The sequence below is a fragment of the Bufo gargarizans genome, chromosome 8, assembly GCF_014858855.1.
Source record: "Bufo gargarizans isolate SCDJY-AF-19 chromosome 8, ASM1485885v1, whole genome shotgun sequence".
NCBI lineage: Eukaryota > Metazoa > Chordata > Amphibia > Anura > Bufonidae > Bufo > Bufo gargarizans.
In genome coordinates, this window is record NC_058087.1 from 85,542,516 (window position 1) to 85,686,694 (window position 144,179).

General features: G+C 44.6%; 1 protein-coding gene across 1 annotated transcript; it reads left to right on the top strand.

The window, feature by feature from the left end:
* Nucleotides 1-2,289: 2,289 nt before the first annotated feature.
* On the top strand, nucleotides 2,290-68,810 carry FAM237A (family with sequence similarity 237 member A). The gene is made up of 3 exons (XM_044304908.1): nucleotides 2,290-2,347; nucleotides 52,338-52,752; nucleotides 68,587-68,810. Exons 2-3 carry the CDS (start codon nucleotides 52,353-52,355, stop codon nucleotides 68,718-68,720), a joined length of 534 nt encoding a protein of 177 aa, XP_044160843.1. The 5' UTR covers nucleotides 2,290-2,347; nucleotides 52,338-52,352; the 3' UTR covers nucleotides 68,721-68,810.
* The last annotated feature ends 75,369 nt before the right edge of the window (nucleotides 68,811-144,179 follow it).

Consider the following 144,179-nt stretch of genomic DNA (forward strand, 5'->3'; position numbering starts at 1 on the left):
CACAGACCTCCCTCCTTGGACTGATCTGGGGGCTGATCTGGGTACTGTTGTCAGACCGCTGGGTGGCGGCCGTTGCTACCTCCTCTTTCTCCTCTTCCTCATCTGATGGCTGCGCATCGGTAAGGTCTGGGAATGGATGAGAAAATAAGTCCTCTGACTTGAGTGGAGGGGCTATAGTGGTGGTGTATTTAGGGGTGCACACAGCAGAGAGCCACTGAACCTACTCTGGTAGGTAATTGCACGTTACTTCTCCAACTTCCCATTTAGGCTTCGGCCTGGTGCACCTGCCTGACTCCTACTACCCCTGCAGAATGGCCTATCTCTTCCTCTGCCTGTCATTTTCAAAATGACCCTGTGCCTAAGTCCCTAGAAAAGAGCAGTATTTGTGGAATAAGGTATATTGCAGGCCTCAATCAATATTTGGTGGAAGCAGGTATATCAAACCCCTCAATCAGTATTTTGTGAAAGCAGGTATATTGGAAGCCTCAATCAATATTTGATAGAAGCATGTATATCAAACCCCTTTATCATTATTTTGTGGAAGCAGGTATATCGCAAGCCTCAATCAATATTTGGAGGAAACAGGTATATCGAACCCCTTAATCAGTATTTTGTGGAAGCAGTTGTGTCTCAGGCCTCAATTAATATTTGGTTGAAACAGGTATATCGAACCCCTTAATCAGTATTTTGTGGAAGCATGTATATCGCAGGCCTCAATCAATATTTGGTGGAAGCAGGTATATCAAACCCCTTAATCAGTATTTTGTGGAAGCAGGTATATCACAGGCCTCAATCGATATTTGGTGGAAACAGGTATATCGGACCCCTTAATCAGTATTTTGTGGAAGCAGGTATATCTCAGGCCTCAATCAATGTTTAGTGGAAACAGGTATATCGAATCCCTTAATTGGTATTTTGTGGAAGCAGGCATATCGCAGGCCTCAATCACTATTTGGTGGAAGCAGGTATATCAAACCCCTTAATCAGTATTTTGTTGAAGCAGGTATATCGCAGGTTTCAATCAATATTTGATATCGCAGCCCTCAATCAATATTTGGTGGAAGAAGGTATATCAAATTCTTTAATCAGTATTTCGTGAAAGTAGGTATATCACACCCCTCAATTATTTTTTTTGCGACAACAATTATATCACACCACCCTGTTTATTTGGGGCAACAGGTATATCGCAGCCCTTATCAGTATTTTGTGGAAGAAGGTATATCACACCCCTCAACCCGTTTTTTGGGGGGCAACAGGTATATCACATCCATTGCAATTAGTTGTTCCAATAGCATTTGTCCCTCTATATAGCTGCGGTATCGCAGCAGAACCACACACAACTGCTGCACAATACAAATGCACTATTATATACTTTCTATGTTAGAAAGTATACTATAGGTATATAACACCCCTCAGAATATCACACCTATTGATAGCACACCTATACCAGTCCTTAAAAGGACTTTTGTGGCCCTATTAGCTAGCGTTTGGTGTCCCTAACAGCCTGTCCCTGCTCCTCAAAGCAACCTCTCCCTACACTGGCAAAACACAGAATGTAAAATGGCTGCCAGATCAGCTTTTTTTTATAGGGTGGGGGTATGTCCATGTGCTGAAACATCTCAATTGGCTGTCCTGTCCCACCTAATGGATGTGTCATAGGTCAAAGTTCGTCGCAATGCAAAAGAATAAGGCGCCGGCTGACATCGCCATATGTTCGCATGTTCGGCAAATCGTGAACGCGCAAAGTTTGCAGCTAAACGACCGCCAGGCAAACCGTAAGGCCATCTCTAGTTACAGTAACTAAAAGCAAATGATTGCTGTGCACTCAGCAATGAGAGCTGCCATATAACCTTATTACTGCAGCCAGTATTTGCATATTAAGCAGCACAGTTATCTTTTTATTTGCTTTTGCTGTTTGCAGAATTTAAGCCTTCCTGGTGGATTGTACAAAAAAACAGCCTGAAATAGCACCTGATGACGGAAGTTTGACACATGGGTGCAGTTAATGATCTGACCCCAGCTTAAACCTCAATCACATATTACAGCTAAATGAAGCTATTTGCAAAAGACCAGAGGCAATTCCATATTGTACTGAGCTAATAGAGGATTACCTGGTATTTAGCAAGGAGGAAAAGAAAAATCACTGCACTGAGTGTTCAATGAGATCTCCATATGGGTGGACGATTCTTCCCAGAGCTTTGACGTCCGAGCACAGAAGTCCCGGTCACTCCCCCTTCTTAAAAAGAGCAACTGAAGCCTTTGGAGCTGTGGAGCAGACTGAGATTAAGGGAAAGCTAACAAGTGTCACCTTAGGACTAAAGGACCTGACAGACAAAGACTTCAAGAGGTAAGGATCCAATATACTATTCTCTGTATGATACAGGGGCAGAGGATGCACTCTCTGTAAAGAAGACTGGGAAATAGTAATAGAAGTAGTACAGAGGACGATAAAAGGTGGAGAAGACAACAGAACAATCAGTGGTATGTAATGTATAATAACATCTAGAGAAATAAAGGCGGGGGAGTAGTAATAGTAATAGAAGTAGTGCAGAGGACGATAAAGGGTGGAGAAGACAACAGAACAATCAGGGGCATGTAATGTATAATAACATCTACAGAAATAATGATTGAAGAGTAGTAATAGTGGAAACAGTACAGAGTAAGATAAAAGGTGGAGGAGACAACAGAACAATCAGTGGTATGTAATGTATAATAACATCTAGAGGAATAAAGACTAGGGAGTAGTAATTGTAGAAGTAGTACAGAGGATGATAAAAGGTGGAGGAGACAACAGAACAGTTAGTGGTAGGTAATGTATGATAACATCTAGAGAAATAAAGACTGAAGAGTAGTAATAGTGGAAACAGTACAGAATAAGATAAAAGGTGGAGAAGACAACAGCACATCTGTGGCAGGCAATGTATGATAACATCTAGAGAAATAAAGACTAGGGAGTAGTAAAAATTGTAATGAGGAGGAAGAGAAAGAGTTAAGAAACCAATATAAGGGATTATAACCCAGGGTTCATTATAATATCTTAAAGAGGTGAAGAGTGGTGAACAGTAGAAGTTGAAGCAAAGAGAACAGGAAAGAGTTAAGAGAGTATAGCAAGTGCAGAATACCATTAACAAAAGTGACCAGCGGCATAGAGAGGGTTACAGCCAGTACCATTGTATGACAGAGGCAAATTACCGCACAAAGCCTTTAGAGGAGGATGAATGAATGAAAGAGGTAAGATATCAGTAGACGAAGGATATACAATTCAGGGGATGTACAGTAACTTATAAGGAGAGGGAGACATGTAGAGAGTGCAGAGGGATGTATACTGTGTAGTACCAAACATAATCACACCGAGAAACACATGGATTCCTTGAGTGCAGGGGGCCAGCCAGGCTGGGTTCACATCACAGTTTCATTTTCCGTTCTTCTGATCCATTAAAAGTACAGGAAAAAAATAAATAAATACTGAATCCTGTAGAAAAAAACGGATCCTGTGCATCAGTTATGCACATTTGGCATCTGTTTGAGCCACTTCTGTCTGAGTTTTTTTTAGACAGGAAAAAAGTACTGCACGCAGGATCAGAAGAACGGAAAATGAAACGGTGATGTGAACCCAGCCTCCGTAAAGTGAACTAGTAGAATTTGGATTGAACAACTACTGACGCAGCCATATGATGTAAGCGGGTAGAATCAGCACCATGGACAGAGACACAGACACAAAGGAGGTCAGCAAGGGTAGGGTCACAAGGAGTTTCCTTTGGAGGAGGTTTTGAGGCAGATTTTACTGCAGGTTTTTCAGCCATAGTCAAAACTGAATTCAAAAGAACTTGGAAATATAAAGGGAGGATTAATACTTCTTCCTGAATTATCCCCTTCTAGCTTTGGCTAAAAAAACCTGTAGGGAAATCTGCCCCAATACCTCCTCCAAAAAACTGTCTGAACCAACCGCAAATGTGATAGAAACTGTTGCATAATTACATCAGACTGCTGTGATCTAATATCTAGCTAGGATTTTATAGAAGAAACGTGTATGACATCCAGTAAGTTACTTGCATAACTTTAGTTTGTAGGTTTATGTGTGACTGATTCATACAAAGCTTATTTTTATGACATTCTCATAGACTAAGCATGGATGAGTGATAACAGCGTATATAATACTAGGATTCTACCGCTGTACAGTATCTGTGATTTATGATGTGCTCTTAGTCTCAGGAGCAGTTCTGTGTAACTGCCTTACCATAGATAGCACATTGTAATCTAGTAAAAGGGACATGAAAATCACAACATAAGAAACAACTCTGTGGTGATACATGTATTCTGCGCGTTCTGCATATAGAAGGAAGCAAGCAAACAGAAAAGATTGTCTCAACACTGAAAATGACTCCGTCAAGGGTAAAAAAAAAACAATGCATAATCTCTGGTGATTGCTACATCATTATTCCCCTTCTGCACGTCTGAAAAAACAAATGCTTATGGCTATGTAACAATATACGGCATGAGCATATATTAAAATATATGAAGAATGCAGCACGGAAACTGCTTTGTGCTGTATTGGAGAGAATTATCTCTAGTAGGTTATGATCAGATAATAAAAAACTCTACACTACATCCTCTTTGGCTTCTTTCTATCTAAATAGACAGCCTGGAGACAAATACGCAAAGTGCTATGGTAAAGTAATCTGTTCTGTCTGAAAATAGAGTATATTTTTCAGATTTAAGCACATCTGTTTATTTCCTGTACAGTAATTGAGCCATTGGAGATTAGATAATCTACAATCTCTGAGGATTTTCATCATTAAAACTACTTCTTTAAATGTGTGAATGACACCTGTCCACATTCTCACCAATTAGCTGATCGATTGTATGCTGTTTGCATACTGTTACTGACTGTAAGTAGTCTTAAATACAGAGTCCTTCATCTGGCCTCATTTCTGATGGTCTGTTATTTCACAATTGCAGAAATGATGACATTCGTCTACAAATGCTGAAGCCTGAGTTCAGCTTCATTTTTACTTCTCAATTTGGGATCCACTAATAATTAAAAAGCACAAAACCCTAGAACAAAACTGGGAGCTGTGAAGTAGATCCTTAGATGCTACTGCCGATGTACATCAGTATATAGATGCCACACAACATTAATTCATAACTACTGTTATTGTGCAAGCATTAGGAATATTGAGATGTACTGACTTATTATATATCCTAATTACAGTATACAATGCGGGAAAGAAAATATCCCATGATTAGTGTTACTGCATTAGTACTAGCTACAAGATGTTTGACTTTACTATTGTAATTATTCATTTGGGAACCATTTTTACAGAGTGTGAACCTGATCATGTTTGAGAAACAGCCCGACCACAGCGGGCTCCGGTAGTTGATCTTCTTGCTCCCATAGCATCACCAGTATTTCTGCACCATCACTGTTTTCTGGATTCTACTGGGAATGTGTTTCCTTTTTTCAATGCTTGTTTGTCTGACAGATAGTTGTTAGGTCTAACTGAAGAGATTTTTTAAAGTAACGTACCAGGCAAAACCGATACTCTGTGGTATGTTTATTGAAAAACCACAAGGGAGTGGTACATGGCACAGACACACACAAAAAAAGAATCCCTGTGCCATGCATTGCCTCCTCCAGCCCTGCACCAGACATAACACAATATATCAGTTTGCCTGCACGGAACATTACACCACACTATTGTGAAGGTTTTGGAAAACTTGATTCCATTAACTGGACCCCAATACCCCTGAGATCAACATCTTCCTAATGGATAGTCCCCAAATTCCATGAACAGCAGATTTTAAAAGTCAGATTTTGTCAGATGAGCCAATTACACCAGCCATTTTATGTTAAAGGGGTTTTCCTGGAGTAAATATTGATGGCGATGGGGGTCCACCTCCCTACGTTCCTGCAGATCAGCTGTTTAAGGAGGCTGCAGTGCACCACTCAGTGCTCTTCCTAGGCCGGTGATATAATGTTCAGTGGTCATGTGGCCTATGTGTAATTATTTATTTTACTCACATATAGTGAATAGTCCTGAGCTGTAATACCAAGCACAGCCACTATATGATGTAAGGCGCTGTGATAGGTATGCTGTGAGGAGGCCACGGGGCTCTGATGAGCACTGTGGTCCTTTCAAACAGCTGATCAGTGGGAGTGCCAGGAGTCGGACCTCCATTGATCTGAAATTCATGATCTATCCTATAAATTAATATTGTACTCCCTGAAAACCCCTTTAATGTAATGATTAGGACTGCCATATCAGCTACTGACAGCAGAGTGAAACACTTGTCAAACTTTAGGCATCGAGACAATAGGATAAGCTTTGCAGATATTCATTCACGATGCTTAACTACCAGATATCTACTTTATGTATGTTAGGAGGAAATTTTTTGAAGATCATGGACATTAATGTTCCATCTATCTATCTGAACAATAGTTACAGTGTCATGTCCATGTGCTACCGATTTGGAAACTTTCCAGTGCACGATAGCTATACTTCACTTGCTCTTTCTAGTTTATTGACACAACGCTCTTTGTACATTGAATTTAAACTTTGAGGCAAAGGTTATGTTTGCAGGTATATACACTCACCTAAAGAATTATTAGGAACACCTGTTCTATTTCTCATTAATGCGATTATCTAGTCAACCAATCACATGGCAGTTGGTTCAATGCATGTAGGGTTGTGGTCCTGGTCAAGACAATCTCCTGAACTCCAAACTGAATGTCAGAATGGGAAAGAAAGGTGATTTAAGCAACTTTGAGTGTGGCATGGTTGTTGGTGCCAGACAGGCCGGTCTGAGTATTTCACAATCTGCTCAGTTACTGGGATTTTCACACACAACCATTTCTAGGGTTTACAAAGAATGGTGTGAAAAGGGAAAAACATCCAGTATGCGGTAGTCCTGTGGGCGAAAATGCCTTGTTGATGCTAGAGGTAAGAGGAGAATGGGCCGACTGATTCAAGCTGATAGAAGAGCAACGTTGACTGAAATAACCACTCGTTACAACCAAGGTATGCAGAAAAGCATTTGTGAAGCCACAACACACAAAACCTTGAGGTGGATGGGCTACAACAGCAGAAGACCCCACCAGGTACCACTCATCTCCACTACAAATAGGAAAAAAAGGCTACAATTTGCACAAGCTCACCAAAATTGGACTATTGAAGACTGGAAAAATGTTACCTGGTCGGATGAGTCTCGATTTCTGGTAGAGTCCGAATTTGGTGTAAACAGAATGAGAACATGTATCCATCATGCCTTGTTACCACTGTGCAGGCTAGTGGTGGTGGTGTAATGGTGTGGTGGATGTTTTCTGGGCACACTTTAGGCCCCTTAGTGCCAATTGGCCATCGTTTAAATGCCACGGGCTACTTGAGCATTGTTTCTGACCATGTCCATCCCTTCATCACCACCATGTACCCATCCTCGGATGGCTACTTCCAGCAGGATAATGCACCATGTCACAAAGCTTGAATCATTTCAAATTGGTTTCTTGAACATGACAATGAGTTCACTGTACTAAAATGGCCCCCACAGTCACCAGATTTCAACCCAATAGAGCATCTTTGGGATGTGGTGGAACGGGAGCTTCGTGCCCTAGATGTGCATCCCTCAAATCTCCATCAACTGCAAGATGCTATCCTATCAATATGGGCCAACATTTCTAAAGAATGCTATCAGCACCTTGTTGAATCAATACCACGTAGAATTAAGGCAGTTCTGAAGGCAAACACTGTATTAGTATGATTCTGGTATAAAAGTCTGTATGATTTATTACATAGGGGTTGGTTATCTGGTACCTGTAAGAAATTGGCTTAAGCAGGAAATAACATAAAAAAAAACAACCATAGCTTAATTGTTCAACTCTTCACTGCTCCAGCCTTGCCACTCCAGTAGTCTTTGCCAGGCCTGCAGTGGTGATGTCTCATGCCGTACATTAGTGATGGCCGAACATCGCGAACGTGGTCAAATGTTCATGAACCGCAAGTTCGCTGTGGGTGGATTAGGCGGATTATAGCTTGCTGCTTTTCCAAGACTGCTTTACCAAGAGCTGATCTACAAGAGCATTGGAGATATTCAGGAGATACTCAGGAGGTAATCTGGAGGTGGATACAATCTAAACAAGTAAGATTCGTTTGTTTAAAATCTTTCCCCTCTTTACAATGGCAGACCTGGTTCTGTGCAGGAATTGTTGTGCTTTTATTTCAGGTTCCACTCTTCAGAGGTTTGGATACTGTCTGATCTGTAGACAGCTCTCCATAATGCAGCAGGAAATTACCTTTTTGAAATATGAGATTTTTAAATTAACCACTAAACAAACTCAGGCTGAGAACATTGCAATGCCACTGCCACAGAGGCCCCCTAGAAATGGAAGATGGGTTACTGTAGGTTCTGGTAGACTGACAGTTGTGGATTGAAGGCATGTCCCACAGTCTGTGGCTCTCCATAATTCATTTGCAGCACTTTCAGAGTGCAAGAGCAACATGGAGGGTGGCTCAAGCACAGTGGGTGAGAAACAATCATCTCCCATGCCTAAAGTATGTCAGACTGCAGCCAAAGACAAAAAGGAGAAGGTGAGGATTGATAGTAAGCAGCTGTTGGTGGGCGATTCCATCATAAGAGGTGTGAAGTTTGAGGAGAATGGTGTTGTGAGATGTCTCCCTGGTGCTACCGCTAGCAGGGATAGACGACGGATCCTTAATATTGTTAGGCAAGCAAAGCAGGAAAGGGAAGTGGATGTTATTCTCCATCTTGGGACAAACGATCTGGCTTGCAATGAGGTTTCAAAGGTGAAAGAAGCTTTTCACACACTTGGAAAGGAAAAACGGGAGGTTGCATAAACTGTTTCATTTTCTGCAGTTTTTCCTGTGCATAACCTTCAGCATGACAGGAAGATGCACATTAATGAATTCAATGTATGGCTTGGTGAATGGTGTCGGAACCAAGGGTTTGGCTTTGTGTCTCATGCTAGCTCTTGTTGGAATGGAAAAGAACTGTACAAGAAAGATGGTTTGCATCTTTCTCTCAAGAAAACGAATGTCCTCGGTGAACAGTTCCAAGTATTTGCTAAGAAGCATTTTAACTAGGAAAGGGGGGCAAAATAGTGATAATCCAGCAGTCCAACTGCCCCCCGGAACAATGCCAGAAGAGGCCAGTAGCACAAAGGTTAAGAAATGACAAGCTCAGAGTCTTGTCTACAAATGCTTGCAGTCTAGGGAATAAGATCAATGAACTTGAGGCTATAATGGCATCTGAGAATATAGATGTAGTGGCTGTTACTGAGACGTGGTTCAAGGGGAGTAATGACTGGGATATATCAATACCAGGGTTCTCTCTATACAGGAAAGACAGAGAAGGCAAGAAGGGGGGAGGGGTGGCATAAAATCTAATTTGATACAAGTTAGCGAGAACAATTTAGAGTCAGTTTGGGTTACCTTGCAGCTTGATAATCATAAGGTAACTCGTGTAGGTGTGATATATAGACCACCTAGCCAAATCAAAGAATTTGATGATCTACTAGTTGAGGAAATAGCTAAAATGACATTGAAGGGGGAAGTTATCATTATGGGAGACTTCAATCTTCCAGATGCAAACTGGAAAACCAAAATTGCTAGTTCTGCCAGGAGTACAGATATTCTAAATTCCCTACTGGGATTATCTCTACAGCAAGTAGTGGAGGAGCCAACCCGGAAGGAGGCCATTTTAGATTTAGTATTCACAACTGGGAATTTGGTATCTGATATTACTGTAGGGGAAAGCTTGGGATCAAGTGATCACCAGTCAGTGTGGTTTACTATAAGTACAGTGACTGAGTCAGACCACACAAAAACAAAAGTTTTAGATTTTAGAAAAACAGACTTTTCTAAAATTAGATTAGTGGTATATGAGTCCCTATCAGACTGGAACAGTTTCATTGGAGTCCAGGAGAAATGGGACTACTTAAAAGTGGCACTATTGAAGGCAACAGAAAAGTGCATTAGGCTTGTCAGTAAAAGCAAAAAAAGGAAGAGACTACTGTGGTACTCAGCAGAAGTGGCCAAAATCATTAAAAACAAAAAGATAGCATTTTGGAATTATAAAAAAACAAACAAAAAAAAACGAGGATGACAGACAAATTTATAAGATTAGGCAGAGAGAGGCCAAACAAGTTATAAGAGCTTTTAAAGCACAGGCAGAAGAGAAATTAGCTCAGTCAGGGAAAAAAGGCGATAAGGCATTCTTCAGATACATAAATGAAAAAAGGAAACTAAAACAAGGAATTACCAAATTAAAAACAAAAGAAGGAAGGTATATGGAAGAAGATAAAGAATTAGCTGACTGCCTCAATGAATACTTCTGTTCAATTTTTACAAAGGAAAATTAAGAAGGACCTCAGTTAGGAAAGAAGACTAATGAATCTTTTGATGCATGTGTCTTTACAGAGGAAGTAAACTGTCTAAAATTAATACAAATAAGTCACAGGGGCCTGATGGTATACATCCAAAGCTATTAAAAGGCTCAGCGGTGAACTAGCAAAGCCATTAACAGATTTATTTAACCAATCACTGGCAACAGGAGTCATCCCAGAAGATTGGAAATTAGCAAATGTTGTGCCCATTCACAAGGAAGGTAGTAGGGAGGAATCGGGCAACTATAGGCCAGTAAGCCTGACATCAATAGTGGGGAAATTAATGGAAAGCATTCTTAAGGAGAGGATTGTGGAACATCTAAAATCCCATGGATTGAAAGATGAAAAACAGCATGGGGTTACTTCAGGGAGATCATGTCAAACTATTCTTATTGAGTTTTTTGATTGGGTGACTAAAATAATAGATGGAGGAGGTGCAGTAGACATCACTTATCTAGACTTTAGTAAGGCTTTTGATACTGTCCCACGTTGAAGGCTTATCAATAAAGTGCAGTCTTTGGGCTTGGACTCCCATATTGTTGAATGGATTAGGCAGTGGCTGAGGGACAGGCAACAGAGGGTTGTAGTCAATGGAGTATATTCAGACCAAGGTCTTGTTACCAGTGGGGTACCTCAGGGATCTGTTCTGGGACCCATATTGTTTAATATCTTTATCAGCAAAATTTCAGAAGGCCTCAATGATAAGGTGTGTCTTTTTGCTGATGACACAAAGATTTGTAACAGGGTTGATGTTCGCTTGTTCAGCAAACTGCGAATGAGCAAAGCTTGCCGCGAAACGACCACCGGGCGAACCGCAAGGCCATCTCTACCATACATGCACTGTACTCAATCTGTTATATTTCTACCTACCAGCGCCAGTGTAAGTTTATACCGTAAGGTAACTACATTCTATCAATTTTGTACCCTGGGCGGCAGCAGCAAAGCCCGTTATATACACTGTGCAGCGGACCTCTAACTGGAGGTTGGTGGATTTTTTGTATGGGAGCGCGGGAGTGCTCTTGATTCTCTCTGAAACATTCACTAGAACAGTTGACAAACTGTTTGATGCTTTATTTTTCACCAGTGGTACAGATTTAGCCAAGCTAAACTTGATGGTTAGCGCGTTAAACAATGGCAAAAAAATATTAATTGACTTTTTTAATGGATTTCAATGGATTTTGTCACAAGATAACACTGACATTTTTTAGCGGAGTCAGTTTTAGCTTGGCTACTACATCTGTATGTGATGTAAAGTTTATTTATCCATCAATGATGGTTTCACAGCATGTATATCTGGAACTGATGCACTTCACGCAGCCAGCAGTAGCATCACTAGAAGTAGCTGTATCCTCAGTCTCTGGATTGAGGGCATTGGGGCGAGTAAGCCCTACTAAATGTTACTATTGTTTTGAGAACAGGGTCACTGAGAAAAATAGACCAATGTTTGTGTAGAATCTGCTTGAGCTACTGGATTGTAGGTAGAAATAAACTGAAAATCCTGAAATTGGGTGGCCGATTTATTGGAATGAAATCTGTCGGCCTGGGAAAGACCCTTTACTTTATGAGGTCACAATGCTTTTAGGGTGGCCTCTTGCTAGAAATCTTTTTTCAATGATCTTAGATTGAATTTTAAAATCCAAATGGCTGGTGCAGTTCTTCCCAATTCTTTTAAACCGCCCATATGGGTCATTCTTTAGCCATGGAGAGTAATAGCCACTACTATACTGTATGTAGCTGTTAAAGGGGTTGTCGGGGTTCAGAGCTGAACCCGGACATACCCTTATTTTCACCCAGACAGCCCTCCTGAGGCTAGCATTTGAGCATCTCATGCTCTGATGCACTCCCTTTCCCTGTGCTAAATTGTGCAGGGCACAGGCTCTTTTGTTTTCAATAACACACTGCCGGGCGGTAACTTCCACCCGGCAGTATGATCGGTGACGTCACCGGCTCTGAGGGGCGGGCTTTAGCTCTGCCCTAGCCATTTTACTGGCTAGGGCAGAGCTAAATCCTGCCCATCAGTGCCAGTGACGTCACCGGGGTTCCTGGCAGCCCCATGGAGAGCCCCGGTACGTCACCGGATCTCCAAAAAAATGCCTTCGCCCTGCGCAATTTAGCGCAGGGCAAAGGAGAGCATCGGAGCATGAACTGTCATGCTCATGTCAGGGGGGCTGCTGGGGTGAAAATGGAGGTATGTCTGGGTTCAGCTCTGAACCCGGACAACCCCTTTAAAATCCACACTTAAAAAAAAGGTTCTGGTAAGAATAGGTTGATCAGGACTTTTTAATATCTTCAAGTGCAAAATTTCAATTTTAGAGTAGGAGAAGTTGGGGTTGGACTGAAGTCCCCAGTCATTTGCATTGAGATTAGTGTTAGGAGAATCAAGCTTCAGTTCCGTCTCCGTATGTCATTAAAATGTATGGGTTCTGGGAAGGTGAATTTGCGAGACTTTGGTGAATAATTTTGGCCATTGATTTTTAAACTTAAAGAACATTTTAAAACTTGGATTCAAAGTCAGCTTTGGTATAGGCCAGTACCTCGGTACCAAAGCCGACCGGATCCAAATTTGAAAATGGTTTTCAAGCTTAAAAATCAAAGTCTGAAGTTATTCACCAAATTCCTGCAAGACTTCGGTGATAACGAATTTTCCTAGCTGGAGCCAATACATTTGAATGCTGTACGGAGACTAATCTCCATACAGCATTCACATAAAGTTTTGAACAAATCAAGTTCAGATCTTGAATACAAAGCTTGATTCGCTAAACCCTAATTGAGATATTGCATACATTCTAGGGCCTGCTGTTCTGTGCCTAACCATATAAAGTACAGGTTATCAATAAAGCTCTTGCATATTCCAGTAAGGGATTGAAATCACAGGGATTGTGCAACGTACTGGCACTCAAAATACCCCATGAAGATGTTGGCAAAGCGAGTGCACCCCTAATATTTAAAAACATTTTGTTGAGAATGAATTCCATAGACTTAATTAGGAATTCAATTTGTATATCAGGCAGATTTACACCTATTTTCAGGGTCTCGAATACTGCCCCCAGGCCAAATCCATGGTCAGTATTAGAATAGAGGGTAACTGTTAGCCCAGTTTTAATATATATATATATATATATATATATACAGACGTGGACAAAATTGTTGGTACCCTTTGGTCAATGAAAGAAAAAGTCACAATGGTCACAGAAATAACTTTAATCTGACAAAAGTAATAATAAATTAAAATTCTATAAATGTTAACCAATGAAAGTCAGACATTGTTTTTCAACCATGCTTCAACAGAATTATGTAAAAAAATAAACTCATGAAACAGGCATGGACAAAAATGATGGTACCCCTAACTTAATATTTTGTTGCGCAACCTTTTGAGGCAATCACTGCAATCAAACGCTTCCTGTAACTGTCAATGAGACATCTGCACCTCTCAGCAGGTATTTTGGCCCACTCCTCATGAGCAAACTGCTCCAGTTGTGTCCGGTTTGAAGGGTGCCTTTTCCAGACTGCATGTTGCAGCTCCTTCCAAAGATGCTCAATAGGATTGAGGTCAGGGCTCATAGAAGGCCACTTTAGAATAGTCCAATTTTTTCCTCTTAGCCATTCTTGGGTGTTTTTAGCGGTGTGTTTTGGGTCATTGTCCTGTTGCAAGACCCATGACCTGCGACTGAGACCAAGCTTTCTGACACTGGCTAGTACATTTCTCTCTAGAATTCCTTGATAGTCTTGAGATTTCATTGTACCCTGCACAGATTCAAGACACCCTGTGCCAGACGCAGCAAAGCAGCCCCAGAACATAACAGAGCCTCCTCCATGTTTCACAGTAGGGACAGTGTTCTTTTCTTGATATGCTTCATTTTTTCGTCTGTGAACATACAGCTGATGTGCCTTGGCAAAAACTTCGATTTTTGTCTCATCTGTCCACAGGACATTCTCCCAGAAGCTTTGTGGCTTGTCAACATGTAGTTTGGCATATTCCAGTCTTGCTTTTTTATGATTCGTTTTCAACAATGGTGTCCTCCTTGGTCGTCTCCCATGTAGTCCACTTTGGCTCAAACAACGACGGATGGTGCGATCTGACACTGATGTTCCTTGAGCATGAAGTTCACCTTGAATCTCTTTAGAAGTCTTTCTAGGCTCTTTTGTTACCATTCGGATTATCCGTCTCTTAGATTTGTCATCAATTTTCCTCCTGCGGCCACGTCCAGGGAGGTTGGCTACAGTCCCATGGATCTTAAACTTATGAATAATATGTGCAACTGTACTCACAGGAACATCTAGTTGCTTGGAGATGGTCTTATAGCCTTTACCTTTAACATGCTTGTCTATAATTTTCTTTCTGATCTCTTGAGACAGCTCTTTCCTTTGCTTCCTCTGGTCCATGTCGAGTGTGGTACACACCATATCACCAAACAACACAGTGATTACCTGGAGCCATATATATAGGCCCAATGGCTGATTACAAGGTTGTAGACACCTGTGATGCTAATTAGTGGACACACCTTGAATTAACATGTCCCTTTGGTCACATTATGTTCTGTGTTTTCTAGGGGTACCATCATTTTTGTCCATGCCTGTTTCATGAGTTTATTTTTTTACATAATTCTGTTGAAGCATGGTTGAAAAACAATGTCTGACTTTCATTGGTTAACATTTATAGAATTTTAATTTATTATTACTTTTGTCAGATTAAAGTTATTTCTGTGACCATTGTGACTTTTTCTTTCATTGACCAAAGGGTACCAACAATTTTGTCCACGTCTGTATATATATATAAAGGTTATACTTTAAAGGGGTTGGCCACATTCTGGATACTGTTGACTTCAACACATTCTGGATATGGCACTTACCAATATAGCCTTTGTTGATATTCTGCACCATTTTATGTATTTGTGCTGTCCACACAGAGGACTTGTCCATAAAATGGCTGATTATGTCTCCCCCATTCAAATATACTGAACCTGCCATCTGCACTTCACTGTTGGGAGTTTAGTGCACATGCAGTGTGTGTGGATGGAGGAGTCTGGTCACATGGCCCTCCATGAGCCCCCATCTTATAGACTCATGGACAGCACAGAAGATTTACCTAATAAGGGGACATGGCTTATGAAATATAGCAAACAGCACAGAATATCACAAAGACTATATTAATAAGTGGCATATAGTCATCTTATCTACACATTGGTCACAAGTTGCCAGTAAGTGGCCAACCCATTTAAAATATAATCATTGGTTATACGTTAAAACCGGGCTAACAGTTGCCCAAGTTGAAACCAATATAATTCATACAAAAACTTTGTTGTTATACCCATTTTAGTGAACATGTTATCACATCATACCTTGTAGTTGAAAGACATTTTACCGCAAAATTGCATTGTTATACCTGTGTTAGTGAATGATTACTGCAACAGACTGTGGAGTTCAAAGACATTTTACTGCAAAAATTGCATTGTTATACCCATGCAAAAATGAATTATTACCAGTGTGTCAATACCAGTGTGCAGTGTGTTTGTAGAGGGGAGGGACATTTTATTGTGCCTCTGTCTTTAAATTACAGGGGAAAAAAACCCTTGCAATTTTGCTAGTATCGTTTAATTATCTCTGTACCAAACCTGTGACTTTTCACTTATAGGAAACCTGTGACTTTTCACTTATAGGAAACCTGGGACTTTTCATTTATAGGCTTTATAATAATATATCTGGAAAATGGAAGAGTGCAAAACAAAAGACCTAGGCCTCATCATTCCAGAGCCAGAATGTGGGCTGTAGTAGAAGCAGCAGCCATCTGTCCAGTAGTAGTAGGCGACAGTTCTCCCTGGCACCCCATTTTTATTTTAGATTTTGTACTGGATGGCTCACTCCTCTCTGTCACAGATAATGTGGATATCACTTCTGATTCTGACACCCTGCATTGGAGTCTATACTATTTATCAAGAACTGGCACATATGTTATCACTTTTGCTTTTCTAATCCACAGGGTTAGATGAATTCCCTGCCAGTACTCTTCGTTTGTTGTGTATGAGTCTGCAGCTCACACTAGAATGACGTTAACTTCATCCTAGAGAAGAAGAGGTGGTGCCAGCACTGCCTAGTCAATAGCAAACCTCCCACAACTTTTTCTCTATACACAGCCTATGGGACATATAATACTGTACATTAATATAATGCATAGAATACAGTGACATTTACATGTTAACCACAGCAGTAGGGACACAGAACATGTGTGTGTATAAACAGGGGCAGGGATCTAATTTTTGAATTTTTTGTCCCAACAAGCCACAGTTTTTCCCCCCCTAACACTGTGTTTAAACACCATCTGCGCCCGATAAGGAACAATTTTTGGAAGCTTTGGAATATGAAAAGGCATAACAGGGTGTTTTAAACCTCAGAATGTCATATACAGTATGAATTTCTAGGCATATTGGATCATATTAAATTCACATAGAATCAATTTGGACAGAAATCAATAAAAAAAAAAAAAACATGACAAATTGAACACAAAAAGAATTTGAAGACATTTGCTCATCTCTAGGTTGCATCTTTTTTCCAAACTTTTGGAAAGTTGCATTGATCAATCTTGATTCCTTTTATTTACCATAGCTAACCAATTCACTTTCCATTCACATACTGTACATACATAAATAATTGTTAATTTGTAGAGATGAGCAAAGTTTCGAATAAATCGATTTGGGCGATTCGCCAAATTTCGACAAGAAATTACATTTGTTACAAAGTAATCACGATACATTAGGTATACCCAGGCCACTCTGCCTAATCATATTAATCCCACTTGGTGGCCCAATCTCAGTATGAAGGCTTGGAACTTAAGCTGCAGGGAGATTATAGGAAGAGTGTATCGCGATGTGCATTACATTCCAGTGCACCCACATTTATAGTTAATCCATTCTGTAGGTACTGTGCGTCAGTATTACAGGCAGTTGTAATTTATCGCTGTCTACATCACTGTGCAGTGCACTAAGATTCATAGCTAATTCCTTCTGTTAAACAAAAACAAAAGCATACAGCCACCTTTAGTAAAGCCCATGTGTTCCCCTGCAGGAGCTGTGTCCAAATGGCTTCTTAGTGGAACAAAATAAAGAAATGGAGACAGCGCCAATAAAGTCGATTTTTATTTTTATTTTAATGCATGTTGTGGCAGTCCAAACACATGCTTTTTAATCCCTTTTGTTAGCTGTAGATTTACTGTTCCTCACTATTACAGGTCAATGTTAGCATTATGTCTAATTTATCTCTGTGGACTTGCAACCATGTATTGCCCCAAGATTGAAGTAGCGACCCCAAAAACGAAGCCTGTATTTTGAGCATCCATAAAGCTTCTTTCAGACGGTCAGTATTTGATCAGTAATCATAAGCTAAAACCAGGAGTGGGTCCAAAACAGAGATAAAATGTAATAAAATATTTGCATCTCTTCTATATTTTGGACCCACTACTGCTCAATTTGCATCCGTTTGGGTCATTTACATTTCAAATCATTTCTTTTCAACAAGGAAGAAAGCTAGCCGAACTGTCGTGCATAAGCTCTGTCAATCACAGAGAAGGGGCAGGCAAGGGGGCGTGGTTACCGTGACTTGAAGCAAGGAGGCCGCTGCCTCCGTGACTTTAAGCCTGACTAGAAAAACGCACCGGGCAGGGGATTAAATATGGTTTTTACAGCTTCTGCTTAACTACCTGCAGGAAGAAAAGGATCGTTACAAACACGCTGCTTGCTACTCTAAGGTACTGCTGCCAGCTTGGGATGTTTTTTAGGAGGTGACAGGCACTGGCGTCTGGAAATCCGGGTTGATTAATGATTCCTCTTTAGGGGGAGGAAAGGTGTGTTCTCTTAGGGGTAACTATACCCTCTCCTGCACTGAAGACCCGCTCTGATGCTACACTACTGGCCCAGCAGGAAAGCATGCCCATAGCAAACTCTGCTAGTTGCTGATATATTTCAAGTATGAGTTCCCAGTAGTCTGGTGATCTTGGATGATGGTTGATAGGATGCAGTCCAAGTATTCCACCACCTGCTGGTTGAGGCTGTGCTGCATGTCCTGCTACTGGGTGGTTTCTTCAGTAGGCAGCTGAAGAAAACTGCTCATCATAGACTCGATACTGAAGTTGCTGCATATGGAGCTGGTCATGGCAGTGGAGCATGAGCACAGAGGGTCCCCTGGTCAAACCTTCCTGAGGACGGGCGATGACTCTCATAGGAAGCAGCCATCTGTCGAATCCTGACAATGCAGCTATCACTACATAAACATGACAGCATGCATCTGCCTATTTGTGCAAGCGACTCGGAGGGCCTCCCTGCCTCCATCTCCACTGCATACTGTCACAGTCTGTTGGGGTCCTCTGCATCGTCTTCATTGTTGCTCTCCAGCTTCTCATGCTTCTCCTGCTCCTCCTTCTCCTCTCCTGTCGCTTGGGCAAATAAACCACCTAATTGGTGTTTATGTCCTCCTCCTCCTCGGGGCTCAAATGGCCATGAAATGGAGGTGCCACATCTTCTGTCCCCTCGCCAATTAGTTTCTCAGCATCCCTCAGCACGGCCTTAATAGTTTGTGTCACAGTGCTCCTACCTGCATACTATCGCTCCCTGGGGCTAGGCTCTGTAGCAAGAAAGGAGTTGTAGTTGGCTCCTGCAGGAGGAGGGGGAATTCTCCACTCCCTATGCTATGTCTGGTCCCTTTGGGCTCTAAAACTCAACTGCCTATACAGCTTTCTGCAACCCCTCCCTTGGTAGGAAACAGGACTAGCCCACTACTGCACAAAAGAGGGGAGAATAGAATGGTAAGTTCCATTCTATGTATCTAAAGGTACTCTCCCACCTGCTGGACAACCAGGCACATTACATGAACATGACAGTTTTGGATATAACAAAATTACATTTTACAGGTGGTGGTAGAGTTGGTGGTGCAAACCAAAACAATAGCAGTAAACAGGCTAGCAATGGGAATGTACAAGTGGTAGTGCCACTCTGGGCCACTACACTAATGTAGAAGTTGCACTGGGGTGTATACCTGTCCGTCTGCAGCATTAAGAAATCATTGAGTGCCTTTCTCTGCTCGTACAGGTGGTCAAACATATGGAGTTCCAATGGCTGGATATGTCGCATATCGGGCGATGTTGGGGAAGAGCATTTTGCCTTTGCAGCTTGAGGAGGGTTTGTTTTGCACGGTAAGAGTGGCTGAAGTGCATGCACAGTTTCCTGGACATTTTTAACAGCTCTTGCAGTTCAGTGGAAGATGTGAGGAACCGGATGACAATGACATTGAATACATGCGCCATGCAGGGCGCATGGGTCAGCCCTCCTTGACAAAGTGCAGACAAAATGTTCTTCCCGTTATCAGTAACCATGGTTCTTGCCTCCAGTTGGTGAGGAGACAGCCAGTATTCGATTTCTTTATTGATGATGCGGAGCAGTTCCTCCCCAGTGTGTATTCGTTCAACAAGGCAGAACAGGTGTAGAGCTGTGTGAAAACACCTAGCTTTGCATAGGTGATATGCTGGCAGACCACTGTGAACTGTGTCTAGAGGAGAGGGTGAGAACAAGGTTCAGCTTCTGTGCCACTGGATGAGTGCACGCATACTGTTTTCTTTTCGCAGTCGCCTCAGTGATCGATTGCTGTTGAAATAAGTGACAAGGCATAGGAGGAGCAGCATCAGGAGCAATACAGTAGATGACATTAAAGTCCATAGGAAGGAATAACAGCTTCCTTCTGCTGATGTTGTTGAGCCCTGACTGCTGGAGAGTGCTGGCCAGTGGGAGATGCAGCGATTGCTGCATCAGGCTTTAATACTAAATGTTATCCTCAGTAGCTTCACTAGAGGAGTCCGCAGCTGACCTCTCCTTCAAGTCTGGGCTAGCCTGTAACTGCTGACTGTCCTCACAAAGCTCTTCGTTGCTGAGAAGTGGATCAAAGCCGGCGGCATGCATTATTTGTCTACCAGAAAGAACAGCAAAAGCAAGAGGCAGGTTCAGGACAGATGAGGGCATACAAGCAGTTCCTGGGCCATGTCAACTAAATGTGGTGTCAGAGGAACCCACTGATTCCTGGCTGTGTGTATCTGTTGTCACTTGAGATGATGTTGAAGAGCGAGTCAACCATTCCAGCTGGATTGTTGGTCAAAACACAACCACTGAATGAGAGTTGTTGAACTGTTGCTGCAGCTGCTACCAACCCTCCTTCTTCTGCTCCTACTTTTGCCGGCTACAGCAACATTTTTGCCATTGCCTCTCCTTTTGGAGGGCCAGGTAACTGTATGTTGGCCATAATGTACAGTAACTATATCAGTAATGTAACGGATTAACTAAGAATGTGGCAGCAGTTGATAAATGTAGTGATATACTGTATTAGACCACCCTTTAATACTGAGGCACAGTAATTCTATGTATAAACTAACAGATTAATGGGAATTGTGGTAGCAGTTTAATAAGATGCACATGGTGATATATTAGACTGCCCTTAAATATTTAGGCACAGTAATTTTATGTATAAACTAATAAATTAACTGGGATTGTGTCAGCAGTTCAACAAGATGCACACTATATTAGACTGCCCTTTAACACTGAGGCACAGTAAATCTTTGTATAGAGCAACAGATTAATTGGTATAGAGGCATTAGTTCAACAAGATGCACGTGGCCATATATTAGACCACCCTTTAATATTGAGGCACAGTAATTCTATGTATAAACTAACAGACTACACGGAATAGAGGAAGCAGTTCAACAAGATGCACACAGCGATAAATTAGACTGCGCTTTAATACTGAGGCACAGTAATTATATGTATAAACTAACAGATTAACAGGGATTGTCGCAGAAGTTCAACAAGATGCATATGGCAATATATTAGACCACCCTTTAATACTGAGGCAAAATAATTCTATATGTAACATAAGAGATTAACTGGGATTGTGGCAGCAAGATGCACATGGAGATTACACTCAACCTGCACTGTCCCTGAAGTCTCCCTATGCTTTCCCTATGCTGTCCTTCAGTTTCTAAAAACTGTCCCTGAAGTTTCACTATGGTTTTCCTATGCTGCCCTCCAGTTTCTAAAAACTCCCTAAAATCTCCCTACATTATCTCTGCACTATCCCTGCACTTTCACTATCCAATATTCTCCTATTTATAGCTTTTTGCAACACTGTCCCTAGCACATTCATACTTGTCACGTCTCTCCTTATGCTCAGCTCACAGTGAAATGGTTATGACTGCATGGGAAAGGGCTTTTATAGGGCTGTGAAATCACAGGGGATGGCTGTCACAGGCAGTGGCGTGCCTGGGCGGGGACGCCCCAGGTGTCAGGCTGTCAGCTGTACAGGAGGGTGCTGCCTGAGAAGCAGCACCCGGCCCAATGTCTTTGCAAGGAAGGAGAGCTGTGATTCTCTTAGGAGAAAGGACCTTTGATGACATCATCACCACATGACCAGTAACATATTGATATTACTGTTCACATGGCTATGAGGTAATCATAGGTCCTTTCTCTCTATCAGGAGTGTTGCTGCAGGAGAAGTTTGCCATAATTTTGGAGCTTTTTTCTGTGAAGATTGCATCAGGAAAAGGTGACGGGGCTGTTATGCTATTATACTGTAAGTTACTGTAGAGTGTGGGGTGCTGTACTGATCTACTGTATACTGTGGGGTTCTGTATATTGTGGAGTGCTATACTGCTCTACTGTATACTGTGGGATGCTGTATACTGTGGGATGCTGTATGCTGTACACTATGGGGTGCATTATACTGTGGGGTGCTGTATACTGTATACTGTTGGGTACTGTATACCTTGGGGTACTGTATACTGTGGGGTGCTATATACTGTGGGGTGCTGTATACTGTGAGGTGCTGTATACTGTATACTGTGTGGTGCTGTATACTGTATACTCTGGGGTGCTGTATACTCTGGGGTGCTGTATACTGTATACTGTAGGGTGCTGTATACTGTGGGGTGCTATACTGCTCTACTGTATACTGTGGGGTGCTATACTGTATGCTATAGGATGCTATACTGCATACTGTGGGGTGTTATACTATGTATTGTATACTGTGGGGTACTATATACTGTGGGGCATTGTATACTGTGGGGTGCTATACTATATATTGCATACTGTGAGGTACTGTATACTATAGGGTGCTTTACTGCATACTGTGGCGTACTGTATACTATAGGGTGCTATACTGCATACTGTGAGGTGCTATACTATATATTGCATACTGTGGGGTGATGTATACTATAGGGTGTTATACTGCATACTGTAGGGTGCTGTATACTATAGGGTGCTATACTGCATACTGTGGGGTTCTGTATGCTGTGTATTGCATACTATGGGGTACTGTATACTGGGCAGTGTTATATACTGTTTACTGTGGGGTATTACACTGTATACTGCAGAGTGTTGTACGCTATACACTATTAGGGGTGTTATACAATAGACGTCAATTCAACAAATCTGACCTAGATAAATTAAGGGTATTAGGTTCTCCTAAATAAAAACGCCCCCCCCCCCCGTGGCTGATAACCCCCAATTTACATTTATCCTATAATCTGCAATAGTAATTCCACTCTATAAGTCCTCCGACCACTAAACACTGGCGAGCTATCGTATCTGTGTTCACTCCTGCACCAGGGAAGTGGTTCTGTGCACTGTCACCACTTGTCCCTCTATTGCTTCCTTTTCATTGATTAATCGCATTGATTATATGGTTTAGGTTTAGCACTGACGATAGCCGTCCTCTAAAATCGCTTCATACATTGCCCCCAAAATGTTTGCCAGATTCCTGGCATTCTCAGGGGTAATGGGAAACGACACTATATACATGGCATAGTTTTCTCTTTGCCATAATTTTGCCATAAAAAAAATTAAATATGGCACAACGCGAAAGAGGGGACGGTCGGGGCAAATGGACAGAGGAGGCCCAAGATGGGTAAACAGCTCCTGGCCTATGATATACTTAATCTGCCCCTGCATGTGCGCTCTGATAAGCCAGGGAGCGCACTCACGTCTATCTCACTTGTATGCTCGCCGCAGGCCAAATGGAAAAACCTCCCATCTTCCTTGTAGCTGCTTGCTCCAGTGTTCCTGAGTAGAAAATTGCTGTGCTGTGTGGCCTGTGCCTTCTAGTGAAGTGACTACCTCACCAGTATTGTGTGTGTCACAGTGTGTGTCTGCAGATACACTGCCGCCGAGCTGAGTCTGCAAAAAGCACTGTGGTGTGTGGCAGTTAGGTGTGGTGCAGATAGTCACAGTGGCACTGTGGTGTGTGGAAGTTAGGAGTGATGCAGACAGTCACTGTGGCAGAACAGTGTGCACGCAAGAAGCAGCAGACTAGACAGACTAGAGAGGTATTTTTTCAGTTAAGGGCCTTGCTGCCTTGCATTTTCAATAGGGGAGGGGTGTTGAGGAGTCAGAAATTTACAAGGGGACCAAATATGGATGGGAAAGGACCAGGTGTATTAATCTGTAGGATACCAGTGCCGTACCTGTACAGCACTGCAGGACGTGACTTGAGTCCCAGCGGTGTACAGGTATGGCGGGCTGATTGGGCAGGTGCAGGAGCTGTGCCCGTCCAAACAGTGGCACAGGTCTGGCTGTCACTGTCAGCTAAGCCCCTGCTATCAGGGCAGGATGCATCGGCATCAGTGAAAACTCCAGCCCGCTCTATAAAAATATAACATGATCCGTCCCGTCAGGTGAACCTGTAAAAATAAATATAAAAGCTGTGCAAAAACTGCAGTTTTTTCTACACCTTCCTTAATACCAAGCTTACATTGTATTTTCATAGTGACAGATTCCCTTAAAATGTTCCTTTACCAGCAATTTTCTGTTTACTAGCAATAAAAAATGTTATTTCAAACTAAATAAATATGTCTGCATATTTAAATGTAGAAATAAAGTTTCTTATGGTTTCAGCAGGGGGAAGGGGGGTACCAGAGAAAGTACCCACCCCGAGTGCCAAATACCCTAGGCACTCCACTGGTCATGGCTAATGGGGAAGGGATAAGACCAGATACCACACAGAAGGAATAGACTGGAGTCTAGGCCTCAAAGCTAAGGGAAAGGGATAGTGACCTCCTAGGAATCCCTAGACCTCTCCCTGACTCCTGCCCGTATGAGTAGACCCTGAAGGTGGAAATACTCATACAGCGTAACCTTAGCCCTGGAGACCCTGGAAAGCCCTAGGAGTAGTGGCAGGGAATGAGACTACTGGTTCCTCCCCAGATGAAGGAACCAGCGTCTCCCTGAATTCTAGACAACAACACACAAAAGTGAACAACAAAATGCAAAACAAAATGCACTTAGCTTAAAGAAGAATGGAGGAGCAGGAGATCAAAAGGAACAACACATCAGCTCAACCAACTCCAGCAGGAAATATAAAACGCATGGTAAGCAGTGTAAGAACTAAATAGAGCCTCGGTAATGACCACAAACAACAACACTGCAAGATGAAAACAGAGAGACTGTCAGATACCTTCACGTGCCGCAAGTCTCTCAGATCTTCTCACCTCTGTCATGGGAGGGACCGTGACATTGCCCCCTCTACAGGTGACCTCCGCACATCCAGGGGGGACCTTATCAGGATGCGCCCTGTGAAAGGCCTTCACAAGGTGACTGGCATTAACGTCGGTCACAGGAACCCACATTCTGTCCTCTGGACCGTAACCTTTCCAGTGCACGAGATACTGGAGAGATCTACAGAGAATTTGTGAGTTCACTAGCCTGGCAATCTGAAATTCAAGATTACAGTCCACCAAGACAGAAGCAGGAGGTAAGGAGAACAGTTCAGCAGGTCCAACATATCTTTTCAGCAATGATTTATGAAAAACATTATGAATTTTTAAAGTCTGCAGAAGTTCAAGACGAAAAGCAACCGGATTAATAATGGCAGCGAATTTATATGGCCCTATAAACCTTGGCCCCAACTTCCAAGAAGGTACCCTCAACTTAATGTTGCTTGTGGACAGCCACACAGAATCACCCACTCTCAGGTCCGGACCACTCATACGTCTCTTGTCAGCCATACGTTTATACTTTTTGCCCATTTCCAGATGGAACCCATATGCTCCAAAAAACAGTGACTTATCAGTGGACTCCTGTCTACGGTTATTTATGGCAAACTCGGCCAACGACAAAAATAAAGACCATTCCTCCTGATTCTCCAAGACAAAACATCTAAAATAAGTCTTCAGATTCTGGTTAGTGAGTTCAGTCCGTCCGTTCGACTGAGGATGGAAAGCCGAGGAGAAAGACAATTGGACACCCAGGCAAGTACAGAACACCTTCCAGAATCTGGAAACAAACTGTGTCCCCCTATAAGACACCACATCAGAGGGGATACCGTGTAGTTTCACAACGTTATCAACAAACACTTGTGCGAGAGTTTTGGCATTAGGTAGACCTGATAATGCTATAAAGTGAGACATCTCACTGAAGCGATCAACAACCACCAGAATCACAGTTTTCCCTAAGGAATTAGGCAAATCTGTCATAAAGTCCATGGACAAATGAGTCCACGGTCGGGACGGGATAGACAAGGGAAGTAGAGATCCTGAAGGCTGAGTATGTGTCACCTTGGCACGCGCACAAGTCTCACAAGCTGACACATAGCCCTCAATACAGTTACACAAACCTGGCCACCAGAATCTCCGGGAAATGAGATCAACCGTGGATCTGCTCCCAGGATGTACTGTAAGAAAAGTACTGTGATGTTCTTCAAACACCTTGTGCTGTAGTTCTGAAGGAACAAACAACTTCCCTGGGGGAGAAGAATCAGGTGCATCTCCCTGAGCCTCCAACACCTCTGCCTCAAGTTCAGGATAAAGGGCGGATACAACCACCCCATCAGCTAATATAGGGCCAGGATCCTCTGAATCACCCCCCCCCCATCCCCCCACCCCACCCGGGAAAGCTATGTGACAAAGCATCCGCTTTGACGTTCTTAACCGCAGGGAGATAGGTGACAACAAAATTAAATCTGGTAAAAAACTATGACCATCTGGCCTGCCTTGGGCTCAGACATTTAGCCGACTCCAGATAAGCCAGATTTTTGTGATCAGTAATTACCGTAATGGGATGAATCGCTTCTTCTAACCAATGACGCCATTCCTCAAAAGCCAACTTAATGGCCAGCAACTCTCTATTATTTACATCATAATTTCACATGTAATGCCTCACCAAACCAGACAGAGAAATCTGCACCTTTCTTAGTCATATCTGTTAATGGTTTAACAGTCGAGTAATTCAAGATAAATTTACGGTAGTAGTTGGTAAACCCCACAAATTTCATGAGCGCTTTCATTTTTGGGTCGATCCCAGTCCAAGACAGCACTGACATTTCCAGATCCACATGAAAACCCAAAGATGACAGTAGGTAACCCAGGAATTGCACCTCAGGTACCAAAAATACACACTTCTCCATCTTAGCATACAATTTATTCTCCCTTAGGATCTGTAAGACCTGTCTCACGGGATCCTGATGCATCTCCATGTCAGAGGAATAAATTAAAATATCATCCAGATAAAACACCACAAACCTGGCCACCAGATGATGAAATATGTCATTGATAAAATGTTGAAAACCAGCAGGAGCATTGGTCAACCTAAAAGGCATCACCACATTCTCAAAATGACCCTTAGGGGTATTAAAGGCAGTCTTCCACTCGTCCCCCTCCTTGATCCTTACCAGATTATATGCCCCCCTCAAATCCAACTTAGAGAACACCTTGGCACCGACAATCTGATTGAACAAATCTGGAATCAAAGGAAGGGGATAGGGATCACAGACACATAATGGGATTAAGCTCATGGAAGTCCAAACATGGCCTAAGAGTTCCATACTTTTTTTTTAACAAAGAAGAACCCTGCATCAACTGGTAATTTGGATGGTTTAATATGACCATTAGCCAAATTCTCGGTGTTATATTCTCAAATGGCTACTCTTTCGGGTTCAGAAAGATTATACAACCGAGACTTGGGCAACCTAGCTCCGGGAATAAGGTTGACAGGGCAATCATACTCCCAATGTGGATGTAACTCCTGGTCTCCACTTTCAGAAAATACATCAGATCCGAGAAGGTACTATTTTAGTGGTTACAACAGAAAGCGCCGTGCTAAGACAGTTGTCTATGCAAAAATCACTCCAATCAAGAATCTGTCTCGCTTGCCAATCGATGGTAGGGTTATGTTTGGTTAACCACGGTAAACCTAGCACCAGAGGAGCAGGAAGACCCTCCAGCACAAAACACTAAATGGATTCTTAATGAGAATATCCCACTTTTAGGCGAATGTCCTGCACCATTTGTGACAAACACTTTTGTAAGAGTGGGGTGGAATCAATCGCAAACATCAAAATATTTTTGTCTAATGCGCTTGTTGTCAAACCATGCATATGGACGAACTGGCCATCCACTAGGTTAACTCCTGCCCCACTCTCAATAAATACTTCAATTGCCACAGTTTTGGAGTCTAGCGCCACCTTGGCAGGCAGGAGAAATCGGGTACTACCGGTAAACGACAAATGTACATTCTCAGATTCCCCACCCACACTACCAAAAGTGAGAAGAGGACTTAACACATTAGTTTTCATTCTCTCTTTTTCACCTTGATGTTTAACATAAGGACATCCTTTAACAAAATGTCCACCTTTACTACAGAAAAAGCAGAGTCTTTTCTTAACCCTAACGTTTTTATCACCAGGTCCAGGAGTGACTTCCCCCAACTGCATTGGCTCATCATCAGACATGAGCTCAAGTGCCTCCCTACCCAAAGAGTCAGAAGAGGCCGCTTCCCGAGCGAGAGGAACCTTAGATCTCACCCTCAGGCGTCTATCAATACGTACAGCCAATGGCTGCCTCCAATGACTCTGGATATTTGTAAAATGGCAAGGCATCCTTCAAGTTCTCGGATTAAGCCTTGACAAAATTGACTATGGAGGACTGGGTCATTCCACTCAATATCAGTTGCCCATCTGCTAAATTCAAAGCAATAGGACTCCGCAGAACGCTCTCCCTGCCGTAAGCCACGCACCTTAATCTCGGCCAAGGAGACCCGATCTAGGTCATCGTAGATAAGCCCCAAAACTCTGAAAAATTAATCTACCGACCGGAGGGGTTGTGATCCAGTCGGCAAAGAAAAAGCCCAAGACTGAGCATCACCTTTCAGTAATTAAATAATAATCTCCACTCTTTGATTCTCGTCCCCAGAAGAGTTAGGATGTAGTCTAAAATATACAATGAGCAAAAATATAAACGCAACACATTCAGTTTTGGTCCCATTTTGCATGAGCTGAACTCAAAGATCTGAAACATTTTCTACATACACAAAAGACCCATTCATCTAAAATATTCATAATCCATCCACCTCACAGGCGTGGCATATCAAGGTGCGTATTAGACATCATGAATACTGCACAGGTGTGCCTTAGACTGCCCGGAATAAAAGAACACTCTGAAATGTGCAGTTTGATCACGTAGCACAATACCACAGATGTCGCAACATTTGAGGGAGCGTGCAATTGGCATGCTGACTGCAGGAATGTCTACCAGATCTGTTGCCCGTGCAATGAATGTTCAAGTCTCTACCATAAGCCGTCTGCAAAAGCATTTCAGAGATTTTGGCAGTACATCCAACCAGCCTCACAACCGCAGACCACGTGCAACCACACCAGCCCAGAACCTCCACATCCAGCATGTTTACCTCCATGATCATCTGAGACCAGCCACTCAGACAGCTGCAGCAACAATCGGTTTGCATAATCAAAGGGAATTTCATCTGCATGCTTGTCATCCTCATCGGGGTCTGGACCTGACTGCAGTTCGTCGCCATAACTGACTTGAGTGGGCAAATGCTCACATTCGATGGTGTCTGGCAAATTGGAGAGGTGTTCTGTTCATGGATGAGTCACGTTTTTCACTATTCAGGGCAGATGGCAGACAGTGTGTGTGTGAGCGGTTTGCTGACTTCAACGTTGTGGATCAAGTGGCCCATGGTGGCGGTGGGGTTATGGTATGGGCAGGTGTATGTTATGGACAACGAACACAGGTGCATTTTATTGATGGCATTGTGAATGCACAGAGATACTGTGATGAGATCCTGAGGCCCATTCATTCATGACCATCACTTCATGTTGCAGCATGATAATGCACAGCCCCATATTGCAAGGATCTGTACACAATTCCTGGAAGCTGAAAACATCCCAGTTCTTGCATGGCCAGCATACTCACCGGACATATCTCCCGTTGATGTTTGGGATGCTCTTGTATCGGTGTATACAACAGCGTGTTCCAGTTCCTGCCAATATTCTGCAACTTCGCACAGCTATTGAAGAAAAGTGGACCAACATTCCACAGGCCACAGTCAACAACCTGATCAACTCTATGCGACGGAGATGCGTTGCACTGCTTGAGGCAAATGATGGCGACTCCTTGAACCGAATAAAGTGATCACTTCTCCCGGAAAACCTATCCGGGAGAGCGACCTTAGGTTCAGGGCAGGCCTGGTTCCCGCTGCTGGAAGCCGCTGCCTGTGGTCTCTGAAATTGCGAGACGGCCGTGCAGAGGTCATCCACCTCCAAAGACATTCCCTGCATACGATTGACTAGTGCAGAAACAGTATCCATCGCTGCACTGACACAAACAAAATGGCTAAATACCTAACTTGCCCCAGATATCAAAATGCAAAGAGGATACCTAAAAATTTATTTTTATTTGATAAATCTAAAAATCACAAATTAAAAAAATGCTGTGAGCAACTCCAGCCTTAAAACTCGCTAGCATTAGGGATTATTCACATTAACTGTACATCACTGAAGGACTATAGGGGCACTAAGCTCTAGTCTGATAAAAACTGCTAACTGCCTATCAACATGTTTCACTAGTAATCTGGCTTCATCAGGGGTAATGGGCATGTGGTACAGTATCAAATGCTTTGGATAAGTCAAAATATATGACAGCCATTCCCGCTGGGACCAGTCAGGTCTAGAACTTACCTCCTCATAGAAAATCAATCAATGACCAATCCCTCATAAAGCCATGCTGATACTGCGCTATTTGCTTATTTTCATTGAGGTACTCAATAGCAGCTTTAAGAAAAACTTCCGTTTACCCATGACAGATGTTAAACTTACTGGCCTAGAGTTTCCTGGCACTGTTTTTAGACCCTTTTTGAATATTGGCACCACATATAGAGTCCTTAAAGGGGTTCTCCGGGAATTAAGAAAATCAAAAAACAAAATAATATTACTTTATTATAAATATATTCTCAAAAACCTTTCATTATTTATAATGGCTCATTTTGTCTGGGGAGCAATAATCAGGGGAAACGAAATGGCCGCTGTTCCATTAGTTCACACAAAACCTGTCCTGGTCACACATGAGGACAAGTTACTTTACAACACTGAGTAAAGAGCTGGGTCATCCTCCTCTCTGCTCTACTTGTTAGGGATTATAATCCTGAATACAGATGATAAGAATTTTAGCTGAATCTCTGGGGAATTTAGTGCACGAGGAGACATGAAGTACAGAGAGGATGAACAGGACAGACTGTGGTAATGTGTTGCTGTGGTAATAGAGACTGTAAAAAAGTGCTGCTGCTCATTAGCCACACCTCACCCTCCTCTTAGGTCATCTCATCATCTCCATTCCCACAGAAATCCACCTGTATTCAGATTATAATTCCTGACAAGCAGAGAGGAGGATGAGGCAGCACTATGGCTGAAGTGTGGTGAAACTTGTCCGCCTGTGTGATTAGGACAAGTTTTGTGTGTACTGATAGGATGCCAGCCATTTTATTTCTCCTAATAATTGCTCCCTAGACAGAACAAGCCATTGTAAGTAATGAAAAGTATTTATTTAAAATAATATTTACCGTAATATTCACCATAAGACGCATCTAGGTTTTAGAGGATGACAATAGGAAAAAATATTTTTCATCAGACCTCAGATCAGACCACCAATCAGACCTCAGCTGACAGCCCCAATCAGAGCCCCAATGTTAATAAGACCCTCAATCAGACCTCAGATCAGACCCCCAGCCTCATGTATGCAGACCCTAGCTTCATGTATGCAGCCCCCAGTCTCATGTTTGCAGCCCCCAACCTCATGTATGCAGCCTGTAGCCCCAGCTTCATTTATGCAGCCTGCAGCCCCAGCTTCATTTATGCAGCTTGCAGCCCTCAACTTAATTTATGCAGCCTGCAGCCTCCAGCTTCATTTATGAAGCCTGCAGCCCCCAGCCTCAGATCAGATAAAATAAAATAAATCACTTACCTCTCCTGCTCCGGACACCGCCGCTCCACACCGCCCACGCTCTTCATCCTTCTCATTCAGCTGTGCTGTGAACCGAGGCACACAGCGTGAGGTCACAGAGCGCCCTCACGCTGTGCACAGCCATTGCACAGCTGACAGCCGAGGACCAGGAAGTGGTGAGTACAGAGCCTTCACCGCTTCCTGGTCTTCCGGTACTAATGAGCGCTTCCATAATGGAAGCGCTCATTAGTATTCACCCCATAAGATGCAAATGGCGAAAAATACGGTAAGTATTTACATTTTTTTTAATTCCTGAAGAACCCTTTAAATATCAGAAATAAGGGTCTGGCTTTGACATTACTTACAGGGGGTGTATACCATCTGGTCCTGGCAATTTGTCTATTTTAATATTTTTAGGATGCCGCCACACTTTTTCCTGGGTGAGACAGGCCATGTTTAATGGGGAATTTACTTTGACACTTTGCATTTCATCTCATTCAACTTATTTCCCTGAGTTTATTTTCCTCAGTGAATGCAGTGGAGAAAAAAAATATTACATTTTAGGCTATTTTCACACTAGTGGCAGGTCGGATCCGACAGTCTGTTCACTGCCGCTCTATCCCCATTGACTATAATGGGGACGGGGGGGAGCTCCGGCGCAGCACAGCAGTGCTCACCAAAAGGACTAAAAGTACTGCATGTCCGACTTTTTAGTCCGGTGGCCTCTCACTGCGAACTGCCGTGCTGCGCAGGAGCTCAGCCCTCAATTATAGTCAATGGGGACACAGCGGTGGTCCGGCGGCAAGGCAAAATAGCGGCAGGACGAATCTGATAGAGTGAACAGCCTGTCAGATCCGTCATGCCGCTAGTGTGAAAGTACTCTAAGTCATACCTTTACTTCTGTAATTAAACCACTAACCCATTGCCATTTTAGAAGTATTTTTAAAACACAACACAATAAAAGTAAATGAACACAATGAGTGCATATACACACATACATGCTAACTGAGTTTATGTGGTATAATTTTGTTTACATTATGGTGGCATGTGCTTTTGTCTGTGTTCAAGAGGAGCTTAGCAGTATGCACCCCTCTAAGTCAGTATTTGCCACCACTTTGGTCTGTGTGTAACCTTTGTCTTCTCATTAGTTTATTTCAGCTTTTTAGCAATGCACTAGTGCTAACTAGATATCTGATATATAACAATACAGACACATGTAAAACATTGCAAAAATATAACATCCAAAGAGTCATTTGACATCATAGATTTTTAGACAGGCTCATGCCCCCTTCCCAAGAATAAATGTCAAACAGAATGGCTCCAGGCCAACAGTATCAGCTCCATGTTCCTAGAGATACGACCAAGGACATGTAGTGCAATCTATAGGCAGTATGCTATAGACCTGGGGATGCTGAGCAAATTGATATATAGTTTTGTGGGAAAAGATTCTGCAAAATGTTTTATTTATACATTTAAACCTCTGCTCTTTTTGACCTAAAGATCATTCACAACTATAACTGACTGACAGCCATTTCTGTACATACATTTACACAAGGAGTGCAATCATCAGTACAGATGAAGTAAGAAAAAACTACTTTTTAAATTTATAAGATACAGGTTTTATTGAATATTTTTCCACAAAACTATGTATCAATGTGCTCAGTTTCTCCTGCTGTATAACATGCTCCCTGCCGATTGCAGTGCATTTCATGGTGACAGGTCCTCTTTAACTAGGAGAAGTTTAAATAGAAAATCTACATTTTAGCCGTCTAGGGAACAAGATGCCCATCTGAAAAATCCATTCACAGTGTAACCAAACATTGGAATTTTTATTTACAGGGGGGTCTACAATAGGTTTGACTTTTTGGGATATAGAGGAAATTGGATATTCAGGGAAGGAGGCAACTAGCAAGAATGAAGCTAGATTAGAATGTAATTTTTATATTGGCACATTGTACCCTGGAGAGCTGAATGTAGAATTTGTAGACAATACAGTTGGAGACACAAATCATTAAAACTTAGTTTTGCAGAATTCCTGACATGTAGTCCTAGTATAAATTTCTCTCTTAGGTCAATTAGGATCACTACTATGAGATGAGCGAATTTCTTGAAATTCATTTTGGGTCCAATTCTAATAAATCGTTCAGAAATTTAGATTTCAGTACAAATAAATTTGTTCACAATCAAAACTGTTTCATTTGGCCTGAAAGCAGGAGCAAGGGAATCCCCTGGTGGGACCCTGAGCAAGGTGCGCCCTTATCCCCCCACCCCCTGCACGAGTGGCACATGGCACAGTAGAATAACTGCACTACATGCAGATACCAGTCTATGCTTGTATAAAAACTGTGTATATTATTTAACAGCTACCCAGTTCATTATTATACACACACTGGGTGGTGGAAAAAGCTTTGAGGTACAGTGACAGGCCAGCCAGTATTCTCTTTCCCCAAGGATCTGAGCTCTCAAATTCACTATAGGGACCCCCATCTATCCCCAATCTATCATCTGGTAGTGTCTTGCTGTTGCTGTGTGAGCAGGTAATGTTTACATGTAGGCTTACAGTTGGCCTTCAAAATGAATTTTACTGGAGATCAGGTATGGTAGCAGCAGGAATATAGCAAGGAACATTAAAGTCAGGCAGACAGTGGAAGTGGCATAATTGGGCTGGTGATAAATAACCAATGCCAACAATGGCAGATCTATTCATTGGTATCAATTGGAGGTATGTGAAAATCCTCTCCAATCCAGCAAATGTAATGTTTTAAACATCTACGAAGGACAAGTTTGTCCACTTCAATGTGACAACATGACCTGCTGAGCTGAATACTCTCTCTGACAGTACACTGGAGGCTGGACAAGCTGGTAAAATAATAGCAAACTGAGCTAGTTTTGGCCACTGTTCCAGTCTGCCTGTACAGAAGTCCATGGTATCAGGGAAAATGGTATGTGCAGGGAAAAGGGCATACCTAGGTACAACTGAACCGGGTTCTTTAGGCCAAGTGAGTCATGTTCATCAAACTGAATTAGCTACTGCTGTTGCTTCTGCTATTTGTAGTAGGAAGTTGGTGATTCAGTGGAGGGTGTAGAGGGGGCATCCTGGTCAGACACATTGGTAGCGGACTTTTGGTTGGCAAACACTGCGGCAAGTTGGACACAGAGAATACTTCTGGTAATACAAAATGTTGCCTCTCTTTTGGTTAGCTATCTAGAGTCTAGAAGCATTGATATCCAGTAGTCATGACTTTTCTTGATGCTAATGATATGTTAGCAGCTTGTGATGCACACCAGGGTGTCCGAAGACCCATTTATTAAGTGCAAATGCATAAAGAGTCACCACATCAATGGTCAAATATCACAATAGAAAATTAAAATGTGGTGACAACTTAGAACTCCATATACATAAAGATATGGCTCAGGTACACGGCAAAATCCGCCTATGGATAACCCAAGTGGGTATAGCTAAGCACCAGAGCCAGTAAACACATCCCCAAAGATCCACAAGAGCATTACATATCTACATACCCATAGTATGGGGATATACCCCTCAGGAGAGCCACGTAGCCCCGACGCACGTTTCGGCAGATGCCTTCCACTGAGATGGTTGGTCATGGGCAGTGTTGTCACTGTCACCATGATTATCATAAGCCTTGTCCCCTAGCTGTGCTTGGGAAAACTTCATGTCTCCCTGCATCACAAAGTCCTTCTCTTCCAGTTGTAGCTCCTCCTTCACTTCCTCCTTTATGCAACTTCACCTGTGCAGGTCCCCAACATCTACAGGGCAGCAAGCAAGATGTGGAACATGTTCTTCTATAATTAGAGCACTTGCTCTAATATAAATAAAAAGGGGAATTACAGTGTTGATGCTGTTATCCCTATCTTGTGCATAATGTAATGTGCTAAGGCAGACCATTCTGTCACTGCAAGTCCAAGAGGACCTTCTTAGCCCCATAAAAATGGCTGAAATGGGCCCATTGTCTAGCCTTATCTTTTAAAAAGAATTGCACTAGTGTTGATCGAGCGTGCTCGGCCGAACACCACTTCCGCTCGAGCATCTTGATGCTCAGCACATGGCGGTATTCGGCCAAATACCACATGTGCTCGAGCACAATGCTTGAGTCTCCTTCCCGCACGTGCAGGTAAGTACTGGCCTTCACTGTAATGCCGAAGCCATGTTGGTTACTGGGATTACAGTGATTGGCTGGCCGAAACGCGTCATCGGGTACTATATAGCACCCGATGACACGTGTTCGGCTCAGTGTTAGTCAGGGAGAGCTATGCTGAAGAAGGGAAAGAGAGTGTAGGGAGTGAATTATATATATATTTTTTGAAACTTGTCAGAGACCCAAAAGTCCTTTTAAGGACTATTGTTGTGGGTGGCAGCAATATATATTTTTAGCGCAACCTGCACTAAATTTCTAAAACTTTACAGACCCAAAAGTCCTTTTAAGGACTATTGTTGTGTGTGGCAGCAATATATATTTTTTTGTGCAACCTGCGGTATTTCTCCTTTTAGTCCTTGGGCAACCGAGGAGGGGCGACGAGGGGAACACACAGCAGTTCCTACAGAGGTAGGGCAACACTCTCCAAAGCCTGGGACAGTTTCATGCCACCCTGCTAGCACCCTCACCCTGATTCGCGGCCTAGTGTCACAAGGAGGGAAACAATTTGGAAGATAGTGAAGGAGTATGAAGCAGACTGTGTCAGCGTCCTCAATGATCCATCTGTGCCTTACAACTACTGGGTGTCCAAGGTGGACACGTGGCACAAACTGGCGCTCTACGCCTTTGAGGTGCTGGCCCGCCTTGACTCCAGCATTTTGTCAGAGCGGGTAGTGCTCCTGGGGGCATAATAAATGATAAGCGCATCTGCCTGTCAACTGAAAATGCTGACAGGTTGACTCTTATAAAAATGAACAAGGACTGGATTGCCCTTGACTTCTCTACTCCACCAGAGGAAAGCGTCTAAACATAAAGGCACTTTAAATGTGTTTTTTGTTTTTTTATAATGTACTGAATACACTGTATTCCCATGCACTTTTTCAACCACAAAAAGGTATATGGTTCAATCTTCCTTTTCTTGTCCTCCTCCTCCTCTTCCATCATATCAACATGCTTATTAGTCTGACCTCGCTCCTAATGTTATAGATGGTCAGCTCACCAGCAGGCCCTCACCTACAATGTTTTAGACGGTCAGCTCACCTGCAGGCCCTCGCATATAATGTTTTAGAGGGTCAGCTCACTATCAGACCCTCACCTACAATCTGTTAGAAGGTCAGCTCACCTGCAGGCCCTCGCATGTAATGTTTTAGAGGGTGAATGTCATGGAACCATGAACCAGACGTACAACAAGAGATGAGTGGAAATAAGAAGGCTTTATTGAAAATAAAGCTGTAAGGCAAAAGTCCAAACGGATGGCTAAACCGAAGCAAGGTCTTGCGAAACCAGAGATCAGGAACCAGAAGGGTAGTCAGATGACGCCAGGATCAGGAACCAACAGGGTAGTCAGACGAAGCCAGGATCAGGAATCAGCAGGGTAGTCAGACGAAGCCAGGATCAGGAACCAGAAGCAGCAGCAGTCTTAGAAGCATGTGAGCACAGGAGGACCAAGCAGGGAACTGAAGCCACAGACCTCCTATATATATGAGCTAGGCATCCAGCTCCTCCCAGTGGGAAGGAGGAGCCGCAGGGTGGGAGGCTACAAGAAACCCAGAAACCAAGATGGCCGCCAGCACATGTCAAACGAAGGAGGACAGCAAGGAGGTAAGACCATGACAGTACCTCCCCCTCAAGGGCCCCTCCTCCGCGGAGTAAGGAACGGTTTCTGAGGGAAGCGTGCGTGGAAGGCTCGGAGCAAGGCAGGAGCATGGACATCTGCGGAGGGAACCCAGGAACGCTCCTCTGGACCATAACCACGCCAATGGACCAAAAACTGCACCCAGCCGCGGATCAGGCGTGAGTCCAGGATATTGCTCACCTCATACTCCTCACGATTGCCCACTTGGACCGGACGAGGCCGAGGAATTGAGGAAGTGAAACGATTACACACCAGTGGCTTCAAGAGGGAGACATGAAACACGTTGGAGATCCGCATGCCAGGAGGAAGCGCAAGGGCATAGGCTACCGGGTTTACCCTGCGAAGCACTCGGAAGGGACCAACAAAGCGAGGCGCCAGCTTGGGAGTGGGCACTCGAAGGTTGAGGTTGCGGGTGGACAACCATACGCGGTCTCCGACCTGGTAGGAAGGAGCGGGCGCTCGTCTGCGATCAGCCTGGAGTCTCTGGCGCTGCGCAGAGACCTCAAGGGACCTCTGGATCTGTACCCAAGAAGCACGTAGGACGGAAAGGTGATCCTCCACAGCCGGAATATCCTAAGGAGAGAATACCTCCGGTAACACGGCAGGTTGGAACCCATAATTGGCCATGAAGGGAGACGTCCCAGAGGAAGAGTTCACCGCCGTGTTCCTGGCAAACTCAGCCCAAGGCAGGAGGTCAACCCAATTGTCTTGGTGATCGGAGACATAGCAACAAAGGAATTGCTCCAAGGCCTGATTGGATCGTTCTGCGGCCCCATTGGACTGAGGGTGGTAGGCCGATGAGAAAGAGAGATGAATCCCCAACTGGGAGCAAAAGGCGCGCCAGAACCTGGACACAAACTGACTCCCCCGATCCGACACAATCTCCTTGGGCAAACCGTGCAACCGGAAGACCTCCCTGGCAAAAATCGAGGCCAACTCTTGTGCAGAGGGTAACTTCTTGAGAGGTACACAGTGGCACATCTTGGAAAACCGATCCACTATCATGAGAATGACCGTATGGCCTCGGGATGCAGGGAGGTCCACAATGAAATCCATCCCCAGGTGTGACCATGGACGCTCCCCGGTGGCTATGGGTTGCAAAAGGCCCAACGGAAGGTGCCGAGGGGACTTACTCTGGGCACAAACGGAGCATGCCGCTACATATGCGGCGATGTCGGAACGTAGAGAAGGCCACCAGAACAGACGTGAAACAGCCCAGGACAGCTGATTCTTTCCAGGATGCCCCGCGGCCTTGGAGTTATGGTAGGTTCGCAACAACCGAGTGCGCAACTCCTCAGGCACAAAACACCTGCCGTTGGGTCTCCCAGAGGGAGCACCAGATTGAGCCGCCAAAATCTGCTCACCCAGGGGAGAGGTCAGGCTGGTGCGAATGGCGGCCAGGATCTGATTCGGAGGTATGACCGAAGTCGGAATCGACTCCTCCCCGGACAGCTCGGAGTACTGCCGTGATAAGGCATCCGCTCTGATGTTCTTGGAACCGGGTAGGTAGGAGACCACGTAATTAAAACGTGACAAGAACAGAGCCCATCTGGCCTGACGTGGTGTCAATCTCTTGGCCTCAGAGAGGTAGGTCAGATTCTTGTGGTCCGTCAGGATGAGAACCGGAACCACCGAGCCCTCGAGCAAGTGCCTCTATTCTTTAAGGGCCTGCACGATGGCCAATAACTCCCTGTCACCAATCTGATAGTTGCACTCCGCGGAAGACAGTTTCCGGGAGTAAAACCCACAAGGAAGCAGAGGACCCTCTGGTGTTCTACGCTGAGACAGGAGGGCGCCTACTCCCGTCTCAGACGCGTCCACCTCGAGGACAAACGGCAACCCAGGGTTGGGATGCGACAGAATCGGAGCCGACACAAAGGCGGACTTTAGAGCCTCAAAAGCTCGGATGGCCTCGGGCGGCCAGACCTGGGGATTACTGCCCTTCCTGGTCAGATCCGTGAGAGGCTTGGCTAGCATGGAAAAGTCCCTGATGAACTTCCGATAATAATTGGCGAAGCCCAAAAAGCGCTGCAGGGCACGAAGACCACTGGGCTGGGGCCACTGTAAGACAGCCGAAACCTTCTCAGGATCCATGGAGAACCCCTCAGCGGAAATGATGTAACCTAAGAAGGTTACCTGGGATCGGTGAAATTCGCATTTCTCAAGCTTACCGAACAGCTTGTTCTCTCGTAACCGTTGCAACACTCGTCTGACATCCAGAATGTGGGCCTCCATGGATTCAGAATATACCAAGATGTCATCCAAATAGACCACCACACACTGCTGCAACAGGTCACGGAAAACATCGTTGATGAATTCCTGGAAGACTGCGGGCGCATTGCACAACCCAAAGGGCATAACCAAGGATTCATAATGACCGGTCCTGGTGTTAAACGCGGTCTTCCACTCATCGCCCGCCTTGATCCTTACCAGGTTATATGCCGCCCTCAGGTCGAGTTTGGTAAAGACCGTGGCCCCTTTGAGGCGATCGAACAGCTCGGAAATCAAGGGTATCGGGTAAGCGTTCTTGATCGTGATGCGATTGAGACCCCTGTAATCGATGCAAGGCCTCAACTCACCGCCCTTCTTTTTCACAAAGAAAAATCCAGCCCCTGCCGGGGACGAGGATTTGCGAATGTGTCCGCGTGAAAGCGCCTCCCTCACGTACTCCTCCATGGCCTCATTCTCCGCTACCGACAGTGGATAGACTTTGCCACGAGGAGGAACGGCACCAGATTGTAACTCTATGGCACAATCGTATGGGCGGTGCGGAGGTAGGGCAACCGCACGCACCTTATCGAATACATCCCGGTACTCCTCGTATTCAGGAGGCAACAGAGAGTCCGAGGAAGTACACAGCAACTTGACAGGCCCATGGATGCAACTAGCCCCACACTGCGGTGACCACGAGAGGATCTCGGCCGATTTCCAATCGAAAGTCGGATTATGCTTCTGGAGCCAGGGGTACCCCAAGACCACCGAGTAGTGTGGAGACGAAATAACCTGGAGACAGACCGACTCTCTGTGAACGGCACCAATGGCCATCCCCACTGGAAGGGTCTCATGAGTCACGTGTGGCGGCAGAAGGGGTCTGCCGTCTATCGCCTCAAGAGCCAGTGGGGAACCTCGAGGCTGCAGAGGAATGGAATTGGCGGCAGCGAACACACTATCAATGAACATACCACCAGCACCAGAGTCCACCAACGCCTGGGTCGTCACCGAGCCCCCGACCCAGGAGAGGACAACAGTAATCAGTGGTTAGTCAACACGGGAAACCGGGGACGAGGAGACTCCACCCAAGATCTGCCCCCGACAGGATCTCAGGTGCGAGCGTTTCCCGGACGGTTCGGGCATGCCAACCGAAAATGCCCACCGAGACCACAGTACATGCATCGGCCCTCGCGTCTCCGGAGTACCCTCTCCCCCTCGGACAGGCGAGCAAACCCCAGCTGCATGGGTTCACCCCCAGACAAGTCATCCCCAGGAGGCGTGGGAGGAGAGGGAGGCACGGGTGGGACAGCAAACGTAGGCGCCAATCTGTTAGAAGGCCTCCGCAGGCTCTCCTGAAAGGAAGGTCTCTCCCTGAGTCTGGTGTCAATCAAAATCAGGAAAGAAATAAGAGACTCGAGCTCCACAGGTAGGTCCTTAGCTGCAACCTCATCCTTCAAGGCATCCGAGAGACCATGAGAGAAAGCAGCGACCAGAGCCTCATTATTCCAGCCCACCTCTGCTGCCAGGGTACGAAACTCAATGGCGTATTCAGCTACGGATCGTGAACCCTGTCTGATGGACATAAGGAGCTTCGCAGCAGAGGCAGCACGAGCCGGCACATCGAATACCTTCCGAAGAGAAGCAACAAAACCGGAAAACTCGGCAACCACCGGATTGTTGTTCTCCCATAAAGGGCTGGCCCAGGCCAAGGCCTTGTCTGAGAGCAGCGAGATCAAGAAGCCCACCTTTGATCTCTCAGTAGGAAAGGCATGTGGCAGCAACTCGAAGTAAATGCCCACCTGGTTAAGGAAACCTCGGCACTGAGTTGGCTCTCCCCCAAAGCGCTGTGGAAGGGGGGCAGAACCGGTCATACCCCGAAACACCGCAGGCGCAGCAACAGGTGTCGGGGTAGACTCTGGCGCAACAACCGGAGCGGCAGTAGGAGCGGGCCCAGGAGCGACAACCGACCCATCGGCAACGGAAGCTAAATGAGCCGTGCGTTCAAGCAGGGTTTGCAACGCCACAGCGAACCGACCCAACAGGTGATCCTGCTGATCAAGTCTGGCAACCAGCGTAGGTAGCGAGGATGGCCCTGTACCGTCAGAATTCATGGCTTGGTCCTAATGTCATGGAACCATGAACCAGACGTACAACAAGAGATGAGTGGAAATAAGAAGGCTTTATTGAAAATAAAGCTGTAAGGCAAAAGTCCAAACGGATGGCTAAACCGAAGCAGGGTCTTGCGAAACCAGAGATCAGGAACCAGAAGGGTAGTCAGATGAAGCCAGGATCAGGAACCAACAGGGTAGTCAGACGAAGCCAGGATCAGGAATCAGCAGGGTAGTCAGACGAAGCCAGGATCAGGAACCAGAAGCAGCAGCAGTCTTAGAAGCATGTGAGCACAGGAGGACCAAGCAGGGAACTGAAGCCACAGACCTCCTATATATATGAGCTAGGCATCCAGCTCCTCCCAGTGGGAAGGAGGAGCCGCAGGGTGGGAGGCTACAAGAAACCCAGAAACCAAGATGGCCGCCAGCACATGTCAAACGAAGGAGAACAGCAAGGAGGTAAGACCATGACAGTGAGCTGATCAGCATGCCCTCACCTACAATCTTTTAGAGGGTCAGCTCACCTGCAGGCCCTCGCATATAATGCTTTTGAGGGTCGGCTCACCAGCAGGCCCTCAACCATAATGCTTTACAGAGTCAGATCACCAGCAGGCCCTCACCTACAATCTTTTAGAGGGTCAGCTCACCAGTAGGCCCTCGCATATAATGTTTTTGAGGATCAGCTCACCAGCAGGCCCTCAACCATAATGTTTGACAGGGTCAGCTCACCAGCAGGCCCTCACCCATACATTTTTCAATGGTCAGCTCAGCAGCAGTCACTCGCCCACAATTTTTTCGATGCTCAGATCAGCAGCAGGCGCTCACGCCTAATGTTTTAGAGAGTCATCTCTGCAGCAGACCCTCACCCCTAATGTTTTAGATGGTCAGCTCAGTAGCAGGCCCTCGCCATAATGTATTTGGGGGTCACCAGCAGGCCCTTGCTCCTAATGTTTTTGAGGGTCACCAGCAGGCCATCAATCAATTTTTCTACGGTGTATGATGTCCTCCTTTATGTGTAATAAAAGGTGTATTGGAGTGCCAGTTCCTTCTAATTTTTGGAAGCTCTTTCACTTACTGCATAGGCTTTATGAGTGTAGGAGTCCCACTACCTGAACAATTGTACCACAATACGAATGAGGCCCTCCATTAAGTGATATACAGGTTGCATCAGAGTGCCTCTTCCTTGTAATTTTTGGTAGCACTTGCACTTTATATTCAAGTAAATGTACAGGAAAGAATGTTTCCTAACAATTTTTCCCCTAAAATCGATTTTATCTTCAGTTTTGTGCATATTATTGTCAGTCTGTAAAAGTGGCGTACTACTCAGACAACATCATTCCCAGCAGCAACCTGGGAGTCCAAGATGCATGCAGACATCCTCCCCATGCTGTTCCCATTTCAGTGGTTTCCATCAATTACTGACCATTTCCTATGAACCAGACACCCTCCCCTCTTCAGAGCAGGGGGTGCCTGGTTTAATGCTTGGGTTCTCCCAACGACTTCCATTGTGCTCGGGTGCTCAGTAGATCGGCATCCCGAGGTGTTCGATCCGAGAACCCGAACACCCGAGCACTTTGGTGCTCGATCAACACTAAATTGCACCACTAAAATTATCCTGTGCGCAGCTGCAATGTTCTTGCCATTGTCACTGACCACATTACCCAGTTGTAGCTGGTGGGGAATCCCTGCCCATAACAGCTGCTCCCATATGAAAGATACCCACACGAAGCTTAGCCTTACTGCCAGAACAGTATCAGCGGAATCACAAGTTCTCCAGCTAACCACAATAGAAGTAGATCTGTCTTGGGCAAACATTTTATTATGAAGACAGTTTTTTCAGAAAAAATGCGCAATTGGACAACCACTGCAACCAAATATAATTATTACAAATAGGTTACACAAAACATCGACATACACATAAACGGTAATTGAATATACTATGTTAAATAGACCCGGAAAGAGTAAGTAAAAACCCACTCAGTGTACATGAATACACCAAACAACAAGAATGAACTGAGATTAAACGGGTATATCATCAAAAATAAATCCTTTATTGAATAAATGACATATAAACGAGAATGTGAGACAACAGATAAGCACAGGCATATTAGCACAGGTGAAACATGGGGGAAGGGGTAGAGTATAAAAAAGGAGATAGAAAAAAGGAGTACAATGCCTCACAAATTTCTGCATGTACTACTGCAACCACAAATATTCAGTATATGGGGGGGGGGGGGGGGGGGGACGACTTAGAAGTACTAAAGTGCAAGTGCAAATGGTAAAACACCATATCAGTAGATGGTTACAGACTACACCGCAACATATGGATGTGTAATAGTTCCAAATATGGGACCATACAACAGCCAAGAAAGAGAGTTAAAGTTCAAGTGCATGAGGAGTCACCACATCAATGGTCAAATATCACAATTGTAACTGTGGTGACAACCTCCATATACATACAAATATGGCTCAGGTGCACAGCAACATCCACCTATGGATAACCCAAGTGGGTATAGCTAAACAGCTAGAGCCAGTAAACACATCCCCCAAAGTCCACAAAAAACATAGCATATCTACATACCCATGATATGGGGATATACACCTCAGGAGAGCCACGTAACCCCGACGGGAGTTTCAGCGGATGCCTTCGGGGTTACATGGCGCGTCGGGGTTACGTGGCTCTCCTGAGGTGTATATCCCCATATCATGGGTATGTAGATATGCTATGTTTTTTGTGGACTTTAGTGGATGTGTTTACTGGCTCTAGGTGGTCGCATATTTGGAACTATTACACATCCATATGTTGCGGTGTAGTCTGTAACCATCTACTGATATGGTATTTTACCATTTGCACTTGCACTTTAGTACTTCTGAGTAGTTTTTTGCCCCTATATACTGAATATTTGTGGTTGCAGTAGTACATGCAGAAATTAGTGAGGTATTGTACTCCTTTTTTCTACCTCCTTTTTTATACTCTACCCCTTCCCCCCATGTTTCACCTGTGCTAATACGCCTCCTCAGATGTAGCCATTTTTTATCTGTTGTCTCACGTTCTCGTTTATATGTCATTTATTCAATAAAGGATTTATTTTTGATGATATACCCGTTTAATCTCAGTTCATTCTTGTTGTTTGGTGCAACCAAATATATGCTGCTGTTTTTAATGCTGGAAAATACACGTTTGTACACTTTTAGAAGCTTTGCAATAGGTTTTATGGGGAAAATGAATGTGCAATTGGAGCCTACACACCATGTGCCTTCCCCGCAGCACCTCCACGCTGAGCCACGGGGACTCCTTCAACCTTCTCTCTTCCTCCTATGTGATTCTGTGACCAAAGTCGTGAGTTAGACCTAAAAATCAGAGACAAATCTGTCACATGTACCCTACTCATCCTTTTTTGCCAATCTATTTGGAGGATATTGTAAACAATAAAAAATATTTTACTTGCATCCTAATTTGAGTGTGCAGTGGTATTTTTTGCTTACTAATGGCTTTGGGATTACACCGACTCCGCTTTGCACCACACAAACGGACATAGAGTCCAGCCCAACAATACTATTGGACTATCAACTCATGATGTTATTTGGTGTATCAGAAGCTTCTAGGCTATTTCATCATTTTCTGGAATTTTCCAAGCTAGTTGAACCCCAGTCAACTTGGTGTATGTAAATAAATGATGAAATAAATAAAATCTGGAATAAATCATTGTCTCTAGCATTATTCTGATATTTTACTTCTTTAAATATATTAGTGATCCTAACTGAGCTAAGAGAGGGGATCTACCCTAGAATTAAATGCCAGGAATTGTAAAAACTGTATTTTACTAGTTAGTTTTAATGAATGCAGCAAAGATGTATGTAAACTAAAAAATATATTTCTTTGCACAAACTCCTATGATGCAACTTCCAACAAAAATTCAAATAATGCTACCTGTGAACCTCAATTAAACATTAAACATCCATTATCCTAATTCAGAGATGTCAACTTGGGAGAGCCTTTTACATGGGAGTGGCCTTTTGAGGAGCATAGCTAATCTACTATTTAATATACAGAAGTAGTGGTGCTATTCTAACCACATTTTATTGTTGAGCGCAAATATTCGAATTGCGAACTTTATTTGAGAATATCGCCACTTTGAGAATTCGCAAATATTTAGAATATAGTGCTATGGATTAGTATTCGCGAATAGTGCTGAATATTCTAATCGCAAATGTATCACAAATATTTTACATTGCTGATTTTCGCAATCAAGTAAAAAATGAGTGGAGATCATGAATTCTCGAATTTGCTAATTTATGGCAAATATTCAGCCAAACATTCATGAAATATTGTGAATTTGAATATTGCCTATGCTGCTTATCACTAATGTGCAGTTCTAGATCCATGCTCAGTACCTAAATCCAGCACCAGAAATATATACAGCATCAGAACCAAGATCATTCCATAAATACAGCACCAGAACCAAGCTTATGACATAAATGCAGCACGAGAACCAAGCTAGGTATGTATATACAGCATTAGTTTGAAGAACATTTCATAAATACAGTACCAGCACCAAGCTCAGGACTAGTGTTGATCACGAATATTCGAATTGCGAATTTTAATCGCGAATATCGGCTCTTCGAAATTTTGCGAATATTGCAAATTTCGCTAAATATATTCGTAATTGCGAATATATTTGATTTTTGTGAAAATACCAATTCATGCGAATTTTCATGTGGAAATTAGTATGCAAATTTTATGCAAATTTTCGCAATCAAGAAAATGATGCCTGGAGATCATGAATTCGCGAATTCTCAAATATATGGCGAATATTCGCCCAAATATTTGCGAAATATCGCGAATTCGAATATTGCCCCTGCCGCTCATCACTACTCAGGACATAAATACAGCATCAGAATCAAGCTCAGAACACACACACAGCACCATAACTAAGCATGGTACATCAATTCATCACCAGAATCAAGTTCAGGACATAATTACGGAACTACAACTAAGCTCATTCCATATATAGAGCACCAGATTCAAGCTTAGGACATAAATACAGTACCATAACCAAGCTCGTTACATAAATACAGCACCAGAAAAAAGCATGGTACATATCATATCAGAACATAAACACAGCAACAAACCAAGTTCAGTAAGCATACAGTATATAGATGTCTTCAGCGTTTTGCTTTACCAGTACATCCATACCCTATATCCTAACACAATCTCCTCTTAGTACCACAACCTTTACCTAAATATAATAGCGGCTCACCTCTGCATCCTGTGGATGGAGATGTGATTGAATGCAGAGGGTCCCAGAAATCAGGTGAGTCAACGCAGTGACCAGGTACCTGGGAAAGAGGACCCAAACCCAGGTGACTCCTGGGAAAACCAGACAGTTAACATGTCTGTCTAATGCTCTACCTACTTAGATACTATACTTTTTAAATTTTGTATTTCTTTTACTATTATTTAAAGGTATGTATGTGTGTATGAATGTATGTCTGCTAAAAGAATAGGCACCGTCGCATATACAATCATGAAATTTGGTACATTGGTACATCAGGTGTCCGGGAAGGTTTTAGATCGGGTCTCAGCTCTCTAGCACGTACCGTTCCTGAGATATTCCCAAAAAAATGCAAATATGGCACATCACATGACCTACATTATCCAATAGAAACCTACAGTTCTTTCTCTTCATATCCCAACTTCAAATCCCAACTGCCATACACACGGTCACATGTCTCTTATCAGCCAATAGAAGCTCGCAGGTCCTTAGTCTCCACATACATACAGTTTTACACCAGGTTTCTATAACAAACCAACCATTTTTCTTCACTGTTGCAGGTCAGCCTTAAAGGGGCAGGGCACTGTGGATGACACTGTTAAGGGAGCGTAGTGCTGTGGGGGTCACAGTTAAGGGGACAGGTAGGGTGGCCACTCAGGCCACCCTTAAAAGATAAACTTAAATACCCCCCCAGGTCCCGCTAAGCCACGCCCCTGATCAGGTCAGGCCATGCCACCTCCAACTCTGCAGCCAACAGGGATTGAAAAAATGAAGGTAAAATTTCTGTCAGCTGCAGGGATGGGAGAGAGGGTGACTTTCTCCCTGCAGCTCACACTTAGACAGCACAGTGCTGCTGTCTGAGAGTGAGCTGTTCAAAAGGACCTCCCTGTGTCCGTCCAGGTCCTGCGCCAGACGGAGGACAGGGAGTTTGAAAGCCTGACTGTCAGCCTAAAACCGGACCTCTGGCCACCGTAGGGATAGGCTGCTGTGAAGGTCACTGTGGATGTTACTGTTAAGGGGGCAGGGCGCTGTGGAGGTCACTGTTAAAGGGGCGGGTTACTGTAGATGTCACTGTTATAGTGGATAGTGTTGATATCTTTTAACGACACACACAAACATTAAAGAGGACCTTTCATGGGACCAAACATTATAAACTAAGTATCAGGATATGTAGGGCATAGTGCAAAGATCTAACTGCACTTACTATTTTTTCTGGGTGAACCTTCGTTCACCTGCTGTGGCCCCCGTTGTATTCTCCCGCCTGGTATGCCAATTTTAGCATCGGAGCAATGAGGAGGAGACTGAGTCTTTCTCCGTGGGCGTCTCCTTTTCCCGCCTGTACACTGTCCAATCGCAGCAGAGAGCGTCACAGCCAGGGAGAAAAAAAATTCGCTACAGCCAGGAAGAAGGAGACGCCCATGGAGAAAGACTCAGTCTTCCCCTCATTGTTCCGATGCTAAAAGTAGCATACCAGGCAGTTAGATCCCTGCCATATCCCCTATGTATCATGATAGTTTATAATGTCTGGAGTCTGGACCCATATAAGGTACTCTTTAAATGAAATGTACAGTGGGATGCGAAAGTTTGGGCAACCTTGTTAATCATCATGATTTTCCTGTATAAATCGTTGGTTGTTATGATAAAAAAAACCTGTTAAATATATCATATAGGAGACACACACAGTGATATTTTAGAAGTGAAATGAAGTTTATTGGATTTACAGAAAGTGTGCTATAATTGTTTAAACAAAATTAGGCAGGTGCATAAATTTGGGCACCACAAAAAAGAAATGAAATCAATATTTAGTAGATCCTCCTTTTGCAGAAATTACAGCCTCTAAACGCTTTCTGTAGGTTCCAATGAGAGTCTTTATTCTGGTTGAAGGTATTTTGGACCATCCTCTTTACAAAACATCTTTAGTTCATTCAGGTTGATGGCTTCCGAGCAGGAACCGCTCTCTTTAAGTCACACCACAGATTTTCAATTATATTGAGGTCTGGGGACCGAGTTGGCCATTCCAGAATGTTGTACTTGTTCCTCTGCATAAATGCCTTAGTGGATTTTGAGCAGTGTTTAGGGTCGTTGTCTTGTTGAAAGATCCAGCCCTGGCGCAGCTTCAGCTTTGTCACTGATTGCTGGACATTGGTCTCCAGAATCTGCTGATACTGAGTGGAATCCATGCGTCCCTCAACTTTGACAAGATTCCCAGTCCCTGCACTGGCCACACAGCCCCACAGCATGATGGAACCACCACCATATTTTACTGTAGGTAGCAGGTGTTTTTCTTGGAATGCGGTGTTATTTTTCCTCCATGCATAACGCCCCTCGTTATGGCCAAATAACTCAATTTTAGTTTCATCAGTCCACAGCACCTTTTTCCAAAATGAAGCTGGCTTGTCCAAATGTGCTTTAGCCCACCTCAAGCAGCACTTTTTGTGCTGTTAGCGGAGAAAAGGCTTCCTCTGCATCACTCTCGCATACAGCAGCTCTTTGTCAAAAGTGTGCCGAATGGTTGAACGATGCACAGTGACTCCATCTGCAGCAAGATGATGTTGTAGGTCTTTGGTGCCGGTCTGTGGGTTGACTCTGACTGTTCTCACCATTCGTCACTTCTGTCTATCCGAGATTTTCTTGGTCAGCCACTTTGAGCCTTAACTTGAACTGAGCCTGTGGTCTTCCATTTCCTCAATATGTTTCTAAGTGTGGAAACAGACAGCTGAAATCTCTGAGAGAGCTTTCTGTATCCTTCCCCTAAACCATGATGGTGAACAATCTTTGTCTTCGGGTCATTTGAGAGTTGTTTTGAGACCCCCATGTTGCTACTCTTCAGAGAAAATTAAAAGAGAAGGGAAACTTACAATTGACCCCCTTAAATACTCTTTCTCATAATTGGATTCACCTATGTATGTAGGTCAGGGGTCACTGAGCTTACCAAGCCAATTTGAGTTCCAATAATTAAAATGACAACAGTGCCCACATGTATGCACCTGCCTAATTTTGTTTAAACAATTATAGCATACTTTCTGTAAATCCAATAAATTTAATTTCACTTCTCAAATATCACTGTGTGTGTCTCCTATATGATATATTTAACTGACATTTTTTATCGTAACAACAAACAATTTATACAGGAAAATCATGATGATTAACAAGGTTGCCCAAACTTTCGCATCCCACTGTACCTGTTCAAAGCCGGGTCCTTCTGCTAGTTTTATATAAAACTCAAAAAGAGCATGGATACTAATCAGTGATGTGTTTCACCAATCAAATAACTTTTGTGGGAACAAACAATTGGGTATGTTAAAATAAAACATATGGATAATGTAAAATGAATGTCAGATCCATCCCATGCACATTGTTTGCTGATCACTCTGAAATATGTCATTTGTATGTGCATACTTCATATTATGTGTAATTTAGGTCTCCAGCAGAATGTAAATTGCTTGTCCTTATAATAAAAAGATGTCAGTGTCTGATAATACATTGCCCTTAAAGGGAACCTGTCACGTTGTTCCTGAATGTGTTAACTCTAAAATGTAAATGTTATCATTGCTAATTAAAGCTAAAATGGACCACTCAAAGGGAAGATAAATATCAGCATATGGAAGTACACAATAATAACCTAAAAAAGAGAATCTAACAGTAACCAGTTGTAGCTTGCAGAACAGAGGGTTCTCTACCAATGAATCATCTGACAAACAATGACCATAGCACCATATCTGTCCGCCAATACAGCTTAGGCAGAATCGTCAACAGGATACACTGCCAAGCAAAAGGGTAACAATGTTTTGAACTTTTGACTTTCAGGCTTCATATTTCACCATCCATTACAGCTTTGAACATGAGACTACCATCATTCTATAGACAATCATCTTGGCTACCTCATACATAGAATGGACTTGCAACTATTTAGCATATGATTATGTAGATTCTTGTCATGTAACTGCATTGTTACTGTTTTGCTCCTAAAATTCTAAATTGTAATTTTTATTATTTTGCTGCTTATAACACTGCCTGAATCCTTTTGTGCATATTCTCAATGAGATTCAAGCATGTCTTGCCAAAACCTGTTCCTAGGTCTCTTCTACACGTTCCCAGTGTTGGTACATACTGGTCAACTCACTTGGGTACGAATAAAAATTTTTCTTCAACTCTACCCACAAGTGTTCGATGGGGTTGAGGTCTGGGGTTGACTGTGGGGGGCCAGTCCAGCACCTCTACTTCATTGTCATGGAACCAGTTCTTCACTTATCTCGACGTATGTTTTGGATCATTGTCCTGCTGGAACACTATGTCGTCCTTTTCATACCCATAGTACTCTAGTGTACAAAGTAACTCGTCTTGTAGTATACTCACTTATAGCTCAGTATTGAGACCACCATTGATCCTGGTCAAGTATTCAATACCTTTAATGTGTAACAACCCCATATCATCAGGATTCCTCCACCGAACTTCAATTTCTCGATCTGTTAGTCCCTTTTTCCCTTGTTTCTTCCAGACCCATTTGCACCCATCAAAGCCCAGTCTATTGAATTTTCTCCCATCACTCCAAATTCCCTGTTTATACTTTTTGCAGACTTGAGCAGACACTTCTTTTCTTGTAATGATATTGAAGTCACTATTCCAGACTTGTATAATACATATTGCACGTTGCTTGCATGGACGTCTGTGATCTCACTATTACGAAGCATACGAGCCACCTCCACTGCCTCGTTTGTCGTGCCAGAACTGATAGACCTTGTGATGAACCACCAGGAGCAAAACAGTAACAATGCAGTTACATGACAAGAATATGCATTACCAATCATATGCTAAATATCTAATCATATAATTTATGTATGAGATAGCGAAGATGATAGTCTATAAAATGATTCTAGTCTCACGTTCAAAGCTGCAGTGGATGGTTAGATATGGAGCCTGAAAGTCAAAAGTTCAAAACATTGTTACCCTTTTGCTTGGCAGTGTAAATATCTGCTTACTATACATCAGTCAGCCCCTCTTGCTGTCTAACATGCTGCTGTCATATCAGTATGTAAGTTCAATGTGTCAGGCTTCCTTAAAGGAGATTTGTAACATCAGGACTAAAGTTTGTGACAAAAAAATATTCATATTGGCCTCTGGATATTTTTACTAGACATGGTGCTCCTATGTCAGCTTCCGTGACCTGGAATCCATGAAATTTGTGAATGAGTGAGCAAAGTGTTGTGCATGAATGATTTTTCTAATCTGTCATATAATCTGTTGCTGTAAATGCACCCTTAATCTTGTATTAATCTTATGTTATAATTTTTTATTTTCATTTAAAGAGCACTGGAAGTGACATGAGCACTGGACGTACTGGACAAGGATACTATAGCATGCAGCTAACATGTTCACTGCTTTTCCTGGGAATATTTTGCATTCATACCATTTGTTGTCAAGGTCAAGTTGACCCACTTGCCTTGGGTCGTGCAGATCCTCAATGCTGGGAGACATCAACAGCCATCTTACTGGAGATGAAAAAGCCCCGGTTAGCTGATTCTGTGGCTGGATTCTGGGACTTCATGATATATCTGAAATCATCTGACAATTTTAAGCATGGTGTTCTGTTTTGGGACCTAGCACAACTTTTCTGGGACATCTATGTGGACTGTGTACTCTCCAGAACACATGGACTGGGCAGAAGACAGTTAAAAGAGGAAGGGAAGAAAATATCCAATTTTGTTTCACAATTCACATCAAGTAAGTCTATTGAGTTGTGGCCAAAGGAGACACAACACATGCAGTATACATCCAACATATAAACATCTACTGCTCGACATGGATATTACAACGTGTGAATTATAACAAGACAATAAAAATGATATAACAAATACATGTGTGACCTCTTCATAGTGCCCCTCTCCCCCCCCCCCCATCAGTTGAATGGGCACCCCGTAATTCATTGACACATTGGGGCAGATGTATCAAAACACTCTAATAAAAAAACTTCCTTTCTTACCCATAGCAACGAATCACAACTCAGCTTTCATTTTACCAGAGTAGTTTAAGAAATGAAACCTTAGCTATGATTGGTTGCTATGGGCAACAAAGGCAATTTTTCTTTTAGACAATTTTGATAAATGAGGCCCATTAAATCCTCTAAACTGATAGATTGCTTTTTCCACTGTCTTTTAACTGTGGTTAATAGGAGAGGTTACTCCTAATAATTGCAGTAATAGATTTATTCCTTAAAGCCACTTTCAGAGAAGCGAGTTGTACACCCCACACTCAGAGTGTTAATATAACACAGCTCCCGTCCTGAACTTCCAGCACTTCCAGGGTTGCATAGCATCATATTGATTTATGATGCTATGCAACCCCTACAGTTCTGGAATTTATTGGATAAGACTGACAGCATTATTTCAGCGTTATACAATACATTCTACACCTCTAAGGGTTATATAGCATAATACATAAATATAATGCTAAGCAACCCCAGCAGTGCTGGAAGTTCAGGACGGGATCTGTTATACTCATACTCCGAGTCCGGTGTGTACAACTCGCTCATTTGAAAGCGGCCAAAGACTATGTTTAGATGTTCCGTTTTTGAATGCATTTTGTGAAGCTAAAGACAGAAATGGATCATTAATTGGAGGACATATATGAATTAAATGCTTAGTCTTATCTTCTTTTTGAATACTCTTCTTTTTGGAAACCGGACAAATCTATTATGCTGGCCGTAGACTTCTATTATGACGGAATGCCTCTAAAGGCATTCTGTTATGTATTCCATCATGGAATTGCATTATGGTCCGTGGTAACAGAATACATAACGCAATTCAGCATATAACTGAAGCCAAACTTCAAAACAAGTTTTGAAGTTCGCTCATTCCTTGTTCTGGAAGAGTCCCATTAAAGAGGCTCTGTCACCAGGATCAACCCTATTAAACCAGACATACTTGCTGGTAGGGCTCATAATTCTGTTTAAAACGATACCTTTCTTTTGCTGTACGATAAACAGCTGCAGAGATATCAGTGTTTTTATTCCTATGCAAATATGAAGTTCGAGCACCAGAAAGCGAGGCTGAATGCTTTGAGCACTGCTTTGTAAAACCCCCTGTGCTCTGCACGCTGCCCCCACCCTTTGCTTGACAGGGCTCATTAAGCTGAGGGCAGAGCTGTGTCCTAGCATGCAAATATCATATCACTATGTACTATAGCTTCACCACACTGAGATCTGCTCAGAAAGCTAATAAACCTGTCTCTGCTTTATTTACAGGCACAATATATGATTTTAAAAACACTAGTAATATATGTTAGCTTGTAAGCATAGAAAAAACAAGTATCTATGTGTGGTAATATTATAACTTAATGTTTAAGTGATTAGTTTTACATGTAGAGATCCCAGGTTTGAATTTTGGGAGAGACTTCAAAGTTTTTTCCTTCCGATTTTTTTTCCTTCCACATTTATCCCATAAAAAAGTATTTATCCTTATCCTATTGAGAATATTTTGTTGCAGAAAGCTAATAAATAATACTGGTTTCTTTCTAATCAGATAATGTGTCTGTAAATAAACAAGTGATAGGTTTTAGGAAAAAAAACACAATATAGTAAGGCCTTACTATTATTATTTATTTTAATATGATTGGATATTATTTTAGTATAGCCTTTTATCATGAGTTAAGTAAAAGAGAAAAAAAAGTAGCAGAAAAAAAAACATGTATTTCCTGGGACTTAAGCCTAGAATCTCTACATGCATGGTAGCCCACTATACCACCATGCTATAATATTACCATATAGAAAACCATGTTTTTTCTATGCTTATAAGTAAAGCTGTGGGAATCTAAGCTGATGAAGTGGAATTCGATCCGAATTGCGAATTTCCTCACGGTTCATGGTAACTAATCAAATTTTTCCTAAAATGGTGGCTACACGTGTGAGGACTGAGGACATGGGGCAAGAAACTCTGGGAAGGCAGGATCACCCAGATTGTCATGCCTGCATGCAGCCAATCAGAAGCCAGCCAGCCTTGTGATGTCACACTCCTATAAATATGGCGGCCATCTTACAGTCAGACATTTTCCAGCGTTCAGAGTGCAGGGACCGACGTGTTAAGGCGCTAGGGACAGCAGTTGAAAAAAAAAGACAGAAAAAAAATGATTTATAAGTGCAGGGAAAGAATAGGGAGGAATCATTTCACAGCATCTTAGTGTAGAGAGAGACATTAGTAGGCACTAGGGACATTGATAGGAAATCGATTTACAAGTGCAGGGAAAGATTATTTGGGGATCCAAATAGCCATTAGACAGCTCTGTCATTCCAGCTATTTGTTATTGGGCTGCAAGTGATCTGTTGAAAAGCCTTTAGTGGCTTATATCTTAGCATCCTACATCAGTACTACAAGAAAAATATATATGCATTTCACTTCTGCAGTTATTTCTGGTGAAAACATATAGGGGCGTATTTCAGTAAAAAGAAGAAAATACTATACGCACTGCACTGTTGCTGTTATTTCTGTTGAAAGCGTATAGTGGCCTATTTCAGTCCAACAAGAAAAATATATTCTCAGTTCACTTCTGCAGTTATTTTTGGTGAAAGCGTATAGGGGTATATTACAGTAAAAAATAATATATATATATATATATATATATATATATATATATACGCACAGCACTGTTGCAGTTATTTCTGGTGAAAGCGCATAGGGGCATATTTCAGTAAAAAAAGAAAAATATATACGCACTGCACTGTTCCAGTTATTTCTGGTGAAAGCGTATAGGGGCGTATTTCAGTACTACAAGAAAAATATATTCACTCTTTAAGTTTTTCCTGGTCAAAGTGTATACGGTCGTGTTTCAGTGCAAGAAGAAAAATATATTCTCAATGCATTTCTGCAGTTGTTTCTGGTGAAAGCGTATAGGGGCGTATTTCAGTAAAAAAAATATATATATACGCACTTCACTCTTTAAGTTTTTTCTGGTCAAAGCATTTAATGACCTATTTCAGTCCAATTAAAAAATATATATTCTCAGTTCACTTCTGCAGTTAATTGTGGTAAAAGCGTTTAGTGGCCTATTTCAGTGTAAAAAGAAAAATATATTTGTCGCTTTTAGGGGTGTTTTAATTTCCGTTTAATTTGTTTAGTTCAGCTACAAGTAAGTGAGGCAGAGAAGTGCCAGGCCATGCACAGAGGAGTAGCAGACGCCTGAATGTTTCTGGCGCAAGCAGAAGATTGCAGCCGAGTAAGGGGGCGTGCCAACAGGAGTCGCAGCGAGAGGCCTGAGCTCCCGGTGTCATTAAGCAGTCGTGTCTTGACCAGCAACCCAGCAGTTTTTAATTGGTTTAGGCCTCTTTCACACGGGCGTGTTGCCGTATTGCGGACCGCATTTGCGGATCCGCAATACATGGGTGCCGTTCCATGGGTATTCTGCAAATCCGGAGATGCGGAATGGTGCGGAACGGAACCACGGAACCCTACGGAAGCACTACGGAGTGCTTCCATGGGGTTTCGTCCTGTACTTCCGTTCCACAAAAAAATAGAACATGTCCTATCTTTTTGCGGAACGGCCGGATCGCGGACCCATTCAAGTGAATAGGTCCGCAATCCACTGCGGCTGCCTCACGGACTGTGCTCGTGCATTGCGGTCCGCATTTTGCGGGCCGCAGCAGAACCACGGGGCACACACGCCCGTGTGAAAGAGGCCTAACTCGGTCATCCACGTCGTCCCAAGTGACATCAGACACCCCTAGCCAACAGTCGATGGGTTTATCAGACACAACCCTCAGTTGGCATGGCCCGGGAGCAGGCCCTGTGCCCTCACCTGTCCTCAACCTGCCTTTGTCCTTTTCTGTTCCCTCACCGCAAGAAGTACTATATGCTGTGGGCTCAGCTCCACTTTTCATTGAGGACAGTTAGCATCTACTAAAGGACAGTCAGCAGCTACTGCCCAGCCAAGATATGGAGCCAAGTAATGATGAGGAGAGAGGTGCAGGAGCTTGTCTTTCGAGTGATCAGGCTCCTGACCCAGAGACCAGAACAGACACACCGTGGCAGTATGCAGTATAGATGTAGGCCGGGAGTCCCTTCGAGTCACTTGCGCAAATGGCCCGATGCATGCTCACTTGCTTGCGTAGTGACAGTCGAATTGTCACCATTCAGCAGAGGGATGACTTATGGCTCTCTCACCTTGTTGGACCCTCGCTACCGGTCCAGAATGGGGGCCTTTTTTACACCCACTGAGAGGGAGGACAAAGTGAACTACTACAGAGACATCCTATGTAGTCAGTTGGTCGCTGCCTAACTGTGCCATTGTCCATCCTCTCGCAGGTCTGACTGCGGGGGCCCTTTGTGCTTACATTCCACTGCCATGGCTGCTGGGGAATGGTGGGTGGCAGGAGCAGTACCAGCTCCATCAGCAGCAGCTTGAGTCTACAGTCACTGATGAGTAGTTTTCTTCACCCACATAGTGAAGAAAATACTCACCAGCAGCAGTAGCAGGTAGACCTGCAGCAGGACCTGAACCAGCAGGTGGTGGCATACTTAGACAGCACCCTGCCAATCCACATTGAAGATCCGCTGGACTACTGGGCAGCCAAACTGGATTTGTGGCCGCAACTAGCAGAGTTTGACCGGGAAAAACTGTCTTGCCCGGCCAGCAGTGTGGCATCAGAGCGGGTGTTTAGTCCACCCAAACGTTGGAGAGACTGACCTTTGTCAAGATGAATCAGGATTTCCAACCACCAACTCCTGTTGCATCAGACTTAATCATCCATGGTGCCATACCAACACTTTTATAAAAGAGACCAGTTTATTCTGACTTCCTACCTCAGCTACTACTCTGATGCTGCAACCCGCCTGATGCCACACATGTGATGCCAAGTGCTCCTTCTTTCACCCACCTCCGTCAGCGGGTACTGGTATTGCTACCCATTGCTCCACTCTGTTACCGGGTCACTTTGTGGTCTCCTAATGCTGCTGAAGCTACCATCTCCACACTATGTCACCTTGACACTCTGTGGTATCCTGATGCTGCTGCTGCTGCTGCTACTGCCATCTCCACACTATGTCACCTTGCCACTCTGTGCTGTCCTGATGCTGCTGCCATGTCCACACTATGTCACCTTGCCACTCTGTGGTCTCCTGATGCTGCTGCCATGTCCACACTATGTCACCTTGCCACTCTGTGGTATCCTCCTGCTGCTGCTGCCATCTCCACACTATGTCGCCTTTGCCACTCTGTGGTCTCCTGATGCTGCTGCTGCTATCTCTACACTATGTGACCTTGCCACTCTGTGGTATCCTTCCTGCTGCTGCCATGTCCACACTATGTCACCTTGCCACTCTGTGGCATCCTCCTGCTGCTGCTGCCATCTCCACACTATGTCGCCTTTGCCACTCTGTGGTCTCCTGATGCTGCAGCTGAAATCTCTACACTATGTGACCTTGCCACTCTGTGGTATCCTTCCTGCTGCTGCCATCTCCACACTATGTCTCCTTGCCACTCTGTAGTATTCTCCTGTTGCTGCTGCCATCTCCACGCTATGTCACCTTGCCACTCTGTGGTATCCTGATGCTGATGCCATCTCCACACTATGTCACCTTGCCACTCTGTGGTATCGTCCTGCTGCTGCTTCCATCCCCACACTATGTCACCTTACCACTGTGTGGTATCCTCCTGCTGCCATATCCACACTATGTCACATTGCCACTCTCTGGTATCCTCCTGCTGCTGCCATATCAACACTATGTCACCTTGCCACTCTGTGGCATCCTCCTGCTTCTGCCATTTCCACTCTATGTCACCTTGCCACTCTGCGGTATCCTCCTGCTGCAGCCATATCAATACTATGTCCTCCTGCTGCTGCCATCTCTACACTATTTCACCTTGCCACTCTGTGGTATCCTCCTGCGGCTTCTGCCATCTGCACACTATGTCACCTTGCCACACTGTGGCCTCCTGATGCTGCTGCCATATCCACACTATGTCACCTTGCCACTCTGTGGTATCCTCGTGCGGCTGCTGCCATCTCCATACTATGTCACCTTGCCACTCTGTGGTATACTCCTGCTGCTGCCATATACACACTATGTCACCTTGCCACTCTGTGGTATTCTCCTGCTGCTGCCATATACACACTATGTCACCTTGCCACTCTGTGATATCCTCCTTCTGCTGCCATCTCCACACTATGTCAAATATCTTTATTAAGGTCTCATTAAAACATATAGTACAATAATTGCCAATATAAATTTAAAATTGGATCCCATATTTGGCAACCAGGAGGTCGTCACCAGTTACATTGGTCAGTCCATATACATAAGAGGGTGATAACAGAATACACACTCAAATAACCTAAGTTGTCTTCCTATTCATAAGAACCTCATCATAGCAGCACATGTCATTGACCATAGCAGGGTTGGGACCTACAAACAAATATATATATATATTCTGTCTCAGCATCGGTTGTACCTGTGACAAGCTTCTTGTAGACCCAGTCTGTAAGGATGTATGCGGCAGGTTGAATGATCACTTTAACAGATAGCTTACTCAATGAATAAAGACTCCAGAGGTAACTTTCAATGCTTCTTTATGCTTCAAGGTAGCAAGGATATGAACATAGAGGCTTTTTCATAGGTAAATTTCTAATGAAGTTACACAGCTCCCTCACTCTGCAGTCTCTTCACAACAACTATACAAAATGGAGTTACAGCAGGAAATGGAGGGTGGGAACAACCAACTAGCCAGAAACAGCAGGGGTGTAAGGATCATACCAAATAATATAGTAACATAACATGTAATAACAACTGCTAGACAGTAAAAGCTGCGTGGCAGCACACTCCCCGCTGGTATCGTGAGATACCACTATATACTACATTATTTCCTTTTAACATACTATTAACATTGCATACAGTAACATGCTATTTAACCTTCTCAAGTCTATAAGCTAGCTATATTAAAGGTCTTAAGTGACTCCTTCACATAATTTTTGGAAGCGGGCATAATTAAGACTGTCCCGGTGGCTGGTCTCAGGAAGGTTTTTGATGCCCCATCCTTAAAGATCCTGACTTCCACACTTCGGACTCTTCCATCATTACTAGTAATGGCCTTTGTAATAAGTCCAACTGGCCACTGGATCCGGTGAGCTTGCTGGTCTTTTAGCAGGACCAGGTCCCCTTCCTTTAAGTTAGGCTTCTGGGTTTGCCACTTTTTACGTCTTTGAAGAAGTGTGAGGTATTCCTTCCTCCATCTGTCCCAGAAACAATCTGCAAGGTATTGAGCGTATCTCCACTGACGTTTATATATGTCCTTTTCATCTTGCAGGAATTCTGCGACTTTGACAGCTAGGGTTGCGCCACACAATTCTAATCTTGGAATAGTGTAAGCAGGTTTTGGAGCTAACTTGGCTCTTCCTAGTAGAAAACCGACATAGGATCTATGATCTATGATCTTGAGATAAGCCACAGCCGCTATAGCCTCGGTAGATGCATCACAAAAGATGTGAATCTCTTTCCTCAGACTTCTTGAAATTGAAGTGGGTGAATAGCAGCATGGGATATTAAGTTCTTCCAGTACTTTCATGGAGTTTCTCCATTTCTCCCATTTAGGCAGTAGGTCTACTGGCAGAGGGGCATCCCAATCTGTCACTCTCTCAGTAAGCTGGCGAAGTATGGATCTCCCTTGGATGGTAACTGGAGTCACAAAGCCTAGGGGATCGTAAAGGCTATTAACAGTTGACAGGACTCCACGTCTGGTGAATGGCTTCTTGGCGTCAGAGACCTGAAAGGTGAATGTATCTGAAGTTATATTCCAGAGAAGACTGAGACTCCTTTGAGTGGGTAGGGTATCTACTCCCAAGTCCAAATCCTTCAAATCCTTAGCATGATCTTCTGGATTGAAAGACCTCATTACTTCACTGCTATTAGATGCAATCTTATGAAGCCTTAAGTTAGCAGTCAACAGGAGCTGTTGAGTTCTTTTTATCAGATTGACGGCTTCTTCAGGTGTTGAAAAGGATTTCAGGCCATCGTCTACATAAAAATCTCTCTCAATAAATTGCCTGGTGTCAGATCCGAATTCCTTTTCACCTTCCTGCGCTGTTCTTCTCAGTCCATAAGTTGCCATGGCAGGAGATGGACTATTTCCAAAGACATGGACTCTCATGCGATAATCTATCACCTGATCATTAATGTCATTGTTGCGGTGCCACAAGAACCTGAGATAATTTCTGTGGTCCTCTTTGACTATGAAACAGTGGAACATCTGTTGGACGTCAGCTGTCACAGCAATTGGTTCCTTCCTGAACCGCATCAACACTCCTACAAGGTTGTTCGTTAGATTTGGACCAGTTAGAAGAACATTATTTAAAGAGGTTCCCTGGAACTGAGCGCTTGAATCAAAGACTATTCTGATTTGCCCCGGTTTACGAGGATGGTAGACTCCAAAGGATGGAAGGTACCAGCAGTCTTCACCTTCCATAAGGTCTGGTGCTGGCTCAGCGTAAAGGTTATCTAAAATCTTCTGCATAAATTCTAGAAAGTGCTCTTGCATCTCAGGTTTGTTACAGAGAGTTTTCTCAAGTGCAGCAAATCTGGTTAAAGCTTGTTGTCGATTGTTAGGGAGAGTAAGCCTTGGTACTCGGAAGGGTAATGGAGCTACCCAACTGTTGGAATTGTCCTTGAAGAACTCTTCATCCATAATCTTGATGAACTCCTTGTCTTCGACTGAAGGGGCAATCTTGTTGTCATCACAAGTAGTCTGGTACACTGAATCACCAAGGTCCTTCTGAGAAGTGAGCTTGCAGTTTATACCTTGGAGTGCTTGATATGGGACTTCGCTTTTAAAATCAAGTCTTTCCTTCACATAATAGAGCAATGGACATTTCATCGACCGATAGGCAACACTAGTTTTGTAGGAAGCTACATCCAAGAGATCTTGAGATTGATCTAAACAGACTTCTCCTATTATCACCCATCCAAGATCAAGTTTCTGGGCCTGAGGAGCATTATCTGGACCATTACATAACTCTCTTATTTTATGAACTCTAGGAATGTCTCTCCCTAGTAGAATCAAAATCTTAACATCCTTGTAAAGAGGTGGAATGTAGTCAGCAATGTGGCTCAAATGAGGGTGATGACGTGCAACCTCTGGTGTGGGGATTTCTTCTCTATTGTTCGGTAGCTGATCACATTCGATTAGAGTTGGAAGAGGAAACTCTATGTCCTCATATTCTGATGCCACTATGAAGCCACGGGCTCTTCTTCCAGAAGTATTGATCTTTCCTGCACATGTCTGCAAGGTATAGGACCAAGTCTCTCCATGAATGTTGAATAGGTCAAAGAATTCTGTACTGGCCAATGAGCGATTGCTCTGATCATCGAGTATGGCATACATTTTTATGGAATTTTGTGGACATCCTTCAGGAAAAACCCTTACAAGACATATCTTGCTACAAGACTTGCTATGAAGCCCTTCTCCACATACCTCTGTACACCTTGTGGTTACGGGGTTGGCACATTGCTCAGTTCTCTCCCCGCCTTTAACTGATGTAGTCTTGGGGTTGCTGCCGGGTGAAGGTTTCCTTTTGAACAGGTCTGAATGAAGAGCGTCCACATGTTTGGCACTGTTACACAGGGAACATCTGATGGCGATCTTACAGTCTCTAGCTAAATGATCGGAGGATGCACAACACTTGAAACAGATATTATGCTCTTTGAGAAATGACTTGCGTTCTTCAATAGGCTTATCCTTGAATGCACAACATTTGGAGAGAGAATGTGGCGCATTATGAATAGGACACTGTTGATTAAGATTGCTTGCCTTAATGTCTGTAGCCAAGACGTTGGATGCTATCTTGGTCTTCCTCACGGCAATAGGATGCTTTAAATTCTTAAATTTACTGTTGGTGGCAATACTCCTTGAAGTAGTTAAAGGAATGGTGGTTGTATCTGGATAGAAGAAGCTTGGGTCATTCTTGGACCTTGCAACCTTCCGCACGAACTCTGCAAAATAAAAAAAAGGAGGGAAGGAAACATGATGTTCATACTTATACTTTGATCCTACACTAGTCCACTTTTCCTGAAGATGACTAGGCAACTTTGCTACAATAGGATTTACTCCCTGAGCAGTGTCTAAATAGCTAAGACCTGGTAAACTAGGATCTAACTTCGCAATTTCAAGTTCATGAAGGAGGTCACCTAACTCTCTAAGCTTATGATTGTCCTTAACAGAGATCTTAGGAAAGTCGTTTAGTCTCTGGAATAAGGCAGATTCAATGACTTCGGGGCTCCCATAGTCTTGTTCTAGACGTTCCTAGGCAGCATCAAGGCCTGCTTTAAAGTTATAAATGTAAACAGATTTAAGTCTCTTTACTTGTTCTGAAGATTGACGCCCCAACCACTTTATTAGTAAGTCGAGTTCTGCTTGAGGTTCAATGTCCAAGTTCTTGGTTACCGCCTTAAATGTAGATCTCCAACTTCTGTAGTTCTCTGGGCTGTCATCAAATCTAGACAGTCCAATAGTAATCAACTCTCGTTGAATCATATATTTGCTGAACTCTGCAGCATCAGTGCTTTCGGTTTTTATAGCCACAGGGGATACTGATGGTGCGCCGACTTGGACCATAGTTGGTATCAGATGTTGGCTGGTAGGTGGAGAGAAAGGTGTTGCAAATGGGTTCAAACTAGGTAAGGGTTTGTCGTCTGAAGGTCTCTGAGCATTTGAAGTTGAAGAGAGCTGTATCACAGTGGGTATAGAGTTCATTCTGTAGTCTTCTGTTATGCCTTTGTAATCTCTATTCACATAGGGTTGTGGTGGCACATAAGCTGCGTAGGTTGGTTCACTTGATTTTGTGACATGCGGTTGTTGTGGAGTGTCTCTGTTAGTAGGTGTGTGTAGTTGACCAGCTTGATTTGGCAACACATTGCCTTCTGATCCACTTGCTGGATGATTATGAGAAGAATCTCCAACTGTAGGTGGGACTGTATTGTCTTGGTTCTGGGTTAAGACAAACTGTAGGGTCCTTTCAACAGGGTCTTGACAAGCAGCCAAGTTGGGACAAGCTGCTCCTTCTTCTTCCAATAGGGCTTGTTCCAAGACAGATAATTCAGCTAAGGCTACTTCCTTTTCTTTCTTCTTCTGAAGGATTTCTAGCTGAGCCTCTGTTTCTGCTTGAATGCGTTTAGCTTCTGCTTTGATGGCTGCTTCTCTTTCAGAACAGGCCGCTTGAACCTGGGCTGCTGCAACCTTCTGGCGAGCTTTGACTATTTGGTCACTCAGCGTTGACCTTACAGAACAGGACCGCAGTGACTTAGAACAGGATTTATTATAGGAGCGGGCAGATCTAGATGATTTTCCTGAGTGTCTGGAAGAAGCAGATATACAGGATGTAGTTTCATGTAGCTGTGCTAATCTACCTTCTATCTGTGCCTTTGCTTCAAGATATGTGCTATGCCTCTGCTGGTCAGTGGAAGTAAAGTCCTTTAATTCTAATGCAGCTTCCTCTATGTTGGAATGAGACAATAGGGAATAGTACTTCTCAGAAAGTATTTTATAGTTCTCAAATGCCTTCTTAACCCTTGAGAGAGCAATGTTCAATTGCTCAGAATTGTTGCTAGTTTCATTAGTGGCTGTTATACAACTTAAAGTCTGGTTACTAGATGTTTCTTCCTTACTTGCTTCATAAGCCTCCCTTGCCTTCAAGGATGGATGAGGGGCTCTAACAGGACGAGCAGAATAAAGTAAGGAGTCTGCTTTATCTTGATTAAATATAGGTAACTCTGTGGGATCTCTGTCAGACATAATGACAATTGCTGTAGTTTTGGTGTCTTGTTAGAAATCTGCCAGAGATCAGCTCTGTAGGTAGTGACTTCTGTTAGTAAGCAGGCTGAGCTGAGGAGCTGGATATTTGTGACAATGAGCCAGCTAGTGCTGCAACTGGTTCAGACTGGATAGCTCAGCTCAGTAGGCAGGAATATACAGTATTTCAGTAGATTCAGGTATTGGATTCACAACCCAAACAGCTTGACAATGATGAATCCTTGGGACTTGATATAGCTATGAAACACAGTCCTTGCACAGTTCAAAAGGCACTTATGGCTCCCCAATAAAGGCAAAACTTGTATAAGCTGGTATTACTAGAGAAATGGGTCCACAGCACAGACCAGCAATCCCTGGCAGTAAAGGCTGTAACAGTTATGGAGCATTCAGTAGGTGGCTAGCTTCATATGCAGTGTAATGCTTCTGGTGACTGCGGCAGTGACACACAGGCATTGAACTTTCAGTGCACAGCCTGAAGATGGCTTCCTGTCTTAGGGAGTTAGTTCTTCACACAGGCGCGTGGTTACTCACGTTTCTGAGGCTGCAGAGATAGCCATGTGATGGATTCTTCTAGAAATGTACTATTCTGTCTCAGCATCGGTTGTACCTGCGACAAGCTTCTTGTAGACCCAGCCTGTAAGGATGTATGCGGCAGGTTGAATGATCACTTTAACAGATAGCTTACTCAATGAATAAAGACTCCAGAGATGATTTTCAATGCTTCTTTATGCTTCAAGGTAGCGAGGATATGAACATAGAGGCTTTTTCATAGGTAAATTTCTAATGAAGTTACACAGCTCCCTCACTCTGCAGTCTCTTCACAACAACTATACAAAATGGAGTTACAGCAGGAAATGGAGGGTGGGAACAACCAACTAGCCAGAAACAGCAGGGGTGTAAGGATCATACCAAATAATATAGTAACATAACATGTAATAACAACTGCTAGACAGTAAAAGCTGCGTGGCAGCACAATATATATAGAACCAAATATAAAAAAGAGAAAAGAGAGAAGCAGCACACAAAAAGAAAACGTGCGGGTGCAAAAAAATCCTCCTGGGAGACCTGCGACCAAGGTCCCAGGTATAGATAATAGAGCAAAAGAAGGCAGCACTCCAGATGGTAATGAAAAAGTGGATGGTTTATTCACTCATCAGCAACGTTTCAGCTCTCTCTATGGAGCCTTTTTCAGCTGGACCATCCACTTTTTCATTACCATCTGGAGTGCTGCCTTCTTTTGCTCTATTATCTAGAACCAAATATATATATATATATTTTGAACCAAATTTGTCCTGAAAAAAATCTGTGAACCGGCGAATAGAATTTTTGAAAATTTCACTCATCTCTACTTATAAGCTAACAATAACATATATTACTGGTGTCTGTATTATCATATATTGTGCCTGTGTATAAAGCAGTAATAAGTATATTATCTTTCTGAGCAGATGTGGTGAAGCTACACTACATAATGATATGAGATTCAAATGCTCGCACACAACTTTTGGACACAGCTCTGCTAGCTGTTTAGCATACAGACAAAAGAAAGGTATTGTTTTAATCAGCATTATAAGCCCTGCCAGGCAGTATGTCTGGTTTAATAGGGTTGATCCTGGTGACAGAGACTCTTTAAGTAAGCCTTTTTTGTTTACAACCTTTTGAAATGTTTAAGATTATTTTAGGTAAATTTTACATATTATTAATCTATTAATAACATTAACAATCAATCATTTCTGTATCAACTCTTCTGTAAGAGCATAGGTTAGGATAACACCATCATGACATGCTTACTGTGTTAGGATTATTTTTTAAGGATGGAAAGCACATAAATTATTAAATATATCTTGTGTTAAATGATTATACTATGGGTTGGGAAAAAAATGGACAGCATATGGCTGTCATTAGTGTTTGGCGAGCATGCTCGGCCGAACACTAATTTTACTTGAGCATCACGATGCTCGGCACATTGCGGTGTTCGGCCGAACCCCGCGTGTGCTCGAGCGCGATGCTCGAGTCTCCTCCCCGCACGTTGGTTGGCTGCCACGCAAAACCCACTTTTTGAGGACCAGTTCAGGTCTGAAGTCACTTTGTGGGGCTTACATAGTGGAAACCCCGATAAATGACCCATTGTAGAAACTACACCCCTCAAGTTACCCAAAACTGATTTTACAAACTTTGTTAACCCTTTAGGTGTTCCACAAGAATTAAAGGAAAATGGAGATGACATTTCTAAATTTCACTTTTTGGGCAGATTTTTTATTTTAATAAAACTAACACATAGAGGGTTAACAGCCAAACAAAACTCAATATTTATTACCCTGATTCTGCGGTTTACAGAAACACCCGACATGTGGACGTAAACTGCTGTATGGAACAGGGCAGGGCGCAGGAGAAAAGGAGCGCCGTATGGTTTTTGGAAGGCAGATTTTGCTGAACTGTTTTTTAGATGCCATGTCCCGTTTGAAGCCCCCATGATGCACCCTTACAATAGAAACTCCCAAAAAGTGACCCCATTTTGGAAACTAGGAGATAAGGTGACCAGTTTTATTGGTACTATTTTATGGTACATATGATTTTTAATTGAGCTATAATATGTTTTTTGTGAGGCAAGGTAGCCCAAAAATGTCTGTTTTGGCACTGTTTGTATTTTTAATTTTTTACAACATTCATCTGACAGGGTAGATCATGCAATGATATTAAATATGTCTACTTTGTTTGTTTCAGATTTACATAAAGCATTTTTGAAAAAAAAAAATATGTTTTTGTGTCTCCATTTTCTGAATGCAATTTTTATAATTTTTCTGCCGATCGTCTTGTGCAGGGTCTTGTTCTTTGAAGGAAGAGTTGACATTTTTTTTGTTACCATTTTTTGGTACAGATGTAGTAGAGTTAACACATTATTTATGAGACGTGTTATCTAAAATAAATGCATTAAGCAAACACCTTCAATTGCTTTTGTCTCAAGATAGTTAAGAAATTTGAGTTAAGAGCTTGAGTGCTAACCATGCTACATCGGTACATATGATTTTTCGATCATTCATTATTACACTTTATAGGGCAATAAATTGGTTGTTTTAGCACAGTTTTTATTTATTTATTTATTTTTACATTTTACAGCTTTCACCTTAGGTTAGGTCGTGTGACATTTTCATAGAGCAGATCGTTACGGATGTGGCAATACCTAATATGTATACTTTTTCTTATTTATTTAAGTTTTACACAATAATAGCATTTTTGGAACCAAAAAATATGATTTCTTAGTGTCTCCATAGTCCGAGAGCCATAGCTTTTTTATTTTTTGACCGATTGTCTATGCATTCTTGAAAGGAAAACTCTGTGAGTATAATAAAATATACTGAATGCTTTTACCTACGGGTCTGCTCTATGTTGATTTACTTTAAAGGAACATACGCTACCGTTTGTTGCCGGCTGAATTATATACTGGGGAGGAAGGATGAATATGCTCGTTGCTGGTCGGTTCAGAGTCTGAGGAGGTGGAGAAAGAAGATCCAGTGGAACAGCCACCTGAAAAATCAGTAGTTTTTGTGCAAGATTCTATCAAAGTTGTTTCAGCGCGGACGAAAAAATAAATAAATAAATATATATACTTTTTGCAAGATAAACCGTAACTTGAAAGAATAGCTGAAGGAGTAGAAGATATATTTAGGCATTCATTTGCAATGATCAAATCTATTTAGGTTTCCGGCAGGCTACATTAAATATTGATGATGTATGTGCAAAATATGAAATTGCTTTATTGTGTTAACTCTTATCTTGCAGAAAGATTTTCCCACAATCGAAGATCTGTTTTACCGAGTCAAAAAGAAGTCATTCAACACTTAATAGATATCCAAGTAGACAAAAGTGAATCCAGACTACTCAGAAGTATCAAAAGTGGAATCAAGAGGAAGTAGTTAAAATTGAACTGAAGTGCAAAAATAACACTTTTCAGATCATTAACGTTAATGAACATTGAGAAAAATGATCCACACATTCAATTTCAGATTGCACTTGGATTCATATATAAAATAATGTGTTTGATACAAATGCATTACAAATAAACATGTTCTTGAAAGGGTTCAATACATGTATCTGGTTTATTGACTATAAAGCATCATAAAGAGCCAATTGCTTATCACATTTTAGCTCTCCACTGAACATTCCACCTGGAGGATATGTTTGGTTAATAAAAATGATTTTGGAGGATACCAAAGCATAGTCTAACCATGCTTCTGAATTCAACAATAAAGGCATATACAGATGGACAAGAGGTCAAAGTTTAATCCTTTTGGGTACTCATCAGGAGCCACAATGTGATCTGAATGGCTGCTAAGGCTACTAATTTAATGTACTGATGAAAACATGTAACAGAATAATTGGCATGTCAAGAAAAATCCAAAGATCATGCATGTCACATTTAGAGAAACTAAAAATGTGCAAATTCAGGATTATTGCAAATAAAGCGTGTGTTCTTATCAAATTCAAAAAATGAATTTCTATTCATTTATAGAATCCACAGCACAAATTTAAAAAATAATCTCTTAGCTTTTGCATAATTATTTATGCCTTTATTAAAACAATAACATTTGTTTAAAAATTCTGTAATTTTCATCACGTAATCATGGATTGCAATCTCAGTAATGTTGCTTTATTTTTTTTGTAAAAAAGCAAACTACTAAACCTTCTTACAATTACAATACTCAGTATAATTGTCCTGTTCATCCTAAAGATACAGGGGCAGATTTATCATAGACCTGTGGTGTATGCTGGTTTATGATAACCAGGCATGCTGACGAATTCTGTGCCTAATTTATGATGAGACATATGCTGGTTGCTGTATATTTCAGAGTTCATTTATGCCAGAAAACTGCCACATTACAAATCACTAGTAAGACCACACATGGAGTACTGTGTACAGTTCTGGGCTCCTGTGAACAAGGCAGACATAGCAGAGCTGGAGAAGGTACAAAGGAGGGCAACTAAAGTAATAACTGGATTGGGTGGACTACAGTACCCTGAAAGATGATCAAAATTAGGGTTATTCACTTTAGAAAAAAGACGACTGAGGGGAGATCTAAAAACTTATGAACGGCAGAGGCAATATTCAAATTCGTGATATAGTGCGTTCGTTCAACACTACTGACAACCATACATTTTTCTCTCAAATAGAGCTGTGAGTGCAGGATGAGTTGCCATCATCATTGGTTCTATTTTGGGGTACATACAACTTTTTGATCACTTTTTATTTTGCTTTTTGGGAACTAGAATAAAAAATACAGCAATTCTGCCATTGCTTTCTGGAGTTTGTCATTGCGGCCTATACCGTGTGGGAAAAATGACATGTTATCTTTATTCTGCTGATCAGTACAATTACAGAGATACCCAATTCTATTTTTTTTTTTTACATTTGACCACTTACACAAAGCAATTTTTAAAAGAAAAATCATGTTTTTGCATCTGAAAGCCATACTTTTTTATTTTTCTGGCAAGGGTCTTGTTTGAGAGCTTGTTTTTTGCGATATGAGATTACAGTTTGATTGGTACCATTTTGTAGTACATGCATCACTTTGAGCTCTCAGTATTGTGCATTTTATGAGACGAGGTGACCCCAAAAATTTCGGACACAGTTTTTTTACAGAATTCATCTGACGGGGTAGATTATATGATATTTTTATAGAGCAGGTTGTCTTCTCACTGTTTACCGCATGCCCAGTGACGTCATGACTACTATCAACTGGCCTGGGCGCAGCTAAGCTCCATTCAACTGAACGTCACTGGGCCTGCGGTAAACAGTGAGAAGGCCACGGCGCTACTGGAGCGCCGCTGCCTTCTCAAACAGCTGATTGGGGGGGAGTCCCGGGTATCGGACCCCTGCCAATCTTATGCTGATGATCTATCCAGAGGATAGATCATCAGTTTAAACAAACTGCAGAACCCCTTTAATGGAAAGTTGAGTAGAAAGAAAAAGTGTGGTACAAAAAGGTGTACAAGCAACAGGAATAACTGCAGCCTTGAAAGGATTTTAAAAAAAAAGCCCATTCAAGATTTTGAGGGAGGTTGACAAGGAGTAGACTGTGGCCAGAGTCAGTGCTTCAAGAGCCACCATACACAGATGTATCCAGGACATGGGCTTACATTTTAAAGCTTGATTGCTTGATTGGCCAGCAAAGTCATCTGACCTAAACCCCACAGAGAACCTATGGTGCATTGTCAAGAGCAGTGATTGTCAGTTCACAGTGTTCGCCAACGAACACATGCGGACTGCTATCTTGACTCACCCATCCGGTGATGCACAGGTAAGCCCTTACCTGTGTCGGGAGCCGGTCTGAAATCAAATACGGTCACCGGGGGCAGGTAGTTCCGAGAACAGTCCGATGAAGGCCCCCGGTGGCTGTTCTTGGAACTGCCTGCTCTCGGTGACCGCAATTGATTTCAGACTGGCTCCCGGCACAGGCACAGGTAAGGGTTTACCTGTGCATTGCCGGACGGGTGAGTCAAGATGGCAGCCCGCATGTGTTCGTTGGCGAACACTGTGAACTAACCATCACTGGTCAAGAGTAAAAGAGAGACACCAGACTTTAGTCCTCCGTAATGAACTGAAGCTGCCGTACATTGTTTCCTATGGAGCTCCTTCTTGTGGCTGTGGCAGATTTTGAATCAAAGAAAGACCCTAGTGGCAAGTTATTGCCTCCAAGGCAGCTCCAATAATTGTTTTTCTCCTGGCTGGACCTTTGGGACTCACTATGGTTTTAGAGCCTTGGCCCATTGGTAGTCTGGTGGGCCAATCAAATGGTATCTATCTATCTATCTATCTCTGCCTGTCTACTTTATTAAGGACGCCTTTATATTATTTGAGAAGCACATACCTATTGCCTTAGGCTACTTTCACACTTGCGTTCGGAGCGGATCCGTCTGGTGTCTGCACAGACGGATCTGCTCCTATAATGCAGGCAATGAGATCCATTCAGAACGGATCCGTCTGCATTATATTTCAGAAAAGATTCTAAGTCTAAAAGTTAGTCAGACGGATCCTTCCAGACTTTACATTGAAAGTCAATGGGGGATGGATCTGTTTGATATTGAGCCATATTGTGTCAACTTCAAACGGATCCGTCCCCATTGACTTACATTGTAAGTCTGGACGGATCCGTTTGGCTCCGCATGGCCAGGCGGACACCCGAACGCTGCAAGCAGCGTTCAGGTGTCCGCCTGCTGAGCGGAGCGGAGGCTGAACGCCGCCAGACTGAGGCATTCTGAGCGGATCCACATAGAATGCATTGGGGCCGTAAGGATGCGCTCGGGGTCGCTTGTGAGAGCCTTCAAACGGAACTCACAAGCGGAACCCCGAACGCAACTGTGAAAGTAGCATTAAACTGTCTGATTATTATGCCATTCTGATATGTCAGAATGAACTGCTTCATCGTTCCTCTCAATCTGCAGGAATTGACCATTAGCTAATCACTGGTGGTGAGCAACCTCAGCCAGTAAATGGCTAAGCGAGGGAATAGGAAGTATGGACTAGCTGGGACATGGGAATCACTGAAATGAAAGCGACAGGGAACTGTGAGATATTTACAGCATTCAGGTGTTAAAGGAAAAAAAGTATTGGTCGGCAATCCACTTAATACCTTCCTACAGACTTGAATCAGTGTGACTGTTCTCCTCTGATTTTTAAGGCACAAGTGCCCAATGCAGTCAATGACTGGCTTCAGTGGTGATGTGTCCCCAAGTTCATCACTAAAGCCAGTCAGTGGCTGCAGTGGCACAGGTGGCCATGTTCATACCAGGCTGAAAAAAAAACAAGCTGTAGAGCAGATGATGGACAAAGAAGAGCCAGCCCTCAGGACTGGAGTGGCTTGGAGCAGGTATGAATCATTCAATAGATGATGCAGGCTATAATAAAAATAGTATGATTACCAGAATACCACTTTAGTAGATATTTTCTGTTCCCATAGTTTCCATGATAATCATTTGAGATGAGTGAATTTTAAAAAAATTCGATTCAGCCGATTCGCTTAATTTTCCGAAACGATTAGATTTAATACAAATTTATTTGTTGTGAATCTCGTAAAAAAAACTGCTATTTCCTGGCTGCAGAGAGCCTGTATAGTGGTGTAGAACACCGTGCCTTGCATGTAATACACATAGGGATTGTGCTGTGGTAGTGAAACGGACATGACAGGCGTCGCTCTTAGAATCACTGCACACTTTACTGATTTGGGCAGTAACAGGGCCAAAACGTACCAAATAACTCAAGTATGAACTGAGCCTTACCGGTCCATGTTTGCGTCAAGAAGAAGAGCACTCCTTTTACACCCTCATCAGCTGATTCCACATAGATGTCTACAGAACCTGTTCTATTAAACGCTAATACAAGTAGGGCCCCCCACCCGAGTGGAGAGGGTGTCAGCAGTAAGTTTGTGTGGACGTCACTGATTATTTTGCCCTTCCTCTGATCCGTCAAAACAACAACCGGATCTTGTCTGTTGAGCATCTGCCTTTACTTGGTCAGCACTTGTGCAGTAATACATCAGTATCGTTAATGCCCCCGCAAAAAAATCAGTGGATCGAAATAAGAGATGACCGGTGAATGGAATATTTGTTTGTTGCATGTCTTCTGTGTTTTGTACCCACTCCTGCTTTTGGCTACCAAATCATAAACCAATTCTGATGGGACCATACAAGCCTTACAGCGGCTACACAGACAGGATCCGTTGTGTGTCTCATTTTTCCTTTCTTCTGACAGATCAGAAGAAGGGTCAAATAAATGGTTATGTCATCCAGGCAAAAAAGGGCAAAATAGTAGCCCAGTCATGGAGTGGGGAGGGTGGGAAAACAGCTTGAGAAGTCCACAGAGTGGCCCAATGACATAGTGGCAAGGTGCAAGCAGCACGAGGAGACCACAGAGTGGCCCAGTGACATAGTGGTGAGGTGGCAGCAGCAGCATGAGGAGGCCACAAGAGGCAAGGTGACATAGTGTTGAGGTAGCAGCAGCATCAGGAGACCACAGAGTGGCCCAGTGACATAGTGGTGAGGTGGCAGCGGCAGCAACATGAGGAGGCCACAAGTGGCAAAGTGACATAGTGTGTAGGTGGCAGCAGCATCAGGAGACCACAGAGTCACTCGCTGACAGAGTGGGGAGGTTAGTGGCACTAACAATACCTGCTGATGATGGTGGGTGTAAGAGGGAACACTTGGCATCAGATGTGTGGCATCAGCGGGTGGCAGCATCAGAATAGCAGCTAAGGCAGGTAGCCAGAAGAAACTGGTCTCTTTTGTCAAGGTTTGGGTGACGCAGCATTGATGATCTAATCCTGGCTGATCCAAGCCTGATTAATCTTGACAAAGGTCAGTCTCTCCACATTTTGGGTGACCAGACGAGTTCTCCTTGGGGTAACTATGGCCCCCACTGCACTAAGCACCAGCTCTGATGCCACACTACTGGCCGGGCAGGACAGCTTTTCCAGGGCAAACTCGGCCAGTTGCGGCCACAAATCCAGTTTGTCTGCCCAGTAGTCCTGTGGATATTCAATGACAGCTGGCAGAGTACACTCCAGGTATGCCACCACCTCCTGGTTCAGGTTCTGCTCCATGTCTAGCTGCTGGTGAGTAGTTTCTTCACTATGCAGGTAAAGAAAGCTACTGTCAGCAACTCTATTCTCAGGCTACTGCTGATGGATCTGGTACTGCTCCACCCCAGCAGCCATGGCAGAGGCAAGTGAGCACAGAGGGCCCACCCCTGATTACACTTGCGAGAGGATGGATGATGGTGCAGATAGGCAGCGCCCAAATGGCTACATAGGATGCCTCTATAGTAGTTCAGTTTTTCCTCCCTCTCAGCAGGTGTAAAAAGGCCCCCATTTTGGACCAGTAGTCAGGGTCTAACATGGTGGAGAGCCAGAAGTCATCCCTCTGCCGAATGGTGACAATTCGGCTGTCACTACGCAAGCAAGAGAGCATGCATCAGGCCATTTGCGCAAGTTACTCGGAGGGACTCCCTGCCTCCATCTCCACTGTATACTGCCACAGTGTATCTGGGTAATCTGCCTCTTCTTTCTCATCTTCCTCTTGCTCCTCCGGCTGCTCCTGCTCCTCCTCTCCTGTCACCTGTGTAGAAAAACCACCCATTTCGCTACACATTAGTTGTGCTTCAAAGTCCTACTCCTCCTCTTCCTCAGGTTCAGCCCCAACAGGGCTCATGTGGCATTGAGATGTAGGCGCCACGTCTCCAGTCCCCTGACCAGCCACATTCACCAGCATCTTTTCCAGGATATGAATCAGTGGAATGACGTTCATCCCGTACTCCTGGCGACTGACAAATAAAGTGGCCTCCTCAAAGGACATGAGCAAACCGCAGGTGGCACGCATAAGCTGCCACTGGCTAACATCAAAGTTACACAGGGGAGTACCTCTGTCAGCCTATATCATCAATAAATTGTATATGGCCTTTCTCTGTTCATACATTTGGTACAACATATGGAGAGTGGAATTCCAACGGGTAACATTTCATATTAGCCTTTCTGCTGCTGTAGCTCAAGGAGAGTGTGTAACACCCCAGAGCTGTGTTACTACATGCCTCTACCCTGCTACTACTGCTTAGAGCCTTTACCTTGTCACCTGATATAATTTTGCTCATGTTTTCACAACTGTGCATTTAAAACTATGTTAAATGTAAATTGTCTTGTAATTTTCCTTGTTCACCAGCAGGTAGCAGCAATGCATTGGTAAGGTATTAGTTTAAGTTTAGTATATCTAGGCTGGATCCAGCTTAGCTCCCCCTCTGTGGAGGTGTGGACTGTTCCCACATGCTGCACCTTGGGTGGAGAAGGAGGTTAGGTTCAGTGTAGCCCACCCCCTGCTAGGGGTAGGGTGTGTGTGTCAGGAGTCCCCCTGCATAGGGAAGAAAGTCAGGATCTTGTCTCGGCTGAGACATTGATCATATTCCCAGTCTGAGCCCTGCAGCCTCAGCTGGATGACAAGAAAGCTGACAACATCCAGAGTTCCAGGAAGAAAGCATCCCCTGAGAATATATATGTGAGCAAAGTCCAGAGACCTAAAAGAAGCAATATTCCTCCTCAGCTAGTCAGTCCCCACCAAGCATAAGATATAGAGAAGCGCAGAAGACAAATTCCTGCCACAGTTACAGAGCTACAAAGCAGACGTCTTATCCTGCAAGCACCATATTTATAGTGCAGAAGATTCATTCCTGCCAACCATTGCCAAAACCTGCTGGGACCAAAGACGATAGCTGTATTCTGTTTGGATTCAAGTTATCTTCAGTAAAGAAAAGTTTGAACTTCATCTAAAGGTCTGGACATCATTTCTGCTGCAAAATTCCTCTATTACTCCTACTATCACTACACTCAATTTATTGCAAGTGAGCCAGGAGTCCAGCCGTACCCAGGTAGGAGACACTGTTGATACCATTATCATCACCATACAGAGACATTATAGGCCACTACACCACTCAGGCATTCCTAACCTGGAAGGGCCCTGTGATAGTACCCTGCGCACACTATAATTGGCATCATGAACAAATATAGACTATCATCTACACCTGACCCAGTAATTGCATAATTTGGCATCAGCGTATACCCGTATCCTGCTCATCGCACTGCATGCAAAGTTTCCTGGCCATTTTTAGGATGTCTTGAAGATGGGTGGAGGACTTCAGGAAACGCTTGACAACCAGATTGAAAACGTGCAACATGCAGGGAGCATGGCTCGGTCCTCCTTGATGCAGCACCAACACCATGTTCTTCCCGTTGTCTGTCACCATGGTTCAGATTTTGAGTTGTCTCGGAGAAAGCCAGGATTTGATTTCTTGATGAAGAACACGGAGCAGTTCCTACCCTGTGTGACTCACCCAGGATAACGAGGTGTACAACAACCTGACACCGCCATGCCCTGCACATGTGGTATGCTGGAGGAGCACTGTGAATTTTCCCTGCAGTGGGGGCTGAGGACATGGTGGAGGATGAGGAGGCAGAGGCGGACATTGTCGCAGGACCTATGGTGTGAGAACGTGGAGGTGGAAGCGGCATTACCTGGCCAAGTTGCTGGTGTGGCTGGGCGGGAACCACATTTACCCAGTGGGCCGTAAAGGACATATATTGTCCTTGACCGTAGTTACAGCTACCAACCAATTTTCTCAAAAAGAGCTGTACATCAAACAAATTTCACCACTGAATGGCTAATCGACGCAATTACTCAGTCCCTACAGAAGAAAGTCTACATTCACCAATACATTTTCCCCAAAAAGGCTGTATTACAAACAAATGTCACCACTGAATTCAATGGCTAATCGACACAATTACTCAGTCCCTACTGAATAAAGTCTACATTCACTGACCAATTTTCCCAAAAAAGTCTGTATCACAAAAAAAATCACCAATCAATGAGAATGTAAATTCACCCCACAACTGGTAATATAAAAACAACTTTTTTTTCCTATTAATAAACACCAACAATGGCTGTATGACAATGTAAATTCACTGCAGAACAGCTAATAACACAAGCTTATTTTTGCTATTAATACAGCACAACAATGTCTGTATGACAATGTGAATTCACAGCAGAATGACTAATAACACGTACTTATTTTTCCCATTAATACACCCATGGCTGTATAACAATTTTGGTTCACTGCAGACCGGCTAATAAATATAACAATCACAATTCACCGTAGAACGGCTAATACGGCGCACATATCTATCCTATTAATACAAACCGTAAATGGCTGTAGTACAATGGAACTTCACCGTACACACCAAAAAGGGCTTTAATTTTCTTAATTTACCACAAAACTGACAATAAGCCCTTTTTTTTTTCTCCCATTAATACAGGCAAAGAAAAGGCTTTAGAACAGGCATGCTCAACCTGCGTCCCTCCAGCTGTTGTAAAACTACAACTCACACAATAACCTACTGTAGGCTGATAGCTGTAGGCTGTTCGGGCATGCTAGGAGTTGTAGTTTTGCAACAGCTGAAGGGCCGCAGGTTGAGTATGCCTGCTTTAGGACATATAACTGCGGCCGTCAACAGCAAATACTTTTTTTTGCCACTACTACATGCCAAAAAGGGCTGTAATTTTCCCACTTCACCACACAACGTCTAAGAAGCTCCTTTTCTTTGTCCCCACTAACACACCCCAGAAAAAGCTTTAGAACATATAACTGCTGCCGTAAATGGCAAATATTATATTTTTTTTGGGCCAGTAATACACGCCAAAAAGGGATGTAATTTTCTCACTTCACCACACAATGGCTAATAAGCCCTTTACTTTTTCCACACTAATAGATGCCCAAAAAATGCTTTAGAACATATACCGATAACTGTGGCTGTGAATGGCAAATAAAGTTGTTTTTTTTTGCCACTAATAAACGCCAAAAAGGGCTTGAATTTTCTCACTTCACCACACAATGGCAAATAATCCCTTTTTTCCCCCACAATACTGCATGCCAAAAAAGGCTTTAGAACATATACTGTAACTGCGGTTGTAAACGGCAAATAATACATTTTTTTTGCCACTAATACACTCCAAAAAGGGCTGTAATTTTCTCACTTCACCACACAACGACTAATAAGTCCTTTTTCTTTTTCTCCACTTATGCACACCAAAAAGAAGCTTTACAACAGGGGTGGCCAACCCGCTGCTCGCGAGCCGCATGCGGCTCCTCGCACCTTCACTTGCGGCTTTCAGAGGAGCACGTTCTTCTCTACATATGTGGCTCACAGGGGAGCGGGCCAGGGATATCACAGGTATCGAAATATTAGCAGCACATGGGAGAAGGAAGAAGAAAACAGTCCTCCCCTCCCACCGATGAGAATGCAGAGGGGAAGAGGAGGTGAGGGGCTGTGGCCACTGCGCCACCAATGAAGTTAACTCACTCATTTACTCAAATACAGGAGGCGGGTGCTGGCTGCAGAATAAAATAGCCAACACCTGACCTCTATGAGAGGTAGCTGGGATTCGCGGCAGTTAACCCCCTAGGTGCTGCACCTGAGGGGTTAACTGCCGGAAATCACAGCGCCGTCATAGAGGCTAGGTGTCGGCTATGTGATTCTGCCAGCACCCGCCTCCTGTATCTGTATTAAAGGTTAATTGTCATTGGTGGCGCAGTGTACTCCCCCTTAATACGTGGAGGTCCGCGCTCTGACCTGACGCTGTGCACGTCAGATCACTGTGGAGAGGGCGCCACAGTCTTCAGAGCAGCTGCAGCAGAGGTAGGAAAAGCCCGCTCCTACACAGTTTTATTTTATTAAAGTACTGATCATGGCGGTCTTATCTAACATGGAGGTAGTATGAGCTCAGATAAGACCCACAACTCCTCATCAGACCCGCAAAATAAGCCTCTCAGTGCTCACATAAGACACCAAAAATAGGGATGAGCGAACCCGAACTGTATAGTTCGGGTTCGTACCGAATTTTAGGGTGTCCGTGACACGGACCCGAACCCGGACATTTTCGTAAAAGTCCGGGTTCGGGTTCGGTGTTCGTCGCTTTCTTGGCGCTTTTTGAAAGGCTGCAAAGCAGCCAATCAACAAGCGTCATACTACTTGCCCCAAGAGGCCGTCACAGCCATGCCTACTATTGGCATGGCTGTGATTGGCCAGAGCACCATGTGACCCAGCCTCTATTTAAGCTGGAGTCACATAGCGCCGCCCGTCACTCTGCTCTGATCAGCATAGGGAGAGGTTGCAGCTGCCACGTTAGGGCGAGATTAGGCAGTGATTAACTCCTCCAAAGGACTTCATTCAGAGATCGATCTGCAGCTGTGGATGATTGAACTGCTGCTATTGAATTGCTCACTGTTTTTAGGCTGTCCAGAGCGTTTTTCAGTCACTTTTTTCTCGGGTGATCGGCGGCCATTTTGTGTCTTGTGGTGTGCCAGCACAAGCTGCCACCAAGTGCATTTAACCCTCAATGGTGTGGTTGTTTTTTGGCTAAATCCTACATCAGGGTGAAGCTGTCACACCAAGTGCATTTAACCAGCAATACTCTGGTTATTTTTTGGCCATATACTACATCAGGGGCAAGCTGAGCCTGTCGCCAAGTGCATTTAACCCTCAATGGTGTGGTTGTTTTTTGGCTAAGTCCTACATCAGGGTGAAGCTGTCACACCAAGTGCATTTAACCAGCAATAGTCTGTTTATTTTTTGGCCATATACAACATCAGGGGCAAGCTGAGCCTGTCACCAAGTGCATTTAACCCTCAATGGTGTGGTTGTTTTTTGGCTAAATCCTACATCAGGGTGAAGCTGTCACACCAAGTGCATTTAACCAGCAATAGTCTGTTTATTTTTTGGCCATATACTACATCAGGGGCAAGCTGAGCCTGTCACCAAGTACATTTAACCCTCAATGGTGTGGTTGTTTTTTGGCTAAATCCTACATCAGGGTCAAGCTGTCACACCAAGTGCATTTAACCAGCAATAGTCTGGTTATTTTTTGGCCATATACTACATCAGGGGCAAGCTGAGCCTGTTACCAAGTGCATTTAACCCTCAATAGTGTGGTTGGTCAAGCTGTCACACCAAGTGCATTTAACCATCAATAGTGTGGTTATTTTTTGGCCATATCCCAGTCTAATTCTGTCAGTAAACCTATACCTGTCACCCAGCGCCTAAATACTAGGCCTCAAATTTATATCCAGCTAAATCTGTCGTTACTGCTGTACTGTTGTGGCTGGTCAAGTTACTTAGTGTCCGTCAAAGCACAGTTTTTGTTCTGGGTTGAAATACAATTCCCAATTTAGCAATTTCCTAATTTAGTGGTTTCTGCTGTATCAGAGCTATTTTAAATCTATCCCTAAAAGGGTATATAAGATTCAAGGTGCACATAGGGTCATTCTGAATAACTTCACACACACGCTACTGTGCATTTCCAAGTCTAATTCTGTCAGTAAACCTATATCTGTCACCCAGCGCCTAAATACTAGGCCTCAAATTTATATCCAGCTAAGGCTACTTTCACACTAGCGTTTCACGGATCCGTTTGAAGGGCATTTCAAACGGATCTGTCAATAAACTGACTAAACGGAGCCAAACGGAAGCCATTCAGACGGATCCGTTTGTACGGATCCCTCTGTATTACGGATCCGTTTGTCACGTTGGTTTCCGTTTTGTCATCCGTTTAGTGGATCCGTTTTGGAAGGAAAAGCATCTCTAGGTTCCATCTTCATGTATTGAGATCTATAGGTTTGTAATGCTCCTATATTTCTCCAGGGCTATCTTGTTGAAGTTCCAAAGCTGGTCCGACTTTGATAATGGACCACACCTTTTGGACTCTTGTACACAACTACATGCACTTAAAGATGTATAGTGTTCGTTAGCGGGCCATATGTCCCTGATCGTCATTGATAGTACATCATGATGCTGACCATGTTGTGCCGCAAACTGGGCTATTGTCCTGCACTCATATGATCTATTAGCGCAAGACTATATCCCCGCGGGCAGCTCAACTTGCACAGGATGATTGTACACTATAATGCTGTGTACTCTCGTGTGCACGATCAATGCAACTATGGGACATATGGCCCGCTCACGGACCGTATGTCTCTTGTGGCATACAGTCGTGTGCATGATTTCCCATGACCCGTTCTCTACCATGATCTTAAACTCATGCAACTGCTCGGGCGTCATTGAGTCCATCAAACCGATCATGTTTAGCCCATAATGGTAGTTTGGGCTGCGTTGATACGCCGACTCCGCCCCCTCCCAGCAGCGAATTAAGTCAGCACCAAACTCCATCTGATGTTGGGCAAAACCTTCTAGAGCGTCGGAAACGACCTCTACAAGGTTCGCATAATCGGCTCGACTTGGCCTACCAGATCTCTGCCCGCTCACCAGGGCTCTCAAATTTTGACGGAAACCTAAGAGCCTCTGTTGAGCGGAGGGACCCGGTAGGGGACCCAGATTATCCTGAGCCGATGCATGAGGGACAGGAGGGCTGGCGCTGGCGATCTGTTCCGGTTCCGCCTCAGGAGGTTGGTCAGGCTCCCGAGTGCTGCTGGCACTTCTGTAGAAAAAAAAAAGGAAAGTTAGGAATTGTTCTTTAAATAAAACATCCATGTTCTATGCTATGTCTACCGTATACCATAGGGGTTACAGTCAGACGGAGAGAACAGTTGTCCATCTGACTGTGGGGGGCTGGCCAAAACAGGGGAGCCAAACGCTCCACTGTCTCAGACAGCCCCTTTACAATTTATTTTTTAAACAGTTGTTATAAATATTTACCTTTTTAGTGCCATTGCCTTTCGTAGGAACCCCAGGGCCGCCGTATGGATGTAGGTGGCCCCTGAGGTTCCTCCGGAGCCACTCGGGGCCTGAACCTCCTTGTTGTAATCCCTCCGGAAGCGGTCCCGGATAGATCGCCAACGCGTTATAACCAGTTTGACTATCGAAAAAAACAATAAAAACTAAAATCAGCATGATGAAAGGAAAACAACAATATTTTAATGTATTAAAATACATATTGTTTTACTTACCATATTTCTCCTGAGCCGCCGCATCTAGATCCCCCCAGGTCTCAAAAACTTCAGAAGAGATGTCCCTGCAGAGCCGCTGGGTATGGCGATGATCGGCGTGGTGGCGGTCGGAGTGGTCCCATAATGCTGGACGCGCCTCCACCAGTTGGATGAGGAGCAGGTTATCTATGCTCGGAACCCCGAACTCCTCATCTTCCCTGGTGGAGCTTAGGGAACCCTGAAAAAAAGAAAATACAAAATTTAATGTAAATCCTAATACAAAATGCTAATTAAAACTACTAAATTCAATACTTACACGTCTACGACCGCCACGCTCATTCCCGCGGACTCTGGAGGCGACTGGGGGAACCTTGCTGGCGGCTCTAGGTGCAGATTGCTAATACAAGTAAAAATTTTTTAGAAGACTGTACTTAAATAATAAAAATTTTTACGAAATATATATATATATATATATATATATATATATATTTACTTCTTGACAGCCCCGGTCCGGGCTTGGTCCACCTCCTTTGGATGCTGGTGAGCTGGCCCCGGCAGCGCCGCCCACTTCGGGAGAGCCCTCCGCTGATGATGATGACGAAATCTATAATAAGAGCACATACTGATTAATGCAACGAATCAAACAGTAAAAACTCCAAGTGTTGATTTTATACTTACCGGCCACTGGATACGGCGGCGCCTTCTGGGTGGGTTACTCCAGTCTATGGTGGATGTCTTCTTTGATGACATCTGTACGCAACAGAATACCAGACAAAATGCAGATAACGTTAAAGGAATTTGTAGAGCACTATTTCCTCATATATCAACATTTTATTTTATTTTTTTAATACTTACTTTTTAAAATATAGATATGGGCTTCCCCACCGCAGATGTCTCTTTCTATTTTTTATTTTTTTTTGGAACGACCCTAATAATAAAATGATTAAAAAAATTAATCCGACAGGAGCCATAATCCCCCCAAGTGACATAAACACCCCGAGAGACAGCAGCCCCGCATAGTGCCAGCAGCCCCCCACAATGACATCAGGCCCCCAGTTCCAAACAACTTTCCCACAGTGCCCTCAGCCCCCCCAATGCCAGCAGCCCCCACAGTTCCAGCCACAAACACCCCCGCAGTGCGAGCAGCAAACAAAGTTCTAGCCACAAACACCCCTGCAGTGCCATAAGCACCACACAGTTCCATCCACAAACACCCCCGCACTGCCAGAAGCACCGCACAGTTCCAGCCACAAAAAACCCTGCAGTTCCAGAAGCACCGCACAGTTCCAGCCACAAACACCCCCGCAGTGCCAGAAGCACTGCACAGTTCCAGCCACAAACACCCCCGCAGTGCCAGCAGCAACCACAGTTCCAGCCACAAACACCCCTGCAATGCCAGAAAACCGCACAGTTCCAGCCACAAACACCCCCGCAGTGCCAGCAGCAACCACAGTTCCAGCCACAAACACCCCTGCAATGCCAGCAAACCGCACAGTTCTAGCCACAAACACCCCCGCAGTGCCAGCAGCAACCACAGTTCCAGCCACACACGCCCCCCCCAGTGCCAGAAGCCTCCCATAAAGGCAGCCCACACCACCAGTGCCAGCGGCTCCCACTGTTCCAGACACAAACACCCATTCCCAAGTGCCAGCAGCCCCCCCACCCTAGAAATAGAGAGATAGATAGATAGATAGATAGATAGATGGATAGATAGTAAAAAAAGAAAGATAGACAAACAGACAAAACTTCATACACTTACCAGTCTCACCAAGTCGATGATCCAAAATGGCCGACGATGAGGGGGAGGGACAGGAAGTTACTGGGCATGCGCAGAAACATAAACGTTTTCGAACGGATCCGTGTCAAAGTCCATTGACTTCCATTGTAACTATGAACGGATACGCACGCCTCCGCACGGCCAGACGGACACCAAAACGCTGCAAGCTGCGTTCGGGTGTCCGCCTGCTGAGCGGAACGGAGGCCAAACGCTGCCAGACTGATGCATTCTGAGTGGATCCTTATCCATTCAGAATGCATTGGGGCAGTACGGATCCGTTCGGGGCCGCTTGTGAGAGCCTTTGAACGGAACTCACAAGCGGAGCCCCGAACGCAAGTGTGAAAGTAGCCTAAATCTGTCGTTACTGCTGTACTGTTGTGGCTGGTCAAGTTATTTAGTGTCCGTCAAAGCACATTTTTTGTTCTGGGTTGAAATACAATTCCCAATTTAGCAATTTCCTGATTTAGTGGTTTCTGCTGTATCAGAGCTATTTTAAATCTATCCCTAAAAGGGTATATAAGATTCAAGGTGCACATAGGGTCATTCTGAATAACTTCACACACACGCTACTGTGCATTTCCAAGTCGAATTCTGTCAGTAAACCTATACCTGTCACCCAGCGCCTAAATGCTAGGCCTCAAATTTATAGTCAGATAAATCTGTGGTTATTTCTGTGGCTGGGCAAGTTATTTAGTGTCCGTCAAAGCACAGTTTTTGTTCTGGGTTGAAATACAATTCCCAATTTAGCAATTTCCTGATTTAGTGGTTTCTGCTGTATCAGAGCTATGTTAAATCTATCCCTAAAAGGGTATATAAGATTCAAGGTGCACATAGGGTCATTCTGAATAACTTCACACACACGCTACTGTGCATTTCCAAGTCAAATTCTGTCCGTAAATGTATACCTGTCACCCAGCGCCTAAATACTAGGCCTCAAATTTATATTCAGCTAAATCTGTGGTTACTGCTGTGCCTGTATTAGTGTAATACGGTACCTAAATAGATAGCCAGATAGTGTTAGGTGTCTGTAAAAAAAGGCCTGAATTTGAATTCAATACATTGGGCCAAATAATATTTTTGTTGTTGTGGTGAACGATAACAATGAGGAAAACATCTAGTAAGGGACGCGGACGTGGACATGGTCGTGGTGGTGTTAGTGGACCCTCTGGTGCTGGGAGAGGACGTGGCCGTTCTGCCACATCCACACGTCCTAGTGTACCAACTACCTCAGGTCCCAGTAGCCGCCAGAATTTACAGCTATATATGGTGGGGCCCAATGCCGTTCTAAGGATGGTAAGGCCTGAGCAGGTACAGGCATTAGTCAATTGGGTGGCCGACAGTGGATCCAGCACGTTCACATTATCTCCCACCCAGTCTTCTGCAGAAAGCGCACAGATGGCGCCTGAAAACCAAGCACATCAGTCTGTCACATCACCCCCATGCATACCAGGGAAACTGTCTGAGCCTCAAGTTATGCAGCAGTCTCTTATGCTGTTTGAAGACTCCGCTGGCAGGGTTTCCCAAGGGCATCCACCTAGCCCTTCCCCAGCGGTGGAAGACATAGAATGCACTGACGCACAACCACTTATGTTTCCTGATGATGAGGACATGGGAATACCACCTCAGCACGTCTCTGATGATGACGAAACACAGGTGCCAACTGCTGCGTCTTTCTGCAGTGTGCAGACTGAACAGGAGGTCAGGGAGGAAGACTGGGTGGAAGACGATGCAGGGGACGATGAGGTCCTAGACCCCACATGGAATGAAGGTCGTGCCACTGACTTTCACAGTTCGGAGGAAGAGGCAGTGGTGAGACCGAGCCAACAGCGTAGCAAAAGAGGGAGCAGTGGGCAAAAGCAGAACACCCGCCGCCAAGAGACTCCGCCTGCTACTGACCGCCGCCATCTGGGACCGAGCACCCCAAAGGCAGCTTCAAGGAGTTTCCTGGCATGGCACTTCTTCAAGCAATGTGCTGATGACAAGACCCGAGTGGTTTGCACGCTGTGCCATCAGAGCCTGAAGCGAGGCATTAACGTTCTGAACCTTAGCACAACCTGCATGACCAGGCACCTGCATGCAAAGCATGAACTGCAGTGGAGTAAACACCTTAAAAACAAGGAAGTCACTCAGGCTCCCCCTGCTACCTCTTCTGCTGCTGCCGCCTCGGCCTTTTCTGCTGCTGCCGCCTCGGCCTCTTCTACTGCTGCCTCCTCGGCCTCTTCCTCCACCTCTGGAGGAACGTTGGCACCTGCTGCCCAGCAAACAGGGGATGTACCACCAACACCACCACCTCCATCACCAAGCATCTCAACCATGTCACACGGCAGCGTTCAGCTCTCCATCTCACAAACATTTGAGAGAAAGCGTAAATTCCCACCTAGCCACCCTCGATCCCTGGCCCTGAATGCCAGCATTTCTAAACTACTGGCCTATAAAATGCTGTCATTTAGGCTGGTGGACACAGACAGCTTCAAACAGCTCATGTCGCTTGCTGTCCCACAGTATGTTGTTCCCAGCCGGCACTACTTCTCCAAGAGAGCCGTGCCTTCCCTGCACAACCAAGTATCTGATAAAATCAAGTGTGCACTGCGCAACGCCATCTGTAGCAAGGTCCACCTAACCACAGATACGTGGACCAGTAAGCATGCCAGGGACGCTATATCTCCCTAACTGCACACTGGGTAAATGTAGTGGCAGCTGGGCCCCAGGCAGAGAGCTGTTTGGCGCACGTCCTTACCGCCGCCAAGGATCGCAGGGCAACATTCTTTGCCTCCTGTTGCCACCTCCTCCTACTCAGCTTCCTCCTCCTCTTCTTCCACCTGCTCATCCAGTCAGCCACACACCTTCACCACCAACTTCAGCACATCCTGGGGTAAACGTCAGCAGGCCATTCTGAAACTCATATGTTTGGGGGACAGGCCCCACACCGCACAGGAGTTGTGGCGGGGTATAGAACAACAGACCGACGAGTGGTTGCTGCCGGTGAGCCTCAAGCCCGGCCTGGTGGTGTGCGATAATGGGCGAAATCTCGTTGCAGCTCTGGGACTAGCCGGTTTGACGCACATCCCTTGCTTGGCGCATGTGCTGAATTTGGTGGTGCAGAAGTTCATTCACAACTACCCCGACATGTCAGAGCTGCTGCATAAAGTGCGGGCCGTCTGTTCGCGCTTCCGGCGTTCACATCCTGCCGCTGCTCGCCTGTCTGCGCTACAGCGTAACTTCGGCCTTCCCGCTCACCGCCTCATATGCGACGTGCCCACCAGGTGGAACTCCACCTTGCACATGCTGGACAGACTGTGCGAGCAGCAGCAGGCCATAGTGGAGTTTCAGCTGCAGCACGCACGGGTCAGTCGCACTGCGGAACAGCACCACTTCACCATCAATGACTGGGCCTCCATGCGAGACCTGTGTGCCCTGTTGCGCTGTTTAGAGTACTCCACCAACATGGCCAGTGGCGATGACGCCGTTATCAGCGTTACAATACCACTTCTATGTCTCCTTGAGGGAAGAGGAGGTGGCCCAGGAGGAGGAGGAGGAGGAGGAAGAGGGGTCATTTTTAGCACTTTCAGGCCAGTCTCTTCGAAGTGATTCAGAGGGAGGTTTTTTGCAACAGCAAAGGCCAGGTGCAAATGTGGCCAGCCAGGGCCCACTACTGGAGGACGAGGAGGACGAGGATGAGGAGAAGGTGGAGGAGGATGAGGATGAAGCATGGTCACAGCGGGGTGGCACCCAACGCAGCTCGGGCCCATCACTGGTGCGTGGCTGGGGGGAAAGGCAGGACAATGACGATACGCCTCCCACAGAGGACAGCTTGTCCTTACCCCTGGGCAGCCTGGCACACATGAGCAACTACATGCTGCAGTGCCTGCGCAACGACAGCAGAGTTGCCCACATTTTAACGTGTGCGGACTACTGGGTTGCCACCCTGCTGGATCCACGGTACAAAGACAATGTGCCCACCTTACTTCCTGCACTGGAGCGTGGTAGGAAGGTGCTCGAGTACAAGCGCACGTTGGTAGACGCGCTACTGAGAGCATTCCCAAATGTCACAGGGGAACAAGTGGAAGCCCAAGGCCAAGGCAGAGGAGGAGCAAGAGGTCGCCAAGGCAGCTGTGTCACGGCCAGCTCCTCTGAGGGCAGGGTTAGCATGGCAGAGATGTGGAAAAGTTTTGTCAACAAGCCACAGCTAACTGCACCACCACCTGATATGCAATGTGTTAGCAGGAGGCAACATTTCACTAACATGGTGGAACAGTACGTGTGCACACCCCTCCACGTACTGACTGATGGTTCGGCCCCATTCAACTTCTGGGTCTCTAAATTGTCCACGTGGCCAGAGCTAGCCTTTTATGCCTTGGAGGTGCTGGCCTGCCCGGCGGCCAGCGTTTTGTCTGAACGTGTATTCAGCACGGCAGGGGGCGTCATTACAGACTAACGCAGCCGCCTGTCTACAGCCAATGTGGACAAGCTGACGTTCATAAAAATGAACCAGGCATGGATCCCACAGGACCTGTCCGTCCCTTGTGCAGATTAGACATTAACTACCTCCCCTTAACCATATATTATTGTACTCCATGGCACTTCCTCATTCAATCCTATTTTTATTTTCATTTTACCATTATATTGCGAGGCTACCCAAAGTTGAATGAACCTCTCCTCTGTCTGGGTGCCGGGGCCTAAATATATGCCAATGGACTGTTCCAATATATGCCAATGGAATGTTGGGTGACGTGAAGCCTGATTCTCTGCTATGACATGCAGACTAATTCTCTGCTGACATGAAGCCAGATTCTCTGTTACGGGACCTCTCTCCTCTGCCTGGGTGCTGGGCCTAAATATATGACAATGGACTGTTGCAGTGGAGGCTGACGTGAAGCCTGATTCTCTGCTAAGACATGCAGACTGATTCTCTGCTGACATGAAGCCAGATTCTCTGTTACAGGACCTCTCTCCTCTGCCTTAGTGCTGGGCCTAAATATATGACAATGGACTGTTGCAGTGGTGGCTGACGTGAAGCCTGATTCTCTGCTATGACATGCAGACTGATTCTCTGCTGACATGAAGCCAGATTCTCTGTTACGGGACCTCTCTCCTCTGCCTGGGTGCCTGGGCCTAAATATATGCCAATGGACTGTTCCAATGTTGGGTGACATGAAGCCTGATTCTCTGCTATGACATGCAGACTGATTCTCTGCTGACATCAAGCCAGATTCTCTGTTACGGGACCTCTCTCCTCTGCCTGTGTGCTGGGCCTAAATATATGACAATGGACTGTTCCAGTGTTGGGTGACGTGAAGCCTGATTCTCTGCTATGACATGCAGACTGATTCTCTGCTGACATCAAGCCAGATTCTCTGTTACGGGACCTCTCTCCTCTGCCTGTGTGCTGGGCCTAAATATATGACAATGGACTGTTGCAGTGGTGGCTGACGTGAAGCCTGATTCTCTGTTATGGGACCTCTCTCCTCTGCCTGGGTGCCGGGGCCTAAATATATGACAATGGACTGTTACAGTGGTGGCTGACGTGAAGCCTGATTCTCTGCTATGACATTCAGACTGATTCTCTGCTGACATGAAGCCAGATTCTCTGTTACGGGACCTCTCTCCTCTGCCTGGGTGCTGGGCCTAAATATATGACAATGAACTGTTGCAGTGGTGGCTGACGTGAAGCCTGATTCTCTGCTATGACATGCAGACTGATTCTCTGCTGACATGAAGACAGATTCTCTGTTACGGGACCTCTCTCCTCTGCCTGGGTGCTGGGCCTAAATATATGACAATGGACTGTTGCAGTGGTGTCTGACGTGAAGCCCGATTCTCTGCTATGACATGCAGACTGATTCTCTGCTGACATGAAGACAGATTCTCTGTTGCGGGACCTCTCTCCTCTGCCTGGGTGCCTGGGCCTAAATATATGCCAATGGACTGTTACAGTGGTGGGTGACGTGAAGCCTGATTTTCTGCTATGACATGCAGACTGATTCTCTGCTGACATGAAGCCAGATTCTCTGTTACGGGACCTCTCTCCTTTGCCTGGGTGCCAGGGCCTAAATATCTGAGAATGGACTGTTCCAGTGGTGGGTGACGTGAAGCCAGATTCTCTGCTATGGGACCTCTCTCCAATTGATATTGGTTAATTTTTATTTATTTCATTTTTATTTATATTCATTTCCCTATCCACATTTGTTTGCAGGGGATTTACCTACATGTTGCTGCCTTTTGCAGCCCTCTAGCCCTTTCCTGGGCTGTTTTACAGCCTTTTTAGTGCCGAAAAGTTCGGGTCCCTATTGACTTCAATGGGGTTCGGGACGAAGTTCGGATCGGGTTCGGATGCCGAACCCGAACATTTCCGGGAAGTTCGGCCGAACTTCTCGAACCCGAACATCCAGGTGTCCGCTCAACTCTAACCAAAAATCAGACACCCCATGCTCACATCTCCCCTATGTCAAATCACCCCACCATACATGATCTCAGAATGGGGGTGGGGGAGTCATCTGAGCATGGGGCAGTCATCTGAGCATGGGGCGGTCATCTGAGCATGGGGCGGTCATCTGAGCATGGGGCGGTCATCTGAGCATGGGGCGGTCATCTGAGCATGGGGCGGTCATCTGAGCATGGGGCGGTCATCTGAGCATAGGGCGGTCATCTGAGCATGGGGCGGTCATCTGAGCATAAGGGTGTCATCTGTGCATGGGGTGTCATCTGAGAAATCTTTAAACACATTGTGAAAAACAAAGATTGCCAGAAGTCTCACTAAAGTTGTTTACACTACAGGTAGGAAAAGTGGTTTAAATGTACTTTTAAATGTTTGATAACTCAATTGCAGTAATACTGTCGTGTGCACGCATATTTGTGTAAACTGATAGCTTGTGGCACATACGATTTTTTTTTCTGGCTCTTTGTGTCTGTAAGGTTTGCCACCCCTGCTTTAGAACATATAACTCCGGATGTGAACGGCAAATAATTTATTTATTTTTTGCCACTAATACACTCTAAAAAGGGCTGCAATTTTTTCACTTCACCACACAACAGCTAATAAGTCCTTTTTCTTTTCCCCTATTAATACACTACAAAAAAAAAGGCTTTAGAACATATAACTGCGGCCGTGAATGGCAATCTTTATTTTTTTTTTTACCACTAATACAGTGTTTCCCAACCAGTGTGCCTCCAGCTGTTACAAAACTACAACTCCCAGCATGCCCGCACAGCCAAATGCTGTCCGGGCATGCTGGGAGTTGTAGTTTTGCAACAGCTGGAGGCACACTGGTTGGGAAACACTGCACTAATACATGCCAAAAAGGCCTTTAATTTTCTCATTTCACCACACATCTACTAATAAACTCTTTCTTTTTACCCACTAATACATGCCAAAACGAGGCTTTAGAACAGGCATGCTCAACCTGAGGCCCTCCAGCTGTTGTAAAACTACAACTCCCACAATGCCCTGCTGTAGGCTGATAGCTGTAGGCTGTTCGGGCATACTGGGAGTTGTAGTTTTGCAACAGCTGGAGGGCCGCAGGTTGAGCATGCCCGCTTTAGAACATATAAATGAGGCCGTGAACGACAAATAAAGTATTTTTTTTGCTACTAATACACGCCAAAAAGGACTTTCATTTCTCACTTCACCACACATCTGCTAATAAACTCTTTTTCTTTTTCCCCACTAATACATGCCAAAACGAGGCTTTAGAACAGGGATGGCCAACCTGCGGCTCTCCAGCTGTTGCAAAACTACAACTCCCAGCATGCCCAGTCTTACTATAGCTATCAGCCTACAGCAGGGCATGGTGGGAGTTGTAGTTTTACAACAGCTGGAGAGCCACAGGTTGGCCAGCCCTGCTTTAGAACTTATAAATGCTGCCGTGAACGGCAAATAAAGTTTTTTTTTGCCACTAATACGCACCAAAAAGGGCTTTCGTTTCTCACTTCACCACACAACAGCTAATAAGCCCTTTTTCTTTCCCCCCACTAATACACGACCAAAAAAAAACCCTTTGGAACATATAACTAATATGTTGGTTTTTTTACAAGCCACGGTTGCCACGAATACGTGTACATGTAAAAAAAGGCTGTAATTTTCTCACTTCAACACATAACGGCTAATAAGCCCCTTATTCTTTTTCCTTACTAATATACACCAAAACGGATTTAGAATATATAACTGCGGCCGTGAATGGCAAACAATATTTTTTTTTGCCACTAATACATGCCAAAAATTGTGTAATTTTCTCACTTCACCACACAACGGCTAATAAGCCCTTTTTCTTTTTCCCCACTAATACATGCCAAAAAAAGACTTTAGAAAATATAACTACAGCCGTGAATGGGAATTTCTTTTTTGCCACTAATACACACCAAAAAAGGCAGCAATTTCTCACTTCACCACACAACAGCTAATATGCCCCTTTTTCCCCACTAATACACGCCCCAAAAAACTTTAGAACATATAACTGTGGCTGTGAACGGTAAATACTTTTTTTTTGCCACTAATACATGCCAAAAAGGGCTGTAATATCCCCACTTCACCACACAACGGCTAATAAGTCCTTTGTCTTTTTTCCCACTAATACACGCCAAAAAGAGGCTTTAGAACAGGGGTCAAGTCCTGGGGAAAAAAGTGGGGGAACTCACTCAAGATCCACTGTGCTATATGTCTGTTCAGGCGTAATTAGTCTCTTTCATATTATAAGCTCCCCTCATATATAATTTACTTACAGTTCTGGAGACTCAGGGGCTGGCTTGGCCTCAGGGGTGCTGGCTAGCTTAGCCTCAGGGGTGCTGGCAGGCTTGGCCTCAGGGGTGCTGGCAGGCTTGGCCTCAGGGGTGCTGGCAGACTTGGCCTCAGGGGTGCTGGCTCGCTTGGCTGGGCAAATGGTGTGTGGGAGACTGTGAGGCCTATTTTCTACAAGCTGCTCTGGAAAAAATATATATTTTATTACACCTCAGGTCAGACCACCAATGTTAATCAGACCTCAGCTAGCAGCCCCAATAAGATCCCCAATGTTAATAAGATCCCAATAAGACCTCAGATCACATCTCAGCTCAGACCCCAATATAAATGACCCCCAATCAGACCTCAGATAAGAGCCCTATGCCTCATAGCAGCCCCCAGTAGCCTCACAGCAGCCCCCAGTAGCCTTATAGCAGACCCCATGAGCATTATAGCAGCCCCCAGTAGCCTTATAGCAGCCCCCAGTAGCCTCATAGCAGCCCCCAGTAGCCTCATAGAAGCCCCCAGTAGCTTCATAGCAGCCCCCAGTAACCTCTCCATCAGCCCCAGTGCCTCTCACCAGCCCCCAGTGCCTCTCAGTCAGCCCCCAGTGCCTCTCCTTCAGCCCCCAGTGCCTCTCAATCAGCCACCAGTGCCTATCCATTAGCCCCCAGTGCCTCTCCATGAGCCACCAGTGCCTCTCCATCAGCCCCCAGTGCCTCTCACCAGCCCCCAGTGCCTCTCACCAGCCCCCAGTCACTCTCCATCAGCCCTCAGTGCCTCTCCACCAGCCCCCAATGCCTCTCCATCACCCCTAGTACCTCTCCATCAGCCCCAGTGCCTCTCACCAGCCCCCAATGCCTCTCAATCAGCCTCCAGTGCCTCTCAATCAGCCTCCAGTGCCTCTCACCAGCCCCCAGTGCTTCTCACCAGCCCCCAATGCCTCTCCATCAGCCCCCAGTGCCTCTCCATTAGCCCCCAGTGTCTCTCCACCCTGCCCCCAGTGCCTCTCACCAGTGGACCCCAGTGCCTCTCCATCAGCCCCCAGTCAGTGCCTCTCTATCAGTCTCATAAAATATAAAATAAAATAAAAACACTTACCCTCTCCTGCTTTAGGACGCCGCCGCCCCTCTCCTCCTATGCGATATGAATGTCGGCTGTGCTGTGAAGGCTGCGCACAACGTGACGTCACAGAACGCCTAAGCCCTCATGCCTGTGCGCAGCCCTGCACAGCCGACAGCCGACAGCCGAGGACCAGGAAGCGGTGAGTACAAAGCCTTCACCGCTTCCTGGTCCTTTTGCCAGGTATTAAAGATGGCCCTGAAAGGGAACGGCGTTCCTGCTATGAAAAAAGTGCCATTCCCACACGTTCCTGCAGGACTCGAGCCCTGCTTTAGAACATATAACTCCGGACGTGAACGGCAAATAATATGTTTTTTTTTGCTGTTAATATACTCCAAAAAGGGCTGTAATTTTCTCACTTCACCACACAACAGCTAATAGGCCCCCCCCCCCCCCCACCCACTAATACATGGCAAAAAAAAGGCTTCAGAATAGAGTTGAGCGAACACCTGGATGTTCGGGTTCGAGAAGTTCGGCCGAACTTCCCGGAAATGTTCGGGTTCGGGATCCGAACCCGACCTGAACTTCGTCCCGAACGCGAACCCCATTGAAGTCAATGGGGACCCGAACTTTTCGGCACTAAAAAGGCTGTAAAACGGCCCAGGAAAGAGCTAGAGGGCTGCAAAAGGCAGCAACATGTAGGTAAATACCCTGCAAACAAATGTGGATAGGGAAATGAAATGAATAAAAATAAAAATAAAATAAATAAAAATTAACCAATATCAATTGGAGAGAGGTCCCATAGCAGAGAATCTGGCTTCACGTCACCCACCACTGTAACAGTCCATTGTCAGATATTTAGTAGTCCCAGGCACCCAGGCAGAGGAGAGAGGTCCCTTAACAGAGAATCTGGCTTCATGTCAGTAGAGAATCAGTCTGCATGTCATAGCAGAAAATCAGGCTTCACGTCAGCCAACACTGTAACAGTCCATTGTCATATATTTAGGCCCAGGCACCCAGGCAGAGGAGAGAGGTCCCGTAACAGAGAATCTGGCTTCATGTCAGCAGAGAATCAGTCTGTATGTCATAGCAGAGAATCAGGCTTCACGTCAGCCACCACTGCAACAGTCCATTGTCATATATTTAGGCCCAGGCACCCAGGCAGAGGAGAGAGGTCCCGTAACAGAGAATCTGGCTTCATGTCAGCAGAGAATCAGTCTGCATGTCATAGCAGAGAATCAGGCTTCACGTCAGCCACCACTGTAACAGTCCATTGTCATATATTTAGGGCCAGGCACCCAGGCAGAGGAGAGAGGTCCCGTAACAGAGAATCTGGTTTCATGTCAGCAGAGAATCAGTCTGCATGTCATAACAGAGAATCAGGCTTCACGTCAGCCACCACTGTAGCAGTCCATTGTCATATATTTAGGCCCAGGCACCCAGGCAGAGGAGAGAGGTCCCGTAACAGAGAATCTGGCTTCATGTCAGCAGAGAATCAGTCTGCATGTCATAGCAGAGAATCAGGCTTCACGTCAGCCACCACTGTAACAGTCCATTGTCATATATTTAGGCCCAGGCACCCAGGCAGAGGAGAGAGGTCCCGTAACAGAGAATCTGGCTTCATGTCAGCAGAGAATCAGTCTGCATGTCATAGCAGAGAATCAGGCTTCACGTCAGCCACCACTGTAACAGTCCATTGTCATATATTTAGGCCCAGGCACCCAGGCAGAGGAGAGAGGTCCCGTAACAGAGAATCTGGCTTCATGTCAGCAGAGAATCAGTCTGCATGCCATAGCAGAGAATCATGCTTCACGTCACCCAACATTGGAACAGTCCATTGTCATATATTTAGGCCCCGGCACCCAGGCAGAGGAGAGGTTCATTCAACTTTGGGTTGCCTTGCAATATAATGGTAAAATGAAAATAAAAATAGGATTGAATGAGGAAGTGCCCTGGAGTACAATAATATATGGTTAAGGGGAGGTAGTTAATGTCTAATCTGCACAAGGGATAGACAGGCCCTGTGGGATCCATGCCTGGTTCATTTTTATGAACGTCAGCTTGTCCACATTGACTGTAGACAGGCGGCTGCGTTAGTCTGTAATGACGCCCCCTGCCGTGCTGAATACACGTTCAGACAAAACGCTGGCCGCCGGGCAGGCCAGCACCTCCAAGGCATAAAAGGCTAGCTCTTGCCACGTGGACAATTTAGAGACCCAGAAGTTGAATGGGGCCGAACCATCAGTCAGTACGTGGAGGGGTGTGCACACGTACTGTTTCACCATGTTAGTGAAATGTTGCCTCCTGCTAACACGTTGCGTATCAGGTGGTGGTGCAGTTAGCTGTGGCGTGTTGACAAAACTTTTCCACATCTCTGCCATGCTAACCCTGCCCTCAGAGGAACTGGCCGTGACACAGCTGCCTTGGCGACCTCTTGCTCCTCCTCTGCCTTGGCCTTGGGCTTCCACTTGTTCCCCTGTGACATTTGGGAATGCTCTCAGTAGCGCGTCTACCAACGTGCGCTTGTACTCGCGCATCTTCCTATCACGCTCCAGTGCAGGAAGTAAGGTGGGCACATTGTCTTTGTACCGTGGATCCAGCAGGGTGGCAACCCAGTAGTCCGCACACGTTAAAATGTGGGCAACTCTGCTGTCGTTGCGCAGGCACTGCAGCATGTAGTCGCTCATGTGTGCCAGGCTGCCCAGGGGTAAGGACAAGCTGTCCTCTGTGGGAGGCGTATCGTCATCGTCCTGCGTTTCCCCCCAGCCACGCACCAGTGATGGGCCCGAGCTGCGTTGGGTGCCACCCCGCTGTGACCATGCTTCATCCTCATCCTCCTCCACCTCCTCCTCATCCTCCAGTAGTGGGCCCTGGCTGGCCACATTTGTACCTGGCCTCTGCTGTTGCAAAAAACCTCCCTCTGAGTCACTTCGAAGAGACTGGCCTGAAAGTGCTAAAAATGACCCCTCTTCCTCCTCCTCCTCCTCCTCCTGGGCCACCTCCTCTTCCATCATCGCCCTAAGTGTTTTCTCAAGGAGACATAGAAGTGGTATTGTAACGCTGATAACGGCGTCATCGCCACTGGCCATGTTGGTGGAGTACTCTAAACAGCGCAACAGGGCACACAGGTCTCGCATGGAGGCCCAGTCATTGGTGGTGAAGTGGTGCTGTTCCGCAGTGCGACTGACCCATGTGTGCTGCAGCTGAAACTCCACTATGGCCTGCTGCTGCTCGCACAGTCTGTCCAGCATGTGCAAGGTGGAGTTCCACCTGGTGGGCACGTCGCATATGAGGCGGTGAGCGGGAAGGCCGAAGTTACGCTGTAGTGCAGACAGGCGAGCAGCGGCAGGATGTGAACGCCGGAAGCGCGAACAGACGGCCCGCACTTTATGCATCAGCTCTGACATGTCGGGGTAGTTGTGAATGAACTTCTGCACCACCAAATTCAGCACATGCGCCAAGCAAGGGATGTGAGTCAAACCGGCTAGTCCCACAGCTGCAACGAGATTTCGCCCATTATCGCACACCACCAGGCCGGGCTTGAGGCTCACCGGCAGCAACCACTCGTCGGTCTGTTGTTCTATACCCCGCCACAACTCCTGTGCGGTGTGGGGCCTGTCCCCCAAACATATGAGTTTCAGAATGGCCTGCTGACGTTTACCTCGGGCTGTGCTGAAGTTGGTGGTGAAGGTGTGTGGCTGACTGGATGAGCAGGTGGAAGAAGAGGAGGAGCAAGCTGAGTAGGAGGAGGTGGCAACAGGAGGCAAAGAATGTTGCCCTGCGATCCTTGGCGGCGGAAGGACGTGCGCCAAACAGCTCTCAGCCTGGGGCCCAGCTGCCACTAGATTTACCCAGTGTGCAGTTAGGGAGATATAGCGTCCCTGGCCGTGCTTACTGGTCCACGTATCTGTGGTTAGGTGGACCTTGCCACAGATGGCGTTGCGCAGTGCACACTTGATTTTATCGGATACTTGGTTGTGCAGGGAAGGCACGGCTCTCTTGGAGAAGTAGTGCCGGCTGGGAACAACATACTGTGGGACAGCAAGCGACATGAGCTGTTTGAAGCTGTCTGTGTCCACCAGCCTAAATGACAGCATTTTATAGGCCAGTAGTTTAGAAATGCTGGCATTCAGGGCCAGGGATCGGGGGTGGCTAGGTGGGAATTTACGCTTTCTCTCAAATGTTTGTGAGATGGAGAGCTGAACGCTGCCGTGTGACATGGTTGAGATGCTTAGTGACGGAGGTGGTGGTGTTGGTGGTACATCCCCTGTTTGCTGGGCGGCAGGTGCCAACGTTCCTCCAGAGGCGGAGGAAGAGGCCGAGGCGGCAGCAGCAGAATAGGCCGAGGCGGCAGCAGCAGAAGAGGTAGCAGGGGGGGCCTGAGTGACTTCCTTGGTTTTAAGGTGTTTACTCCACTGCAGTTCATGCTTTGCATGCAGGTGCCTGGTCATGCAGGTTGTGCTCAGGTTCAGAACGTTAATGCCTCGCTTCAGGCTCTGATGGCACAGCGTGCAAACCACTCGGGTCTTGTCGTCAGCACATTGTTTGAAGAAGTGCCATGCCAGGGAACTCCTTGAAGCTGCCTTTGGGGTGCTCGGTCCCAGATGGCGGCGGTCAGTAGCAGGCAGAGTCTCTTGGCGGCGGGTGTTCTGCTTTTGCCCACTGCTCCCTCTTTTGCTACGCTGTTGGCTCGGTCTCACCACTGCCTCTTCCTCCGAACTGTGAAAGTCAGTGGCACGACCTTCATTCCATGTGGGGTCTAGGACCTCATCGTCCCCTGCATCGTCTTCCACCCAGTCTTGATCCCTGACCTCCTGTTCAGTCTGCACACTGCAGAAAGACGCAGCAGTTGGCACCTGTGTTTCGTCATCATCAGAGACATGCTGAGGTGGTATTCCCATGTCCTCATCATCAGGAAACATAAGTGGTTGTGCGTCAGTGCATTCTATGTCTTCCACCGCTGGGGAAGGGCTAGGTGGATGCCCTTGGGAAACCCTGCCCGCGGAGTCTTCAAACAGCATAAGAGACTGCTGCATAACTTGAGGCCAAGACAGTTTCCCTGGTATGCATGGGGGTGATGTGACAGACTGATGTGCTTGGTTTTCAGGCGCCATCTGTGCGCTTTCTGCAGAAGACTGGGTGGGAGATAATGTGAACGTGCTGGATCCACTGTCGGCCACCCAATTGACTAATGCCTGTACCTGCTCAGGCCTTACCATCCTTAGAACGGAATTGGGCACCACCAAATATCGCTGTAAATTATGGCGGCTACTGGGACCTGAGGTAGTTAGTACACTAGGACGTGTGGCTGTGGCAGAACGGCCACGTCTTCTCCCAGCACCAGAGGGTCCACTAACACCACCACGACCATGTCCGCGTCCGTGTCCTTTACTAGATGTTTTCCTCATTGTTATCGTTCACCACAACAACAAAAATATTATTTGGCCCAATGTATTGAATTCAAATTCAGGCCTTTTTTTACAGACACCTAATACTATCTGGCTATCTATTTAGGTACCGTATTACACTAATACAGGCCCAGCAGTAACCACAGATTTAGCTGACTATAATATTGAGGCCTATTATTTAGGCTATGGGTGACAGGTATACGTGTACAGACAGAATTAGACTGGGATATGCACAGTAGCGTGTGTGTGAAGTTATTGAGAATGACCCTATGTGCACCTTGAATCTTATATACCCTTTTAGGGATAGATTTAAAGTAGGTCTGATACAGCAGAAACCACTAAATTAGGAAATTGCTAAATTGGGAATTGTATTTCAACCCAGAACAAAAACTGTGCTTTGACGGACACTAAATAACTTGACCAGCTACAGCAATAATGACAGATTAGGATGAATATAAATTTGAGGCCTATTATTTAGGCGCTGGGTGACAGGTATACGTTTACGGACAGAGTTAGACTGGGATATGCACAGTAGCGTGTGTGTGAAGTTATTGAGAATGACCCTATCTGCACCTTGAATCTTATATACCCTTTTAGGGACAGATTTAAAGTAGGTCTGATAAAGCAGAAACCACTAATTTAGAGAATTGCTAAATTGGGAATTGTATTTCAACCCAGAACAAAAACTGTGCTTTGACGGACACTAAATAACTTGCCCAGCTACAGTAATAATGACAGATTTGGATGAATATAAATTTGAGGCCTATTATTTAAGCGCTGGGTGACAGGTATATGGTTACAGACAGAATTAGACTGGGATATGGCCAAAAAATAACCACACTATTGATGGTTAAATGCACTTGGTGTGACAGCTTTACCCTGATGTAGGATATAGCCAAAAAATAACCACACTATTGATGGTTAAATGCACTTGGTGTGACAGCTTTACCCTGATGTAGGATATAGCCAAAAAACAACCACACTATTGAGGGTTAAATGCACTTGGTGACAGGCTCAGCTTGCCCCTGATGTTGTATATGGCCAAAAAATACCCACACTATTGATGGTTAAATGCACTTGGTGTGACAGCTTCACCCTGATGTAGGATATAGCCAAAAAACAACCACACTATTGAGGGTTAAATGCACTTGGTGACAGGCTCAGCTTGCCCCTGATGTAGTATATGGCCAAAAAATAACCACACTATTGATGGTTAAATGCACTTGGTGTGACAGCTTCACCCTGATGTAGGATATAGCCAAAAAACAACCACACTAATGAGGGTTAAATGCACTTGGTGACAGCTTGCCCCTGATGTAGTATATGGCCAAAAAATAACCACACTATTGATGGTTAAATGCACTTGGTGTGACAGCTTCACCCTGATGTAGGATATAGCCAAAAAATAACCACACTATTGAGGGTTAAATGTACTTGGTGGCAGCTTGTGCTGGCGCACCACAAGACACAAAATGGCTGCCGAACACCCCAGAAAAAAGTGAATGAAAAACGCTCTGGGCAGCCTAAAAACAGTGAGCAATTCAATAGCAGCAGTTCAATCATCCACAGCTGCAGATCGATCTCTGAATGAAGTCTTTTGGAGGAGTTAATCACTGCCTAATCTCACCCTAACGTCGCAGCTGCAACCTCTCCCTACACTGATCAGAGCAGAGTGACGTGCGGCGCTACGTGACTCCAGCTTAAATAGAGGCTGGGTCACATGCTGCACTGGCCAATCACAGCCATGCCAATAGTAGGAATGGCTGTGATGGCCTCTTGGGGCAAGTAGTATGACGCTTGTTGATTGGCTGCTTTGCAGCCTTTCAAAAAGCGCCAAGAAAGCGACGAACACCGAACCCGAACCCGGACTTTTACGAAAATGTTCGGGTTCGGGTCTGTGTCACGGACACCCCAAAATTCGGTACGAACCCGAACTTATAGTTCGGGTTTGCTCATCCCTACTTTAGAACATATAACTGCAGTCATGAACGGCAAATAAAGTTTTTTGTGCCACTAATGTACATTAAAAAGGGCTTTAATTGTCTCACTTCACCACACAATGGCTAATAAGCCCTTTTTCTTTTTCCCCATTACTACACACAAAAAAAAGGCTTTAGATTTGTTTTACCACTAATACACGCCAAAAAGGCCTTCAATTTTCTCACTTCACCACACATCTGCTAATAAACGCTTTTTCTTTTCCCCCACTAATACATGCTAAAACGAGGCCTTAGAACATATAAATGCGGCCGTGAACGGCAAATAATTATTTTTTTTTGCCACTAATACACACCAAAAAGGGCTTTAATTTTCTCACTTCACCACACAACAGCAAATAATTTTTTTTTTTACACGCCACTTTTGCCACTAATACATGTAAAAAAAGGCTATAATTTTATAAATTCAACACACAACGGCCTTTTTTCTTTTTCCCCACTAATACACAGCAAAAATAAGCTTTAGAACATTTAAGTCCGGACGTGAGCGGCAAACAATATTTTTTTTTGCCTCGAATACTCACCAAAAAGGGCTGTAATTTTCTCACTTCACCACACAACAGCTAATAAGCCCCTTTTACCTCACTAATACACACCCCCAAAAAACTTTAGATCATATAACTGCAGCCGTGACCGGCAAATACTTTTTTTTGCCACTAATACACGCCAAAAAGGCCTTTAATTTTCTCACTTCACCACACATCTGCTAATAAACTTGTTTTCTTTTTCCCCACTAATACATGCTAGAACATATAAATGAGGCCGTGAACGGCAAATATATTTTTTTTTTTGCAACTCATACGTGCGAAAAAGGGTTTTGATTTTCTCACTTCACCACACAGCGGCTAAAAAGCCCTTTTTCTTTTGATCACCCAAAAAAATTCCACTTACCTCTCCTGCTCCGGACGACACTGCTCCTCTGCTCCTGCGCTTCTCTGCCTCCTCCTCCATCTGCTGTGCTGTAACACGATGCTCACAGCGTGAGGTCACAGAGCACCCTCACGCTGTGCGCAGCCACAGCACAGCCGACAGCAGAAGACCAGGAAGCGTTGAGTACAGAGCCTTCACCGATTCCTGGTCCTTTGTTACTAATGAGTGCATCCATAATGGAAGCGCTCATTAGTATTCATCCCAGAAAACGCAGGGTCATTTTCCTCCCATCTTGGGGGGAGGGGAAAGTGCGTCTTTTGGGGCAGAAAATACAGTAATTGCACCACACAAGGGCTAATAAGACCCCAATAACAAGAACAGTTTGCTGGAATTACAGAGGAATGGCAAATCTGAAATGAGCAGCAGTATAATGGCAATTTGAATCCAAAGTCAGTGCAGCAAGGTGTAATAGGATTTTTCCTATTACCCAGGCTGTACACTCCCCTATTGGACCCTGTTCTCCTTTTATAGTGTGGAATATTTCCACCCTATCCTTTCCCTACACTTCTACTACTCTTTCCCTGAACTTCTATTGAGCAAAATATAAGTTTTCAAGTTTTTCATAGCACTGTCCCTAGCGCCTGCTGACGTCTCTCCCTGCACTGAGTACACTGGAAAATGGCTGAATCTAAGATGGCTGAGGCTATTTATAGGGCTGTGACATCACAGGGCTGGCTGGCTGCTGATTGGCTGCATGCATAGCATTGTGGGTGATCCCTTGTTCCCAGAGTTCCTTGCTCCATGTCCTAACATATGCAGCAGCCATTTTAGGGAAAAATGTGATTCGCTACCATGAAGCATGAGGAAATTCAGATTCGGTGCAAATGAAAAATAATTCCTAAAATTCTAATCGAATTCCACGTTGTCAGCTTCGATTCGCTCATCTCTAATAATCATGCAATACAGTTAGCCTCCAATAGTGATTTAGCAAGTTATGAAGAGCGTCTTATAATGCCATACTATTTCTTGTGGTTTGCAGCTAATAGGTAAAAGTAACATGCTACCACAATAGCCACCACTATTTAAACTATATACAGTTTAAAATGAATCATAAAACTCCCCATAATGTAGACAGACTGGCCTGCAAAGCATCATTTAAGCTCGAGATGGGTATATAAATGACATGTACAAGTGGAAATCAGATCATGATTGCCTTGCAACAAAAAAGGAAATGAAAACTGGCCCAGGGCAATTAGAGAAGTAAATGTCTAGGAAGATGTTCTAACAGTCAGCTTTGATTACATTTATTTAAAATATTACATTGTAATACCTATAATATCAATAATATATATCTCTACAGTGACTAGTAAGACTTCACTTCCCTCAATTTAGTGATAATGATCTTTCAGTTTTTTTATTTTAGAATTAGTGCTGCAGTCGGCAATAATGCTTTTAAGTTGTTCCTTTTCAGAAGGTTGTAGTTCTGTACAAGTAATAATATATGCCAAAACAAGTCATAACTATGGAAAGTAAGGAGGTCATAGTCCAGGGGAATTAATAAGAAGATAGAATTCTAAAAGTTGTTCACACCAAATCATTCATACTCATCAATGACCAGGCTATCTACCGTAAGTGATTACATCTAGGATGTTGCTTAAAAACACATAGAAATCAGTAGAATTAAAGCAGACACATTTTTTATTTTCAACAATGCACCCCAATATGATCAGGTTCAGAGGGTCACTGCAGTTTAAAAGGGTTTCTGTGACCCCAATTTTCACTATGAAACAGGCTGACATTATGCATGTGAAAATGTCACCTGAATTCAACTCTGCATTTCTTTTATTTAGGTATGCCTCAGTTTTCGTGTTATTTTAACTTTTATTATATGCAAATTAGCCTCTAGGAGAAGGGGGGTGTTGCACCTGCTCTTAGAGGCTCAGTTCGCCCACCTCATTCCCACGCCCTTCTGTCTTGATTGACAGGGCCCGGCCAGCGTTGGTTCTCTTGCTGGCTCTATCTGCCGTTCAAATATTGCGCCTGCACCATTCCGTTCAGTATTAGGCGCAGGCGCAGTGAGGAATTTAATGTTGTCCCTCCTAGATTTTTAATAGGTACAATAAGGGCTATAGGCCTTAAAAGTATAGTTTGTAATTGGAATAAAAACTGGCTGAACAACCATGTCCAGAGAGTTGTGGTCAATGATTCCTATTCAGAATGGTCCAGGGTTATAAGTGATGTAGCCCAAGGTTCAGTGCTGAGTCCTCTATTATTTCATTTATTTATTAATAATTTTGAGGACGGTATTAATAGCACCATTTCTATTTTTGCAGATGACACTAAGCTATGTAGTACTGTGCAGTCTATAGAAGATGTCCATAAAATACAAAATGACTCACTTTGAGTGTTTGGGCATCCATTTGGAAAATGGGATTCAATGTGGATAAATGTAAACTTATGCACCTGGGAACTTATAATCTACATGCTACATGTGCCCTAGGAGAATTAATAATGGGACAGTCGCTTATGGAGAAGGATTTGGGTGTACTTCCTCAGGAGTGTGAAAGCCTTGGTACTAGCGATACGCGTGGGGACACTTTTCCACCATTGTTAGTAGTGTGTTCATTTAAGATATGTATTTGTGGGTATCAGTGCAGGCATTCGTTAATTATCGTTAGAAATTTATGATTCCCTTAGGTCCCAACAGCAGCACAACTGGGGACTTAGCAAGAAGAGAACCTATGAGGGAGGGTCTTCCAGCTGAACTGAATTCAAGACAGACCTGCCAAAGGCAGTATGTCCTGAACTCCATAAGTCAAGCCTTAAATGGCTTACAAATGTAGAGTGGGAACTCCATGAGGTAGCAGCACGAATGTGCTACAAAGGTACTAGGATCCTCTCAGCGGCGGCTACCACTCGGGTAGAATGAGTGTGGATTAAAGCAGGGGGTGCCAATCCCTGGGCGACAAAAGCTACTCTGATGGATTCTTTGATCCAATGGCTTAATCTCAGTTTGGAAGTTTTAAGGCCTTTGTTCCTTCTGGAAAAAAGAATGAAAAAATTCTTGGATATTCAAAAGTCTTTAGTTCTTTCTAGGTATATTCTCATACTTCTGGCAACATCTAGGGTCTGTAAGACCTGCTCTTCTTCCGACACTGGAGACGGATAAAAAACAGGTAAAGAAATGACCTGGTTTAAAATGTGGAAAGAAGGTACCTTAGGAACAAAGGTAGGGAAAACCCGCAAGAGGACTCTACCTAGTAAGAATAGAGTATATGGCTCCACAGCGGCCAAGACCTGCAATTCTCCGATTCTCTTTGCTGAAGTAATGGCAAGCAAAGAACAGGTTTTCCAAGACAAGAACTTTAAATCCACGCTGTGACGGACTGAACTGTCACTGGGGCTGCTGGAGAAGCCTGACAGCCAGCCTCCTTTCTACAGACTATGGACCCAGAACTATGGCGACCCCATCAGACCTTTGGGGGTTACAAGGAACTATGAATCCTGAGTTATGTGTGGAATTTATATGCCACATATTTCCTATTGCCCATTAAATAGGCAAGGTGTGGATTCAGCAACACAAAAAGGGTTAACTCTGCACTTAAGATAGGTTACTAGGCGTAGCCAACTCCTAAATGAGTAGATCACCCTATGACACACTCAGGAGATAATCCCATCACATCTCTCCCTATTCATTCATTATGGAGGGGGTGAAGATGTCTGTTTGCATGTTGTTCATGGTTGATTGCGTTATGTTGTTAGAATTCTTGAACTGTATATATACTGAGTTGATCTTCAATAAAGGGAGTTCCTGTTTTACCCTTCATCATGTTGAAGCTCGTGTTTGGGTAACTGATCGACACTGGGGATTGCTATACGCTGAAGATTTGCTATACTCCCCTGGTTATAACTACTAGCTCTTGTAAGAGCTCTTCCTGCTCTCTGGATTTAGGAGAGGTTCACCCACTGGAAGCGAAAGCCCGGTCTTGGGTCCAGCGTGGGTGGAGGACGGTGAGACCCCAACCAAGCAGTTTCTGTTCCTATGGTGGTTTTGGTGTAGAGCGGAGTGCTTGGAGTCCTCGGGAAGCACTAGGAGCATCCATCAATGGTGGTACCCGGTCGGGGTGCCAGGAGATCCGTTACACTAACTCCGATGGTAGAGATGGGACCGAGGTCTCTCCACCGGTTCTGCAAGGAATTTGGAGCCCAGTCTCCATTGCCCAGCGGCAGGCTGAGTTACAGGGGGCAGAGACAGTCGGTCCTGTCCTCCAGCGGCAGAGTGTCCTCCAGGGAATAGAGAGCCCAGTCTCCTTTCCCCAGCAACAGGACACTGTATTGGGAGCGGAGACAGTCGGTCTCCCTCCCCAGAGGCTAGAAGTATGTATGGGAGAGGAGCTCTCTACCCCCTCTCCCCAGCGGCAATGTGATTTATTGGGAATTGGGAGCCCAGTCTCCATTCCCCAGCGGCAGGCTGAGTTACAGGGGGAAGAGACAGTTGGCCCTGTCCCCCAGCGGCAATATGATTTATTGGGAATTGGGAGCCCAGTCTCCATTCCCCAGTGACAGGCTGAGTTACAGGGGCAGAGACAGTCGGTCCTGTCCCCCAGCGGCAGAGTGTCTTCCAGGGGATAGAGAGCCCAGTCTCCTTTCCCCAGCAACAGGACACTGTATTGGGAGCAGAGACAGTCGGTCCCCCTCCCCAAAAGGCTGGAAGTATGTATGGGAGAGGAGCTTGCTACCATCTCTCCCCAGCGGCAATGTGATTTATTGGGAATTGGGAGCCCAGTCTCCATTCCCCAGTGACAGGCTGAGTTACAGGGGGCAGAGACAGTCGGTCCTGTCCCCCAGCAGCAGAGTGTTTTATTGGGAGATCTTTGTCCTCCCACCCCAGCGTCAGAGTGTCCAGCAGGGAATAGAGAGCCCAGTCTCCTTTCCCCAGCAGCAGGACACTGTATTGGGAGCGGAGACGGTCGGTCGCCCTCCCCAGCGGCTGGAAGTATGTATGGGAGAGGAGATTGTTACCCCCTCTCCCTAGTGGCAGCTTAACATACCAGGGGTGACAGTAAGCCCCACAACAGTACAGATGGGACCGTGGTCTCTGCACTTATAGCACAGGGGGTAGGGACACTCGGTTCTCTCCCCCAGCAACAGGGCTGTCTAGCCAAAGGGGAGACAGTCGGTCTCCCCCTCCAGCAGCAGAGCTGGGTATCCAAAGGGGAGTCAGTCGTCACCCCCTCCAACAATCAGGCTCCAACAAGGCTTCTTCCGTGGTAGTGCTGGCACCAGGGCAAAGTACTGCTGGTCTCTGCCCACTCAGCAACCCACCAAGGCAGTCTACCAGTCCCCCACACAGCCGTAGTGAGGCACATGTACATGGACAGGTTTCTCCCTTGCTCAGGTGGAGTAACCATTTATTGTGGGTGGGCTGTACTGCTGTTTATGTTTTGTGGATGGGCTGCTGGACTAACAAGGGCACTGACTGGCAGGAAGTCAGATATCATGTTAGTCTGTTTGGAAAAGGGGAGAGATGTGACAAGACCAATCTCGCCACATTGCATTGGAGAAGCCTGGTTGCCCGCCTGCTTCCTTTAGATTATGGCCCCATGTTGAAATGCTTGATTTTCCCCTGCAAAGACTATGTGAAAGAATTTGGCTCCATGGCAATTGAACTGTATTCATGTAGCCTGAGTGCCATTCACCTAATAGATGAATGCACTCACACCTGAGCTATCTGGAGATATGTTAAATGTCTATGTTTTATGCAATAGCTGCACAGTTAAATATTCTTATGTCTTTTATTGTCTTTTTCTACAATGTGGCTAATGGAGTTTTGCCTCCGCCCTTTGAGATAAATTAGATTACTTCCCAATTGTCTCCAGGACAGAAGACATTGTGTAAAACTGTGCATTCTCATGCCTGTGATAATAACATTAACCCATTGTGGAAGATAATTGTATCACGGGCAGAGGGGAGGATTTTGTGTGGAAGTGTCTGAGTGTATTGTACGGGGTTACTGGTTGTTTTACAAAACCCTGTGGGTGGTACTAATGTGTAAGAATGTGTATATAAGAACAATAAACACACAGCTCTGACTGTCCACTGCTTTACCCTCAACACAGAGCTTGGTCTCGTTCTTGGGGGGATTGTATGCTGTTCCAGTCCAACTGCTAGGAGTGTAAACCTTTCATATGTTTTTTTTTCTATTCGGCTGTATGCAGCATTCATATGGTTTTCAGTTTGGGAGATTGGTGTCTTTAGTAGCTGCCTTTACATCTGGAAAGGGAATATCTCATAAACGGCGTTTACCCCATTTGATGCCCGGGGTGCCGTTACACACGCTCTGAAGGGGATCAAATGGGGGAGAGCATAGCCCCCTGAGCATGACTGACAGATCCCATTGAGGTATAGGGCTCAGGATTCTAGGTTGCAGTCTTTCGGCTCCTTTAAGGAACCTTTTGATTAGAGGGTCCGGAGAAAAAGGCTTGCCCAAAACTGCAGACAAAGCTGAGGTATGTACCCTTAAGGTTGACGGTTTGAGAACTTTGTCTAATGCATCCTTTAAGAACTGAAGAACATAAGAAAGAGTGGGATCCAATGAGGACACCACATTTAGGGCACACCACTGCAGAAAAATCCTTCCGATTTTGGAATAGGCCTTGTTGGTAGATACCGATCTGGAATGAGATAAAGTCCTCAGGACCCTCGCAGAAAACCCTCTAGACTCTAAAAGGGGACTTTCAACCTCCAGGCTGTCAGGTTGAGACTCTTCAAGACTCTGTCAGATGTACTAGTTCCTGCCTCAGGGGAAGCCTCCAATTTTGTCCCTGGCTCATGTGCCTGAGCTGGGTGAACAAAGACCTCTTCGGCCAGAAAGGCATTAAAGCGATCACTGAGGTCTGGTCTTGCCTGAGTTTCATCAATACTGTTGGTATCATGGAAACTGGGGGGAATACATAGGCTAGCCTGAACCTCCACGGAATAGACAGAGCATCCACCGCCCAAGGATTGTCCTCCCTGTATAGGGAGCAGAATCTGTCCACCTTTTCGTTGAACCTTGTTGCCATAAGATCGATCTCTGGCATTCCCCACCATTGTGTAATCTGATGGAAGACTTCTTGGTTTGGGGACCACTCGCCCAGTACCGGAATATTTCGACTTAGGTGATCCGCCACCACATTGAGAGTTCCTGTGATGTGAACTGCGGCCAGGTGGATAAGGTTCTTCTCTGCCCAAGACAGGATCCATCCCACTTCCTGGAGGAGAGGTTGAGATCTCATTCCTCCCTATCTGTTTATGTAGAATATTGTTGTCATATTGTCTGAGAGAACTCTCACTGCCTTGCCCTGGACTTGAGGCGCAAAATTTAGGAGCGCCAACCGGACTGCTCTTAATTCTCTTAAGTTTGATGACATTTGGCTCTCTTGGGGAGTCCAAGTACCCTATACTGGAACTTCTTCCAGATGGGCTCCCCAACCTAGAAGGGATGCATCTGTGGTCAACATAATCCAACGGGGTGGAATCAAGAACCTCCAATCTATTAGCTGGATCTACCACCTGAGGGAGCTGCATACCCAAGGAGACAGGGAGCCATTCTTGTCTAACCCAGTAGGGCTGCAGTTCCACAGGCCCAACACTTCTGACTGAAGAGGGCGCAAAGTGTGCTAGGGCCCAAGGGACTGCCTCTGCAGTTGCTGACATGGGGCCCAACATGTTCATCAATGTTCTGATGGAAACCAGACGGGGGACCATTAGAAAAACTGCGGCTCTGATTGCCTTCTGGCGTCTCTCCGGAGTGAGGGAGAGAGTCATCCGAGAGGAGTCTATTATGAACCCCAAGAATCTTCTTGATGTTGCCGGTATGATTTCGGATTTTTCCCAATTTATTATCTAGCCTAAATGCTGGAGAAAAGTAAGAGCCCGATGAAGATGGTTCTGCAACACTCTGGTTCTGATTTTAGTTGCCAGTCATCTAGATAAGGAATAATCTCTAAACCCTCTAGCCTCAAGGCTGCCACTATAGGGACCACAACCTTTGTGAAGGTGTGGGGGGCAGAAGAGATTTCAAAGGGCAGGACAGCAAACTGAAAATGTCCAACAGTGCCCCTGAGAGAGACAGCAATCCGTAGGTATCTTCTGTGATCCAGATGAATGGATACATGAAGATATGCATCTTTGAGGTCTATGGTGACCATGAGGTCCCCTGGTTGCAGAGCTTCTATGACCGAGTGAATGGTCTCCATTCTGAACCACTTTTAGGTTATATAACGGTTCAGGTAACGGAGATCGATTATCATTTGCCAGCTCCCATCTGCCTTGGGTACAAGAAATACAGGGGAATACACTCTGGATCCTTTTTCTGCAGAGGGCACCTCCTCTAGCGCTTCCTTCTGCAGGTAAAGAAGGATGGATTGTTCTAAGCATGCCTGTTTTACAGGACAGAGGAGTGAGCTCCTCATGAACCTCAAAGGGGGAGGAGCTAAAAACATATTCTGTACCCCACTTTTATAACTTCAAGGACCCACTGGTCCAAAATTCTGTGTTCCCAATTGCTTTGGAAATGGCAGAGCTGTCCGCCAACAGGAGTGAGCAAGCCGGGGGGAATGGGAGGGTCTACAATAAGATCTGCTAGAGGAGTAGAGATCGCATCAAAAGCTCAACCTCTTCTCCTTAGACTCCTGGGTACAAGATTTCCTCTGCCGTGAGAGCTTTGTCCTCTGCCAGATCTATGGTAGGGTTGGGATCTGGATCCCCTAAATTGCCTACCTTCCTCCTAGAGGATTGCTGAGGAAGACATATTCCTTTTTTTTAATAAGAGAATCCCTCCATAATCCTATCTAGCTCAGACCCAAATAGTCTCCCTGGTTCGCAAGGGAGATCGCAGAGATTGTACTTAGAGGCATTGTCTACCTTCCAGGGTCTGAGCCAGAGGGCCTCCTACTGGCCACAGAAAGAGCCATCGACTTTTAAGCCAACCTAAGCTGTTGAGAAGCTGCCTCACTCAAGAAATCCACTCCCAAAAGAGCAGACCTGAACTGAGAACTGATATCAGTTCTAGCCACACCAGAGTTTACATCTGTTTGAATTTCTAGGAGCTTCTTCCAGAGAAAGTTAGAAACCTCTGAAGACACAACTGCAAATGAGGCGGAGGCGGATGAGGCAGAATAGCTTCTTCTTAAAGTGCATTCAACTCTTCTAGCCAGTGGATCCTGGAGATTAGAATAATCTTCAGAGGAACCACAGTGCGTCTTGACAGCTTGCATATGGCTAAATCCACCTTGGGAGGAGGACCCCATTGGTCCAGTTGACTTTGGACTAGGGAGTATAAGGTTCTGAACCTTTTAGATATTACCGGTCCCTTATCTGGATGCTTCAATTCAGTTATCATCAAACTTTTGAGCGACTCTTCCACTTTGAAGGCCCTAGGCCCCATAGAGGTGGATGTAGAAGCTTCCCTTTGATCAACTTCCTGGTCCCTTGACCTTATTGATCTCAATAGTCGCTGAACCTTTTCCACTGGGAAAATCTGTGTGGTCAAGGAATGGGCTTCATCAACAATCATCAGATCTTCTCCAAAAGATGAAGATCTCCTAGGAGAACTATGAGTCTAGGTCTTTTCTGGGCTAATGCATCAGTTATGGACTTGCCCACGAGTTCTTTTACTGAGGTTATCATGTCCAGAGAATGGGCCTTAGGATCTGGAGGGGGGCGACAACTCTGACATTTGCTAAAAATATAGTCTTCAGGCAGCAAGGCACTACAGCCCCAACACATCAGGTGCCTGCGTTTAGAAGAGGCCTTCCGTCCTGAAGAGGGCACCTCCCCCGAGCCAGGAGAAGACATTAGAAACAATTCAGAAAAAACTATTGAAGAAAACAGAGGATAGCAGCAGCAGCCGCTGCGGCTGGAGAATTAGCAGGTAGTGTCAGCTAGGAGTGTTTCTCAGAAGAATCAGCACAGAATTGTGCGCGGGCACAACCATGTCAGCACTAAGGCATCAGCTACTCTCACAAGTGAGTGAACGAGAGACAGCTGAAGGAGAATAATCTTCTTAACCACCTCCCGTCCACCCATAGACTATAAACATCCGGAAGGTGGTTCTATATTTCTGAATGGACGTTCCAAAACGTCCGTTCAGAAACTGCAGCTGCACGCTAATCGGCAGTGACAGCAGGGCAACCCTAAGAGAAGGCAGGGACAGTGCCCAGGTGTCCCTGCCTTCTGGATAGCTGTATACACAGCGCTCACCGAGCGCTGTGTCTGCAGAGCAGGAAGCGCTATGCGCTTCCTGTTCCGGCCTGGCGGTCATGTGACCTCCGGGACCGGAGAGTGCAGGAGCTGTGTGAGGTCTTTCACAGACCTCGATCAGCCCTGCACTGAGGCTGTACAGCGCTGTATCGTGCTGTACAGCCTCTCTAGGGGGTGCATTTCTCCTGTAACTGGGGCTACTATGTCAGCCCCAGTTACAAGAGAAATCAACAGTAAAAAGAAAAAGTGAAGTACCGTAAATGTCCCCCAGAGGTCTTGTATGACCTTATGGGGGACGAAAAGTGTAAAAAATAAATAAAAATAAAGTGTTAAAAAAATAAAATAAAAAAGGTTTCACATGTAAAAAAAAAATTCCCCAAGTAAGGAATAAATTATTTTTTTTTTAAATAGAAAAAATAAAATAAAATAGACATATTTGGTATTGCTGCATCTGTGACGGTCGGCTCTATAAATATATCACATATCGATCCAGTCCAATAAACACCATAATAAATAAAAATAAAATAACTGTCAAAAAAAGCCATTTTTGTCACCTTACATCACAAAAAGTGCAACACCAAGTGATCAAAAAGGCGTATGCCCAACAAAATAGTACTAATAAAACCGTCACCTCATCCTGCAAAAAATGAGCCCCTACATACGAAAATCTCTCAAAAAATAAAAAAAACTATAGCTCTTAGAACATGGAGACACTAAAAAATCATTTTTTTTTCAAAAATGCTATTATTGTGTTATAGTGAAATAAAGAAAAAAAAGGGATACATATTAGGTATTGTTGCTTCCGTAAAAACCAGCTCTATAAATATATCACATGACCTAACCCCTCGGATGAACACCGTAAAAAAAAAAATTCAATTAAAAAATCTGTGTCAAAACAAGCTATTTTTGTCACCTTACATTACAAAAAGTGCAACACCAAGTGATCAAAAAGGCGTACGTCCCACAAAATGGTACCAATAAAACCGTCACCTCATCCAGCAAAAAATTTGCCCCTACATAAGGAAATCTCTCAAAAAATAAAAAAATCTATAGCTCTTAGAACATGGAGACGCTAAAACATCATTTTTTTGGTTTCAAAAATGCTATTATCGTGTTAAAGTGAAATAAATAAAAAAGTTTACATATTAGGTATCGCCACGTCCGTAACAATCTGCTCTATAGAAATGTCAATTGACCGAACAACTCAGGTGAACGCTGTAAAAATAAATAAAAACTGCTAAAACAACCAATTTTTTGGTCACCTTGCCGCATAAAGTGTTATAATGAATGATCAAAAAATCATATGTACACAAAAATAGTACCAATAAAACTGGCACCTTATCCCCTAGTTTCCATAATGGGGTCACTTCTTGGGAGTTTCTACTGTAAGGGTGCATCAGGGGGGCTCCAAATGGGACATGGCATTTAAAAACCATGTGGAGTTCCTTTTCTTCTGTGCCCTGCCATGTGCCCATGCTGCAGTTTATGACCACATGTGGGGTGTTTCTGTAAACCGCAGAATCAGGGTAATAAATATTGAGTTTTGTTTGGCTGTTAACCATCGATGTGTTAAAGAAAAAATTGGATTAAAATGGAAAATCTGCCAAAAAAGTGAAATTTAAAAATTTGATCTCCATTTTCCTTTAATTCTTGTGGAACGCCTAAAGGGTTAACAAAGTTAGTAAAATCGGTTTTAAGTAACTTGAGGGGTGTAGTTTTTACAATGGGGTCATTTATGGGGGTATCCACTATTTAGCTCCCACAAAGTGACTTCAGACCTGAACTGGTCCTTAAAAAGTGGGTTTTGGCAATTTTCTTAAAAAGTTAAAGAATTGCTTCTAAACTTCTAAGCCTTCTAACGTCCTAAAAAAATTAAATGACATTTCCAAAATGATGCGAACATAAAGTAGACATATGGGGAATGTTAAGTAATAAATATTTTATGAGGTATCACTTTCCGTTTTAAAAGTAGAGAAATAGAAATGTAGAAAATTGTGAATTTTTCAAAATTTTTGGTAAATTTGGGATTTTTTCATAAATAAAAGTGAAATATATTGACTCAAATTTATGACTATCATGAAGTACAATGTGTCACGAGAAAACAATCCCTGAATGACTTGGATAAGTAAAGGAGTTCCAAAGTTATTACCACATAAAGTGAGATATGTCAGTTTTGCAAAATTAGGCCTGGTTAGGAAGGGGGAAAATGGCCCAGATGGCAAGTGGTTAAATAAAAGTAACAAGATAGAAATAGCGGCTGCTCCTACTGAACGAACGGATGAGGGTGCTCACCCACCGGTCCACCCAGACCGTCTGAGAGAAACAAAAAAATGGTAAAGTAATGAGGGGCACTCCAAATTTGGGAAATGATAGACAGCGCTATGCAAATAGGTCAAACATTTAATATAATAGACCAATAAATACACATATAAGCAATAAAATCATACAAACAATAAAACAATGGAATCTGTACACTGGATGAGCGTAGTCCCAGTATACCCTCTGTAAGCGAGGGATATTGGCAATGCCTGGATGTGGATCCCAATCTGTGGCCCAGCGGCAGGCTCCGATGGAACCGGATCAAGGGACAAAATCTTTCAGTTTCTTGCTGGCAGTGCAATTGCAGCACTCTATATAACCCAACCACCGTGGAAGTGTCCCACTTCCTCCCCAGGATGGACCGGTAATATTAGTAGTGGCAGATATACTTTACCACACTCCGTCACACGCTGGACACTCTGCTCGCTTCTCGTGCCGTTCTTACCCAACGCAGCGTCCCACGTCGTATGGAGTCTCCAACGTGACTCCTCGGCTTCACAGTTGTACGGTGTCAAGCGATCAATGCAGTCCTGGATTGTATGTACCAGCGCCTCCACTTACAACATCTGAGAAGCTCTGACAGATGCTATTCAGAACCTCCTCCTTGAGCTTTCTTTGTTTTGGTTTTCAGTTCCTCATCTCGTTAGCCTCTCTCAGCTGTCTTGTGGTTGGACTGATTGCATCCCTTTAAATTCCTCCCCATAATACATTAGTGTGCGGTTTATACAACTTCCTGGAGTGTGTGTGCATGCTGATCCTATTTCCCAGTCTTCTACAAGGTAAGTGTTGTACATTCATTTGTGATTTTCTGTTTGCTGGATCCCAGGTGACCCTGACTCCCTCCGTGTCTAGAGTAGGGAGCCGGTGGTCGTGTCCCCTCACTATTGTAGGGTGTTCAGGTGTTATATAGTCGAGGTACGAGGATATGCAATCATCCACCATTGGGGTGTTCGCATAGGCTGAGCAGTCAGGGAGAGTGCCAGGTCATATGCAGGGGTCTCCCTTTTGTTCCTTAGTTTTGGATCCAGTGAGTCATATATTCATTTTGCATTGTCTTGTTTCCTGTACACCTTCCGTGACACCATACCAACAAGACTGAGATGGATGAACCCGCAACAGCCTCCAGACCTTGCCCGGAGAATGATAACAAAACTAAGGATTCCATCAATACCCAAACTGCTACCCTTAGTATTATACCAAACACCAGATCCACTGAGACAGATTAATTTTTAGATAAATTTAGAGCCCTAAAATCCAAGTATCTTGAATATAAATCCAAAAGGAACATATCTCATCATGGGTTGTCACACAGTACCCAGAATACCTCACCCACACCTATACCCACAAATACCAATATAGGATCCCCCCTCCTTGGAACCCTACAAGATCCCCACAACACATCCCACACAGGGTCCCCCCCACAGAACCCATGTGACACACGTAATCTTCTGGACTATACTGTACACTTTTCCCCTACCTCCAGCCCACAAAACTATCCATTGATTGAAATTGAGGAGCATATCTCTGTCATAGATAATACAGCATCAGGTTCCAATGCATTTGTACCCTTTCTAAACCACGCCAGACAGTCTAATACACCAAGTGTCTCTTTTTTATAGACGAGCACCCACCATAAAGAATATATTAGCCCCAAGCAAACCCAAACAACATACCCAAATGATAGGGGAAGGCGAACAGAGCCGGGGAAAAGGGAAAGAAAAAGAGAAAGGGAGCTATAGGTGCTGAGCTAAGAATTGTCTGTGTTGTAAAATTATCACACACAGACAAACCTCTTTTACTTCCAACTGCAACGGCACGTCATTCCCAATAAAATATCATCTCACTTGCCATTCCACCTACGTCATTTATCTCATTGAATCCGGATGCGGCCTGCAATATGTTGGCCGCACTACCCAAGCCCTTCACTGCCGGGTGAACCAACATAGGTATAATATCCGCAAACAGTACTTGAAACATGGGGTGTCCAGACATTGTGCATCCACACCGGAAAAAGAGAAACACAAAATTAAAATTACTCCAATCGATTTTATACCAGAGAATCCCTTTAACCGCTTTGAAAGACTACAGAAAAGGGAAGTATATTGGATGTACCAATTGGACACACTGAGCCCACGAGGCCTGAACGAAATCAGTGAGACCATCCTATGATAACAATATACATATATAGGTTAATGATTGGATGACGTACATCAATATAAATCGCAATGTTATTTAGGTTTACTAACAGCCACTGGTATACGACCGTATATGTAAAAATATATATATATATAGGTATAGAGAGATATATATCTGTACAACATCTCAGAGAACTAGGGCCAATAGTATAGTGATCAAAGTATTTTGTATATACCAAAAATACCTATACAATACACCTACATGCATACCTAGACGATTATGCACTATTTATATTTATTATTTATTCACCATTACTATTATCCTCCTCTTACTAGCTATTATCTTATGGATTTACATATTGGATTCCAAATTATAAAATATATATATACCTGTTCTGAATGTATCTTGATATATATGTATCAAAAAAATCTCTGCCATACAACCCCACCTCATTGGAGCATATCTAATACGTCCATATCAAACACAAGAGATCAGTCAGAGACCCGTGGTCCATCCACCTATCTTATTTCAATCACAATAATATAAAGACAGTTATAAGACCACAACAACAGCAGGAGTGGAACACCAATAGATGCTTCCATTTAACTTTATACAGGTTTTTATAAATATACCCTGTATCATATAAGAGCTCTTTTATCCTTTTAATTAATTAATTTATTTCCCCAATAAGACCACATCTGGTTACAAAAATTTTAAACAGCACGATTTATACTTTTCCACACAATATATAACTAGCCGGTACATGACTGTAACTGCGTATCATAGCCTGGCCCATTCAAAAATAACGATGTCTTATATATATTAAATTCATGCCACTTCCCCTGGGAATAAGGATTCAGAACCCCCAAGAAGCTACTGTATAAACTAACATTGAGAGCATAGCAAATATAAACACCAGTGCTACATCATACCGATCTGTGGACTGCGAGGACCTTGGTCTGAGAGATTGGGCAGCGCTGAGCTTCACAGTATGCAGGAGGAGCGGGGAGATCCTGCAAGAATCACTGACAGCGAACCGCTGCATAGTAAAAGCGGGGCGCCGGGTATACTCTCAGCTCTCTGCAGAGGAATAATGTTCACTGCAGGGCTGACTCTTAGTGAGAATAGCAGCGTCGCTGTAAGGGTACTTTCACACTTGCGTTTTTCTTTTCCGGCATAGAGTTCCGTCACAGGGGCTCTATACCGGAAAATAACTGATCAGGCATATCCCCATGCATTCTGAATGGAGAGTAATCCGTTCAGTTTGCATCAGGATGTCTTCAGTTCAGTCGTTTTGACTGATCAGGCAAAAGAGAAAACCGTAGCATGATACGGTTTTATCTCCGGCGAAAAAAACGGAAGACTTGCCTGAAGGCATTTTTTTCCATAGGAATGTATTAGTGCCGGATCCGGCATTCAAAATACCGGAATGCCGGATCCGTCCTTCCGGTCTGCGCATGCGCAGACCTTTAAAAATGAAAAAAAAAAAAAAAAAACGGATCCGTTTTGCCTGATGACACCGGAAAAACGGATCCGGTATTGCAATGCATTTTTCTGACTGATCAGGCATTTTTCTGACTGATCAGGATCCTGATCAGTCTGAAAAATGCCTGATCAGTCAGAAAAAATGACATCCGTTTGCATACAGTTTGCCTGATCAGGCAGTCAGTTCAGGCAACGGAACTGCCTGCCGGAATCAAGCAACGCAAGTGTGAAAGTACCCTAACACCAAACATATCACTATAAGCATCATGAAATGTATCATTAAATGTATCATTATGTGTATCATGAAATCTACTGTTGAAACAATGTATGTAACCATGCTATGAAGCGCTTGACCCTGCGTTACCCAGTCTGCACATCATAGAAAGTGTCAGACATCTAACACCATTTGCCACTGATCACTGAAGGATACCGGCAATTAGCCTCATTATACTAAACACGCCCATTCCACCCCCGAACCTCCCCCAGTTTAACCCGCCAAAACAGCGTTTTAAATATACCCATCACAAGTGAATCCTCATTCTGTATATTGTCCAGACGAAGAGGGCGCTTTGCCCTTGAAACGCGTTGACTTTAAATAAAAAGAATCTTATTCATCTAAAGGACTGAATTCTATGCCTGCAGCGCCGGATAGTGGTCTGACAATTTTTATGATTTTCTGCATATAGTCTGTGCTGGGTATTCTCCATCTACAAACTGTTTACTCAAGGTCCTAGCTTCTTTCTCAAATTGTCGTTGATCTCTACAATTACGTTTAAGCCGCCTGAATTGGCTAACCGGTATGTTCAATAGCCATCTCGGCAAATGGCAACTTGAAAAACGTATGAAGCTATTTCTAGCTAGCTCCTTCACGTGTGTACTACATTTGATCCTGCATCCCTCTATCTCAATATTAATATCCAGGAATTCCACTCTCCTATCGCTAATATTAGGAATAAACACCAGATTTCTCTAATCAATTTTCTCTGAAAATCATCCAGGGTTTTCCTTGTGTCTTTCCATATGAACAGGATGTCGTCTATCTCAATCACCAGAGACCTTGGAGAGGTGGGAATCATATAGCCTCTATGTCCAGGCAGAAGTCTCGTTGTATTTTTGAGTTTGATTCCCTCATTCCAAGGGGCCTCAATGCCGAATTGGAGCTACTTGGATTTCTCTGAAGTATGGGGGGAGAGCCGGGTGGTGACGCAGGACCAGAGTCTGGCTGTTTATCAGCACTCTGTTCCTTCCTCCCTGCCCGGTTCTCCTCCCCTCCTCCCCTTACATTCTGTCATCTGAAGCAATTCTGTTATTTGAGGCTAATTCCGTTATGGCGGATGACATTTGGGGTTTGCCAACTGTAAACATGATTATCATACCTCCCAGGTGCTTTTTGGATAATTTCAATAGAAAACGCATATGCGTTTATGTTTTTTTTATATATTTTTGTATATTTTTATATGTTTTATATATTTCTATTATGAATTATAGTTATATATTAATTTTAGAATGATGACTATTTGACCTAAGCATGGAAGTGGCTACAGAGAAATATATGAAAATGCAAGTGGTGCCTTTTCCCAAGTCTAATCCTATTAGGGGATATGTTTGGATTACAAACTGAAAAGAATGGCGTGGTATTAGCAGGAGGTGCTCAAACCCACTTGCAGTCGTGCATATATATATAGGGGAGAAAATCCTGCACTTGTGGCCCATTGCTAATGGTGATCCCCAGCAAAAATGCATACGGTGGAGGATGCCCGCAGCAAACCACAAGTACCACAATAGACATCCCACACAAAGTATCAATTATGTGGATGTTGTTTATATTGATTATCACATCCACATAATTGCTACCTTGTGTAGGATGTCTATTGTGGTACTTGTGGTTCGCTGCGAGCATCCTCCACCATATGCATTTTTGCTGGGGATCGCAATTAGCAACGGGCCACAAGTGCAGGATTTTCTCCCCTATATATATATGCACGACTGCAAGTGGGTTTGAGCACCTCCTGCTAATACTACGCCATTCTTTTCAGTTTGTATATATAGAGATTCTTGGAGGTGTATAAACTCCAATTTAAATGTGCCTGTTTTCCATCTACAGGCCACATTTAGGTGCACCTGTGAGGCCTGGGCCATATCAGCCAGCCTTGAGTGGGACTCGCAGACTCCTCCCTCCTCCCATTGCTAGCATGGTTACATGCTGGAGGTAACTGGAGAGTTGTTTGTGAGTCGACCTCATGCTCCTGTAATTTGCCCACTGGCTCCTGGTATTGCCCATACGGCTCAGGTAGGAGAGTGTTAGGTCCCGGGCTACTTGAGAAACCTTGGCGTGGTGCCCGGGCTTAGACATGTCCTACACCGTAGGACATGTTGACTAATCTCTCAATTTTAAAATCACTTTGAGGGTTTAGTAAGACCGTAGAGTGCACCTGTCTTTGCTATTTTGTTATATTGATAGTTTGGATTAGCATGAGATCAGGATTCTGGACCAAGTTTTGCATTGCTCCAATTAGTCCAGTCCCACCCGAACTTTGCCTTTGGAATGATATAAAAGGATACTAAGTGCTTCTTCTACCTGCAAGCATTTATTTCTGCGACTATTGTGCCTATATGGACTAATCAAGTCACCTTCTACATTGCATGATTTTCTAAGTGGAGGCGCTTGTACATACAATCCAGGACTGCATTAATCGCTTGACACCGTACCGCTGTGAAGCCAAGGAGACGTCACATTGGAGACTCCATACCACGTGGGACGCCGCGTTGGGTAAGAACGGCAAGAGAAGCGAGCAGAGTGTCCAGCGTGTGACGGAGTGTGGTAAAGTATATCTGCCACTACTAATATTACCGGTCCATCCTGCTGAGGAAACGGGACACTTCCACGGTAGTTGGGTTATATAGAGTGCTGCAATTGCACTGCCGGCAAGAGACTGAGATTTTGTCCCTTGATCCGGTTCCATCAGAGCCTGCCGCTGGGCCACAGATTGGGATCCACATCCAGGCATTGCCAATATCCCTCGCTTACAGAGGGTATACTGGGACTACGCTCATCCAGTGTACAGATTCCATTGTTTTATTGTTTGTATAATTTTATTGCTTATATGTGTATTTATTGGTCTATTATATTAAATGTTGGACCTATTTGCATAGCGCTGTCTATCATTTCCCGAATTTGGAGTGCCCCTCATTACTTAGCCATTTTTTGATCTTCTTAAATAGTAGAGAGGGGAGGAAACAATCTTCCACCTCACTCTGACATCAGGGAATCTTACTCTACAGAGTAAAAAAGAGAAAAGAAAAAAACTCTGCAGGGTAAGTTCAAATTAGATGCACAGAAAACCAGAGGTTTTCTGTCAGGGAAGTAAGACAGTGATTAATAACTTTAAATTTAAAAGAGTACTACTGGTGCCAGACCGGAAGTTCGGCAGTTCCCTGATCCCCCCGCCGACCAGAGAGGCAGAAATGCTAGGACCAAACTGGTGGTGGAGGCAAATGGTAGGTTTAAAAAGCGCTACCTAAACTGCTCTGCACTGTAAATATAAGTGTGCAAGAATGGACAGCTTAAGGCACAAGGGGATCGTAGCCCAGTGGAAACCGCGCGCCGGAACCTCACGGCTGAAACTGCAGGAACAGAAAATCAAAATTAGAATACATATAGAAAAAAAATTGGTCTCCAAGAGACTACCACCCTTCCCTTCTGTCCGAAGGACAGAGAAAAAATAAATAAATAAATAAATAAAAAAAGAATCGCATGGTGTTTGTGTTTGGGGAGGCCTTTATAGGGGCCTATTTGGTTAATTATCACTTTATTTAGATGTAATTAATAAAGGTTACACCTCTCCTGATTGTCCCCAGGGGCAGTAATACCCCAGTTGTGCTGCTATTGGAGCGTAAGGGAATTCAGTATTATTAAAGCGTAATTTTTTTTGTGTGATGCTTGTGCTGTTATACATACCCTATTAACTTTGAGGCCCTGCTTTTTTATTTTATACACTGTGTAGAAGGGAAGGAGCTTAGGAATAGCTCATATCATGGTACCTGTCCTGGAATGGATTTTGATAGCCCTCTGTGCTTTTGGATTGTTTTAAGTGAGCTTGTCTGTATTTGCTAATAAATAATGTAATTTGTATTATTGTATAGTGTGCCTTTTTTTGCACACCAACTGAATATCTGATTCTAGTTATATCTTGTGCAGCTGTTAACATGCCAGGATGTCTATATAGGTCCTTGCAGAGTTATATAAAGAGTAGACCACTAAGACGTAAAGTCTATAAGTGGTCTGCAAAAGGTTAAACTATTATTATAGTACTGTTAACACAGAAGTGGACCAATCATATATGAAACTGCATGGAAATGTATCATTCTGAAAACAGAAACGGAACAATATTACTCATACACGGTGCCAGTCATTTGCTTCACTCAAATAAGCCATAAAAGATAATTAAAAGAAAAATGCTAAATATGTAGGTGCAGAGGACTAAAAGAGCATAATGAGGAAATCAAACATGGAAGTTAATATAGAAATCTCAGCAATGAAGTAGAAAATGAGAAGCAATCTAGCTCAATCCTGCAATAAGAGGAACATAGCCTTTCATTGTTCCACTTCTCTCGTTCAACTTCAGCTGACCCCTTATTTGTACATGGTATTTACTCAGAAGAAAAAAAAAACACTGAGGCTGGTTTTCCGAATAAACTTTGAAAAAAAGGTAAATTGCTGCAATATTGTTACAGGACCAATAGGGAAAACATCACTTAGTTCTGAATCCAACTCTTTCATTTTCACAAACAAAAAAAGTACATCATGTACATATAATAAAAATGGCATACGCTGGGCAAAGAAAAGCTTTAAATGGGGGAAAATGCAAAGAGGCAGTTTACATGTCACGCACAGTGCAAGTATTACAATGCTATCAGCATAGAAGTAAATATCTGCAGAACATATCAGATATAACACAGTAGAAATACCTGATATATCAGCAGGGAAATCTCAGAAATCGTTTAATTTCATATGTTTAATTTTAACACATTAGCAACATTTAAAGGGTTGTACATATATAGAAAAAGATGGCTGCTTCCTTCAATTAACAGTGCCACATTTATCCACAGGCTATGTGTAGTACTGAAAAGAAATCTGTCGCTAGTTTTATGATGCCCTATTTCAGGGCAGCATAATGTAGTGACAGATCCCCCTGGAAAATTGCTTGGTCAGTTACTTAAACTGACTTTTCTAATATCTGTATTGAACCACTCCAGAGCAAGCCGAGTTATGGAGCTGTTCAATCCACCCCACACCCCACGGAGTCCTTAAATTCATGAGCTCTCACTGCTCCCAACATGATGAAGGCTGAAATAATAGGGTAAAGTCGAAAAGAAAATATTGCAATCAATACTGCACATAAAACATACAGTGGCATGCAAAAGGATGGGCACCCCTGGTCAAAATTGCTGTTACTGTGAGCAGTTAAGCAATTTGAAGATGAAATAATCTCCAAAAGGCATACAGTAAACGGGGTACTCCCATCACAGACAATAGGGGGAAAATTGCTAGGATATGCCCCCATTGTCTGCACACTTGGCCCCTGTATCACGACCGGTGTGCCGATCACATACGTGACACAAAGGGAGGGAAAAGGTAAGGGCCTGTCCAATGGAGAGGGAAAGATGGTGACTCCTAACTCACCTTGAGGCTGGCACCTGACTGCCCTGACGTCCCTAGACGGGTTTTTAACCCGTACGCTGATCACGTGCCGAAACCCTGGCTTTCCTTAAGATGAGCCCTAAGTAGTGAATAGGACGGTGGGAACACTAGTCCGCACCACTAACACTAAAGGAAAACACCAGGGAGAGGATAGACAATACTAACAAAACATATAATCCCAGGTGGGTGACAACAGCGGACAACGAAAGACCAACAGGGATCCGAAGGGTAATGCTCTGGTACGACAACCAGGAATCACAGCTACACAGCTCCAGTGGGTCAGTATAGAAGTCCAGGCAGGAAGCTCTATATCTGGCAACCAGAGAAGTGGGAGAGGGGAATATAAGGTCCCTTTCACACGAGCGTGATTTCCGCGCGGGTGCAGTGCGTGACGTGAACGCATAGCACCCGCACTGAATCCTGACCCATTCATTTCAATGGGGATGTGTACATGAGTGTTTTTTTTCACGCATCACTTCTGCAATGCTTTGAAATAGCAGCATGTTCTATATTGTGCGTTTGTAACGCAGGACAGGCCCCATAGAAGTGAATGGGGCTGCGTGAAAAACGCATTGCATCCGCAAGCAAGTGCGAGTGCGATGCATTTTTCACTGATGGTTGCTAAGAGACGTTGTTTGTAAACATTCAGTTTTTTATCACGCGCGTGAAAAATGCATCAAAACGCATTGCACCCGCGCGGAAAAAACTGAACAACTAAACGCAATCGCAGACAAAACTGACTTGTTTTAGTGCCAAAATCGCAGCATTTTCACTGAACGCACCCTGAACGCATCCGGATCAAATCCGTCACACCCGTGTGAAACCAGCCTAAGGAGGTTGGAAGTGACGGACAATAAACAGCTGAGGAGAAGCAGCTACGGATCCCTGACTGAGACAAAAAGGATTGCAAGGCAAACACAGTAGGCTACCATTAAGTAACATAGAACCGAAGAAATAAGAAAAAAAAGAAAAAAAGGCCTCCCTATAATACCGTAAATGAGGGCAAACAGAGAACCAATCGTATAAACCTAAAAATGTTGCTAGAAAAACAACCATAGAATGCCCAATAAAAATATAAATACTTTATTAAGTCATCAATTGATCAAAAAATTCATAAGACAGTTTCACAGAATTACTATGGAGAATAATCAGCAAAACAACCTGGATGCAGTAGTCCCCCCCGTCGGTGCCTCAAAATCCCGCCAAACAGATGAAATACATGTCTGTGCAATATGCAGTGAGGTGATCCACAAGTAGAAAGTATCAGGTAAATACCCGCTACAAGTGACTGTGATGTTCAACTCACTGCACAGCCCAGTGGAGAGTTAATGTGGAATAGTAGAGCCCTAAATAATAATACTCTAGAGCACATAATCACATAACATCCATCTAATAAATCCAGATGAATATGCCCCTATACAACAGGTCATGAATAGCAGGCTGCAAAATAACAAACTCTCACACAAAAGTACCCACTGGGAACGTGGACATACCCACAGACATGATGAAGGGCTGAGACACCGAACACAAGGCAGGCTGGAACCCCGACGTGCGTTTCGCCTCAGCTTCGTCAGGAGTAACAGCGTGATCTTTAGACATAGAGCGCGCAGCCACCCGCTGCGACTTCCTGGCCCCGGGTATAACCGATTCAGATGTGGCTCTTGACACCCTTGTGACAGTACCCCCCTTTCCACAAGGGGCCTCCGGACACTCAGGACCAGGTCTCAGGATGAGAGGCATGAAAAGCCTGAACTAACCTGTTGGCGTTTACCTCTGACACTGGAACCCACATTCTTTCCTCGGGACCGTAACCTCTCCAATGCACCAGATATTGAAGAAAGCGGCGGACCCGACAAGAATCAACAATTTTGGATATTTGAAACTCTAGATTACCATCAACAATAACAGGAGGGGGTGGCAGCAGTGACGGTTCTAGAGGTGGGACATTTTTTGAGTAACGACTTATGGAAGATGTTATGGATTTTAAGAGTTTGAGGTAGCTCCAGGCGAAAAGCCACGGGGTTAATGATGGCTACTATTTTGTAAGGACCAATGAACCTAGCACCCAGTTTCTAAGAGTGAACCTTTGTTGTGAAAATTTTATTAGGATGTGTATTTAATATATTGTGTATTGTCATCATGTCTCTCAGTCTCAGGGTAAACCATTGGAGTGGATATCTTCCCGTGTATGTCCTGTAAAGGAACGTGCGTTTGTTGTCTCTAGTGCGCCTGATCAGCCGCTGGAGATAATGACGCTGTACTGTAAATAAACATGCATGTGGATCATAGTAACTTTATCTGGCATTGATCACTGAGCAAGGCTGGATAAAGTTCGCTCCAGTGGTAATGGTAGATTATAGTTCCACATGTGTTTGTTAGCTGGCTATGTTATTCTAAATGATGGTGTCTTGTCTTCCTATGTCATCACTTCCTGTATGTCATCACTTCCTGCATCCTTGTCTTGGGCCAGCCCCTTTTACACCTTTTGTTAGTTAATAAAAGTGAGCACACTGAGCAGGGCAGGGGGAGTGCTCAGCAAGAATTCAATCAAGATGGTAGCACCTGGGTCTTTCTCTAACTGCAGCTGAGGGAAGATGGACTTACCTTTTTCCTTACACAAACTTTGATGCTAGCTAATTACAACTATTAATATTTCTACAACAGATGGCGAGCTCAGGAAGGAAATCATTTTTTTTCCTTGTTATCAGCAGAACTTAAAGGAGACACAGTTTAATTTTCAAAAAGCAAAAAAGGCCGGCATAAGGTAATATCCTTTTCCTTACTCTCATTTTTGAGAAAGTTTTGCTCTTTGTGAACTGAAATCTGTGTACTCCAATTTGCTGGTATCAGAAAAAATAAAATAAAAATCTATTTAAACAACCTATGTGGTTGTTGTCTGCTGCATCAAGGGGTGTAGGGATAAGGTAAGTGTTTTTCCATTGTGTAGTTTTTGATGGATCTGAGTTGATTGTATGATGAGATTGTATGATGAGTGTCACGGATGATCCGCGAGAATATTGAACTGTCCTCCCAATATTATCAATATTACTCTCCCTTATTGATCACTATTAAACAGTAATTATTTCCCTAGGCCCCAGAACCTACAATTTGATTACTCAGAGCGTCTCCTTCTGTGTACCCAGAGAACAAAATAGCCCTTTTGTTCAAGTCAGTCAATAGATGCCCAGCAGATAACACAATTACAGCTGGCTTCCTCAGGTTGACAAAAGAACTTCCCTTTCTGCAGAGATATCACAGCTAGGTGTGAAGACTGCACCTGGGGGGAGCCATTTGGTGTTGCTGCCATAAGGGGTTTGTAAGATAGCTTGCTGCAGACAGGCCGGCACCAAGGTTTCCCAGATTGCAACATATATCTGAGATATGATTTTTACCTTTTTAAGAGAGACCATGCATTTTACGGACGTAAAAATTAAATCATCGTGTCACTCAGAATTCACTGGACGTTTACATAGGACAAATATAACTCTAAGATGTGCCCAGGTAAAATTACGGTGTTACCCCATCATAGAACCAGTTATAATAGTAATATTTGGTATCCCTAAACTCCATATTTTGTGGGGAATGTGAATATGTGCTTGTTACTTGTGTACAGCGGAGACATCCCGCGACATGGCACATGCCATATTTCAGAACTGACATTCAACTCAGGAATACAGCCTGCCCAGCAGGCGGACTCTCAATTCCCCGCCTTGATTCTGGGACCCTTTATAACAAAGACCTAGAATCTGCTAAAGGAGTTCTCCACTTTTAACAACACCTGAAGAGGGTCTCAGCCAGAGAACCCGTAAGCTGTAGGCATATTACACTGGACAAAGGCTTCTTGGACTTTATTCCTGCAACGGACTATTTCACCAACGGATATCTTTTCTGCGGAAACTAAGTAAAAAGCTACTCGGTTCTGTTATCTAGATAGTGGGTTCCTTGCTCCCATAAATTGCAAGGTGGTGGCAGTTAAACTACCCTGTGTGTGGTTCCGGTCCGGTCGCGCACACGCTTACTTGCGGTCAATCGGCGGTCCACTCCCTGCGCTTTCAGCCTATCCACTGTACGGACTCAAGTTAGACTGTCGGTGTGCTGAAAGTGGCTGGGAGGCCTGTTTGCGGATTGACCACTAGGGGCGCTGTGACGGTTTCGTGACGTATTGTGGCCGCGGCGGTCGCAGTTCGTCACATATTGGTAGGCAGCTACTGGGATTCCTTTTTGCATGTGTTTAGAACATCTGAACAGAGATTAACTAATTTACCTCTGTCAGAACCAAACCAATTTGGTGGTGGTGTGGCTGAGTGCAATACATTTATCTGTGTACAGAGAGACTGTGTAGTCCAGTACCCTCCGAAATCTTGTTTTCTTTATCTATCTTTTATTTGGCGTGAAAATGTCCGGAGAATACAAGAAAATGGCTTTGGCAGATCTGGAAAATCTGTGCCAAGAACGGGACTTTGAAGTCGGTCGCAAGACGAAGACCGACCTGATAAAAGACTTGTTCCGATTGGATAACCAACAACTTCGGCTGTTGGATGTGTCTACTGCAGGAGACACCGGCCCATCTGACTCAAGTCCTGAGGAAACGGAAACTGAGAATCCTGACTACTCGGAGGGGGGACATCCTGCGGGCCCTGTTGGCCCCCCAGCGCAGTATTTCAGTACAGATCCTAATTTTTCTTTAAGTACTCGCCCAGAAGCGGCCAGTACCGGACTAGCTATTTGTACGGACCCTATGATGCAGCAGGCCCTCCAAAAACTAATGGACACTGACCCGGTAAAGTACCTGCAGTACATGGTGGAGCGCGAAGAACGCCGAGCTGAGAGGGAGGTCGCTGCTGCAGAAAGCCAATGTCGGCATGAACTGAGCATGGCCAGAATACACCAACCCAGCCGAAGTTCATCACCCAACTTTCCTGCGGAAGGAGCAGCATCACACGTGAGTGCAAAATTTAAATTTGCTCCCATTGAAAAGGACACTGACATAGACTTGTTTTTGCGATCCTTTGAGAAAGCCTGCCGTCAGTATCGTCTGCCCCAAGAGCAGTGGGCCAGACACCTGACACCCCTGTTGCGCTACAAAGCGCTGAACGCTTTTGCGGAGTTATCCATGGAGCAGGATGAAGATTATTCCACCATAAAAGACGCTATCATTGCTAAATACCAGCTGACCTCTGAAGTCTATCGGAAAAGGTTTAGGTTCTTACAAAAGGATCGTACGGACTCTTATCCGGATGTGGTCAGCAGCTCACGCACTACATTCCGCCAGTGGACTTTAGGCCTAACAAAAGGGTCTTATGACATCCTAGAGGACTTGATGGTGCTAGACCAGCTTCTTTGTATTTGCCCTGCGGATGTGAGACAATTCGTGCTAGAACGGAAGCCTGCGTCAGCAACCGCTGCTGCAGACTTAGCTGAGTCACAACCCGAGTGCCCGATCTGCGTAAATCTGCACCATCTCACTGGAGAGGAGGTCTGCCCAATGTCAGGGCAGACCCCCCTGCCTCTGTGGGCCGTCTACCACAGAGACCACCAAGTGCAGCTACTGCTTCCAGACCTGGGGCACCTAATGGAATCACCTGTCACTACTGCCGCAAGCCTGGACATATGAAATTCAACTGTCCTGAGCGGAGACAGCCACAGCCAGCATCTGAACCACCTGTACCTCACCCACGACAGACACAGCCAGCCAGCACATCCCAGCGTGAATCATCATCTTCAACTGTTTTGTTCGCCAGTGGGGAGGAGATTCACCCCATCACCAGCAATCACCAGCTTGTTACAGTGAATGACCAGCTAGTCACCGGTTTCCGGGACACGGGAGCCGATGTCACCCTGGTGTGTCCGCACCTTGTGCCCACAAAGGACATCATCCCAGACAAGTATCTCACCCTCACTGGGGTGGGGGGCACTCTTTCTCACATTCCCCAAGCCCGGGTTTCCATCGACTGGGGGGTGGGTGTTCAAGAAAAGGTAGTTGGTATCCTAGACCAGCTACCAGTTCCTGTTTTGTTGGGGTCCGATCTAGGCAATCTGGTATCCTATTATGAACCCGCCGCGAACCCCTCGAGATCCCAGGCAGGGGCTCTGCCCTCTGCCCCCACCCAGGTGCCTGCCACCCGGAGGCAAAAGTCTGGGGGAGGGGTGTTGAATGTATCCAGTGTTAATGTTGATGATATGCATGACGTACCTGCTAATGTGATTTCTACATGTGAAATTGAAAATGCTAATCTGCCTTGCTCCGAAGTCATACCTGTCCTAGCTGTGACTCGGAGTCGGGCCACCCAAAACTTGAACTCAGAACAGGGGGATGAGGCTCCGGTCTCCTCCCACTCCTCTGACCCCAGGGAGGGTGACTGTCAGCCGCAGGCCTTGTACGCCACGGGCCAGCTGGCTGAAACGGATCAGGCGGCCTTCGAGCACGCACTTCAAACCGATCCTAGCCTCGAGGGTCTCAGAAGACAGGCTGCTGAGCCCCATGCGGATGGGGCCGGGTTCAAAGTGTACTGAGAAGGTGGGAAGTTGTATAGTGAGGCGATACAACCCACCGAAGGCGAAATTACCGTAAGTACCAAGTCGCTTGTGGTACCTAGTGCCTTCCGGGGGCATGTGCTGAAATCCGCACATGACATCCCCTTGGCAGGGCACTTAGGAATTCGCAGGACACTTGACCGTATTCAGGGGCATTTCTACTGGCCTAGAATGAGGATAGATGTCATCAATTATTGTCGCTCCTGTACGGTTTGTCAGAAGGTAAAACGAGCTGGGAATCCGCGCAAGGCTCCCTTGTGTCCACTGCCAATCATAAGTGAGCCATTTCACCGAGTGGCAGTTGACATAATTGGACCTCTGCCCATTCCCAGCCGCAGCGGCAAGAGATACATCTTGACGCTGGTGGATTACGCGACTCGCTACCCGGATGTGGTCGCCCTCTCCTCCCTGAGGGCAGACAAGGTAGCAGACGCGCTAATTTCCATATTTTCACGTGTAGGTTTCTCTGCGGAGATGCTCGCAGATCAGGGACCCCAGTTTATGTCTGAACTGATGGACGCCCTGGCGGCAAAGACCCAGATGACGCACCCCGTCTCCAGTCCATACCACCCGCAAACCAACGGCCTCTGCGAGCGCTTTAACGCGTCATTAAAGCAGATGCTGGCCACATTAGTTGAGTCGCAGGGTGGGGACTGGGAACGGTACCTGCCTCATCTGCTGTTTGCCTACAGGGAAGTACCGCAAGAGTCCACCGGGTTCTCCCCGTTTGAACTCCTGTATGGCAGGAACGTCCGAGGGCCACTACAGCTGATGCGAGAGACGTGGGAAGGCAAAGGTGATCCCACGGATGTCTCTGTAGTGGATTACGTCCTGAAGTTCAAAGTCAAAATGGAGTCACTCTCTGCCATGGTAACGGAGAATCTGGCCCAGGCCCAGGCCAAACAGAAACTATGGTACGACCGCACCGCAGGAGACCGGGCATTTGAAACAGGAGACAAGGTCTATGCCTTTCTTCCCATACGGCACAATAAGTTACAGGCGGCATGGGAGGGGCCATATACCATAGAGAAGCGTTTAAACCCCCTGACATACTTGGTGAACATGGGGGGTAGAAAACAGAAGGCCTTTCACATTAACATGCTGAAGGCTCACCACGATAGAACCCAGTATGTACTCCCAGTGTGCAGCCGGTTAGAACTGGGTGAGACAGACCCTCTGGTAGATCTGCTGGCTGACACCCGGGAGACGGACGGGGACATAAATGTCAACCTGCAGCTCTCCCCGTCCCAGAGAGAGAAGTTACAGGAGGTGTTAGGTCGGTACCACCGGACCTTCTCAGGTATCCCGGGACGGACCAATCTGGTCGCTCACCGGGTAGATACCGGAGCACATACCCCCATCAAGCAATCCGCCTATCGTGTCTCTCCGGAGGTGCAGGCGGACATGCAGCGTGAGGTGGGGGAAACGCTAGAACTGGGGGTCGTTCAACGGTCCTGTAGTCCATGGGCGGCACCCGTCGTCTTGGTACCCAAGAAAGACAAGACAGTTCTGCGTTGACTACCGGAAGTTGAACGCTGTAACCACTACAGACGCCTACCCCATGCCTCGCATCGATGAGATGCTAGATTAGCTGGTGGCTGCCAGCTATCTATCAATCATGGATCTGAGCCGGGGGTATTAGCAGATCCCTCTTGCCCCGGACGCGCGGCAGAAGTCGGCCTTTATCACTCCCTTCGGGCTCTTCGAATTTACGACGATGCCCTTTGGAATGAAAAGTGGGCCTGCCACGTTCCAGCGGGCAATGAACGACCTGCTGGAGGAAATGCAACCGTTCGCTGCAGCATATTTGGACGATATTGCGGTGTTTAGCCCCACCTGGGAAGAACACCTCAAACATCTGTCCCAGGTACTGCAACGGCTGGCTGCAGCCAATTTGACAGTTAAGCCAAGTAAGTGTCAGATCGGCATGACGGAAGTCCAGTATTTAGGGCACCGAGTGGGAGGGAACACCCTGAAACCAGACACGGGAAAGGTTGACGCCATCTTAGCGTGGCCTCGGCCTATCACCAAGCGACAGGTTCAGGCATTCCTGGGGATCGCGGGCTACTATAGGAAGTTTGTACCGGCCTATAGTGCCATCGCGAAGCCCCTGACGGATGCCACTGGTAAGAATCACCTGAAAGTGGTTACGTGGACCCCTGAGTGTGAGAACGCCTTCCGAGCCTTGAAGCAGGTGTTAGCTAGCGCCCCTGTGCTTCAAGCCCCAGATTTCAGCCGTCGGTTCATAGTGCAAACCGACGCATCATATTATGGTCTCGGCGCTGTCTTAAGCCATGTGGATGGAAAAGGGGACGAGCATCCTCTTCTGTACCTGAGCCGGAAACTTCTTCCCCGAGAAGTCTCCTACTCAACTACAGAAAAGGAGTGTCTGGAGATTGTGTGGGCCCTGCAGAAGCTTCAAACCTATCTTCACAATCATTACGGACCATAATCCTCTCAGTTGGCTTAACCGTACTGCGGGGTCCAACGGGAAGCTCCTACGTTGGAGCTTGTCGCTGCAGCAGTACGATTTTACCATCCAGCACAGGGCAGGCAGCAGACATCAAAATGCGGATGGCTTATCCCGGTGCAATGGCGATCCAGACCGATCAGCGCAGGTTAGCGGCGACGCCACCCGTCTTGTGGACAGATGTCTAGCCACAGATGCGGGGGGAGGTGTCACGGATGATCCGCGAGAATATTGAACTGTCCTCCCAATATTATCAATATTACTCTCCCTTATTGAGCAGTAGGTCTATTAAACAGTAATTATTTCCCTAGGCCCCAGAACCTACAATTTGATTACTCAGAGCGTCTCCTTCTATCACAGCTAGGTGTGAAGACTGCACCTGGGGGGAGCCATTTGGTGTTGCTGCCATAAGGGGTTTGTAAGATAGCTTGCTGCAGACAGGCCGGCACCAAGGTTTCCCAGATTGCAACATGAATCTGAGATATGATTTTTACCTTTTTAAGAGAGACCACGCATCTTACGGACGTAAAAATTACATCATCGTGTCACTCAGAATTCACTGGACGTTTACATAGGACAAACATAACTCTAAGATGTGCCCAGGTGAAGTTATGGTGTTACCCCATCATAGAACCAGTTATAATAGTAATATTTGGTATCCCTGAACTCCATATTTTGTGGGGAATGTGAATATGTGCTTGTTACTTGTGTACAGCGGAGACATCCCGCGATATGGCACATGCCATATTTCAGAACTGACATTCACCTCAGGAATACAGCCTGCCCAGCAGACGGACTCTCAATTCCCCGCCTTGATTCTGGGACCCTTTATAACAAAGACCTAGAATCTGCTAAAGGAGTTCTCCACTTTTAACAACACCTGAAGAGGGCCTCAGCCAGAGAACCCGTGGGCTGTAGGCATATTACACTGGACAAAGGCTTCTCGGACTTTATCCCTGCAACGGACTATTTCACCAACGGACATCTTTTCTGCGGAAACTAAGTATTTTCTTTCTTTTCTCTCTTTTTGTTTATTGGACTATACTTTCCTTTATTATTGTGTTAATAATTACTGTGCATCATGATAATTTGTATTGTATATAGATATATAATAAATGACCTCCAAGTCATTTCTCTAGCCAATTGCCTGTTTTCAAACATTGCAAAAACTTACCCTAGCCTCTCCGAAGAGAAAGCTACTCGGTTCTGTTATCTAGATAGTGGGTTCCTTGCTCCCATAAATTGCAAGGTGGTGGCAGTTAAACTACCCTGTGTGTGGTTCCGGTCCGGTCGCGCACACGCTTACTTGCGGTCAATCGGCGGTCCACTCCCTGCGCTTTCAGCCTATCAACTGTACGGACTCAAGTTAGACTGTCGGTGTGCTGAAAGTGGCTGGGAGGCCTGTTTGCGGATTGACCACTAGGGGCGCTGTGACGGTTTCGTGAGGTATTGTGGCCGCGGCGGTCGCAGTTCGTCACAATGAGCAGTACAGGGAATTGTGTTTTTTTGTAACTTCTTAACTTTTATGTTACTGTGATTTTGTAAGAGGTGATTTTATAGAGGTTTGTAGCGGCAGCAATTGGTTTTAGTGTGTGTATGACCATGTGCTTGTCGGCCATCTTTATGACCATGCTTGTCAGCCATCTTTAAGTTTGTCGGCCATCTTAGTTAGTTTGCTATGGAAAGCGATTTGATTGTTTTTGCCTGAAATGTCAGTTTTGTTGAATAGTTATCTTGTCTTTTTGTAACCTTTCTATGTACAGTTTGATTTTGTTTTGATAAGTTTTGTGCTGGATATCGGTTTAGTGTTCGGTTATGGTATAGCGCAGTGACCAGTCTGATACAGGAATCATTGTGTGAACATTAGTGGCAGTTTAGTGGTGAAATCGTCCTATAGTTGATGATTCTGCTTAATGTTTGTATATCTGTGGCTGTTACACTGAATTGTAGACTTGTTTGGCATAATTAATACGGGTACTACAGTGTAGAAAGGTTCTGTGCCAAAAGTATTGGGATAACTCCTAGAAATTGGTGCTAGTGTGTTGTATTTTTTTTTGTAGCAACCATTGTGGTGTTTGTTTTTTCTTATGCAATGGAAAGTATTTTTAAAGAAGTAGCAAAGTTGAAAAACACGGTGGACATTCTTCAGGCTATGCAGGGATCTACTGATCCATGGCTGCAGGCCCAGAATTGTGTAGCAAACCTGATCGGTACAAAAAAATGGCACAAAAGGAAAGGCAAGTATGCTCTGATTTTTGCTGCTGGATGGATAGCGGATAAATATCAGATGTCTTGTAGGCTGAAGCTGAGTTTGGAAGGAGAAGTGGAAGATTTAAAAGTGGAAATTGTTAAATTGAGATCTCTTGTCCAGAAGGCAGCTAAAGCTAGCGCTAATTATGAATGTACTGTGAGGTGTAATCCTGAGCTGTGCAAGGAAAATGAAAGTTTATCTGAAAGCCTGACGAAACAACCGTTGGAGAGTAATGTGTCTGGGATTAGAGGCAATGTATGGGCTGAAAGCATGGACAAGTCTGAGGACTGTGGGTTGCATGGTGGATCTGAATCAGGGATGGAGATGGACAATGCGTCTGACCCTGGAGTTGGGCGTATTAACACAAGGCCAGAAGATTCCTCAGATGAGTCCGTGGTAAGTGGACTCAATACAGATAGTAGTGTGGGATCTAGTCATGCTAGGATGGTTAATGTTGTGCGCCAAGTCAAATCGCCTTGTGCAGGGAGGCGAGCTATTCTTCGTTTCGCATGCAGGGAATACGGGCACATTGCACGATTTTGTAACGTTGCTAATGGCAACAGACACAGGTATGTTAAGTAACCCAGAACCACACCTAGAAGTGAAGTGGTTTATTCAGCAAGGTGGGGTAATGGTCCCAGACATGCTTCTTTGCAAAGGCAGAGAACCCAGGGACAGCCAAGGTCATTTATCAGTGAAGCGGATTTTAAATCACAATATGAACGGTTAAAATGTGAAAGAAACCAGTTTTGGGACCTTGTGATGTTAAATCCTGCTTCTCTGGTCAAATGAATCTGAAGCTGTTTGGGGCTGGGCAACATTTCAATTACTGGGTGGGTAGAAATTCTTTTGTACGGTTTAAGGGGAACCCTCCAAGACATTGATTTGTTAATTCAGTCCTATACAATTGTATGTGTTCCTAAGGTTTTAGGTTTTGTATCTGAGTTTTGTGTTTTAAGTTAAAATTAACTTTTTACTGAAGCTCAATGTATGTAATCAAGTGTTTTTTTCCTTTTTTTTATTTTTCAGTTATTTTTGTCTATTTTTGTTTGGGTATTTCTTTGATTAATTAACATTTACATTTTTCTTTTTTTACTAATCCATTTTTATTTTTTAGGTTTTTATTGAAGTTTCTTTCAGTTTTTCCTTATTTACCAACCCATTTATATTTTTAGTCTATTCATATTTTGGTGCTTTTCTCTTTTTCTTTCTTTTTCTCTTTTGCTCCCTCTCTTTTCTCTGTAGTTTTGGTTAGGAGTACTGGGGTCTCATGATATTGTGTGGGAACTACTGTCTGAATTCAAGGGTTGCTGCTGAGCGAGAGGTTTTTGATCAGTCACTGCAAAAAGGGCTTTGTGTGCTGTTCAGCTTGACTATATAGAAACATATCGGCAAAGGAAAGTGAGTTGATGAGCATTTTTTTAAGGAGACAAGGTGATATATATCACCTGGGCATACCAATAGCTGTGTGAGTAACCCTATTCCCCACAGGAGTGCTGTGTGTTTGTTTCCTGTGCACCCCTCGTCCCCATAGAAGGTACCGTGTGTTCTCTGTGCACCCCTTTTTCCACTCCAAGTCAATTGGAAGCCCTATCCTGTGGTCAGGTCACTATTCAGATCCAAAACCGAGGCTGGTATATCTCATTAGGAGACTCAGAGGGCCGCCGTGTGTCGGCGAGAGCCCTTTTCCTCACACTGATTAATCCCTTTCCTGAAGTCTAACTAGGGTGAATGGAGTCCGTGTGTCGGTGCCAGAAACCCTAGGGCAACTCAGAGGTGAACGAAGGGGATTAACAGCTGTCCGGTGTAGGTTGCGGGAAAATTCCTTGCGTAGGTCGCAGGAAAATTCCTTGCGTAGGTTGCGGGAAAATTTATGCTCGAGCATGGGTTTAGGGAAATTTAGGGATCAGAAGGGTACCACTTATGACAATAGGACAGCCAAGCAGTACGTGAAATCCATCTATGGAGGAGGAGTTGTTAAGCCCCTCAAAGGTTGGCACCAAGGGACTGTAGGTTCAGAGTGGACCATCCCCAAAGAAGGGACCTTTGAGGTCTGGATTGGGAAAAAGTTTGTCTGTAAATTCCCCACTAGACTCCAAAGCCATGGTTCCCTCCAGAAAGCAGAACTGTGGCTGCACAAATCCATCGATCTCCAGCAACAGGGCATTCAAAAGTCCCAGACAGTGCGAACTAACACTGTCATGTGCTCCCGTCCAGCTAGGACTGCAGAGTCCAAGAGAAGCACTTTTCTTTTTCTCTTTCTCTATCTCTCTCATCCCTCCGTCATCTCTCCATCAAACCTTGAGACGACGCACCATGTTTAATCCAGCTTCTCTTCGTCCTGGTTTTAAGGACGATGAGAAGGGGGGAAAGTGGTGCAGAAAACAACGATCTTCAAACTTTCTAACCTCTCAAACGTCAATCAATTTCTAAACCATCACAACTGCTTTTTCTTTGCTGGTACTTGGGTCAGATTTTTGCAAAGAAGGTAAAAACCACGGCCGATACATGGCCTGAATGTTCCGCTGTAACCCTTTTATTCCATCAGGTATGCCCCCAGGCAGCTCCACGGGTTATCACCCGATGTCCACCACCGGGTTCGGGAGTTTCTCCTGGACCCAGACTCAATAACCAGTGTTCATTCTAGTCAACCAGGTGATTGAGTCGTGCTAAAGAAACATCCGAGGACAGGACTAGAGCCGAGATATCTTGGGCCATTTCAGGTGCTGCTGATGACGCCAACCTCTCTGAAGTTCGAGGGACGAGACAACTGGATCCACACCGGTCACTGCAAGAAGCTGCTCAACTAAGTCAAAGATTACAGAGTATCACTTTTCTTTATTTGTTACAAGGAGGCATTTGTTGATAGACGATATTAATATTAGCTCTGGCTCCTGCTCCTCGCTTGTTAATCCTGTATGGGTGTCTGGGCAGCTAGGCAACCCGTAGATTTGGGATCCTCCAGTTGGGAGGAAGGTATATGGTTATGCCAGGCTAGCAGACACCATTGACAAGGGTCAGGCCCATACTGACAGGAGCAGGGCGGGAGCAGAGCTATGACTAGTGAGAGTCAGAATCCTTTTTAAAACTTTGGGAGGTCTTGGGGCTCACTGGTTTTCCATTGGATCCAGGCGAAAGGAAATAGGACATATACTTATGTTTTTTGTTTCCATTCATTCTATACGCCGGAGTGGGATGTTCCTGATGTCTAATCGACTAATATACCGAAGCCCGAACAGACAAGACGCCCTGAAGACCAAACCATGGACCAAATGCAGAGGATCCCATACCAGCCGGCGACCAACGCGAAATGCCACCTCCTATGTCACCTCCCGAAGAAAAGAAGCTACGTGTCAAGATTGACGTTCTGTTTTCCATCATCTGTTTTGTTTTATGGATTCAGGACTTCGTAGACAAGACAGTTTTTTTCAAAGAAGAAGATCGAGATTTGTCAAGGGACACTGGGGAGCATATGACAAAGAGGAGGGACTGTTGTGGAAATTTTATTAGGATGTGTATTTAAAATATTGTGTATTGTCATCATGTCTCTCAGTGTCAGGCTAAACCATTGGAGTGGATATCTTCCCGTGTATGTCCTGTAAAGGAACGTGCGTTTGTTGTCTCTAGTGCGCCTGATCAGCCGCTGGAGATAATGACGCTGTACTGTAAATAAACATGCATGTGGATCATAGTAACTTTATCTGGCATTGATCACTGAGCAAGGCTGGATAAAGTTCGCTCCAGTGGTAATGGTAGATTATAATTCCACATGTGTTTGTTAGCTGGCTATGTTATTCTAAATGATGGTGTCTTGTCTTCCTATGTCATCACTTCCTGCATCCTTGTCTTGGGCCAGCCCCATTTACACCTTTTGTTAGTTAATAAAAGTGAACACACTGAGCAGGGCAGGGGGAGTGCTCAGCAAGAATTCAATCAAGATGGTAGCACCTGGGTCTTTCTCTAACTACGGCTGATGGAAGGTGGATTTACCTTTTTCCTTACACAAACTTTGATGCGAGCTGATTACAACTATTAATATTTCTACAACACCTTTAACTTAATATTCCTAGTAGATAACCACACAGTCATTCACTCCTAGGTCCGGACCTGGCGACTGTTTCTTATCAGCCATGCATTTTTATTTACCTCCCATATTTTTCAAGTTAGCTTGCACTTTCTGCCATACAGAAAGAGATGACGAAAATAGTTCCTCTTTGGGAACCCCAGAAACCCCCCCCCCCCCCTCTTTGAAAGTACAGAATTGGGGATGAAAACCATATGCACCAAGGAATGGTGACTTGCCAGAGGATTCCTGACGGCGATTATATATAGCAAACTCAGCTAACGGTAAATATGATGACCACACCTCTTGGTTATCAGACACAAAACACCTTAGGTATGTCTCAAGGTTTTGGTTGGTACGCTCAGTCTGTCTATTCAACTGAGGATGGAAAACTGAGGAAAAGGACAAGTGTACCCCCAAATGGGAACAAAAAGCTTTCCAAAACTTAGAAATAAACTGGGTTCACTGATCCAAAGCAACATCGGAAGGGACCCCATGAAGCGTCACAATTTCACTGATGAATACCTGAGCAAGAGTCTTAGCATTAGGTAGTGCGGGTAATGCAATAAAGTGTACAATTTTTCTAAACCTGTCCACTACTACCAAGATAACTGTTTTACCCGCAGACAAAGGCAAGTCAGAGATGAAATCCATTGACAGATGTCATTTCCAATAGGCCATAGACGCAAGTGTCAATAAAGACCCTGCAGGACGTGTATGAGAGACTTTAGTGCGTGCACAAGTAGAACAAGTAGACACAAAATCCATTACATCCTGAAGCAACCTTGGCCACCAAAAATGATGAGACAAAAGCTCCAAGGTTGCTTTACTACCCGGGTGCCCAGCAAGTGCCGAATTATCATGTTCCTTTAATAATTCGAGACGCAGGTTTAATGGCACCAAAAATGTATCTGAGGGACAAGAGACCGGGGCGTCCCCCTGGGCCTCTAACACCTTCCCCTCCAGAACAGAGTGTTCAGCAGAGACAACCACTCCTCTTTGTAGAATGGTTACCGGATCACCCACATTACCCCCTCCAGGGAAACTACGAGATAATGCATCTGCCTTGGTATTTTTGGCCCCAGGACGATAGGTGATGAAAAAGTTAAACCTGGTAAAAAAATAGAGACCACCTAGCTTGTCCCTATTGCCAATATCATAGTTCTTCTCCGCTGCAGATAGTTCTTTTAGAAAAGAAAGCGCAAGGACGCCATTTGCCAGGAGACGGACCCTGAGACAGTACAGCCTCCACTCCCACCTCTGAAGCATCTACTTCAACAATAAAAGGCTGGGAGACATCAAGTTACATTAGTACAGGTGCCGAGGTAAACCACTCTTTTAGAGAGGAAAATGCAATTTTGGCGGCGTCAGACCATATAGAAAAAATCAGTCCCCTTCCTAGTCATGTAAGTAAGGGGTTTGACAATCACAGAATCATTTTTAATGAATTTTCTATAGAAATTTGCGAAACACAAGAACCGTTAGTGCTTTAAGGTTCTCAGGAAGATCCCAATCTAAAATTGCCTGGACTTTCCTAGGATCCAATACGGAAACCTGAAGCAGATAATAGATATCCCATGAACTGTATTTCCTAAACGGCGAAAACACACTTTTCAATCTTTGCATATAATTTATTCGTCCGTAGGACCTGCACTACCTGTCTGACATGTACCTCGTGTGTCTTCAGATCAGACGAGTAAATTAAAATATCATCTAGGTACAAACCGGATTCCAAAAAAGTTGTGACACTATACAAATCGTGAATAAAAACTGAATGCAATGATGTGGAGGTGCCAACTTCTAATATTTTAGTCAGAATAGAACATAAATCACGGAACAAAAGTTTAAACTGAGAAAATGTACCATTTTAAGGGAAAAATATGTTGAATCAGAATTTCATGGTGTCAACAAATCCCCAAAAAGTTGGGACAAGGCCATTTTCACCACTGTGTGGCATCTCCCCTTCTTCTTACAACACTCAACAGACATCTAGGGACCGAGGAGACCAGTTTCTCAAGTTTAGAAAAAGAATGCTCTCCTATTCTTTTCTAATACAGGCCTCTAACTGTTCAATCGTCTTGGGCCTTCTTTGTTGCACCTTACTCTTTATGATGTGCCAAATGTTCTCTATAGGTAAAAGATCTGGACTGCAGACTGGCCATTTCAGTACCCGGATCCTTCTCCTACACAGCCATGATGATGTGATTGATGTAGAATGTGGTCTGGAATTATCTTGTTGAAAAATGCAGGGTCTTCCCTGAAAGAGATGATGTCTGGATGGGAGCATATGTTGTTCTAGAACCTGAATATATTTTTCTGCATTGATGGTGCCTTTCCAGACATGCAAGCTGCCCATGCCACACACACTCATGCAACCCCATACCATCAGAGATGCAGGCTTCTGAACTGAGCATTGATAACAACTTGGGTTATCCTTGTCCTCTTTGGTCCAGATGACATGGCGTCCCAGACTTCCAAAAAGAACTTCGAATCGTGACTCGTCTGACCACAGAACAGTCTTCCATTTTGCCACACTCCATTTTAAATGATCCCTGGCCCAGTGAAAATGCCTGAGCTTGTGGATCTTGCTTATATGGCTTCTTCTTTGCACTGTAGAGTTTCAGCTGGCAGCGGCAGATGGCACAGTGGATTGTGTTCACTGACAATGGTTTCTGGAAGTATTCCTGAGCCCATTCTGTGATTTCCTTTACAGTAGCATTCCTGTTTGCGGTGCAGTGTCGTTTAAGGGCCCGGAGATCACGGGGATCCAGTATGGTTTTACGGCCTTGACCCTTACGCACAGAGATTGTTCCAGATTCTCTGAATCTTTGGATGATGTTATGCACAGTTGATGATGATAGATGCAAAGTCTTTGCAATTTTTCGCTGGGTAACACCTTTCTGATATTGCTCCACTATCTTTCTGCGCAACATTGTGGGAATTGGTGATCCTCTACCCATCTTGGCTTCTGAGAGACACTGCCACTCTGAGAAGCTGTTTTTATACCCAATCATGTTGCCAATTGACCTAATTAGTGTTAATTGGTCTTCCAGCTCTTCGCTATGCACAAATTTACTTTTTCCAGCCTCTTATTGCTACTTGTCCCAACTTTTTGGGGATTTGTTGACACCGTGAAAATTTGAATCAACGTATTTGTCCTATAAAATGATACATTTACTCGGATTAAATGTTTGATCTGTCATCTACGTTCTATTACAAATAAAATATTGACATTTGCCATTTCCACATCATTGCATTCAGTTTTTATTCACTATTTGTTTAGTGTCCCAACTTTTTGGGAATCCGGTTTGTATAACCTGGTCTTGGGAAATTTTGCACTGGGAATCAGGTCAACCGGGCAATCATAAGGACGGTGAGGTGGTAACTTCTGACCCCCCTTTTCAGAGAAAACGTCCTCAAAGTCCGAAACAAATGTAGGTAGAGTATCTATGGAAGAGACTAAGCAATTGCTATTTAAGCAATTTTCTCTGCAATGCTCACTCCACTCTAATATCTCCCTGGCCTGCTAATCCACCACTACCAAGCAGGAAAGACCCAATACCACAGGAGAGGGAAGGCCCTCCAGAACATAACATGAAAGAGACTCGGTATGGTGGTCCCCTACCAGAAGGTGTAAGTTATGGACAATGTGAGTAAGGTTTCTCTGAGACAGAGGAGCAGAGTCAATAGCGAAAATGGGAATAGGTAGCTGTAGCGTACAGAAAGACAAACCCATAGTCTGGGCAAACTGGGCATCTATCAAATTTACTCCTGCTCCACTGTCTAGGAAGAAAAAAATTGTCTCCGTCCTAACACCAAAAACAACAACCGCTGGCAACACAAATTGAGATGTTCGTATGGAGGAAACACAGCCTGGGGTTAGTAGTTTTCCGACGCTCTTTTGTTTTTGAGAATGGAAGGACCGACATTAATGAAATGACCCCTCCCCCTACAGAAAAAACAAACCCTATGCCTACGACGAGCCTCAGGAGGACGGACCTGACGAGTAGTTCCTCCTAGCTGCATAGGCTGGTCTAGGTCCGTACAGACTAGCTGCTGCTTGGGACGGGTTACTAATTGCTCAGAATCTTTCACTCTGTCCCTAAGACGTCTATCTATTCTGATAGATAGGGACATAACAGCATCAAGGGAAAAGGGGGTCTCATACAGCGCAAGCGCATCCTTAACCCTTTCGGATAACCCAGAGCAAAACTGAGTCCTGAGAGCCGGATCGTTCCACTGGGTATCCGAAGCCCACCTACAGAACTCTGAGCAATATTCCTCTGCTGGCCGATCTCACTGTAGGAGTCTCTGTAACTTCAACTCCACAGACCGGAGAGCCGGAGAATCAGTGGGTAAAGAGAACGCCTAGGATTGCGGGTCCCCCTGAAGCAGGGAAATAATCCCCACCCGCTGTTCTTCATTACCAGAGGAGTAGGGGCGCAGCCTAAAATATAACATACAAGTTTCGCTGAACATCACAAATTTGTCCCTTCCCCCAGAAAATCTGTCAGGAAGAACAACCTTGGGTTTTGGAGCAACCTGGTTACCCATATCAACTGCTGGACTTGCGGTCTGCTGCAATTGCTGCTGTTGCTGGAGGACCGACGCCTTCAATCCTGCCACCTCCAAAGACAGGCCTTGAAGTTGTTTTGTCAAAGCGGCAATATGATCCATGCTGGATTCTAAATAGGCAGGAAAACACAAAATAAGGGCCAGATATAATATCACTACCTGCGTGCCGATCACATACGTGACGCAAAGGGGGGAAAAAGGGAAGGCCCTGTCCAAGGGAGAGGGAAAGATGGTGACCCCTAACTCACCTTGAGGCTGGCACCTGACTGCCCTGACGTCCCTAGACGGGTTTTTCACCCGTAC

Coding starts and splice junctions, on each gene's coding strand:
- FAM237A (XM_044304908.1), top strand. CDS start 52,353: ATGAGCACTGGACGTACTGGACAAGGATACTATAGCATGCAGCTAACA. Junction 52,753..68,586: donor TGTTTCACAATTCACATCAA/GTAAGTCTATTG, acceptor CTTATCTTGCAG/AAAGATTTTCCCACAATCGA.